At 37.3% G+C, this 135,070-nt stretch overlaps 6 protein-coding genes and 2 non-coding genes across 11 annotated transcripts; 2 read left to right on the top strand and 6 right to left on the bottom strand.

Annotated features, from left to right (window-relative positions):
- Window positions 1-6,105: 6,105 nt before the first annotated feature.
- On the bottom strand, window positions 6,106-10,372 carry LOC149827319 (GDP-L-galactose phosphorylase 2-like). The gene is made up of 7 exons (XM_090019281.1): window positions 9,829-10,372; window positions 9,145-9,266; window positions 8,980-9,039; window positions 7,801-8,058; window positions 7,194-7,379; window positions 6,717-6,968; window positions 6,106-6,621 (listed from the first exon to the last, which is right to left on the bottom strand). Exons 1-7 carry the CDS (start codon window positions 9,914-9,916, stop codon window positions 6,274-6,276), a joined length of 1,314 nt encoding a protein of 437 aa, XP_089875407.1. The 5' UTR covers window positions 9,917-10,372; the 3' UTR covers window positions 6,106-6,273.
- Window positions 10,373-59,917: 49,545 nt separating this feature from the next.
- Window positions 59,918-64,142, top strand: LOC149827320 (GDP-L-galactose phosphorylase 1-like). Its single transcript, XM_090019282.1, has 7 exons — window positions 59,918-60,532; window positions 60,919-61,031; window positions 61,127-61,186; window positions 61,277-61,543; window positions 62,375-62,560; window positions 63,206-63,457; window positions 63,567-64,142. The coding sequence occupies exons 1-7, from the start codon at window positions 60,427-60,429 to the stop codon at window positions 63,936-63,938; spliced, it is 1,356 nt and encodes a 451-aa protein (XP_089875408.1). The 5' UTR covers window positions 59,918-60,426; the 3' UTR covers window positions 63,939-64,142.
- A 3,421-nt stretch (window positions 64,143-67,563) lies between these two features.
- On the bottom strand, window positions 67,564-71,047 carry LOC149827321 (small ribosomal subunit protein RACK1-like). Its single transcript, XM_090019283.1, has 2 exons — window positions 70,144-71,047; window positions 67,564-67,917 (listed from the first exon to the last, which is right to left on the bottom strand). The coding sequence occupies exons 1-2, from the start codon at window positions 70,987-70,989 to the stop codon at window positions 67,816-67,818; spliced, it is 948 nt and encodes a 315-aa protein (XP_089875409.1). The 5' UTR covers window positions 70,990-71,047; the 3' UTR covers window positions 67,564-67,815.
- LOC149827322 (small nucleolar RNA SNORD24) lies at window positions 68,720-68,802 on the bottom strand. Its single transcript, XR_016435826.1, has one exon. It is a non-coding gene; the product is annotated as a small nucleolar RNA SNORD24 (small nucleolar RNA).
- LOC149827323 (small nucleolar RNA SNORD24) lies at window positions 68,991-69,070 on the bottom strand. Its single transcript, XR_016435828.1, has one exon. It is a non-coding gene; the product is annotated as a small nucleolar RNA SNORD24 (small nucleolar RNA).
- Window positions 71,048-84,832: 13,785 nt separating the features above from the next.
- Window positions 84,833-101,619, top strand: LOC149827324 (uncharacterized). The gene is made up of 7 exons (XM_090020290.1): window positions 84,833-84,954; window positions 88,164-88,230; window positions 90,267-90,313; window positions 99,926-100,013; window positions 100,871-101,004; window positions 101,108-101,206; window positions 101,323-101,619. Exons 1-7 carry the CDS (start codon window positions 84,907-84,909, stop codon window positions 101,404-101,406), a joined length of 567 nt encoding a protein of 188 aa, XP_089876416.1. The 5' UTR covers window positions 84,833-84,906; the 3' UTR covers window positions 101,407-101,619.
- A 1,257-nt stretch (window positions 101,620-102,876) lies between these two features.
- On the bottom strand, window positions 102,877-105,170 carry LOC149827325 (uncharacterized protein At4g22758-like). Its single transcript, XM_090018645.1, has 3 exons — window positions 105,038-105,170; window positions 104,362-104,566; window positions 102,877-103,070 (listed from the first exon to the last, which is right to left on the bottom strand). The coding sequence occupies exons 1-3, from the start codon at window positions 105,164-105,166 to the stop codon at window positions 102,919-102,921; spliced, it is 486 nt and encodes a 161-aa protein (XP_089874771.1). The 5' UTR covers window positions 105,167-105,170; the 3' UTR covers window positions 102,877-102,918.
- A 15,297-nt stretch (window positions 105,171-120,467) lies between these two features.
- LOC149827326 (citrate synthase, glyoxysomal-like) lies at window positions 120,468-131,973 on the bottom strand. 4 transcript variants are annotated; one of them, XR_016434880.1, is made up of 14 exons: window positions 131,711-131,973; window positions 131,280-131,463; window positions 131,056-131,141; window positions 130,819-130,923; window positions 129,158-129,220; window positions 128,532-128,641; window positions 127,133-127,252; window positions 126,970-127,045; window positions 126,826-126,899; window positions 126,587-126,707; window positions 124,286-124,383; window positions 124,079-124,202; window positions 122,612-122,851; window positions 120,468-120,918 (listed from the first exon to the last, which is right to left on the bottom strand). XR_016434880.1 is itself a non-coding variant. In XM_090019284.1 (13 exons), the coding sequence occupies exons 1-13, from the start codon at window positions 131,945-131,947 to the stop codon at window positions 122,714-122,716; spliced, it is 1,536 nt and encodes a 511-aa protein (XP_089875410.1). In that variant the 5' UTR covers window positions 131,948-131,973; the 3' UTR covers window positions 122,498-122,713. The 4 variants fall into 4 exon arrangements, 2 of the variants coding, with proteins under 2 accessions (XP_089875410.1, XP_089875411.1); XR_016434881.1 differs by lacking the exon at window positions 120,468-120,918 and adding an exon at window positions 122,370-122,491; XM_090019284.1 differs by lacking the exon at window positions 120,468-120,918 and having other exon boundaries at window positions 122,498-122,851.
- Window positions 131,974-135,070: the final 3,097 nt, after the last annotated feature.

Genomic DNA, 135,070 nt, shown 5'->3' on the forward strand with positions numbered 1-135,070 from the left:
CCATAAATTTCTCAACTTCGGAATTCTTCAAATCCGCCTTCACCCACATGTTCTCCATAGTCCATTTACATGGTGAATCTTCGATCTTGGCCCCAAACAACTTCAAATGCATGCTGGATTATCGGCTCAAAGATTATGCACATATTGTTGCACATGCCATGCCCTTACCAAGCTCACCGCAACCACGTGCCCACCACATGTTGTGCTTTGCACACCAAGTGCATCACGCACGATAATGGCCCATGCAACATGCGTCACCATTGCTGTGCATGCGCATCAAGCTCTGCACACATGGGCAGGGCATGTTTGCTACGGAGATGGTCCAATTGCCTCGTGCACGCTGCAACCAACCAATCCATCACTCCTAGGGCACTTCCACCACACTTCACACACATCAGTTTATCTGTTGCACTGCACCATACCGGTGCACATGTCACGCTCCTTGCACAGTCCAGTGCCACACTCAGGCACGGGACGCAATTAGTGGCATGCACACACACACACCTCTTCAGCACCTGCGTTGCATCACACCCGTGCACATGCCACACCCCCTTACACAACTCAGTGCCAACTTCGGCATAGGGCACTATCTGTGGCATGCACGCATCCCTTCAACCCTAAACACTGCACCAAGTCCCATACTTGTGGCACGTTCTCAGGCTCTCCAAGATTTTGGGTGCAACATCCTCCCCCACTCAAGCCATCATCGTCCTCGGCGATCTCTTTTCTAACATATGAGGAGTTCCGTTCAACAATGCAACCCACCCAAATGATATACTTTGTCCCATTCGATTCCTTTCCCTTTTCAGAATCACAGGACCCCAACGTAGTCCTTATTTTCAAACGGGTCTCCCTAGCCTGCACAACATCCTGCCGTCTCAGCTCACCTTACACGGGTGCCTTTATTGCCCATTCGTTGGCTCAGTCACTTCAGGTTACGCCACTTTGTCTATACCCGATCTGCACACCACTAGTCATCCTGATCGTGGTCCGTGGAGAGTGTGCCGGCATACACGAGCAACAACCGAGGCACTCCTTCTCGTGTTGTCTTCAACACAGAGCGACAGTCGAGCTTCTCCTCACATTGCCCTCGCCATAGAGCGACAGTCGAGCTTCTCCTCGCACTGCCCTCACCACACAAGGCACCCTCAAACCTAAAGGCGTGCCTACACTTTGGCTTCAACCCGCAATTATTGCAACTTTCGAACACACTAAGTCTCATACCTTAGCATGTCTCTAGCAACTCCAACAACGGTCTACCGCATTCCACATCGACCTTTTGTCGCGCATAAGACCTTATTCATAGGGCACTTTCTTGGTGGTTGTTGAGCTCGTAACAAGCAAACATTGCCCTATTCAGTGCCACCTTGACCCAAAGGCTTCATTCCTTTTAAACACACCTTTTGTATGTCACTGTGTCTCGCAAAGCTTTCGAGGCATGAAGGAAAACAATGATCTTTCTCGCCCACACAGAAATTGCACATTGTTGACCTGAGTTCACTATATAGTTGGCCTTTCACATAGCCAATCCAACTCCAACTCCAACAAACCAGCCTTCATGTTAACTCCACCATGAAGCAATACACTCCGGCTTCGGTGCTCCGAACATGCTTTGGCAACATGAAGAGAAACTCGGCCAAAGGCTCTCCAATACATTCACCACTTAGGCACTCGTATGCTCCTGCAATGATACAAGTTGTCACAAGCTAATTTTTTCAAGGCCATTTTTTTTTTTGCATTTCAAGCCAAAGAACGCTCGTGCAGCACTAGGCCTTGCAGCCTAGTCAGCCTCACAGCACATGTTTCCCACACATAAATTTCTTACCCAGTGAAACGTCAACTTAGCAAACTCTTCTGTCTAATAAGTCCTTTCGAACATGGTCCATCGCGTATCTGATCGCCACTTCCGTGCATTGCCATCCCATACAGGCTAGCACCTTCAACCGCCAAGCCAACCATGCCTCACTACTCCCACAAGCAAACGCATGTTGGCAATAGTTGAAACGTGCCTTCACGGCATTTCCGACTTAACCAACATCCAACACGGGTCATGAAGAACATGTCACATTCCAAAGCCTTTATTAATGTATGCCATGCCTCCAACTATCATTGTGAGCCAACCTTCCTCAATTCCAGCCATCTACGTCACCAACGCACCGATGCCTTAGCCTCGCGTGCCATGGAGCAGATCACGATCCCATGGGCACGCCCCTACCATAACCTCGCCACCAAATAGATAAAGTCTTTCGACCTCCAGTCCGAAGACCAGTTGATGATTTCATGCCATAGTGAACAACACCACCCAAACTCATTCGTCGGCGTAGTGCACTCACTTGCACAACCCCGTGCCACCATGCACAGTTGGGACCGCACCGTCGCACCAAGAGCCACCCACCTGCACACCCAAGGCATTTGCCTACGTCCCATGGGGGATTTGAACTACACATGGACACCCCCATGCACTCCCAGTGCTGCCTGTGCGATATAGGGGTGTTTATGCCAAACTGCTGCAACATGTGCCAAACAGCTCAAACAAAAGGTCCCTTATATAGATGTTTTAGGAGCCAGGCCCCTGCTAGCAAGAGCAACCCGAAAAACACTTGGGGAACCATAAATTTCTCAACTTCGGAATTCTTCAAATCCGCCTTCACCCACGTGTTCTCCATAGTCCATTTACACGGTGAATCTTCGATCTTGGCCCCAAACAACTTCAAATGCATGCTGGATTATCGGCTCAAAGATTATGCACATATTGTTGCACATGCCATGCCCTTACCAAGCTCACCGCAACCACGTGCCCACCGCATGTTGTGCTTTGCACACCAAGTGCATCACGCATGATAATGGCCCATGCAACATGCGGCACCATTGTTGTGCATGCGCATCAAGCTCTGCACACATGGGCAGGGCATGTTTGCTACGGAGATGGTCCAATTGCCTCGTGCACGCTGCAACCAACCAATCCATCACTCCTGGGGCACTTCCACCACACTTCACACACATTTGTGCATCTGTTGCACTGCACCATACCGGTGCACATGCCACGCTCCTTGCACAGTACAGTGCCACACTCAGGCACGGGACGCAATTAGTGACATGCACACACACACCTCTTCAGCATCTGCGTTGCATCACACCCGTGCACATGCCACACCCCCTTACACAGCTCAGTGCCAACTTTGGCATAGGGCACTATCTGGGGCATGCACGCATCCCTTCATCCCTAAACACCGCACCAAGTCCCATACCTATGGCACGTTGTCAGGCTCTCCAAGATTTCGGGTGCAACACTGAGAGCCCAATCCAAAATGGATCTTAACACATTTGATTTAGGGATCTTTGCCCCAAACGATGATGATGGTTAGGTTGCGCTATCGTATATGATGGTTAGGTTTCACTATTGAAATCCAGGTCTCAGGTTCAGATCTCACACAAGTTATCCCTTTCAAAGGTAAAACAGAATACAGATTTTATCAAAAGAGTATTGAATTTTTAATCATAAAATTTTAGTGTTTTTGCTACTATTGATTTTTGAATCACTGAAAATTTCTGCACGCAGGTGGGTCTTTAGCAATTAAAATTCCAAACTTCAGTAAACAGAGCATGTAGATCACATCTATTGGGTCAGGTTTGATGATGGCAATAACCTGCAACAAAGAAATTTCACAAAGGATATGACATTAGGGTATGAAGGTAGAGATGAGTGGACCCTATTTACCGTTTGGGAGCCTTGCTTAAGATGGAAATAACTACCTACCAGATCCGGTTCTGTCTGGTCAAGAAAATAAAATCCCAAAGGGATCCATATAATTTAAGAAATGGGAGCCTTGCTCATACCCATTCAAGATTGGGTCAGGTCAAGTGTCCAACGCAGATCCAACCCATTGATAGCCCTAATTGGGGCTTGATGGGGTCCGTGTTTTTTTTTCGACTATAATGGGGATGCCTTAGTTTCCATTAGAGACCAAATACAAATTCTTATGATTCTTGCCTTTCCTAGAAAATTGCTTTAAAATAATAAATGGAGTTTAAATGAAACATGATAATAGCACCTCAACTTTGAAACGGTAACTGCTTCGCCAAGATGTGGAATAAGTACCAAAGTGAGGGAAATTTATAAATATATGAGAAATTATGCATGCAAGCTGAAAAAAGATCCAAACTATCAGTTAAGCCATCAATAACTGTATTCCCTGTGAAAAGTCCCAGCACCCAGAAACCCCACTAGCAGCATCCATCATATGGATTTAAAATACCTTATTCTTGAGAGAGAGAGAGAGAGAGGTCCAATGCCCTCTTGTTAGGAATTCTGTGCTTTCTGAACTGGCTCCAATTTGCAAAAAATTGTCATTGACAATAAGCAAAGCTGGTATAAACATTTCCATCCCATCATGCAGCTTCCACAAGCATGTTCCAAATCTCCACCTCAAACAAGGTCAACCATGCAGAACTTTTAAAAGTTTTCTTTCAAAGTATCATATACCATGAACCATAAGTTTAGCTTGTTCAGCAACCATTCCACATCTGGCAAAATTATAAGTGCCCCTGGGTGTACTGCAGGGGAGGATACCCAATCGGAGATGGGCTGTGTTTGGGCTGAGAAGTGTTGGGCATGACCCGGCCTGATAAGCAAACATGCTGGACCTGGGTAGTGCCAAAGCCACATCCCATGGAGCTTGGCCCAGCTCAGTCTGTTCACTAGTCGGGCTCAAAGGGGCTCAACCTCCCCCACATGGGAAATCAGCTCAACAAAACCCAGTCCAATGGGGGAAGGTATTCGGCGGGCCTGGATCAGGCCAGCCCGTCCACTTTCCTAGTGTAATGTGGTTTCCCTCTTGTTCTTGCCTTGGCAAACCGTGGCCAAGCTACTAAGAAGGTTTGAACCAAAGACCACTTGAGTCTAACCGATGCAACGGTTTCATAGAACTTTGCTTCCCTCGACACTCCGGTGTATTCTAAGCTGAACTGTACCAGGGTCACACTTTCAAGAATCTTTGACGTACAATCAGGTTATATTTAATGACTAACCAATACAGTCTAAAAACCAAGTCAATATCATGCTGCTGCAACGTGGGCAGTGGTAGGGCACATCAAGATGGATATTTTTCCAGAAAAAATTACCATACCCTTTACATGTAGCAGCAAAATTTGCTTCATAGCAACAACACGACTGCGCAATCATGCACTCATTTACCACTCAAAATACATGCAATCTTTTGACTCGAGATGAAGTCTCCTACTGCTCAATCCTCATGTATCACAATAGCCAAATACTGTTAGATAAGATCACATGTTTTATTTGGACCAGTAGACAGATTTGAAATCCTCCATGAAAGTCTACTTAGCATCATCACAAGGTTCCATACCTCGATACAGAAATGTTTCTTACATCATACAAATATCAGGCATAGTCAACAAACCAATCAGGTTCATTTTCAAAAGAATAAGTGCAAATTAACAACAATTTAGTTGGATATTCATTAGCTTTTATTGACAAAAAGCAGCAGTAAAAAGTTATGATTTGCTTGGAGCCTCGAGTAACAATTTTGTTTTTGGACAGGTACAAAACGATGTCCCACTTGGCACCAATTTAGAAAAGATGTTAATTTCTAATTATTATATTCAACAGCTGAGTTTTCTGACCGCTTGAATCTTGTCTCTTGGGGAAAAGCTTAAATCCAATTAACTCCTTTATTTTAGTACAAGCCGAAAGAACGACAAAGCACTATACTAAGGGTTCATGAGATTCACTTCCTAACACTTTAGAAAGTGAATCTCATTTGAACAGTACCCCAAAAGCACACGCCCTTTTCTTTTGTGGAGTAGCCGCTTCAGTCATTAGAGGTCTATTTGTTGAGTAATATTTGGCTGTCAGAGAACCCAAAAGTGAGATTTCGAAAGTGAATCTCATTTGAATGATTCACTTTTTCATGAGGTCTCATGAGATTTTGAAAATGAATATCTTTTGAACAGTATTTTCACTTTTCAAAAACACAACCAAATCTACCCTAAATGAAAAAGGAATCAGCAACACACAATCATAGCCAAATAAAATACTTCAGAACATGAAATGCATGGAGAACGACCAATGAAGTCGCATCACAAATTAGAACCAGGTGGCCACATTATTCAGTAGTCCCTTTTATTTAGAGATAAGCTATAGATACGGCCATGAATACATTAACATGACAGAACAAGAGGGCATCAAACTAACCATAAATCATATTACTGATGCGTAAGGGATTCTTTAGATAGTATTTAATTACCCATAAATCAAATTACTGGTGCACAAGGCATTCCTTGTACCACTCCAGGCAGACCTTTGATTGCAACATCCTTGAGAAAGCCCATGCCTTTGGTTTCCTCAGATACTTCCATTGCCATAGTGTCGTCACCATTTCCAAATGCTGCTTCCAATACAAATGACTTCACCTCTTCAAATCTCTCTTCTGACAGAGAGACTTCAGCAAGCAGCTTCCACGCATACTCCTCAGATGCACCATCAAAATCCTGCTTCCTCTTGAGCACCATATGGCCACTAATCTCCCATACAGCAGGGTTCACTTGTGTGTCCAGCAATTCTTGACTGACCTCTCTCAATGCTTGTTTCTCAGCATAGCACTATTTTCATTCATCCAAAAAGCATTCTTACTATAGCTCATTTTCCTATCCTAATGAACAATAAGAAAATAATGATAAAAATTTTGCTTCTTTACCTGAGGAAAGAGGAAAACACGCTTTCCAGAGTCTGCGATAAGAAGATTAAAGGGGATGCCGTTGTCTTGGAGACAAACGCAGCATGTGGAAACTACATGGGAAACATCTTGCAGAGTGTCTCCACCTTGGAAAACCAAACCCCTCACTGGGTAGTTGAGGAGCTCATATACTTTAACACCATTTTCAGATTTTCTGGTTAGCCTTCTTGTAGGTGCTTTCTCAACAGCGAAAGCAATATTGAAGTAGTAAGCCTGCATACATTTACACACATCCAGAACAGAGTTCAGGTACAAGGCAATCAAGGCAAATATTTGCTAGGACAATCACTAAGCTCAACTGTTTATATTGTATAACATTGAATGCATGCATGAGTGTAACTCTCTTGCTACTGACCGGAATTCAAGAACAAATGCAATTGATTGCAGTTATGGGATAACTACTACAAAAGACATGACAATGACATAAATGTGAAGTACCTGAAAATGAAGATGATTGATGGTAGCAAAGGCACCCAAGCTGTTGTATCCCATTCTGAAGAATGGATTAGCTGCCTCTACAGCCATATGGAGTGCAAGTAACAGGCTCCCCTCATCCATTCTTTGAGGCAGGCATTCAAGGATACGAGGAATAAGCAGTACATGCCCATATTCTATAGGACTCACCTACAAAAGAAAAGAAATGTCAAACAGAGGACAACAGAAGAAACCAAGAGTTTTCCCACTAACATGCAACCACACTCAAGCTTTAGACGGTCTTGGCAGCTGTAGATGACAACAGATCTGACTATTAGCACTTTCAATTGTTGTTCAGCGTCCCTGCGGGATAATTTTATTGCCTTTTGGTACGCCTACCAAATATTATCCACCAATTTCCAAATACCACACAGGGTTGTTTCCATACCTATCAGGAACTTCCCATTGTGCCACATGCATCTAAGTTTTAATTGACAAAAAGAATAAAATAAAGAGATCATAGTGAATAGATTTCATCGTAAGAGATTTAAATTGCATCATGGTCCAGATTACATCACAATCTGAATTCAGGAAAAAAAGTTTAAAAGGCCACAATGAATAGGTTCCTTACATTGATAGCTACAACACTTGGACTCACAGCAGCAGATATGGAAGAGCTGGGGATGAACTGCATTCTCCAATCATCATTGTCATCTCCAGTCTCCTCTTCAAAGCGGAAGAGCACCTCCTCCTGTCCTACTTTTGTGAAATTGAACTTGTTGGGATCAAACGGTTGCAGGACCCTGTCAATTCTGAATTCTGTTGGCCTTTTCTTAAGGTGACGCCCCTCGTTCAACTGAGCAATAAAACCGTACTTCCCAGGTATCACCTATTTCAAACAGCCGCAACAGGCCAACAATAAGAAACACATGGATGCATGCATCGTCTTTTGTTTATGTTAAGACAATATTGTTAATTAAAAGCTTATGCAAATTCATCCAATTATCCAATTGAGCACCGTACTCCAGTTAACGTACCTGCCACTTCTACAAATACATACCATAAACGAAGGCATAGGCCATAGAGGAATGCATCTACTCAAATCTGCTTCTCACTAAAAATAAGCTAGGATGCTTCCAACAAGACATCAATACTTATAATTTTGACAAGTAACCTTCTAATTTGATTTACTTCATTTTTATCATTAGTTTTATTTCAGCCATGGTCATTGGTATTGCCAATATTTTTTGAAAAGATAGCAATATTAACAGTTTTTCTAGGTAAGCCAATGAATCGGCAAAATATCATGATATTTTCAAAATAATGCAGAAAATAAATATAACATGATTTTTTAACTTTTTTTATATATGTTAAGCCTATGTTTTCTTCTTTTTATTTTCTTTTGCATTTTTAAAACCTTTTCTATTTGTCTCTTTATATTTTAGTAAAAAAAATAATACAAAACTTTCATTTTTTATTTTTTTTATTCTTTGTATTTTTTTAATTTTCAGAATTCTGAGATTTTTCTCAAAGAACTGCTTTTTGAAAAAACTAAAAAAACAATCCTTAGTGAGAAATTGCCAAAAACGATACTGGTGACTATATTTTTATCTAGGCAAGCCTGGTATACCCCATGTGATATTCGAACTCAAGACCCTCAGTCAAAATACTGTAACTCTACCAGACCAGCTATCACAATCAGCCTCACCATAAGCAATGTGTATAGATTAATGCATATTTGTGGGCTCCATAACCTTAGAAACAAAGTTAACTAACAAGGAAAAAGAAAGTTGGCGAGGAGAAAAGGCACCTTCGTTTGGCAAGCAGTAACATCATATCGAAAGAGGCCTCTACTCATTCGATCTTCCCACTGAAATTTATAAGGATTCCATACATAAACAATTCAATATACGAATCTTCAAACTTCAACAAAAATTAAGAAAAATATGGAAACATTTCATAATATGAATATTACCTCTCCCATGAGAAGGGTATCGAAGAAGGACATGTCTCCAGTCCCATCCGATGGGGTATCCTCCATCTCCTCACCATTCCTGCATTTCTCCCCCTTGAAAGTGTACAAAGGAAACTTGGCTCCTACATAGACAGATACAGATATCCTCCAACTTTAAGAACTAAATACGGAAAAATTCCATTGAAGCGAGAGCAATCATCCAAGATGCTAGAATCTCAACGTGAAACTCGGCACGAGTTAGTTTTTCTAGCAATTACTCAAGTTATACGTATAACATATAAACAATCCAAATGGAGTTATCAATCTGAGATGGACCACAGTATCAGAATCATGTCTACAGATGCAAATTACGAACAAAGGACCCAAATCTCCCATGTACCAACAACTACCATGGATTCAGTATCACCAACTCTCTCGTAATCCAAAAATAGTTTCATGCCGTAATGAACCTATCAGACTAACAGAGCACCAATAAAAGAAACACTTCTTCCACTCAAAACCAAAATCTGAGTTTTTCTCATAAAAATGTAAATTTTCTAGCCAAAACTACCAAAAAAACCAAAATCATTTACGTGATATTTCTCAAAATTGAAAAATTATGCCAGAACACCCAAAAGACAAGAATAAAACTAATGGGTATTGCTACCTAGTCGGCCTTGTCAATGGACGAGGGAGAGAGAGTACCTAAGAGGCAGCATTTCCCCAGACAATTCCGTCCGCACCCTTCTTGGTAATTGGAGACCACAGTCGGAACCCTCTTGATGCTCAGCATCTTCGTTCCTTCTCTTTGGGTTGTTACCCTTGTTGATTCTTAGAGTAGCTACGCCTAACAAAGCAAACTATCTAACCCTCCCGGATTCCTGCGGAAAGAGGGAGGAAGGAACGAGACGACCGGCCGAAGTGGGCGCCGCTGCCGCCTCCGGCGAGGAAGAGGAGATCGGAGGGGCTGCCGCCTTCGGAAGGCAGGGCGCCGCGGCCGCCGTGAAAGGAGTGGGTGTTCAGTGAGAAGGCGGGCAGGCGGTTCCTCTGTCGCCGGACGGCTCGCTCATGGAGAAGGCGACGGATTTCTCTATGTATAGCCGTGTTGCTACAACTTGCCTCCCCTGGGTTGTTGCCCGAATCAAGCCCCTCTTCCTAAACTCACTTTCCCTGAAAATCCAGAGCCTCCCTCCCCCACTGTATCACAGAAGCAGACCCTCCCTCTATCTCTGAACGTAAGAAGCCAGGAGCAGTTGGGGTTTGGTTCAGATTCAGGTAAAATCAGACTTGGATCAGATTTTCGAGTATTGCATTGGGTCGGAATTAGGTCTAATCGAGTCCGAAAAATCATACCCGGACCAATAAGGACTATATGAATCAAACCCGAACCATACCCAATAAAACTATATTTTTTATCATTTTTATATTAAAAATTACAGGTCTTAATCGAAACTCGGGTTGGGTTCGAGTCTGGTATAAAATTTCACAAACTTTACTCGAGTTCACGTTCACGTATTAATCGAACATTCGAGTCCGGACCCATTGACACCCCTAGTTGTGTTGTGGGTAGCTTCGGACCCACCTGTTTGCCTTATGATAAAAAAATTTCTATATAGAGGCCAATATTTGTCTCTAATGCCAGAAAAAGCCTCACACATTTTTAATACGGGCCCTAAATTTTATGACAACTGCCAAACAAAGGCCTCATGTTAACATCCAACATGTTGAGAAAGGTGATATATTTTTTCTATTTTAGCTTTTGGAATTGAAAAACAGTTATTTACCCTCGTAAAAAGAGAAGGTGGAAAGTATTATTGTAATTTAATTTAATTTAATTTAATTTAATTTAACTGAGATTTAACTTGGTGTTAATGGCCAATGGTTAGAGTTAGGGGGTGTCAATGGGTCAGGTTTGATCAGACCCGTACCAAACCCTATAAGGTCAGGCTTTTGGGACAAATAAGAATCTCTGATTAGAACCCAGGTCGGACCCGAAGGTTCTGATTAATACATGGAGCTAGGTATGTTTTGTGAAATTTCATTACAGACTCAGCCCGACCCAAGTTTCGACCAAGATCTATAATTTTTTAACATAAAAAAGATTATTTTATCGAGTATGGTCTAGGTCTGGTTCGTGTAATCCTTGTAGGATCTGGGTATGGTTTCTCTTATGGGGGATCTGATCAAATCCGAGCCTGAACATGGTACCATCATCTCAAACAGGTCTGGTTTTGGTATCACTTGGGTGAGAACCAAACCTGACCCGTTGCACCCCTGGTTAGAGTACATCTCTGTTTGGCAGTTTTGAGAAAAACAGAAGATTATATCGAGAACTTGAGAAATATGAACCCTTTTTTCGATTAAAGTCAACAATTTGGCACTTAAACAAAGTTACTTAATTTTATCCTTTGAAATTTTTTATTTACCCTTAAAACATACTCTCTCTTTCTCTAGGATGTAAATGGATTGGATTCAGATCAGATATAACCAATACCAGATCCAATTAATCGGATGTTGGCTAAAAGGATTTGAATTAATATTCAGATGCGGATGGTGAAAAGCTTATACCATATCTGAAATTTCTATATGTAAGCGGATTAAGATATCCATCAAATTTGGATATTTATTGGATTTGGTAGCAAAAAAGCTAAAACCATATCAGCATCCAATTATGATTGGATATCAATTTTGCTTACCAAATTCAACTAAATAGAGTCAAATTCAACTAAAACATATTCTCTCCCTTTCTCTTTCTCTTTCTCTTTCTCTCCTATGTAACACCTGGCAAATAAGTCAGCAACGAAGCTAACGATCATGCCAGCGGCTTTTTCTCTTTCTCTCCCTCTTTTCTTCTTTCTTCACCTTTTTCGTTCCTCTCTTTCTCTCATTTCTTCTTTGTTCTTCTTGGATCTTTTTTTTCTTTGATTAGATTTTTTCATTAATTGGGGTTTTTTTTTCATTGATTAAAGTATTTTTCTTTTATTTCATTGATTAAGGTATTTTTCTTTGATCTTTATTGATTAGAGTTTTTCTTTGATTTTTATTGATTAGGGCTTTAAATAAAATATCTTTAATTAGGGTTTTAGATATTAAATTTGATTAAGACTTTTTCTTTGATTTTTTTATTAGGATTTTCAATCAATTTTTTATATTTAATTTTATTAGGGTTTAAATTAGGGTTTTTATATTTAATTTTATGATTTATTTATGGTTTCTTTGATTTTTATGGTTTATTTTTCTTGTAGACTTTTTTTATGTACTTAAATCCAGTTTGAGATTCACATTTGGGGCTAAAATCCATAATTTTTTGATAAACTTTCATAATTAGATCCAACATGACACCATTAAAGCATTTATATATGAAAAAAATATGGATTCTTATTTTTCTTACACTACAAGAAAATTGTTAATTAGCGACGGAAATTAGCGACGGATTTTTTTCGTCGCTAATTAGCGACAGATTAGCTAGAGATAGAATCTGTCGCTAATTCGCGACGGATTAGCGAAGAAACAAATTTTATCGCTAATCTGTCGCTACTTAGCGACGGATTAGCGACTAAATTTTTTGTCGCTACTTTTTATTACAAGAACACCATTTTAGCGATGGATTTAGAGAGGGAACTCTGTCGTCGCTAATCCGTCGCTAATTAGCGACGGATTAGTGACAGTATATATTTCGTCGCGGTTTTTGTATTTTGATTTAGCGACGGCTTAGCGACGGAATGTTTCCGTCGCTAAGCCGTCGCTAAATATCGCGTAAATCCCTAATCCCATCCCTCTTTTTCTTTTTCCTGTTTCGTTGTATTGCTCCCGCCCGCCGCCCTCTCCCTCCCGCCGCCCGTCGGCTCTCGCCACCGTCCGGCCGCCGCCGCCGCCGCCGCCTCGCCGACGATCCTCGCTGCCGACCTCCCTGCTTGGCTAGCGGCTGCGCCAGGGACTCCGAGCACCGGCGACCCGCCGCCGACCTCTTCCTCCTCCCTGCTGTTCCTCTGTGGCTGCTGCCGGGAGGTGTTGTCTCCCCTTCGTCGGTGACTCGCAACCGGCGTCCTCAGCCGCCGCAGACTGACGATCCTCCCTGCAGCCACCTTTTCGCCTCCGCTCTGAGTTCCGGCGACCCAGTGGCCCCCGAGCTTCGCTCCAGGTCTCCCCCTCTCTGCTGTCGATTGCGCCGGCCACCGGCGACCTCGCCAGCCGCCGATCCCCGTGCTTTCCGGCAGGGGGGGTCGACCCCCTGCCGGAAAGGCATGGGGGGTCGACCCCCTGCCGGAAAGGCATGGGGGGTCGACCCCCTGCGTTTCCGGCAGGGGTGGTCGACCCCCTGCCGGAAAGGCATGGGTGGTCGACCCCCTATCGAAAACGCAGGGGGTCGACCCCCCCTGCCGTAAAGGCACGGCAGGGGGTCAACCCCCCATGCCGGAACTGTCTTTCCGGCAGGGGGTTTAACCCCCTTCCCTGCTGGAAAGGCAGGTGGTTTAACTGGCTAGGTTGAGATTTAAAATTCAAAAAAAAAAATTAATTATAAAAAAAAAATTCAAATCGAAATCAACTGGCTAGGTTGAGATTTAATCAACTGTGGTTAGTTAGAGTATTTCATAAATTTTTATCAATTTGTTAGTTTGTTCTAGTTAGAGTAGTTCATAAATTTTTATCAATTTGTTAGTTTGTTAATGTCTACTGGTAGTTAGTTTTACTTCAATTTGTTTTCTTGAAATCTGGTTAGTTAGAGTATTTCAATCTATTAGTCTTTTATAATTATATTTTTCTTAGATAGATTGGTATTTAATGTTCTAACAATCAGTTAGTTAGATTAGGGCTATTTGAATTCTTTATGATAGTGGTGGTTAAACGGAGTTCACATCTTTTCTAGTAAACTAATTGATTGATTTACTATTCCTTTGCTAAGTAGTTCAGATTAGAAATTCTCTATGACTTTATGTTAGTCGACTGGTTCAACATGTTATAGCTGGTTTGTTAAATTAGCATCTTCTAGTTAGATTTGGCTTAACATATATACTATTTTTCTTTTCTCTTCTTTCAATTAGTTAGAGTTGTTTTAATTTGTTTTAATTTTTTTAGTTAGTGTTTCATCTTGTTTCATGATTAGTTAGTTTGTTACTTAATTTGTTTTGTTTTTGTGCAGATTTTTCAACGGAACCAACTCGTGCTCGGCCACCTGTGGTAAGTAAATGACAAAAACAATGCAAATCGGGTAAATACCCGTGGTGAATAAGTGATGCAAACGTATCACATGTTATTTAATTTATTGAATGCAACACTTTATTGTTCACACACTCACTTAGTTGTTGATATCTAGGACTGCTTTGTTGGAGTTCGGAGATCATGCTGAGCATGATTTTAATGTAGAAATATGGAAGTGTTCTTATTTTTGGAGTACGGAGTCCATGCTAAGGCTTCACAAAATCGATCGAAGATGCCCGAAGCCCATCTACACACAGGTAGATCTAAGACATTTGGGAGCCACCTAAAGAAAATGGTAACTCATCAATATATAATATTAATTTTATAAGTATTGTTGCAAATTTATGTACTAAATCTTTTGTCATTTAACTTCGCAGGAAGCAGAAAAAGGAGGCAGTGTACCATATAAGGATGTGTTTGTAGAAACACATAAACGGAAGACCACGGGAGTCTTCGTATCAGAGAAGGCGAGAACGACAACGGTATGTATTAATTCTATTAATAATCATTGCAATATATATGCAAGTCATCATAATGTTATCATTAATTATTAATGAATACTTTAAACATTATTTTGTAGGAGGCATATGAGCAACAAATGGTAGAGCTATATGGCGAAGACGCTACTCAGCATCCATCATTTGATCCTACAGCATGGGTGACTGCAGCAGGTGAACCCAAAAAAGGTCGCGTGTTCGGGTTTGGGAGTAATATGAACACTTCACCAGTTATTGGTTCTTTCAGTTACGGCTCACCAACTTCTTGCGCCGACATAAGCTCCAAGCAGCCGACTATTCTTTCCGGTGATGATGTACGCGAGATCATTAATGAATCACTGAATAACTACTTCAAATACACTGTCGCCCCCTTTCTCCGAAATGAGATCAAGGCCGCTGTTCAGGATAGGGGATCTTCGATTCCAGGTCCCTCTCAGGTATAATCACATATATAGTTTTTTTGACTGTCTTAAAGCACATCTGAGCATGGTAGAATCACATATAGAGTTTTTCTAGATGCCTTAGAACACATATGAACATGCTATAATCACATATTCAATTTTTTTACTGCCTTAGCACACATATGAGCATGATAGAATCACATATATATATATATATATATAACTTTTTGTCTGTCTTAGAGCACATATGAGCATGATAGAATCACATATAAAGTTTTTTTGATTGCATTAGAACACATAAGCATGCTATAATCACATATTCAGTTTTTTTACTGCCTAAGAACACATATGAGCATATTATAATCACATGTTTTGTTTTTTGACTGCCTTAGCACACATATGAACATGCTATAATAACATATAGAGTTTTTTAACTGCCTTAGAACACATATGAACATGTTATATATCATTTATGATAGAATCACATATAAAATTTTTGGCTTTGCCTGCCTTAGAGCACATATGAGCATGCTATATTCACATATTCAATTTTTTTACTGCCTTACCACACATACGAGCATGATCGAATCACATATATAGTTTTTTGCCTGCCTTAAAGCACATCTGAGCATGGTAGAATCACATATAGAGTTTTTTTATATGCCTTAGAACACATATGAACATGCTATAATCACATATTCAATTTTTTGACTGCCTTAGCACACATATGAGCATGATAGAATCACATATAGAGTTTTTTTATTGCCTTAGATCACACATGAGCACATGATAGAATCACATATAGTGTGTAATTTATTTCATTATATTTTGTTTATCAATACTGACTGTTCTTTTCTTGTGTAGGCTGCTAGCGATAATCAGGGTAGTGGAGCTGAAGGGACAGATAAAGACAATGAACAAGAAGACGCACAAAATCTTGGTGATGATTAGAGGACTGTGTTGAAGAAGTTCTATTTTTTTTATTTTTCCTAATTGTAATTGTTGAATTGTAAATAATTAAACTTCTTAGTTTTAAGGTGGAACGATTAATTATTATAGATACTTGTTATATGAATTTTTTTGTGTGGTTTGTTTTTTATTTACAGGAAATATAAATTGTACAGGAAATATAAATTGTACAGTTCTCGGTAATTAATTTTTAAATAAATTTTTTTTGATTTTTTTTCGTTTTTGCGACGGATTAGCGACGGATGATTCCGTCGCTATTCATATTAATCTAGCGACGGCTTAGCGACGGAATTAAATCCGTCGCCACGCCGTGGTCGCCGTTTACAATCACTGTCCTGGCAGCGTAAAACTTTGAGGGCTTATTAACCCTTGACCCAGGGAGTCACCACACTTCGGCTTGCACAAGGGTGATGCCTATGGAATTTGAACCTAGACCGCCTGCCTAGCGGCCTCGGCCCCATCCCACTACACAAAACCCCTTTGGAGCAGGAATCTAAATGTGTTTGAACTTGGCAAACTGGTTAATGAAGTTCAAAACACTCTGTGCCATCTAAATCTCCTTTACTCGGCCTTCCAAAGCACAATTGGCATTGCTCACCGCACCTCACTTGGAGCTCTGGTTAATTAAGCTTGAAATGGAGCTAGAACCGACATGGATTTTTTTTTTTTGGATAATCAAAAGAACACCCAAATCACCGACCGCACATTGGCTGGCCTATGATTAGTATAACCCTTGAGGTCCCCCTACCACACCCAGCTTCGACCTTGCTACAGAGTACACCAACCATGGGTTTTGAACTAACGTAGGTTTAGCCAGCTAAACCATACTAAGCTCAAACTTGGCTGGCCACAATCTTGGGCAGGGCAGACCAAGCATGAGCTTTTCTTTTTTCCTTTTTTTTTAGCCAAGCTTGGGCAAAAGATCCCTATAACAATATGATAGTGTGACCCTAAGGCTGTGTTTGAATGTGGATCTGATCATATCCAGTGATCGGGTCAGCTCAGTTTACACCAAACCAACTCAATATGGTTTGTTTGGGTTACCAAAAACCTGGTTTGGTAAAAAAAACCAAAAAAGAACAAAACATAAGAAAAATAAGGCCTAACATTTCTCGGCCAGCCACCAGCTAAAAAATGGTCCGGAGGGTGTTGCCCTTGTCAGTAGGGATGGCAGTGGATCGAGGGACAACGGGGCTCCGCCCCGCCTCACCCCGTTTGGACCAGGGATGAAGGGCATGAAACGAGAATGGAGGCGGGGATGAAGGTTAAAATCTATCCCCGTGCGGGGATGGACTTACGCTTTTCCCCGCCCAGCCCCGTCCCCAATCCTTTAAGGGATGACTATAGACTAAGGGGAAACGAGGCCCCGCCCCACCTCGCCCCCGTTTTGACCGGGGATGGAGGACATGAAACGGGGATAGAGGTGGGGGTGAAGGTTAAAATCCATCCCCATGCAGGGATGGAGGCGGGGATGAAGGTTCGGATTTTGAAACGGGACGGTGGTGGAGACCTTGTCCCCCGCCTCCGCCTCGGTCCACTGCCATCCCTACTTGTCAGGTGGCACTGGCTAGGCCCTTGAAAAATATGGGTGACCCACCTGACCTGTGTCTAGTAGAAAAATGGTCGGCCAAGTCAAAAAGTAAAAAAAAAAAAAAATTTAAAAATGGCCTACTCTAGGCCAGCCATTTTCTGACCGGTAGCTGGTCGGAAAATGGCCGGCCAGCAGTGACCGATCATTGACAACGGTGTATAGAGAGGTGGGAGGAGAGTAGAGGAGAGAGAAAGAGAGTTTTTTTTTTTTGGGGGGGGGGAGTTTGGAACCCTTTTGACTTAGCCAGGTTCTAAGAAAACCTCGTTTCCACTACAACAAAGCAGTAGATTAGCGACGACCACATTTCGTCGCTAATCCGTCGCTAACATGGTTAGCGACGGATTAGCGACAACGAGGCAACAGTATGCTTACGTCGCGAATATTTCAACGCTAACTGGCGACGGAATTAATTCGTCGCCAGGTCCGTCGCTAATTGCGACGGAATAACGAGCGCTATATTCCGTCGCCAATCCGCCGGTACTAAACGGCGACCACGGCTTGGCGACGGATTTACTTCCGTCACTATGTCGTCGCTAAATTAATATGAATAGCGATGGATGGTTCCGTCGCTAATCCGTCGCAAACACGAAAAAAAATTTTAAAAAAATTATTTGAAAATTAAATACCGAGAACTGTACAATTTCTATTTCCTATACAATTTATATTTCCTGTAAATAAAAAACAAACCACACAAAAAAATTCATATAACAAGAATCTACAACAATTAATCGTTCGACCTTAAACTTAAGAAGTTTAATTATTTACAATTCAACAATTACAATTAGGAAAAATAAAAAAAATAGAACTTCTTCAACACAGTCCTCTAATCATCGCCAAGATTTTGTGCGTCTTCTTGTTCATTGTCTTTATCTGTCCCTTCAGCTCCACTACCCTGATTATCGCTAGCAGCCTACACAAGAAAAGAACAGTCAGTATTGATAAACAAAATATAATGAAATAAATTACACACTATATGTGATTCTATCATGTGCTCATGTTTGATCTAAGGCAATAAAAAAACTCTATATGTGATTCTATCATGCTCATATGTGCTCTAAGGCAGACAAAAAGTTATATATATATATATATATATATATATATATATATATATATATATATATATATATATATATATGTGTGTGTGTGTGTGTGTGTGTGTGTGTGTGATTCTATCATGCTCATATGTGTGCTAAGGCAGTCGAAAAATTGAATATGTGATTATAGCATGTTCATATGTGTTCTAAGGCATCTAAAAAAACTCTATATGTGATTCTACCAAGCTCAGATGTGCTTTAAGGCAGGCAAAAAACTATATATGTGATTCGATCATGCTCGTATGTGTGCTAAGGTAGTAAAAAAATTGAATATGTGAATATAGCATGCTCATATGTGCTCTAAGGCAGGCAAAGCCAAAATTTTTATATGTGATTCTATCATAAATGATATATAACATGTTCATATGTGTTCTAAGGCAGTAAAAAAACTCTATATGTTATTATAGCATGCTCATATGTGTGCTAAGGCAGTCAAAAAACTGAATATGTGATTATAATATGCTCATATGTGTTCTTAGGCAGTCAAAAAACTGAATATGTGATTATAGCATGCTCATATGTGTTCTAATGCAGTCAAAAAAACTTTATATATGATTCTATCATGCTCATATATGCTCTAAGGCAGGCAAAAAGTTATATATATATATATATATATATATATATATATATATATATATATATATATGTGTGTGTGTGTGTGTGTGTGTGTGTGTGTGTGTGTGTGATTCTATCATGCTCATATGTGTGCTAAGGCAGTCAAAAAATTGAATATTGAATATAGCATGTTCATATGTGTTCTAAGGCATCTAGAAAAACTCTATATGTGATTCTACCATGCTCAGATGTGTTTTAAGGCAGGCAAAAAACTATATATGTGATTCGATCATGCTCGTATGTGTGCTAAGGTAGTAAAAAAATTGAATATGTGAATATAGCATGCTCATATGTGCTCTAAGGCAGGCAAAGCCAAAAATTTTATATGTGATTCTATCATAAATGATATATAACATGTTCATATGTGTTCTAAGGCAGTAAAAAAACTCTATATGTTATTATAGCATGCTCATATGTGTGCTAAGGCAGTCAAAAAACTGAATATGTTATTATAATATGCTTATATGTGTTCTTAGGCAGTCAGAAAACTGAATATGTGATTATACCTGAGAGGGACCTGGAATCGAAGATCCCCTATCCTGAACAGCGGCCTTGATCTCATTTCGGAGAAAGGGGGCGACGGTGTATTGAAAGTAGTTATTCAGTGATTCATTAATGATCTGACGTACATCATCACCGGAAAGAATAATCGGCTGCTTGGAGCTTATGTCGGCGCAAGAAGTCGGTGAGCCGTAACTAGAAGAACCAATAACTGGTGAAGTGTTCATATTACTCCCAAACCCGAACACGCGACCTTTTTTGGGTTCACCTGATGCAGTCACCCATGCTGTAGGATCAAATGATGGATGCTGAGTAGCGTCATCGCCATATCGCTCTACCATTTGTTGCTCATATGCCTCCTACAAAATAATGTTTAAAGTATTCATTAATAATTAATGATAACATTATGATAACTTGCATATATATTGCAATGATTATTAATAGAATTAATACATACCGTTGTCGTTCTCGCCTTCTCTGATACGAAGACTCCCGTGGTCTTCCGTTTATGTGTTTCTACAAACACATCCTTATATGGTACACTGCCTCCTTTTTCTGCTTCCTGCGAGGTTAAATGGCAAAAGATTTAGTACACAAGTTTGCAACAATACTTATAAAATTAATATTATATATTGATGAGTTACCATTTTCTTTAGGTGGCTCCCAAATGTCTTAGATCCACCTGTGTGTAGATGGGCTTCGGGCATCTTTGATCGATTTTGTGCAGCCTTCGCAGAGCGATTTCTAAATGCATCTCCCGCCCACTTATCGCACATTTCATCCCAGTAATCTCTCTTGATAGTAATAGGACCATGGCCCTTCCACAGTAATGGATCATCTACTACGCCAGATGCTTTTTTTGCTGCAGTCTTCATAGTGTGCAGCATGTCTGCAAATCGATTGGCAGCCACCTTCTGCCACACCTTCCTTGCATCATTTTCTTCCACCGTAGTTGCGAAGCGATTCGAAGCCTACAAATATTTTCAGAAAGTTAGTAGACATTGCTTAAATAAATTAAATATGAAACACATTAACTATGAGGAACAACTGTATACCATGAATGAGGACCACAATCTGTCTAACACCTCCTTTGGGTACTCTTTCCATTGAGCAACTGGTCCTGGTAGATGTTGAAGAAGTGAATTCCTAATCTCCCATACTACTTCTTGTGGCTCAAACCTCGTGCTGCACATGAATTGTTAAACAGTAAATATCAATATAAAATATTTAAAAGATATGCAATAATTGAAAACAAAATACTTACGGTCGATTATCGATATACACTATTCGAATGAGTCTTCTTGTGCCAGCCTGAGAAGACCCTGTTTCCTGTGTTGGCTGTTGACTTGTGTGATCAACTGGTGTAGGTGGGTCGTGTACAAGCGCAACATCATCTGTAAAAAAATACATTAGAAATTCTCATAATGTGCATTTGAACTAATCAAGCATCTAATTAGTTATATGATATACCTATCACAGGAGCCCGTGAAGATGAAGGCTGAGCCTGGCTACTACTGGATGAACGACCACTATAACCTCCACGAACCATATTCTAACAAATAACATATGTCATACAATACATTCAAATAATTCACATCAAGTATTACAATGCATTCAAGTCATTCACATCAAGCATTGCAATGCATTCAAATAATTCAAATCATTGACATCAAATATTGCACTAATTCAAATCATTCGTTAATTGCATAAATTATAATACATTCAGATAATTGAAATCATTCACATCAAGTATTACAATGCATTCAAATCATTCGTATCAAGTATTAATATACATTCAAATAAAATTTTTAATCATTCACACCAAGTATTGCAATACAACTCACATCAAGTATTACAATGCATTTAAATAGAGGTTTGTAGTATAAGATTTTACTCACTAGCTTGATAATTCTTCCTCGTCACTAGTTTGACTTTCTTCTTCTTCTTCTTCTTCTTCTTCTTCTTCATTGTTTGCCCATCCACTTGGTACATCATTTGGATCACATTCCTCTATGAATGTTTCATCGGCCAATGGAGATATGACATGCATATCATGCGCAACATCGTGACCATAAGCGAAGTCATAGACATCATCTGATTGATAGTAATCACTGTCTTCAGCTAACTCATTTTCCTGTAACTGATCATACTCGGGGTATAGTTTGGATTTCACCTTGCAAACTGCCCACCATTCATTTCTATCTGACTTTTTTATACTCGGATATGAAGTATAATAAACTTGTTGAGCTTGCGAGGCTAATATGAATGGTTCATATGTTCCAAACCTGGATTTATGATTCACCTCCACAATGCCTGAAGCTTTGTCGAGTCTTGTTGCAGTTGGATCAAACCAATGACACTTGAATATCGTAACCCTGTTATTCATGCCTAAGTAAGTCAACTCCATTATTTCCTCTATAACACCGTAGTAATCATGTTCATTTTCACCGTAGTTGCTACCCTTGACACACACGCCACTATTTATCGTTGATTTGTTTATACCGTAGTCTTTTGTATGGAATCGATAACCATTTACGATATACCCGTTGTAGCATTGCACAACTTTGGTCAGACCATTTTTTAAATCACATATTCCTTGATCTTTAACATCACCATAGAGAACCTACGCACAGACATAAACAATTATTGTGATCACGATCAATTAAGCAACTTAGTGTTGTTTATAAGTACAAAATTTATGTTAGCTTCTTTACCAACTGTTTCAACCACTCCACAAACTTAGTTTCACGTTCTTTTTGTACTTCTGCATCAGTGAGATGTGAAACTTCGCTTTGCAACTCCAGATCAAATCGTCTGCAAACCACAAATACTTATATTACCGAGCCATGTATCCACATATAGAACATAAAAGGATTTATAATTGAGTTGCATATACATATACTTACTCGATGTATGGGTCGATCGCTGAGCAATTAAAAAGAATATAGATGTGTGCTGCATCTTGCTCTCGATCTGTCAATAGCCTTGATCGGCAACTACCAAATGCATGCCCAAGTGGTTGAAATATCGACAGCTTGTCAGCTACAGTTACTTGTTCTCCATCATCGTTACGGGGCGGACATGTGTAACGTGTTGGAATATGAGGTTCGAAGTACATAGATGAGAAATTTGAAATCTCTTCTAAAGTGTACGCCTCACAAATAGAGCCTTCTACTCTTGCTTTATTACGAACCTTTTTTTTTAGGTCGAACATGCATCTGACAAGAATATACATTTCAAATTTTAAATATCTGTCATTAAAAAGACAAATATAAAAAAACATATACCTTTCAAATGGGTACATCCATCGATATTGCACAGGGCCACCAACCCTTAGTTCATATGGCAGATGTATGATCAAATGTTCCATAACATCGAAAAATGCTGGCGGAAATATCTTTTCTAACAGACAAACAATGGTGATGACAGAGTCCTCGAGATTCTTTACATCTGATACAACGACCTCCGATGCGCACAATGTTCTGAAAAATCTGCTCAACTCAGACAATACCCTCCATATAGGTTTGTCTAACATATCATGGAATGCTAGGGGTATCAATCGTTGCATAAAGATATGACAATCATGGCTCCTCAACCCATATAACTGTCCATCGTCAATCTTCATAACCCGAGCAATGTTAGAGACATATCCATCTGAAAATCTCAGTTGTCTCAACCATTGACATACATGTTTTATTTGATCAGGTCCGAGCACGTACTTCGCCTTTGGTTTCAGTACTTTGCCATTATACTCTTTGAGTTCCAATTCTGGTCTTTTACATATTAATTTTAAATCCATACGGGCCTTCGGATTATCCTTCGTTTTTCCTTTAATATTCATTACTGTATTGAACACATTATCAAACACATTTTTCTCTACATGCATTAGATCCAAATTATGTCGTATCAATAGGGTCGGCCAATACGGTAGTTCCCAAAAAATAGATTTTTTTGTCCAATTGTGATCCTTCCCAAATCCACGGAAGGGTGTAGGACTACGGGCATCTGTTAATACATCTGGAAAGTATCGCAATCTTCTTAGAATCTCTATGCCGGACAATCTTGAGGATGGACCTTCTGTTTCAGTTGTGCCTGCTTTAAATGCATTCTTTTGACGTCGGAACGGATGATCGCTGGGTAGAAATCGATGATGGCAATCAAACCAGCAAGGCTTCCTTCCATGCCTCAATCTAAAAGCTTTGGAATCCTCCATGCAGTACAGACAAGTCAACCTCCCATGTGTGCTCCAACCAGATAATGTACCATATGCAGGGAAGTCACTGATTGTCCATAAAACAGCGGCCTTCATGTTGAAATTTTTTTTTTTGGGCATCATACGTGGTAACACCGTCATCCCACAGTACTTTTAATTCATCAATCAATGACCTTAGATATACATCAAGATTTTGGCCAGGTGAGGTCGGACCATGGATCAACAGAGACAAGAAAAGATTTAGACGTTTCATACACAAGCTTGGTGGAAGGTTGTATGGAGTTACAAATACTGGCCAGCATGAGTATGGAGTTGATCTACCCCCAAATGGATTAAATCCATCTGTACATAGACCGAGTCTAACATTTTGCACTTTCATTGCGAAGTTCTGATGAGTACGATTAAAGTGCTTCCAAGCTTCAGCGTCAACAGGATGCGTGATCTTGTTTTCATCGTGTCGAACTTTATTTGCATGTCATCTCATGTGTTTAGCTGTCCTTGAAGACATATACAATCGCTGCAATCTAGGAGTGATAGGAAAGTAGCGGAGCGACTTGTATGAAACTTCCTTTGATCTCGTGCTACCATTGCCTCTTGTCTTTGGCTTGAACCGAGGATGCCCACATGACGGGCATGATATATTGTTTTCCTGCTCCTTGAAATACAACATGCAGTGATTTGGACAAACGTTTTGTAACCCATACCTAGAGCGTTGACCATAACTTTCGCACGATAGAAATTTTGTGGCAATTTCTCATCTTTAGGCAACATACTCTTCACAATCATGCACAAACGGTCAAAACATGATTGACTCAAATTATACTCGGACTTCAAATTCATTAGTTGAAGAACTGCAGACAAGATAGTGTGACTCTCACAACCGTTCCAAAGTGGCTCATCAGCATCTCTAAGTAAATCATAAAATCTACTAGCTGCATCGTTTGGTGATTCTTCATCTACGGCAGTTCTTACATCACTAGAACTCATAGCAGAACCCAGTTCTGTTTTTGCGGCATCAAATATCAAATTCGTATATGGATTATTGTGCACCACATTCACCCGTGCATCAAAATCGTTTCTAAATTCTTCTCCATGAAACGTCCAGTTCTGATAATCACTCACAAAACCCTTCATGTATAGGTGATGTCTAACGCCATGAGGTTTTATAAATCAATTATTCTTACAAATCTTGCAGGGACACCTAATCTGACCTGTGGGATCTACCGTACTGACACTTGCCGTTGCAAATTCAATAAAACTGTCAACACCATCCATATATTCATGCAATAACTCATTGTCCACTATCCTACGGTACATTCATTCACGGTTTGCAGTCATTCCGTCGTATGATGTTACGAATAGTATCCTAACCAGTTAAAAGAGAACCATCAGAATGCTATGATGAAGAAAATATCAAATTTATCATGCAATATATGATGTCATACAATCACAAGAATTATGATGCATGCATTGATAACTTAATATTTTCATTTGCAAACTATTCATGACACGATACATTCATTTGAAGCATGCTTTCAGTATACAATTTCACATGGAAGACATAATCAAATTAAAAGTAACTACATGTAAGCATGGATACAATCACATCAAACATTGCAATACATCGAAATAATTCATATCAAACAAATGTCAAACATGTACCTGCAGCAAACACACTTCAATATCCCACTAACTAGTACCATGCATAGCATGGACTCCGTACTCCAAAAATAAGAACACTTCCATATTCATACATTAAAATCATGCTCAGCATGATCTCCAAACTCCAACAAAGCAGTCCTAGATATCAACAACTAAGTGAGTGTGTGAACAATAAAGTGTTACATTCAATAAATTAAATAACATGTGATGCGCTTGCATCACTTACTCACCACGGGTATTTACCCGATTTGCATTGTTTTTGTCACTTACTTACCACGGGTGGCGGGGCACAAGCGAGTTCCGTTGAGAAATCTGCAAAAACAATGTGTTAAAATGAATATTGAAGCTAATTAGGGAAACACAAACACTTATGCAATGCAAAAAACAACTAAACTGTTGATGATATATCTAATGATGAAATGCGATGAAATAAAGTGTGCAAGTAATGTACTGCAATGAATATTGAAGCTAATTAGGGAAACACAAACACTTATGCAAAGGAAGCAAAAAGACTAAACAAAGAAAAATAGAACAAAGAAAAAATAGGAAATGGATCATAAATTGTTTATCTCTACTCAACGGACGATCTATAGAAGATCATTCTTATACAAGAGGTGACAAAACAAAAATTTCATAAACCAGTACAGAGAAATACTAAACAACCACTTGCCTAACAGATTATAAAAAAGAGAGACACACTAAGAAACCATTTGCAAAATATACAATAAACTAAACCACAACCAATTAAAAATGGGATAATGATATACTCTCTTTAGGATTTCTCTGTTCCCATTTTCTCAATCAAAATCTTTTATAGAGAATAACAAAGGAGTTAGTCATAATCCAATTATAACTTGACTTAACACACATACACATTAATTCATTCAATTAATGGATTACAAAGATTTCATTATTGTTAGGTTGGTTTTTAACTCTGAATCTTGTTTTTCCAAACTAGTTTGGATGTAAACACATTTGAAAATTATGTAACAAATTTTGCTTCGTTTGTATTTTAGTGAGGATTTTTTGGCAATTGTATAACTTCCGTTTTAATAAGAGAATTCTTGAAATTGATTGAAAGCCCAGACCACATGATCTTTACCATTTCAACTAGTTGATCGATATGAAAATCTTCAAGCATCTTCCTAATAAAAGCATAGCATAATGTGAACAAATATTTAGAAATCACGACTAATATTTGTACTAAAAGACTTCTTGTTCATGATAAAACCAAGAAGTCTTTGTAATCCAATAAAACATAATTATTCACTGAAAATAATCAGCTAGTTACAAAGCCCCATCACCATGCCCAAATCATAAATCTTCAAGCCAAATAAAAAAATTGGAACCCTAAAAAACAGAAAAACCCCCCAAAGCATGTTCTTCATAGATAAATGTTTACTCCATGTTAAGAATTTAAGTTATATAACAGAGAAAAATAGAACAATGAAAAACCCTGTTAAAATGTAGGGGCTAGTCGGCTAGCTTAGTTTCAAACTTTCTAAGATGGAAAATCTAAAACTACCTCAATCTCCCCTTTTACACACAGAGAGAGACACTGCTGCTGTTACCGCCTGAGTGCTTTTGTCAGTCGGAGAGCTGCCGCTGTCGCCTGAGTGCTTTCACCGGTCGGACTCGGAGAGTTGGAGCGGAGGTGCTGGCGGTGAAAAGGGAGGGTTCCAAAGGGATGGGGGCCAAGGAGTGAGGCTGACGTGAGACTAGCTTGAGGGCGGTGGCGGGAGGCTGACGGGGAGCGACAGCTGGCGAGCGGCGGCTGGCGAGCGGTGGAAGGGGAGCGGCGGCTGGCGAGCAGCGGCGGCCGGGCGGTGGCGAGTGTCGACGGGCGGCTGGAGGGAGAGGGCGGCAGGCGGGAGCAAGACAGCGAAACAGGAAAAAGAGAAAGAGGGATGGGATTAGGGATTTACGCGACATTTAGCGATGGCTTAGCGACGGAATAATTCCGTCGCTAAGCCGTCGTAAATCAAAATACCAAAAAAGCGACGGAATGTATTCTGTCGCTACGTCGTCGCTAATTAGCGACAGATTAGCGACGACAGAGTTCCCTCTCTAAATCCATCGCTAAAATGGTGTTCTTGTAATAAGAATTAGCGACAAAAAATTGCAGTCGCTAATCCATCGCTAAGTAGCGACAGATTAGCGATAAAAGTTGTTTCCTCGCTAATCCATCGCGAATTAGTGACAGATTGTATCTCTTGCTAATCTGTCGCTAATTAGCGATGGAAAAAATCCGTCGCAAATTTCTGTCGCTAATTAACAATTTTCTTGTAGTGTTCAGACCAGGTTTTGGAGTCACCCAAACACACCAAATCCTGGGTTGTGGGCTCAAAACTCAGTTTACACCTAAAACACATTTTAAAAATGGGTTTTTAGGTGTCATCCAAACGGTACCTAAAAGGGCGAGTACTCAGAGTTTGCTGGTCCGATCACCATACCACGTCTCCAAGTTCCAAGTGTCGGATCTAGCCTGTGCCATATCCTCTAATCTTGAGGACGAAGGATGTAGTCTTTAAAACCTCTATTCACACTTTGTTTTTAGGCCAACCTGTGGGTAGGGCTGGTAAACAAGTCAAACGAACCGAACACAAAGCTTTTGGACTCGGTTACAGTAGAGTGGAACCGAGCTTGGCCTCGGACTTGTGTTTACTCAAGTCGAACATGAGCCAAGCTCGAGCCAGTTGAGCATATCCCAGCTCGTGTAAAAATTTTTACACTAGCACTAAGTTGGGAAAGAAGAGAATCGAACTACTTGCAGAACCTCCACCTTACCTGACTAAGGATGGCAGTGGACCCTAGAGAAACGGGGCCCCACCCTACCTCGGCTCATTTGGATTAGGGATGGAGGACATGAAACGGGAAATAGACTGGGGATGAAGGTTAAATCAAAACCCGTACTGGGATGGACGCAGGGATGGACTTACTCTTGCTCCTTGCCCCACTCGGTCCCATATCTTTGTTAAGAAAATTACTATTATACTCTTATATATATATATATATATATATATATATATATATATATATATATATATATATATATATATATATATTTCTAACCCTAATATAAAATATTTTCTCCCCTCTCCTTCCTCTAAGGATTCACGCGAGCTCTCAATTTTCTCTTCTCATTCATCTAACGATGAAAGGACTGAAGAAACAGAATCCCGCCCAGCCTCGCCTAGTTTGGAATGGAGATGGAGGACATGAAACCGAGAGTGGATTGAGGATGAAGGTTAAAATCAAAACCCATGCGGGGATGGAGGTGGGGATGAATGAGAAAATTTTGAGACGAGATGGAGGTGGAGTCCATTGTCCTCTGCCCCAGTCCACTGCCATCCCTATACCACATGGGCGAACACGCTGTGTGATAAAAGTCGCACCCGTTAATATATATATATATATATATATATATATATATATATATATATATATATATATATATATATATATATATATATATTCTTGTTTTATGAGCTTATACGAGTCAAGTCGAAACGAGCTGAGCTAAACACCCCCATGTTCGAGTGTTCGGGCTCGACTTGTTTAATTTATAGTTAACGAGTAGCTCGTGGCTCAGCCTGCCATCTATTTTTCTAGATGAATGGCATTAATCACAGAAAAATAGACGGCTAAAGTTGGTCCAAAACGGGAAGCTTTTATATATTACATTTTCGAGTACCCCTCATTTTTTTTGGTGAACAGCCTTGGACAGGACCTGATCTGATCTCGCACATGATAAAAACTTTGGCTTTCAAAAACATAAACATACATCATTTTTATCTTGAAAAATCTTATTTAACAAGGTTAATTTCTGTCTGTCTGAGACCCCCTTTATGCTTGGGACACACTACCTCTTGCCCATCTTTCTCAACAAGCATAAACAACAACACTGTCCTAGGAGTTTTTTGCTCAAAAATCGCCGAGCTTTTGCTCAAAAAAAAAAAACAAGTTTTCCTTTTAAATTTTTCTAATAAAAAAAACTAGTGTTTTTATAGTTGAATTTTTAATCATCATATTTTTTACCATTAAAACACTGATCTTCACTAAATGAAGCATCTACTGCTTCAGATTTAATGAAACAGCCTGCAACAATGAAAACTCTAGAGAGAATATGACATTAGGGTATGAAGATTGGAAACAACATCTCAACTCCTTGGGTGTCCCAAAAATGGCTCAAGAGAAAAGGCGTTGATACGCAAACACATTTTTAACCAAATGCTATTATTGTACTTAGGTTCGCCACAACTTGGGTTTTGCTAAAATCTCTTAAATCATAGAAAATCTACACTACTTACTATTAGTTCTTTAAATCTCAAGTTTTGGTATGTCATCTAAATAGTACAAAACTTGGAATTTCTTATTTTTTAAAAATTTCCATGTTCAGAAGATCAAAAACAATGATTTGAAAATTGGATTGATGATTGCAAACTGGTAGAATATGGGTAAGTACAGGCTTGACCTGACGCTATAGTTCTACGTAATCGAGCCTGCATCTGGTTTGAAATCCTACTTAAGCCCCATCATACATTTCAGACCACAGTTAAAGGAACCACCTTCCTAAGGGGGAAACACACTTCTCCGGGATTGCACTCCCGAAGCAAGATGCATTGCACTTCTTCCAAAAGGGTGAAGTGTGGGGGAAACTCGCTTCTCATTTGAGGGAAGTGCTCCTTTTACTTCCCACTCGCTTCCCTCTCATTTTCCTTTGATTCTTGTTTTTTGTGTTTTTTTATATTATTGTTTATTTTTTCATTTCTCCTTGCTTCCCACTCGATTCTCTCTCGCTTCCTTCACGTTTCCTTTGTTGCTTCTCACACGCTTTCACTGTTGCTTGCAAAACAAATCCCACTTTAAGCTACTTTTTAACACTCTGCTTCTCCACTTTTGCTTCATGTATCCATTTTGTTTCCTTGTAATAAGACTGATCTACACATCTATGTGGTAGAGGTCGGACTTGGATGATATTTGGTCCAAATATAACTCAAAGCCAATCGTATATATTGGTTGGTCTTGCTCCAATTTTCAGCATGACGTCGTGCACAAAGGTATAAGGCTTGGTTTAGAAGATATACTCAGTATTTATGTGCATATTGGGTCTCGTCTACATGTGATATGCATTGGTTGTTGTTGTTTTTTTTAAGTATTTATGTGCATATTGGGTCTACATGTGATATGCATTAATTGGTTGTTACATCCAAGTCTACATCGAACCTACGGTCGTCATGCCGACAACATAAAACTCTGAGGCTAAGGCCCCTACCTCAGGGCCTATGCTGGGCGTCGGCTTGTACAGTGGGGCAACTCACATGGGATTCAAACCTTCACTGTCTGTCTAGTAGCCAAGGCCCCCACCTGATCAGTAAGCCAACCCCATGGACATGTCTTACGGGATTGCCCAGTGGGGTGCATCCTGGAAGCAATAGGGTTTACTTCGTAGATTCACATCACTTAGGTTGAGATTCAAGGCATGCAATCAAATACATCCGACGGGCTATGTGTTTTTTGTTTGATAAACTATGAGCCTTATGACACTTGAAACAGTTCATCACCACCTCTTGATAAAGAATACCAACTTATCAAAAAAAAAAAGAAGAAGCTTATTCCAATTCTGGGAATGCCAGTGTAATATTTTCCAAAAACCAAATTCAGATTACCCAACAGTAAACCTCATTAACATGCATGTGCAAACATAGCTTATGACAGTATCCGAATGAGCCCTCTGCAAAGCGATACTAAATAGAGGTGTAACAGGTTTTTGTTCTGGTCGGTTCTTATCAGACCCAATTCTGAATCAGGTCTAAAAGGAAGATCAAAACCTGAGTCAATCTAATTTAGGTTCGGGTTCGGGTTCGGTTTCACCTAGAAATTGTGGACTCATATGGATTAACAAGTTTGGGTACGCACATATCAGGTTAGATCATTAATAGACTCATTTTGATTTTGGTCGGGTTCAAGTCTGGGTATGGTTGAAGAAAGAAGACTCATGTGGGATAATGGGTTTGGGCAGGTTCGGATTTTAGCTCGGGTCTTATTATGATTGGTATTCTAAGCCTTTTTTTTTATCACAAGGAAGTCTTGTTGAGAACCAGATCACTTAATGGGGCTGCCCCCTGCGAGGTAAACCTCTAGTGGGGTCACCGACACCCAAGCCCTTATGGAGCCCACCTGTTAAAGGCACTAAAAGATTATGTAAATTAATGAAATTAACTATTCATTAAGTATATTATATGCTAACAAATGAAAAGCTTATTAACTATATATTCTAGAGAATGCAAAATTTTAAATATAAAAAATTATTTTTGTACCAACCAATCATTTCAAGTTGAAATAAAAAGACATCAATGATATATCATACTCAAAATGTATCAAATCAATGAGTTCTTAAGTATTATTCTTTAGAATTGGGATTCACTTAGACCCAACAATTTTCAGCTAGAAGGGTAATAGAAAGTATCTACAAAAGATAATTAAAGTTTTGATCATTAAAAGGTAATGCATATTAATTCTAAGTTTATCAACATCTTTAAATGTTTAATTGATTATATAACATAATATTTACGAATTATTCTGGTTATTTCCTGGTATTACCAATTATAAAACGGGTTTGGGTACATAATCAGTTTGGGTTAGGGTCAGTTCATGAATAAAACGGGTTTAGCGGTTCGGTTTTATAATATGGGGAACCATTCAGGTCGAGAAAAAATCTGGTCAAGTCAAATGCGTTCTGGTCTTCATTTGCAATACTCAAGACCCGACCCATTTTTATTAGAGGTCTATATTTTGGACTCGACTCAAACCCATTAGTCCACTAAAACCGGGTTGGGTCGGGAATAATCAGTTTAGGATGTCGGGTCATTAATTGCATCCCCTCTCTTGGTCTAAAACAATGAAAGGCAAGCAGGGCAATTAGCATAATTGGATTGAGTAAAGCTGAATTTAAAAATGTGCATTCGAATTGCATTCAGATTTGCTTAATCAGATTGTTTTCACTGGTTTGGAGCATTAGGTTGAATCTTATTAGGAATTGAATCAAAATCTGATCCAATTGCATTGTTTTTTTCACATGTAAAGACCTTGTTGATTTTTTGTAGATCCAGTATCACCACGTATATTTTGGATATTCGTTCGACCCCGTCTTATTGAACATGATTGGCATCCAGACTCAAATTTGACTCTACTCTTTGCAATTCAGATTTGGATTTAGATTTGATGTGATCCAGCACACTTTGGTTCATATGGGCTTGGGTGGAGAGGCACACGAGGTCTCCAGCTTCGAGATCGAGAGAGAGAGAGGACTTTGAAAAGTTTGTTTTGAGCATATTTGGCGGAGTGACATAAGGGTTCTGACAGTTTCACGTGAAGCTAGTAATCAAAGCAGAGGACCCCATGATTAAGATCCAAATCCAATCCGGAAGAAAATCTGGGCTCACTGTTTGTTGAAGATAAGTACTCATCGCAGTACACCTCATGGTTGCCACCTTCCCACCACATAAGAAATAGGTCCACTGCAGATGCTAGACAAAGTAAATACAACTCCAATGCCGCTGGCCTGTTTTTTATACATGCGAAAGCAGTAAGCTAGGGTCCAGATCAGTCATCAATTCATACATTTAAGAGTCCAAATCAATCATCAAGTCATACATTTTTCAAGCCGAGATCCCTGGTCCAGAACTTTGTTGGTTTTATTTTAGCTGACAAAATCCATTCTGTTGGATTCAGATCCATCCCCATTACTAATGGGATTCGATTTGCTTTACTGAATCCGACTAATCAGGTTCTAATTCAGTCGGATATCGGATCTGAATCTGATCCGTTGACATCCCTACCTCTAAGGTCAAGCATGGCCATAGATCATAGCGATGGACGATGGTCAATAATGGCAGCTGCTATAAGGCCAAATTTGCACGACTACGTACGTCCAAGCTCATAGATTGGCAATGTTGGTGCAGTCATAACAATACAAAGCAAGAAACAAAAGCTAGTCTGACATTATTTGTTCCCTTCAAATTATTTCAAACTTGGAAGCAAGCAAGTGGAGTTTGGCCTACCTTTCATGCATAAACGTCTATAAATTCCTGCTGGTCAACTTAACCAAGTGTGCCAGCGTATTTTAGGCAGGACAAACCCTTTGACTTGTTTTCTTGTGCTACCGTTCAACTCATGTGTTATCCTCTCAAGTCATAGTTTAATAAAAATTCATTGACTTTGCAACTAGAGCGTACAATGGCCATATTTTGGCAACAAAGTGGGCCAATATATGTTCACAACAAATCTGAAGCAATCTTTCCTTCTTTAAAAAACAAACAAATTTGAAGCAATCAGTCTAGATGAAATTATAATCTGTATTAGACAAAAACAATTCTTTGGCATATATTGTATCACATTGCAGAACATATCACAAATTCACAATCCACTTTTGATGGTTAACTTGTTTTGGATGCATTTTGTCATTGATACTTCTGTAGCTCAAGTTGTTGACCATTTTCTACCAAGATTCAAATGTAAACATAAAAAAAAGTAGTTCTGTTCATGACCATGAGCATTTAAAATATTTCCTGCAAGTCAAAACTAGGAAGCTTCTCTTCGCCAAATAATTTCAACTTTTTAGGCCAAGGACGGGAATCAGGACAACCCCTCATCCTATATAAAACCCCAAAGGACTAATTGATTCTCAACCAAGATCTAACATCTCTAGTTCCTTCTAATTCTTTTTGTGTCCTCCAAAATGAAGCTGTCTACATTTATAGTGATCTGCTTGGTCACGAGCCTTGTTGGTTCAGAAAGCCTACCTCTTGAACACAGCAACAGTGAACCAAGTAGTGCACCATTATATTCTTCATTGGCTAGTGGGAATACCAAGAGCAAGTTTCTTAACAAGACTGTGAAGAAAGGCCAAGGGTGCAAAACCTACCCACTTGTGTGCCGTCTGCGAGGCAGCCCCGGCCCCGATTGCTGCCGCAATGCTTGCGTTAACGTACTGACCGATAGTCAAAACTGCGGTCGATGCGGAAACAAGTGTGGGCAGATGGAAAAATGCTGTGGAGGGCAGTGTGTCAATCTGTTGTTCAGCCAAAGGCACTGCGGACGGTGCAATAACAAGTGCAGAAAGGGTGCTTCTTGTTCATATGGGATGTGTGACTACGCATAGTCAGATTTTTTGCATACACAGAAACCTTTCTTACAATGTTTTCTTCTTCTTCTTTTTTAATGATTCTTATAATGTGTTTTTCACATTTGAATTGTATACTGTTTGGTGAAGATCTTTATCCTTCAACAAATGGCAGGCAGAAATGAAGGTCTGTCATTAAGACGTCCCTGTAATGTAATAAACAAATCATGAAGTGGATTCTTTCATGTGTTTAGCATCTCTCTCTCTCTCTCTCTCTCTCTCTCTCTCTCTCTCTCTCTCTCTCTCTCTCTCTCTCTCTCTCTCTGTCTCTGGGCAGCCGAACCCATGCCACCACTTCTATAGGGCAACTTGTGAATTTCACCAAGTTGATGGACGTCCTCAATTCTGAACCCACAAGTATAGCCCGGTGTACTCAACGGTGGGCAAGAGATACTTGGCAATTATCTGGAAAAAAAAGGAAAAGGATGAGCAAACACATGCACTTTTCCGTACACACACACACACACACACACATATATATATATATATATATATATATATATATATATATATAGTGATTGGTTCCTTCTATCCGTCCATACAGTATGCAGTTTTAATTTTTCAATTTTTTTTTTGTTTTTCTTAGAATCTGACCTTACCGATGTGACCCACATGGTTAGTTAAGTAGGAAGTGGCTCATGAACCATCCAATTATGAAATATGAGCAAGTTTTCATACGGCTTCAAAAATTTAGGGCCTAAAAGTCATAAATTTCAAAGCCCATAAAATCATTCTTTTGCATATGGCGAGAATGTCACCGTTTCACTTCTATGGTTGGAACTGGATACTGATCATTCATATTGATGATCTCGTGGGTATTGCACAGCCTCTTCACTGGTGTTGCTAGCATATGATCGTTCCTCAAGTGAGCACTTAGTTAGCAGGCTCCCATGAGAGAGAGAGAGAGAGAGAGAGAGAGAGAGAGAGAGAGAGATGATGAAATGACGAATCATCCCCAGATGAAGGAAACTGCAACGATAGAAGATGAACAGGTAGGTTTGAAAGAATGAATGTGGTAGACGTCAATGTAAAGAGAAAGGGCTGATTTTAGGTTATTTTAGTCATTTTAACAAATTACCTCAACTTGAGTTAATGATAACCAAGGTTAATTAGACGTAGGGAAATGTGTTTTTGAATAACAGCGCATAAATTTAGTTGCTTTTTTTATAATATTCGAAACTTGTGCGTTTTTTAAAATATGATTTTTTTCAAAAACACACCCAACGTTTTGGTGATAACAAAACCATGGGTCAGGTTTGTGTCTTACTTTTAGACCTGACCCAGTTACACCTCTAACTCGATCGGCTTTCTTATAGGAGATGGAAAAAAAAACATTAGAGAAGCATATGAAATAGGGTATAAGACATGAACGTGAAGGCGAGGATTGTCATTATTCGTATCTTTTAGGTTAATAATTAGAAAGCATTAAAGTTAATTTATCTTATTACCATATATCACAGGTCACAGAATGTGACAACCAGGAATTATAACGATAAAAGAAAATTTGGTGCTATAGAAAGAACAAGCTGGACTTTTCCTTCCTACTCTGTCTCCTTCACGGGTTAATCAATTCGTTTGGATCACATGAGATTCACTTTCTCATTTGAATGAGAAAGTGAATCTTATTTGTAAAAGCAGCCGAGCATAAAAAGTAAGCTGTGAGAAAGCTGATCTCATTTGCCTTTGCAAATGAGAGTTACTTTCTAATTTGCTTAAGATTCTGAATCACATGAGACCACACATGATTCTGAATCATGTTTTGAAAGGAGCAGCCAAACGTACCCTTAATTTCCTTTCTCACCGTGGATCTAAAAAGTATGAGAGTTAAGTCTTTGTTAATTAGGAAACTACTATATTGACTATTATTTTATTGCCATAGTAAAACTACATTACCATGGATGGATTAATTAGAATTTTGCCATCGTATAACGTTATTTATATATATAATTTTTTGATATGTCAAATTAAATGATATGCTTCCTTTAATTTGCCAACAAAGCTAAACTTTTGTGCAAGGAAAGGAAGCATACCCTCAGCCTATATAAGCTCTCAAAGAACAAATGGATTTCTCAGCTACGATTTAGATTTTCTAGCTCATATTACATTTCTTTTCCTCCAAAATGAGGCCCTCCACATCCATAATGATCTGCTTGGTCATAAGTTTTGTGGCTTCAGAGGGCTTATCACTTGGAGACACCAACAATGAACCAAGTACTGCACCCTCAGAGACTTCATTGAGCAGTTGGAACACCAAGAGCAGGTTTCTTGTCATGTCTGTGAAGAATGGTTTGAGCTGCGAAGCGCAACCACATACATGCCATCTGCGCGGCAGCCCCGGCTCTCACTGTTGCCGACACACATGTGTTAATGTGCACACTGATGCTCAAAACTGCGGCCGATGCGGAAACAAGTGCGGTCATATGGAAGCGTGCTGTGGAGGGAAGTGTGTTCATCTCTTGTCGAACCCAATGCATTGCGGAAGTTGCCACCATCAGTGCAAGAAAGATGCCCATTGTTCGTTTGGGATGTGCGGCTATGCATAGAATTATATATGCATATGCTTAATCCTATTAAGCATATCTATCTGCCAATATTTTTGTCTTTTTACTTTTTGGTGAAGGTCTTTAGCCTTCAATCTCCAACTTGATGTTCACGTACGTGATAATATAAGTTTTGGATTCTTGGATGTACTCTCTCTCTCTCTCTCTCTCTCTCTCTCTCTATATATATATATATATAGGTGCCTACCACAAGACAATGGAGGTTTTCGATGTGTTTTGTGCAAATCTGACCCGCATGTGTTTGTGATAGTTGATTTGCTAGAAATTGACAGTTGAATCGTGTATGCTGGCGGTGGGCACGGTTTGAATATATTTATATCTATATTTATATTTTTAGTACTAATGAAGGAATAAAACTATTGCATAGAAATAACTTTTATATATATATATATATATATATATATATATATATATATATATATATATATATATATATATATATTTTATATTTTTTACTTGATCAAATCCTACAGATATGAACTACATGGTTTGTTTACAAGGTTGGTTCCCTATTTTTAATAAATGAGTGGCACCACCGAGTACATGCGGTTGTTTTCCTTTGCTTGTTAACTCACTTTGCAGTTATACAAACATTTCCCTTGGGTACTATTCAAGTGATCTTATGGTTTCCTGGTTTAAAAGCCATATAAAGGCATAAAGAACAAAGGGATATTTCTTGTGACGATTGCATAAGGAGAAAAATTGAACAGAAAAAAGAAACTTCCATCTTGATCTGGTGCCATGTGTAGGACCGTGCCAGCTCTTTCCATGACCTTGAGCCATAACACATGGAGCTCCACAGAGTTGCCCCGGTTGCTGGATTCTGTTGGCAGTCAAATAATGCAGTACTACTCATACTCTCATTTAAAAAAAAAAAAAAGTTAACCCATCGGTTTTCATAGTGCATGTCACAAGAAGCATCAGAGTTGTGCACTACGTACGGCTTAAATGTTCCTCATACCTTGTTACATGTCTAATATATCCCCACTTGTCGACCTAAAAAAATTCTCAAAACCAAGAGTTTCAATTACAAATATTTATCTTGGTTTTGCTTCTTTGTAATAAACCTAGTCTCTCGGAGTAGAATCATGCATGCATTTATTTTTTCTTTTATGGTAAGGAACTTTCACCGAAGCAAGGAAAACCTAGGGTGAGTACCCACAACCACCCCCAAACTAGTTGCACAGGTGGTTCTTCCATGCCCCCATCAAGCTAGTGCTCGACAGCGCTAAAAGGGTGTAGGCCAAAACGGACTGAAGTTGAGATGCTAAATGTGAACTCCAAGTAATACGCCTAAGGTGTTCAAGGAGTAAGACCTCAACATGTTCTTAGTCTACAAATGTAATCACTATCTTGTGGGCTCTTTACCAATGAAATGAGTGAGCATCATCTAATGAGTGATATCTCATCACTTAGAATCTTAGATATAATTCTTTTCATTTTATGAGTTAATTCATAAACTTATTTTTCTTTCAAAAAAAGAAAAAAACTTTACGTAGTGAAACCTACGAATGCACCAGCAAGGTTTGATCTGGTGTCTTCATCTCAGCACCTTCACATCTACCCGGCCGGCCACCCGGGCAAACCTCGTGATGGTATGCATCATTTCTTAGAAGACATTTATCAACTATAAATCAATCAAAACAGCATAGTCATCAGAACGGCCAAACTTGATTATCTCCATGTCAAAGAAGAAAAGTAGGTTTGAAATATCTAACCCTGTTGGTGTCTCCATGAGCCCAATTTGTTTGTTACCAGTCAAACCTGGGCGCCATATTCTTGTTTTGAATTTTAACATTTTCCAACGGTTGGGTAAGAATCCATAATCACATGTTCCCATAAAACCCCTCAAGACCATCAAAGGATTTGTCATCCTTAGAAGTATTTCAGCTTCTCCTTTTTTTTTGTTCCCTCTCAAACATAAAAGAGTTTGTCAGTCCACAGTAGCTAACCTTTTCCTCTAGGTTCTTTTATCAGTGAAAATGAAGCATTTCACTCTACCGTTCATCACAATAGTGTTCATTGGTGTATGCCATATAACACTCGGAGATGGCTTTGTTGCTAGTGATAATGTTTCTGCAAAAACTCCTATTGACCCATTGTCTCATAACAGTGATGACACAAGTCGTTACATTGCTCAAGCTTCCACCAAAAGCACCAGTTGCAAGACTTACCCATACATTTGCCGTCTGCGCGGCAGCGCCGGACCCGATTGTTGCAAGAACTCTTGTGTCAATGTCTTCAATGATCCAAGCAATTGTGGCCGATGTGGGAAGAAATGCAGACAGGCAGAGACATGCTGCGGGGGGGAGTGCGTCAATCTCTCCTTTAACAGAAGTCATTGTGGTAGCTGCTATGACAAGTGCAAGAATGGAGATTCTTGTTCTTATGGGATATGTGGTTATGCATGATGTTTGATTCAAATAGGCATAGTATAATAGATGTGGTACTGTCGTTTAATGTTTATAACCGTGTTAAAATTGTGATCGCGTCGATTGAAGTTTGCCCTGCCCACACATATAGTAGGGCAATTTATTGTATGGTGGTAAGATCATTCACGTGTATAATAATTTGGTCATTATTCTTTGGCACGAGAAAGGTGGCTAAGGAGGTATTGGGTGAGTCTAAAGGCGGTGCACCGCTAGGTAAGGATACATCGTGGTGGAACGAGGATGTCAAATTAGCTATTAAGGTTAAAAGAGAGTGTTATAGAAATCTAAGTAAAAATCGTGATAATGAGAATTTGGAAAAGTATATGATAGCAAAGAAGGAAGCTAAAAAAGTAGTTCGGAACGCGAGGGATAAGGTATATGAGGATGTTTATGACAAGTTGGATACCAAAGACGGTGAGAAAGATATTTATAGGCTTGCAAAGATGAGAGATAAGAAATCGAGGGATCTGGGTATGGTTAGATGTATCAAAGATGAAACGCAAAGGGTTTTAGTCAAAGATGAGGAGATTAAGGAGAGATGAAAAGATTATTTTGATAAGTTATTTAATGAAAGTCATGCTCGGAATCTTGGAGACTTTTCAATTCCTTTTCATGAGATGAATCGTGACTTCATGCGCAAGATTCAAAAGAAACAAATTGCAGAGACTTTAAAGAAAATGAAATCAAGAAGGGCAGTTGGCCCAGATGGTATACCTATCGAGGCTTGGAAATGCTTGAGAGAGAAAGGTTTAAAATGGTTGACAAATCTTTTTAACAAGATTTGGCGGACAAATAAGATGCCTAATGAGTGGAGGAAGAGTACTTTGGTGCCTCTATATAAGAATAAGGGTGATATACAAGATTGCACAAACTATCGTGGTATAAAACTCATGAGTCATACTATGAAACTTTGGGAGAGGGTGATTGAGTCTAGGTTGAGAAAGATTGTCATGATATCGGAGAATCAATTTGGTTTTATGCCTGGAAGATCAGCTATGGAAGCTATACATCTTCTTAGATAACTTATTGAGAGAAATAGAGAGAGGAACAAAGATTTGCATATGGTTTTTATTGATTTGGAGAAGGCTTACGATAGAGTACCTAGGGACGTTCTCTGGTAGACAATGATGAAGAAAGGTGTTTCTCTCAAGTACATTAGTATAATTAAAGATATGTATGAAGGAGTAGTAACCAATGTCCGCACTTGTGGAGGGGTGACAACCAATTTTCCTATAACGGTTGGGTTACATCAAGGATCTGCTTTAAGCCCTTCCCTATTTGCTATAGTGATGGATGAACTTACGAGATCAATTCAAGAAAATGTGTCGTGGTGTATGTTGTTTGCTGATGATATAGTTTTGATTGATGAGTCTAGAGTTGGGGTTAATGCTAAGTTAGAATTATGGAGACAGACATTGGAAGCAAGAGGTTTTAAGTTGAGTAAGAGTAAGACAGAATACATGGAATATCGATTTAGTAAGCAACGAAGTAGTGATGGGAGTGTAGTGAAGCTTGGTGAGCACGAAATATCGGTGGATGATTCTTTCAAATATTTGGGATCTATCATTCAAAAGTATGGAGAAATTGATGGAGATGTAAATCATAGGATAAAGGTTGGGTGGATGAAATGGAAGAGTGCAACTAGAGTGTTGTGCGATCGTAGAATGCCATTGCGGTTGAAGGGAAAGTTTTATAGGATGACTATTAGGCCTGCTTTACTATATAGTACGGAATGTTGGGCTGCCAAGAGACATCATATTCAAAAAATGAGTGTAGCTGAGATGCGTATGCTGAGATGGATGTGTGGAAATACAATAAAAGATAAGATTCGGAACGAGAAGATACGTAAGAAGGTAGGCGTTGCACCCATTGAAAATAAGATGAGAGAGAATCGTTTACGGTGGTTTGGACATATTCGACGAAGACCTAATGATGCTCCAGTTAGAAGGATGGAGAAATGGGAAAATATATTAGTTAAAAGTGGTCGGGGTAGGCCTAGGAAGACATGGATGGAGGTGATAATAAAGGATATGAATGCTTTGAACCTCACCGAGGACATGGCATTGGATAGAAATGAATGGAGGAGAAGGATTCATGTGGAAGACCCATAATGATTTTCTTTGTTGGTTCATATCGCCGACCCCAATTGTTTTGGGATGAAGGTGTAGTTGTTGTTGTTGTTGTTGTTGTTGTTTTCTAAAGGTAAAAAAATAAATGTCCACATGGACTATTCAATATATATATATATATATATATATATATATATATATATATATATATATATATATATATATATATATATATATATATATATGTCTAGCTTTTTCTAAACCAGCAAGACTTGATTGGTTTAGAAGTGGCAAAGTGATGCCCGAAGTCCATGTCATGAGATTTTTTTATTTCTTTTTTTTCGTCAGTAAAGGGCTTCAATTGCTAAACCTTTTGAAATCTCCCTGTCAGTTGTGAGGCTGCACCTGAACACCCTGCATCTTTTCCATACATCCTGTTAGCTGTGGGCCCCAACAGCATATGGTGGGTTCTTAAGTTCCGCAGCACATTTGAAATATGCAATGTGATAGCACCTAGGGGTGTCAATGGGTCGGGTCTGGTTTGGATTCAGGAACCAGACTCAAACCTGATTTGAAATGATGGTACCGGGTTCAGACTTGGGTCTAATCCGACCCAGCATAAGAAGAATCATAAAATTATATGAATCAGACTTGGACCACACCCGGTAAAATAATATTTTTTATCATTTTGAAAATTTCATGATTACTTTATTTGGTTAAAAAGGTAAAATACATTTAGGTTGGAAAACGCCATTTTTTTAAATCGTGAAATTAGATACATGTTGGCCTATTATTTGTTGATGAAGGCCATCTTGTGGAATTGAAGATATATCTAACCCCTCTCTCTCTTGTGGAATTCTCTTTTAATATATATATATAGATAGATATATATATATATAGAGAGAGAGAGAGTAATGTGTTCCTTAGGCCCCCTTTTTTGCTAGGTCTCTTTTGGCCCCTTCAAAAATTTTAGTTTTAAGTATTTTTTCTCATGTCTAACACTGTAGATTGGTTTTGTTTAGTAAAAACTGGCTTTTGGATCGCCGGAATCTAACTTGTATACAATTTTTTTGGTGATCCAAAATCAATAGCTATGAAGGTACTAGTTTTTTTTGGCTCATAAAAATATAGTTTTTCGTTGAAAAAACATGAAGAGTAGATTCTCACTAAATTGATCATGCTAAACACATTTAATGGTTCAAGTCTATCATAAAACACTTAAAACCTACTGGGCAAAACGAGAAATGGGGCCTAATATGTTCCTCTCTCTCTCTCTCTCTATATATATATATATATATATATATATATATATATATATATATATGTGTGTGTGTGTGTGTGTGTGTGTGTGTGTGTGTGTGTGTGTGTGTGTGAGTAATGTGTTCCTTAGGCCTCCTTTTTCGTTTGGTATTGTTAGGCCCCTTCAAAAAATCATAATTATAAATATTTTTTCTCACGTTTAACATCATAGATGTGATCTATAGGTTTTGTTTAGTGGGAACGGGCTTTTGGATCATCTAAATCTGAAATGACTACGAAGGTACCAGCTTTTCTGGCTCAAACAAATATGTTTTTTCATTGAAAAGATATGATCCAAGAGTCAATTCTCATTAGATCGAGCATGCTAAATACATCTAACGATTCATATCTACCATAAAACACTTAAAACCAATGGGGCGAGAAATGAGGCCTAATATGTTCACTTATATATATATATATATATATATATATATATATATATATATATATATATATATATATATATATATATATATATATATATATATGGGGGGGTGTTAATCCAACATTTAAACTAATTGCGTTTAATATTAGATGAATTTAACTTATTAAAATGCCTAAAATACTTTTAAATAAATTATTGATATTTTTGAAAATGAATGATTAATATTTTGGGTATTATAAGTCCTTTCAATTTAGAGGGAATTGAAAAGTCAGACACTTTTTCAGAAAAAATAACTTTACTAGGAAGCTAACAAAGTCACATTTTTTACCTCAAGAAGTAATCATGCATTTTAAAAAATATCATTCTTTTAAAAAAAATGTTTTAATAAGGCTGAATTCTTTTAGTATTAAACACAACTAGTTTAATTTAATGTTCAATTAACCTTTTATATATAATTAGTGAAGAAGAATCCTTGACAAGAAGCAACCGTGCCACTTAATGGGCCTGCCCGATGAGGTAAACCTCAACTGGAGTCACCAACACCTTAGCCCTTAAGGTTTCTAATTTCTATTGGCAGTAGTGCTCATTTAAAAAAAAAAAGGTAGAATTTAACTCCTTGCTGTATCGGAGTCTGGTAGAGCATGCCACAAGAAACACCATAGTTATGCGCTACAACCTAATCGTACCTCATACATTGACACGTCTCCAACACCTATCTTGTCAACCTCAAAATTTTCTCTTTTTGAAATAGTCAACCAAAAAATTTCTCAAAAAAACTAAAGAGTTTCTACTGCCTATACCTCTCTTTGCTTCTTCCTTCCCCTGTTCATCTCATCTTGAATACTATCTGTTACCAGTCAAACATAGACTCTCTATTCTTTTTTTTTAAATCTTACCATTTTCTAATTGTTGGGTAAGAATCCATAATCCCATCTTACTATAAAACCCCTCAAGAGCATCAAAGGATCCGTCATCCAGTCTTTCATCTTCTTTTCGGAAACCTCTCATGCATGGCACAAGCCCATAGCGGCCCACAACTAGGGTTGTCAACCGGCCTGGTTTACCCCGACCCGAACTAAACCCGATAGGGTCTGGGTATGGTGATAAATAAGAAGACCCGATTAAGAACTGGGTTCAGACCTGAAAGTCTGATTAATTCATGGACCTGGGTATAGTTTGTGAAATTTTATACCAAACCCGGACACTATCGGAGTTCCGATTAAGACCTGCAATTTTTCAATGTAAAAATGATAAAAAAAAATATGGTTTTACGTACCGGGTTTGGTTCATGTAGTTTTTATCGGGTCTGGGTATTTTTTTTATAATGGACCCGATTATACCCGTGTCTGAACCCGATAACATACCCAAAAATTTAGTCTAGTTCCACCTAGATCCAAACCAAACCTGACCCGTTAACACCCCAAGCAGGTTAACCAAATTGACTTTTTTTTGTGTGTCTGAACGCTCCATCTTTTCCTTGTGCACCTTGTCCCAGCATGCTTTGTCTTGGTACCAACTTCCCCAAAAACCACTTGGGTCCACCACAGAAAAAACCGAGGGGAAGAGCTGTATGGCAATTACACCACTCAACATCACGTGTATGCATATATGTAGTAGTGATTCACTTTTCAAGTAAAAAGTATGCATATGTGGCAGCGGTTTCACTCGGTACTAGGCCCAGTTGACCGGTTCAGTCCAAGTCTTAACCGAGTAATGGTTGAAAAAATTGAACCTAAACCGTTACTCGGTTGAGACCCACTCGGACCGAGAAACCCAGCTGGCCGGTTCAAACCGGCGAGTCTGGTGACCATGTTTTCATGCTCTCAAGTTTCAAAGGCCACGGTTGACAATTGGCATGGTCAAAATAAATGGATGCTTAGCTTTTGCCAAAATGGGTCACCCAGACTAAAAGCAAGCTCAAGTTGATTACTTCTTAATGGTAAAATGAGAACTTGCTGCTGCGGAGTATCCTATTTGTATACTTTAACATTTAGTTTTTTTTATATATAAAGATCAAAGAAAGTACTTTCCATAAATAGTAGTGTGTGGATGAGCTCAAGTTTCAATTTTGAAATGCATTCACGTGACGAAGAAAGAGGAACATCTTACAAATAAATAGCTAATTAATTAGTTAATCTTTGAAAAAATATACAAAGGACATCATAAATGTTTTATAAATAATTAAAAAAATATAAACTACTCAAAACTAAGAGAAACATCCAACATATTTAACATCAAATAGTTAATCTAACAAATACCTTTTTATGATTGGCTTCATCGACTTTTCATATTTTGACAATCATTCATAATTTATTCATTAATAATCATGACAAATATGTGATTATGGTTGTAATTTACCAAAACATTATTTACTCATTCATCCCAAGTACCTAATTCTTATATAAATAATTTTGCACCTATATGATATAAGCATGCAGAATCATGTTTAATATTAATTAAAAATATATAAATGCAATAGCCCTAAACCTAAATGTTAATCAAAACCCTAATTCTTACACCATCAATTATACACTTATGTTATTGAAGAATATATAAACATGTTTAATGTTAATTTAAAAACACAAAAAACATAAATTAAATATTCATCTTATTTAAAATTAAAATATAAATATAAATATTATTCAAAAAATACTAAAACCTAATTAAATATTCATGCTATTTAAAAAAATAAATGAAAACATCAATCATAGCAAACGGCATTCATAGTTTTCATACATAAACTAATTGAAAAAAAAAACCCAAATTTCTAACTAAAATCATGCATGTGCATAAAAAAAATATTGATTAAAAATATAAAAATAACAAATTAATATTCATCCCATCAAAAACCTAAATGTTAATTAAAAAAATACAAAAAAAACTCTAAATATAAATGTTAATCAAAAACCCTAATTTTTACATCATCAGTTATACATTTATTCCCTAGACACAAGAGAGATATAGAGACAAAGAGAGAGAGTGGACTTCGTGTACGCTATGGCTGCAACATGCACGATATGGTGGACAGTTGTGCCATTTTAGGGTCAGGCCGTTGGGGAGAGGGGGTCACATAAAGTCTTGAGAGAGAGAGAAAGAGAGGTGGGAGACCAAGAGGGAGAGTAGGGGCCCACTATGGGGTCAAGAGCATGGGCCCTGCTGAGCCATGCAGAGTGGGTCACAATTAAGGGCAGAGTCGCAGAATTGAGAAAGAAAGAGAGAATGGGAGTCGCGCGGGTAGGGGCGGAGTGGCAGAGAGGGAGCCACAGTGGGATCCCGGGGAGAGAGAGAGAGAGATTTCTTTGGGGAAGGGAAGGGTCGGGCTAGCGTCGGGCGTGTAGGGTTGGGGCCCGTCGGGCCTACGATAACGGGGCACTCAGCTTTGCCTTCTGAGCCCACCCTAACCCATACCCTCTTGAGCTCAAGGTGGGCACGTGCCCACCCTCCTCTTAACGTGACTCCGCCTCTGGGTCAGCCAACCCAACCACCATGTTTGGATAGCTTACATCTCAAATGAGTCTCACAAAATATTTTAGAGCAGTTCATGTCCTATATACAGCACAGAAAATAAATGACTAAAAAAAAACAAAAATAGTGGTGTTTGGGTTGCCGTTCATCTCATGCATGAATGACATATATCCAAGGCACCTCTGACGGTATTATCATATCAGAGGTGCCTCTGACCTGATCCGGCACGACCATGTTGGCTTGGTTTACTTAGGTTCTGTTGGCAGTCAACGAATTAATTTATTGACCATCGTAATTATGCGCTACGACCTAATTGCATTTGGAGCAGCTCATACCTTGTCACGTCTCTAACACTCCCTCTGGTCATCTTTTTTTCTAAAGAATCCCTCTGGTCATCTTCAAATTTTCTCTTTTCACCGTTCAGTCCCCGTAAAACAAGGGAATCAGTAGACTACCCGGTATGTTTATTTGGTAAGGAGGGGCTCATTAAAGGACCTGCATTTCTAAGAAGGTCAATGTTTCTATTCATACAGGCATAGTTTCTTCAATATACTTTTGAAGCCATTTGTATGTGGAATACATTTCTCCTTGTTAGTATACTTTCTGTGGAATACATTTCTCTTGGTTAGTATACTTTCTTTTCTAAGCTCATATTTCATGGTATAAATAATGGGAAACTACGTTCCCCCATAAATGTACCAAGCAGACTAGTAGAATTATGCAGTCTCTTAATTAATTAACCGTTATTTCTTTTTCTTTTCTTTTTTATAATGAGGAAACCCTAGCTGAGAACCAGGTCACTAAATGGTTCTGCCTCCCTACAGGGCAAACTTTCCGACACCAGCCCTAACAAAGCCCACCAGTTAAAGGCACCCTCACACCCAGGAAAGGTCGAACCTCGGATGAAGGGGTTGACACCTTCTCCCCAAGCCAACTGTGTCACTCAGGCATCCACACGGCAGATCAGGTGCAGTCACATTGCATCCTTTGAGTGTGCCTCTGCACCGGACTCCCTCCATCTGCTGTTGGGCTTCACAACTGACAGGCTGTCAGCCAAAGATGGAGGGCAACCAAGTACAGCGACACACTCAAAGTGCGCAATATGATTGCACCTGATCTGCCCACGAAGCAGAGTATGCAATTAACTGTGATATTCACAACACCGTAGTTGGCAGGCAAACTTGGTTATCTCAATGCGAAAAAACAAAAAGTATATTTTTTTTTATGACGAGGAATCCTCGCCGAAGTGAGGAAAACCTCGGGTGCAATACGTGGCCCACCTTTAAAAGCTACGGACACACCCATGCGCCAGTGGGGTTTGATCCTATGCACCTTCACAACCACCTCAGCCACAAAATAAGTTTAACTTGGCTCTTCTAGCTAAACGGCGATGGGTTATTTGCAAAAAAAGGTAATATTTCGAGTGTCTTAGCGTGAAAAAACAAAAAGTAGGCTTTGAATTGCCATCAATACAATTTGTTTGTTACCAGTCAAACATGGGCACCATATTCTTGTTTTGAATTTTAACATTTTTCAACGGTTGGGTAAGAATCCATAATCTCGATGCTCCTATAAAACTCCTGAAGAACATCAAAGGATTTGTCATCCTTAGAAGCCTTTCAGCTTCTTTTCTGTTTCCTCTCAAGCTTAGAAAGAAATTTTCAATCCCCAGTAGCAAATCTTCCATCTTCCTTTCTCAGAGAAGATGAAGCCTTTCACTCTACTCTTCATCACAATAGTGTTCATTGGGATATGTAATATGACATTTGGAAATGGTCATCTTGCTAGTGATGATAATTATTCAGCAGGCACTCCAAATATTGATCCATTGCCTCCTAGCAGTGATGCCACAAGTCGTTTCCTTGCTCAAGCTTCGACCAGTTGCAAGACTTACCCATACATTTGCCGTCTGCGTGGCAGCGCCGGACCCGATTGTTGCAAGAACTCTTGTGTCAATGCCTTCACTGATTCAAGAAACTGTGGTCGATGTGGGAAGAAATGCAGACAGGGAGAGACATGCTGCGGGGGACAGTGTGTCAATCTCTCCTTTAACAGAAATCATTGTGGTCGCTGCAATAAAAAGTGCAAGAATGGAGACTCTTGTTCATATGGGCTATGTGGTTATGCATGACCTAAATTCTTAGATGCAGCTTCGTTTGATGCTTGCAAGTATGTGAAATTTGTGACCGCGCCATCGATTGAAAATTAGGCCTGTCCTTACGTAGGCTAGGATAATTCTATAGTCTGATAGTAAGACCATTCACGTGTATAACAGTTTGATCATTGTTCTTTGATGTGTTATTCGTTCATTTTTTCCTCTGGTGTTCATTGGTGTAGAGTTGAACATGTGTAGTATATCTTCTTGAATCTGTAATATTAATCGATTATGTAATAATACGAATTAAAATTTGATGTGTATCATCTCTCTCTCTCTCTCTCTCTCTCTCTCTCTCTCTCTCTCTCTCTCTCTCTCTCAATTAGTACTCAGGAGGATTCACAACTGGACCAAGATAATCCCCTCCATGGAAACTGTAGCGCACTTAACTTTTGATTAATTACGAATAGGAAAGATGGTCTTGAAAAACATCACTTATAATAATCATTTAAGCGGGATCATCAATTATGTATAACGAACGTAGCTAAAAGTGACGGTGGTCAATTCAAATAGTCATTAAGGAAGGATGGGATCTTCAAGATTGCTTCAAGCTACTCTGCGGGTCTCGAATATGGTTGCCAGACTTGGCTTTGTGATTCAACTTGTGAATTAATGTGCTGTGTGTAATGCTGCCCACTTGCTGCTCGTGGCTTGGCTCATGTTCTGCTCATAAAGAGTTTGTTCAAACTTGCAAAATAGGTCGGCAAGTTGAACATGAACAATAGGTACTCGGCTCCGCTTGACTCATGAAAGTTCATTAGGTAGTAAAAATATATATTCTAGATATATTTTAGATACATGTAGAAAGTATGATTGAACTATTTGGTTTGTAGTGGTAAAATATTATTACTTCTAGGTAGCTCTGAAACAATTCCTTTTTTTGTAACCCTGTTTATTCCAGCTCAAAACAATGTGTTTTTTCTGTAAGCAAGCCAACCCGGTCATTTAACTCGGGCTCATTATGAGCTCGAAATTGGCTTGGCTTGCCACAAGAATGAGCCAACCTTGAATACTTCAAGCTCAGCTCCTTCTGCTCATGTACCACCCCTACTTGCTATGGTTCTCCGAGGCTTTCCAGCAGCTTTTCTCTTGCATGGCGAGGTATGTCCTTCCATATTCACTCTTCAGCAGGTTTCAGGAAACTGTTGCTTAATGTATTTCCATTCTTAGAAAAAAAGGACACCTATATGTGGCCAAATAAAATAGCAGGCCCATCATCTTAATCGAATGATCTCGAACTATGTCACAGATATTGTAGATGTTTTGAAAATATTGTGATTGAGGGTGTAATCCCCAAAAGGATATAATATTTTTCAAAATATCATGTCTTTATCATGACATTAATATGATAAAACATTCTAGTTTTTTCCATAGATGGATAAAATTTCCTTTTCTTTTAACATAGAATGATTCTTGACACTTTTTTATCTCTCTTTCATATTTTAAATTTTTTACATGTGTCGAAATATTCCTGGAGTTTTTCCAAAAACCAAAATTTCTAAAACATAATTCAAATTTCCGTTGTTGAGGTTTTCCTGAGAATGAGATTTGTGGAATTGTTATCAGGCTCGAATCAATTGGGTTAGCCCCTACTTAGTCATTAAGGAAATTTTGTACTCCGATTCTTTTCTAATTAAATAAAGAATAATAATAAATAAAAACTCATCCTCAGGCACAACACATACAATTAAGGCTGTCAATGGTCGAGTTTGCACCGCGTACCTGACCCGATCTGAACCCGAATTCCTAGCTATGAACATGAAAAGTACCCACACAAATAATATTCAGGCTGACACGAACCCGACCCAAGCAATATGTGGGCTTGGTTTGGTTTGTGATTTTTGTCGGGTACCTGATCAGACCCAGATTTTTTTCGGGTATTCGACCCTAGCCGAGTATTTTATATGCATTTTCAGTAAAAATAAATTTATGAAATTACGCAGGTTCAGATTTGAAATTCAATTTTCATGACACAACAAAACCCGAATCCGAAACTAGGTGGGTCCGTGTCGACCCCAACCCGATCCGTTGACAGCCCTGCATACAATGCAAGTGCAGCCTGATTTAGAAAACTCTTCGCTAATTTGTGCCCAAGGACCAAGGCTAGAGGTTTCTATTACTTCCCCATAATTTCTGATGCCAAGTGTTGTCGTGTGGCAGATTGCTTCATGATCTTGGCCATCACCTGGGAGAGACTATTATCCTCTGAGGTGCCCTTGGATGCCTTTCATACATGAGATGAACGGCAACCCAAACACCATCATTTTTACTTCTTTTTCAGCCGTTCAGTTTTTGTGTTCTAGATGCCTGCCGTTCATCTACACCATGAACGGCTCTGAAATTTTTTGTGGGACCCATCTGTAAAATAAGCTATCCAAACAACATAGTGTTTGGGTTGCCGTTCATCGCGTGGATGAACGGCTTTGTGATGGACGCATCCAAGGCACATCTGACGGTGGGTAGTATATGTCAAAGGTGCCTCTGATCTGATCCTATCTCATCAGGTGGCAGCAACACAGTGTTGGCTTGGTTTTCTTAGTTTCTGTGGCAGTCAACTAAACTAATGCACGTAACCTGCTCAAGGAAGAAGTAGAAGCATCGTAGATATGCTTTCTGACCTAATCGTAACTCATAGCTCGTTACGTCTCTTAGCACCCTGTCGGGTCAACCAGAAAATTTCTCTTTTTGAAAGGGTCAACCTCAAAACTTCTCAAAAAACCAAAGAGTTTCAACTACCTTTACTTCTTCTTTCTCTACGTCCTTGTTCGTTATCTAAAGATGCTAAGGTTATACGTCTAAGAACAACGTTTTCATATTCTCCAAGCTCACACGCCATGCATGCGCACTTCATGTAAACCATCAGCCTCAAGAAACCAACAGCCCTCATCTTGGACGGTATTCCATACCGAACCTCATATTTTCATGTGAAAGAAGAAAAATATGCTTAATCCTGTTCATCTCACACCTTGAATACTATTTGTCACCATTACCTGTCAAACATAGACTCTCTAAACTTGTTTTGAATCTTACCATTTTCTAAGTGGTTGGGTAAGAATCCATAACCCCATTATCCTATAAAACCCCCCAAGAGCATCAAAGGATTTGTCACCCTTAAGTCTTTCAGCTTCTCTTTTTTGTTCCCTCTCAAGCATAGAAGGGTTTGTGAATCCTCGGTAAATAAGCTTCCCTCTACCTTTCTTAGTGAAAATGAGGTCTGTCACTGCTCTATTGTTGCTCTATTATTCGTTATAATAGTGTTCACTAATGCATGTCATCCGGTATTTGGAAATGATCTTACGACATTTGGAAATGATCTTGTTGGAATTTTGGATCGGATGGGATCCAAGTCATGAAGCATGTTTGTACTCATAGGTACTGGTACAGTAATGAATTGCCTTGAAGAGGCAAAGATCTCTGAGTATTAATGTTTTCACCAAAGTGAAACATTAATATCCATATTATATTGCCCTAAAAAAAGTGAAAAATAAGGGGTCTCATGTTTGACTTTTTGATATGAATCTCCTATAAAGCAATTAACCTACTCTTACATAATATAGCACTACCGATCAGGAGGTTGACTATGAGAAGTGAGAGCACTCAAATAAGCTTAGCCTGTTGTTTTTATAATCACGACTAGCTAAGAATATTCGAGGTGTCATATCTCATTGTAAGATACTGAAAGAATTTCTTAAAGCCATTGAAGCATAAATTATTGCTTCATACGAGACTTCATTTCAGTCCATATGGATTATAAACTTTATTTTGGGTCTTGGTATAGTGACCTTTATTGAGAGCCCACTGAAAATCGTTTGTGATAATGAAGTTGTTGTGTCCTCTAATAACAGCAAGAGCTTCACTTCGTATAGACACACGAAGTTAAAGTATTTTATTGTTAAAGAAAGAACAAAAAATTATTTAGTATGTATTGATATAATCGATACAAAGAAAATGATTATAGATCCTCTTACTAAAAGGCTAGCACCGAGATTGTATTTTCAACATGTAATGATGATGGGTCTATTTTATTCTTTGTGATGTATGAGAATACATTATGGTTTTATGTGATTATATTTCTGAAACTAAATTAACTTTTTATGGTTTTGTGCATTGTTGATTATGTGTAAAGTGTCTTTCATTTTGAAGAAAAAATAGCAAGAATAAAAAGACCAAAAGAATAGATTAGAGACCAATCTATTCATAAAGGTACTCTTAATATACTAAACACTTAAAATGAATAATATTGTAGTACATAAAAATATAGCATCTCATGTAGAGATGTTCATCTTCATGACTCATATGATTTATTTTTGTGATTTAGTATAACATTGACCCCACATAGAAATTGAATTGAGATAACGACAAAGAACCTCGATAATGTTTTTTTTCGTGTCAATGAGTCAAGTAAAAGAATATTGAATTTTTGGATCAGATCGGATCCAACCTAAAAGTGACCCATATTAAACATAAAGGGACAAAGTGGCTGTGGCTTTTCAATTTTATGGAGGCTAAAGTTGTAGGACAATTATGTGAATATAAAGAGATCACACAACTGTCCATGAATGTGATTATAATTGCCCACCAATCTTTCACTATAAGTAGGCCACTATGGTAGCTTGGTGAGAGCTATATGGTGTGATACCGGTTTCTTTGAAGCTCTGGAGTTCAAGGCTCTTACTCACCTCTCAACATAGTGGTTTGGGCTCATGGAGGGCATCAATTGGTTGCGAACGACGCCGACAACCCACCTCCACCAAAATCTCGTTCAGATTGACCATGGTTGCTCCTGATGATAAGTGACGCTCCTATCAGATTATGCTAACACTTGCTAGTGATAGTGTTTTGACAGACACTCCAATTGATCCATTGTATGACGCTGCAAGTCATTTTCTTGCTCAAGCTTCAACTAATTGCAAGACTTGCCCATACATTTGTCATTTGCATGGCAGCGCCAGCCCCGATTGTAGCAAAAACTCTTGTGTCAATGTCTTCACTTATCTAAGAAACTATGGTCGATGTGGGAAGAAGGAAAGACGAGGAGAGACATTCTGCGGGGTACAGTGTCGCAATCTTTGTGGTTGCGGCAATAACAAGTGCAAGAATGGAGATTCTTGTTCATATGGGCTATGTGTGATGCTAGATTAAAAAAGGCAGTTGCATTCATCATCATATGTCTGCTAAAAAGATAATATGCGGCCCAACAGATCACGTGATTTGACAAAACACAAAATCACCATTGTCCATCACTTCGGTCACCATCATTCACTGTGAAATGATGACATCAACACTTTTGGTTGGTCCCACTGCTTACACAATGAATGGTGGTGATTGAAGAAATGGACGATGGTGATTTCAAAACACAAATCTATATTTTTTCAATCACCTGATATGTCCTCACAATTTTGCACACAAATATTAGTAGGGGTGGGCATCGGGCCGGCCCAGCCCTGCCCATTTACTATCCGGCAGGGTTTGGGCCTGGTTTTTAATGGGCTTCATTTGAAGAGCAGCCCATGGCCCGACCCATTGGCTCAAATAGCCCAGTCCTGCCTCCCGAAACAGTTAAATTTTTTTTTTTTTTAAAGCCCAGTCCTAGCCCAGCCCTGATTACTGCAGCAAATAGTTTGATTTGTCCATATGAAATAGATTTTTATTAATAATTGTAGCCATTTTTTATTTTATCTCAAAAAAAATTTTTTGGGGGGCACGCCCCCGAACCCCCGACTATCACACAATTTTTTTTTTCTACACCCATGTTTGCCCCCCCCCCGCATGAATCCTAGCTACGCCCATGGCTCAACCGGCCAATTTGATCATGATGTGTCTGGCTTGGGCCAACCCAAATTCATTTGTAAATAGCAATAATTAGTTTTCAACTTCTCATGTACCCAACTAATTAATTACAGGTAAACAATAGTAATTACCAAGTTACTGTGCAATAGTTAATTTTGTAAATTTTATATTATTAATGATTTAATATATAGTGAGGGTAGGTGCTTAATGAAATATGCTTAATGGGTTTTTCAGCATTTTTTCATTTTATTTTTAAATTTTGGTTGTACAAATGTGGTCTATGTACTTGATTTTATAGAGATCAGCTCTTGAAGTGTTCGATTCTGACACATGGGTGGATTTTTATAAGTTTCAAAAAATCAACAGTCTAAAATCTTTGTAAATTTTTGAGGCTCCAAATATCATTTTTTTTCATCAAAAATACATGATCCAGGTGTGGATTTCTCGTAAATCAACCATGCCCATGACATTTATGGGGTCAAAATTGTAAAAAAAAAACACTGAACAAGCAGAAAAAACCCATTAAACACGCATCATTAATCATATATTATTAAGCACCTACCAAATTATATATATAAGTGATAGTTGTCTATCAGTTTTCTAGCAAACAAGTATTTTCAGGTTATTTTTGGCAAATGTGTTCGGCATGGTCAATTTAATAGCAAACAACATTTGGATCATGTTTTTTGATAATAAAAAAAACATGATTTTTTTATGCCATGAATATTGATGTAAATCTTACTCGGTTGATTTTTAAACCTTATAAAAGTTTATCTGCTTGTCAAAATTAAACAATTCAAGAGTTGATTACTATAAAATCATTCATGAATGTAGAACACATATATACAATAAGAAAAAATAAAAATAAAAACTTTAGAAACTTAGTAGGCTGGCAATACACCCCAAAAGTAGTGTATATATATATATATATATATATATATATATATATATATATATATATATATATATATATATATATATATATATATATATATATATATCATGAGCCTGTCCTCATTTGAGGTAAACCTCAGGTGGGCCTACCATCCAAAGAGGTAAACTTCGAGTGGGGTCACTGACACTTTTATATATGTAGTAATGATATGGTGCTCCTAGAGCACCTACTCTCATATCTAAACCGTTGGATTATTTTTAATTCAATGGTTTAGATAAAACTTGAAAAATTGATGGGCTTTCATTATTAATGCTTTTTAAATTAATGAATGAGTTTACGGAGTTTTACGTTTTTAGGACTGCGATCTTAAGTACAACGAGCAAAACCATGTGGGTAGGTCTGTGGTTCTGGGACGGTTTCTCCGTGTAAATATCAAAAAATAATAAATGAGGGAGGAGGCTTGGAGGTTTTTTCTTTGTTTTTCTTAAATCTGAGTGTAGCTTTTTTTATTCATGCTTCATTTTACAAGAATCATCTTTCGATTCCGACAAGCAGGTAAGCTTTTATAAGTTTTAAAAATTAACCATCTAAAATTTTATAAATGTTTAAGGATTAAAAAATTATATTCTAAATTTTAAAAACATTATCTAATTATTGTTTCCTAACAAATCAATCATGTCAAATACATCTACAAGGTCGAATTTGTGAAAAAACAACATGAAGGCACTCGTTCGCTCAGGGTAGATTGGTAGGCCAGAAAAGTGGTAGGCATACAGAGTAACAAATCTCGACCATATTTTGAATTTATTATGATAAATTCAGTCACCAGCAAATAAATGAAATAATCGAGATATTTTTAATATATTACTCAATTTTAATTTTTGGTGTATTTTTTGTGATATTTAAAAAAAACACGAAAAATACGTGGGCTAAAGATGACAAAATTATCACCGTAAAGGCAACAATTAAGAAATTTTTTAATAAATTTCTTATAGATCAAATGGTAAGGATGTGATCTACATGTTTTTTAGTAGGATTCTTATCTTGAATCATGTGATTATGACAAGTAATTAGATTTTTAAAGGGTTCAGCCCAGGATGTGTTAAAATTTCATAACTCAAAATATCACATTTTTAAATCAGAAAAGAACTATCCAAGACTCAATGGGTCACAGAGGAATTTTCATGTTTTAGGTCTGGTACTATTTCCTTTCCCCATAATTTTCAGATGAAAACATGTCTAGTAGAGAAGAAAACAAAATCTCTAAAAGCCTAGAAGTTCCATTAATGCTCCCAACATCCTTTTCCCCATAATTTTCAGGTCTCTGACTATTTCCAACATTTTCATGTTTCACAATAATACTAGGGAAACATAATTTCCAGAACATTCTAGACTTTTAGCAGCATTGATAGAACTTTTTCACGACCAACATGTTGGAATGCTGGGTGGAGCTTCAATCAGCACCAGGCACTTCAAAGATAGAAGAAAGTTTTGGATTTTTAATGGCATCCGGACTTACACTTGTTAGGGCACCAACCACCAAGTTCTTGAAAACTTCAAGGAAAAGCAATCTATTAATGCAACACATGATTGAAAACAACCAAAGGGACGCATCAAATGAGGTATCTATGGATATGTGATGTACTGTCCAAGGTTTAGAGGGTGGGGTCAACATGTGTTATGGTCCTCTTGGAAACAACATATTATGCATGTCAACCACTCCTTTCATGTGGCCCTAAATTCTCTCTCTCTCTCTCTCTCTCTTCATGTCAACCACTCAATATTTTACAAAAAAATGTTTCGATTTTTCCTCAAAAATATTGTTATATTTAACATTTAAAAATATATAAAAATAAAATGGTGATATTAAAACTATAAAAATATATTTTAAAACTTTAATATCCGGTCAGTAACATAATAATATCTTGATATTTTGAAATTTTCATGAGTTTTCTAGATTATATTCATTGATATTTGTTATTACGGCTTATGTCTTCCATCTCATTTTTGCACTTGATCAAATGGGCAGCCTCACAGTTTCTCCACACACTAAAGTGCGAAGAACAGGAAGTCCCCAAGAATGTTTATGACATGGAAAACATGAAAGTTAGCATTAAGTATAAATATGTTCTTTTATGATATAATGATAAAATCTTCTCTCTTAGGCCAACTACATGGAGTCTATTTGATGAAAACATTAGCCTACATGTGGAATTTCAGGAAACATGAAATTTGCATGTGGAATTTTTTAAAGCCCTGAATTTCTAAATCGGTATTGGAATTTTGGGTAAAAAAGGTAGGTCCCTACAGAGAATTTCACCTAAATAAAAAAACATTAACTTTTCTTGGTATTTCGTGATAATGTGGTAGCTTCGTAAAATGAAAATGGGGAAATCACTGCATCTGGTGAAATTGGAGTTTTCCACAAATGTGTTCACATGTCCAATAACCAAGCTTTGGTAACGTAAGCCTTTCCTATAACTTGCCCCACAGCCACAAATTTCCTTTCACATAGCCACAAATTTCCTTCTGCCGCCAGTGACTTTTCAACCACCAAAATAGAAAACTCTCTTTTACAGGGAGACACTAACTTTGCAAGAAATGAATATATATATATATATATATATATATATATATATATATATATATATATATATATATATATATATATATATATATATATATATATATATGTGTGTGTGTGTGTGTGTGTGTGAGAGAGAGAGAGAGAGAGAAAAGTGGTAGATGCTTACCAGTTACCACCAATGAATAGGTATTTTGGGTTTGTTTTTTGCAAATTTGACCCTACAAATGTGTTCGGCATGATCTATTTGCTAAAAAATGATACTTGGGTTATGTTTTTTTGTTAAAAAAATGATTTTTTAAACATTAAATATTTTTTAAAAATTTATAGAATGTTGATTTTTAAATCTTATAAAAAACTGTGTGTCCAAAACAGACTATCCAAGAGTCAATTCTTACAAAATCAATCATGTAGATCAGATCAGTATGTTCAGATTTTATTAAAAAATAAAAAAAAAAATCTTTCAAAGCCTAGTAAGCTGGCGATAGGCTAGAAAAGTGTTATATATATTATAGTACAAAAATTTATAAGATATTTTTTAAAACAAGTAAATATTGGCTACTAATGAATGTATGAGACTAATGAGTTAGAAATCATAGGTCAAAGTTGTTTCAACTCAATCTAACTAAATAAATGTGTTCAGCATGGCTTGTTTGTTAAGGATCAAACCTTGGGTTGTGCTTTTTTTATGTAAAAATATGATCTTTTGAGTTATGAAATTTTGGTACATTGTAAGCCGTTGATTTTTTAATTCTTTTAAAAACCTAATTACTTGTCATAATCACATGATTCGAAACAAGTTTTCTATTTAACAACCCATGTACATCACATCGGTAACATTTCTACAAAAATTAAAAAATTTTGAAGAAAAGAGTGATTTCTACTCATTAGTTTTGAACCTTCCAATATTAACCCTTTTAAAACTATGTCAATGCATTAAAAGTGTGATATTTTCAAAATAAGTAATTTTTTACATTTTTTACATTTTTCAAATTATCAAGATAATTGCGACTCTCTCTCTCTCTCCAACTTGTGATGCAGAAATCAAACGCTTGGTTCATGTACCCCCACAAAGTCCCGTAGGCATTAAAAATATAAGAGTTTCCCGATTTGAATACGTGTCCTCCCCTCCCAAGAACTTGTGGTGCACAGTGTAACGCATCCTCGCCTCATGGGGCCCCACCCATTGCATATTTCCCTATATATATCTACAGGGGGGGCTTCTATTCATGTCCACATACCAAATTTGTAGCGCTTTGAGCCATCAAGGCCTCTTGTGAGCCTTCCACCTTTTTCCATTGCCTCTGCAATCTGCACCTTCATCTGTGTGGCAACCCCTTCCGCATGGTGGCAACGCACCAATTCTCGGATCAAAAAAGACCGTCCAATATTTTTTCAGTGATCGACACATTGAGGCATCACGGCTATACCCAAGGCGATCCGGCAGCATCTCCATGATGGTTGTTGCCAACAGGAGATTTGCTTAACTTCGAAAACAATTCGGTTGCCTCACGGTGGTAGGGGTGCTTCGCCCTCGGAAGGCGGGAGCCCCTCTGATCTTCTCTTCCTTGCTGGTGGTGGTCATCTTCTTTCTCTTTTTCTTTTCTTTTCTTTTCTTTTTCTCTTTTTCACGTTCACGGCTTTTGAAGACGTAAGATTGAGTCAAAAGAAACTTTGTGGTCTGTGAGTCTTTATCGGTTTTTGCCAACAAAAAAAAGAAAAGACAAAAAGGAAATCAAATCATGTTGACCATCAAGAGGGTGCCTACCGTTGTTTCCAATTATCAAGAAGATTCTGAGGACGTCGCCGGATGTGGCCGGAAGTGCCTGGGAAAGTGCTGCCTACCTGGTACCCTTTTTATTTCCTTTTCCAAGATTCTTGTGAATTTTTGTTTTCTGCTTTGAAATCACTTTATGAAACAGTTCTGCATCCAATAGAGCTATAAGGAGAAATCCATCTCAATATGAACAAACATGGTAGCACAAAGTAGGACTGATCCTTTCTATTTTCACTGCTATAAAGCTATGTATGGTATTAGTCATACCAACACAAGCTTTTATTCCTTAGACTAGGGCCATCCCAACTTTTAGTTATTTTCTTTATCTTCATTTATCTATGGTTCTTATCAATTTTTTTTTACATACTGTTCTTCTCTATGGATGTGGATTTGTTATTGGTCTATTTGATGTAAATAGTGTATGTGAATTTCTTATTGGTCGGTTTGTTGTAAACAGTGTCAAAGCTCCCTTTATATACTTTCAAGACAAAGGCGGACACATTAGCAGGGGACAAAAATGAGAAAAGATCCTATTCTGAATTTTCATTCAACTCCTTGCTTCTGGGACAGGTTAGATACTGTCATATTTATTCTTCAATTTTTTTTCCTTTTTGTTTTCTTTTTGAGTCTTCTGTTATCTTATTTCTCTGTGTTTTCATATCTAGTGGGAGGACAGAATGAGCCGTGGCCTTTTCCGCTATGATGTTACTGCATGTGAAACAAAGGTAAAATTTAAATGCAAGAAAATTAAGAATCATGCTTAGCGATCTGAATTCGCTTGCAGTCATTCATGTACTTTGTTGATTCAACCACAGGTCATTCCTGGGCAGTATGGTTTTGTAGCCCAATTGAATGAGGGCCGTCACCTTAAGAAACGGCCGACCGAGTTCCGGGTTGACAAGGTCCTGCAACCATTTGATCCGAACAAATTCAATTTTACAAAAGTAGGACAAGAAGAGGTGCTCTTTCGATTCGAAGTGAACCAGGATCAGGATGAATATGAAGGCAATGAACAGAAAACATCATTCTTTCCCAAATTCAGTGTGTTACCTTCTGCAAATCCGAGTGTTGTAGCAATCAACGTAAGTAACAATTCCACCATGATCTATTCGCTCATCTCTTGATTTAGCAGCTATATCGTTCACCTATCTGTACTTCTATTTTGGGTCCTAATAATATAATTACTAGAATTGAGTTTGTGCATAACAGATAAAATTGGTATGCTAGAGAACCACGGATTGTAGGATCCAAGTTGATCAATATGGCACTGAAATATAAACCAACGCTACCTTTGGCTTGCATAGCAAATTTATCATTTTCTAGAGCCTGAGTAACGCAAACTAGATCTTTGAACAAACTGCAATTTTACTTACTCAGCATGCACTCATTCATAATCATTATGAATTTTGAAATTCGACCTATGAACTAGAATGTCAGAGATGGTATCAATTCTATTCTGTTGCATGCATCATGTGTTAAAGAGGTCCTTACAGGCATTTAGTTTTCATTGGCATGATGCGAAGCCGTAGATAAAAGCTAGAACCGAGTAAGCTATCAAGCTAATTAGGCTGACACCATGCCAGTAACTTTGAGATTGGCCCCAAAGGATTAAAAAAAGAAATACTAATAAAGACATACTGTACTGCAACTTAAATTTTTGGAATGGCATATGTATCATGCCTGAGATGACCCCCAGGGCACTAGTATAATTCCTAGCAAATATACTTAATCCACTATGCTTAAGAAACTAGTTATCAAATGCCTGTTAGTACAACTAATCAGATCAATAAATATTATAGACAAGAACTTCTAAGCTTTTCTTCTTTTCCATTAGTAGGCGCAATCAGAAAATTTGTGTATACATTTGCTTTAAAGTTTATACCCGCATTACATTATTTCCCTTGTTATTACAGGTAAGCCCAATAGAGTATGGCCATGTTCTATTGATCCCTCGTGTTCTTGATTGCTTGCCTCAAAGAATGGATAGTGAAAGCCTCTTGCTTGCACTCCACATGGCTGCAGAAGCTGCTAATCCCTTCTTCAGAGTTGGTTACAATAGCTTGGGTGCTTTCGCTACCATAAATCATCTTCACTTCCAGGTCTCTCTCTCTCTCTCTCTCTCTCTCTCTCTCTCTCTCTCTCTCTCTCTCTCTCTCTCTCTCTCTCTCTCTTTCTGTGTGTGTGTGTGTGTGTGTGTGTGTGTGTGTGAATTTGGTCAATAGTCATACAGCTAGCAGACAAATTTTGCATCTTCAAGCATCTAGCGTGCACGCACACACGTATATATCATTGTCAATGGCAAAGGCTATAGGTGATCCTCTGAACATGCATTGCAAAGACAGAGCACCCTCTACAGCATCTAAATGGAAAAGCAGCTAGGGGCCATAATTAGCTTTAAATCACAGTCTGATATATCATTCAGCTACATGTGAATCTTATGTCCACTATAATGTAAAGCGCTACTTGTTTCTAACATACATCCCTCAAGCCTGCATTAACATGGGTGCATATGTATGAAGCTAGCAGCCAGACTTTTCATCCTTAAAGCAAGGTGAGTGTGTGCACCTGCACACACACACACACACACATCATTGTCAGTGGGAAAGCCTATAGATCCTCTGAACAAGCATTGCAAATACATAGCACCTTCTACAGTATCATAATTAGCTTTCGCTCACGGGCTGCTATATCGTAGCATTCAGCTACATGTGAATCTTATGTCCACTATAATGTAATGTATGCAGGCTTACTACTTGAATGTTCCCTTTCCTGTGGAGAAAGCACCTACTAAAAGAGTTGATGGAAAACTCAAAAACGTGGTGAAGATCTATGAGCTCTGTAAATATCCAGTGAGGGGTCTGGTTTTCGAAGGTGGAAGGAGCCTTCAGGATCTTTCTGTCGAGGTCTCTACTTGTTGCATATGGCTTCAAAACAACAACATACCTTACAATCTACTCATCTCAGACTCTGGCAAGCGTATTTTCCTCTTTCCTCAGGTAAAGATAAAAGGTTTAATGCCTGCATCATTGTTTTCTTTATTTTGAGTGCATTTAGTACAATGTATTACACATTAATTAATACTTTTGACATATGCAAATAAAACAGTGTTATGCTGAGAAACAAGCACTGGGAGAGGTGAGCCAAGAGTTGCTAGACACCCAAGTGAACCCAGCTGTATGGGAGATTAGTGGGCACATGGTGCTCAAGAGGAAGAAAGATTATGAGGACGCATCCGAGGATTATGCATGGAAGTTACTCGCTGTGGTATCGCTATCAGAAGAGAGATTTGAAGAGGTGAAGGCCTGTCTTCTGGAGGCAGTTGATGGTTTTGTACTTGCAGACGATCCAAAGAATGGGGAGATAAGCTTGGATCTTGCTGTTGCGATTGACGCTGCTGCTCCTGCTGAGAAAGAAGATCTATTTCATGTGCATGGCACTCATGCACATCTTAGTGAAGGATGTTTTGTTCTGCACTGATGTTTTTGCTTAAATTGGTAGACTTTTAATTCTAGGCTTGAAGCCTTCTTAGGTTGATTGCTGTTGTTACTGTCCTAGCTATTTAAAAGGACAGTGTAAACATTTTAGGGTCTCTTAGTGTTAAGTATCAGTATCCAGTTTGTCTTATGATGGCTGATCCGGCAACTCTTGGACAGTAGTAATAATGGTACTTGAGAATTATTAGTATCCTCTTGCAGCCTTTGCTTGATATCTGAGGATCTCCTTGATATATTATTAAAATATTTATTGTACGTGTCATTTCAATTCACTGATTTGGGGAATGCATTGGCTCTATGCATCATAAAGCTTATCCTTTCTGCTGATTTAGATTAAGATTTTCTTCTTGTCCAAGCAACTGATGAAGAGAACTGAAAACACTCTAGAGACTTTGCTAGCACTAGGATTTGAAAATTGTTACATTTTCTTGCTTTTCATCTGCTGTTTTAGTCCTCTTCTCCTCTCATTGTATATGGCCTTGATATTCACGAATCTCTGTTTTTTCTTTTTTGAGAGTTTTCAAGAATCTTTGTTTTTCCTTTTTTGAGAGTTTTAAAGAATCTCTGTTAAGACAAAATCAGTGTCTTTTAAATGTTGATTGGATATGTCAAGGAAGTGCCTGCATTAAAAGTGATTGGATTTTTTAATTTATATTCATCTCCTGTCTTGCCCATGTCTCTCATTTAATAATAAGAAAATCCTGCATCTTTTTAATTTATTGATGTGGACATTTCATTGGGCAAATGCGCATAAAAGGGCTCATCTTTTTCTTACACTCATTCCTTGAGAAGCCCTTTCTTGTTAATGTCATTGAGTTGAAAATTCTTGCAATGTTTGCTCAGCTGGCTTATGGTAGACAATAAGAGTACATTTGGTTTGATTTGAACAGTACTTCAAAAGCAACCAAACATAAAAACCTTTTTTTGACAAAGAACTATAAAAACAAGTCTAATAAAAAATGAGTTGAAGTGAGGTTTAGAAATTGAATCTCATTTGTCTCATGAGATTTTAAAAGTGAATCTTTTTTAACAGTTTGCTTTTCAAAAACACAACCAAACATACCTTAAGAGAACCCAGCCAGCTTATGAACAAAGTCCCTTATAAGCATGGGGTGGCAGTTAAAATAAAAAATAAAAGCCCAGTCCTAACCCAGCCCTGATTCCATATGAAATAGATTTTTATCCATTTTTGTAGCCCAGTCCTAGCCCAGACCCCCAAACTGCAGCAAATAGTTTGATTTGTCCTTATGAAATAGATTTTTATTAATAATTGTAGCCATTTTTTATTTTATCTCAAAAAAAAATCAGGGCCCAGACTATCACACCAATTTTTTTTTTGCTACACCCCCGACTGCAGCAAAAAGTTTTTAGCTTGTGCATGAGAAAAACAGAGTGAAAAAATATGGAAAAAAAATGATAGAGGAAGGTGGTGGTGATTGTGAGATGCTGGGTGGTGGTGGTCAGATGAGTGGTGGGAGTGTAAAAATAAATTTTCTTTTTGGTAGGAAACATTCCTCCACCCCCACGGTCAAAAAGTGTACTTTAAAAAAAAACTCTTTCAGCAAAAGTCTTTGGTTTAGAAGGGTCAGAAAATCCGTATGGATTTTTCTATTTTGCATCACAACAAGCCCTTAGAAAATTGATTCACACGGGATACATTCTGACAACATTGCAGTAAACCTCCATGACCATCTCTCCATTGTACATAGACAGCTGCAAGTATATACGCTCACGCATTCTGTACATAAAATTGTTGCTACATTGTGACTTCCCTCAGGTGAACTGAAAGTATGTGACTTAAATATTTATGCTGTAGATAAAATATAAGTGTTTATTTTCATAACCATCCCCTACCTTATGGGCGATACCCTAAACATCCCTATATTGGTTGATTTTCCAAAATCATCATTACATTTCAAAATGTTAGAACAAATACTCTTTCATGTGACATCCAGCTACCTCAAGGATGGTTTTGTGATGGTTGGCAGAAAAGGAATGATTTTGGAAAAATAAGAGAAGGATGGCATTGGGTTTGCCTCATAAGGGAGGACGATTGTAGGAAAAAACCCTAAAATAAATAGATGTACGAGGCTTCATATTGAGATATTGGCAAGGCAATTTTATGTGCCACACAATTCAGCCATCTCATCATGGATCAAATCACAAGCATATTAGAACCAGTGATGGTAAGCAAGGCAAAGTGCATTACTTTCAAGTGCTCAAGCTTGGTATTCTTGTGGCAAACCAAGCCAAGTTCAAGCTCATAGTGAGATCGAGCCAAAGAATTTGAGCTTGAGGTGGCTTGTTTACAAAAAGAAGACATTTCAAAGCCGAAAGTAAGGATTACGAAAAAAAATTAACAAGTCAGAGCTAGAGGCAACAATGTTTTATCACTAACCATATTGCTTGTAAGCAAATTACTTCAATCATTTATTCCATAGTATTAATATAAAAGGTACTTATCACTACCTAAAGAGCCTATACACGCTGAGACTAGCCAAACACCTATAGTCTGATTGCCGATCCAATTTTACAAGTTTGAACAAACTCTTTACGAGACAAACATGAGCCGAACCACCAATGGGGCTCATCTCGCTTCCCAGACCTTAAAGAACAAGTTAAGGTCTGCATCTACATCTAAGAAAATGTTGGTAACGATATCATTCTTGAAGGATCTCCTAATGGACCAAAGTTATCAGGCTTATGATAAATATCTAAAGGAAACTACTGGTAACTCACAGTATACAAATTATTTTTTCATGCGAGAACAAAAATTAAAAACCACACGTAGCAAAGTTTGTTTAAATCCAGTGAGAATCGCACTCACCTAAATAACAGAATGATTAGGCTCGTTTTGGCAAATGAGCGTTTTCTCATTTGTGCATGATTTGGAATTGCAAGGGGTGCTTTGCAACTTCAAATCACAGGATTCAAAATCTCATTTTATTTGGAATCATTTCGAGGGGCAAAACAAACGCCCCACTAAATGGGCAATCTCAAAGATACATTTATCATCAACAACTTGTCTTAAGACATCGATTAATCAAGCTATGTTCTAAAGTAGGTTCCATTGCTAGCCCACATTCAGGTCCAAGAAACTAGCGCCTAAATGGTTATGCTGCTTCCAGCATACTTCCATCATGCTCGTGTTAGCAGTGGGCACATTTGACATTGTCAGGGAACCAATTGGGGTCGTGAGCACAATGCATAGAAACCTAATTGAGCATTAAAAAGCCCCCTTCTCAAGCATTAAAAAGAACGAAAATGAAGAAAAATCTGGACTGAAACTCTTCAGCAAATGTGAATATGCCAATGATCTAATAATCAAACCGCCTAAGCAGCAAGATCATGACACACTGAAAGTTACTAGATTACAAGCAAGAGCGCTTAGCAAACTCAGCGCCTACACCCAAGAGCTCTTGGCAAAAGGACCCACCAGGCAACTATGAAGAACCTACACCAAGATGATTATGGCCTTTCTATGTAAACCACAGGTAGGGCTTTAATACTGCAATCACATTTTAAACCAATCATCGTAGGCAGAAAACATTCAAGACCAGGAAAGAACAAGTAATTATAACAAATTCATGGTTAATGGTGTATGCATGTACGCAGACATCAACCCTCAACAATCCCTCTTACGGAAAGCAATAAAGATATTCCATTACAAGCAATCTCATTACCAATTAATGTCATGAAGTTCTCACCAGATACTAATTTAAAATAACCAAGTAAAAAAAAATAGACAAAATGTTGAAGCCAATGAAACAGCCTCAACCACAACGTCAAAAACATTGCATGTTCTCTACCAATACAAGAACAAAAACAAAATTGACTCGTACCTAATACTATTGTTTCTGCTAATAACGGCCTACTCCCCAAACTCTAATAGTGCCATCAGTGTATCCACTAAACAATGTGCTACCATCAGAACTCCAACTCAAACTGGTGCAGTACAGCATCTGAAAGAGAGAACGGGCATCATATTTTAAAATGAAACTTACACTTCATACTCTATAATCAATAAAAATGATATGATACAAAATAAATTATAACCGTGCAGCCTATATAAAAAAAATTATATATATATATGCACCAACACGTTTTTGTGTCAATAAAATTAACCATATGAAGAACAAGAAAATATCAACCCGCACTGCACTTGATGAATAAAGGTAATCCCCCAATAAAGTTGTTTAACAAACTAAATATGAACTGAGATGAACCCAACAGGGCCAATTTACTTCCTTACCAAGAATCTATGTCAAGTTATAGATTGGACCAAAGCGATAAATGTGAAAAACCAAAAGAAAGCTAATCGTAAGATTTTTCCAGGAAACCTTTTATGTTTGCCATTTAGACACAAAAGGCAGACCTGTTAAAGTGAGCATCATAGTTAGGACTGGTAAACAAGCTGAACAAACATAGGGTGATCAACCTCTGCTCATTCTTGTGGTGAGCCAAGCCATGTTAAATGAGCCTGGTTTTATACAATTTTAATTGAACATAATATAAATTGAACTCTCAACCTACTGAACCAGACCCAAACTAGCTTGTTTGCAAAATAAACACATTGTTTCAAAGCTGTAAGTAATAGGATTTGAACTCTAAACTTACGGCTTGCAAGCCAAACACTTCAACTTGGAAAATGACAACACTTCCAGTTTGAAAATTATTTCCAACATTATGATGTTTATATCATCAGCACCGCAAAACCAAATTATTTAGAACATAAATTTCCGTCTATCAATAAAAACAAAGATAGGCCTCAGAGATCTTGGTGGATAACATTCATCAAATGGCTTTTCCCATCAAGAGTAGCAAATATTATCATCACATCATGGGCCCCAAATAGAAAATGAGAATGACTAAAAAAACTTTTAAACAGACAAGCCACAATTAACCATGTAGACAAACTTTACACATACAACTACTGGTAGTAGGTTGTAGTTAAAAGGAGTAAATCAAGGGTCTAAAAAAAGAAAATGGCCTATAAGCTATCATGCATTTCCTACCATTATAATATATATATATAGGCCTCAGAGATCTTGGTGGATAATATTCATCAGTTGTGTTTCTCCATCAAGAGTAGCAAATATTTTCACATCGCAGGCCAGAAAATAGAAAACCCAAAAGGTCTAAAAAATCAAGTAAAAAACTAATATAAAACAAAATAATGAAAATAGAGTAACACACAATTGCATACAGATAACTATCCCAATAGTCCACTTGGTCAAAGTGCAAATAGAACATCTATAGATTCAAGAAATCAAACAATTTAGCAGCCTATACAAAAATACAATTAAACAGCAAAGTTGTTCCGAAGGCATAAGAATGACATTTTGGAACCAAGAAGAGATAATGATGTTAGCTGAACTGCAGAAAAATGCAATGATTCTGATTGCTCATAGTTAATCTTCTGTTTCAACATGTCATTTCAAGAACTAAGAAGAACAAACGATGAGAGGACTCCAGAGTTAAAATCCTTCACACAAATGGAAGTTGGGACTCACATGCAATACTGTTAACTAAAAAAGCACCTTTCTTGCCCAATTTCAAGTCCTAAATTGCCTACATTAACAATTGGTGTTGATATATCTAACAGGGACAAAAAAAAGGAAATCTCATAAAAAAATTAGCACCTGAATTTCCTCTTTCCTTCCATTAGGAACTTGCATAAATCTCATTGATTAAAAGACATGGACGTCACTTAAGAAAGAACGAGACAGCGATATCCAATTAGACAAGAATATATGACAGAAACCACCAACATCAATGAAGAGAAATCAATGTTAGTTTTTTGCTTATCAGCAGCCAAAACTAGTTTAAACACGAACAATAGGGAAAGGTGGCACAGTTATCATCCCGGCTACAATCTACTTTCAGCAGATTGGATGAGATACCTCGAGAGTTTTAGAATGCTATTTTTTTCTGAAGAACTCGTGTTCAAAACCAAAAAAAATCAATTAAAAACAAGGATTGTTATTAAGCATCCTCGAATTGAGGACAACCAACATAAAAAAACGTTCAAGAATGATTACCATACAGTTCAATCTGAAACCACAAAAAAAAAAGAAAAAAGAAAATTTTCCACAGAAAAAGAGCTATAATCGTGGAAATGTAACAATGCAAGAATCAAACAAACAAAACGAGATCTGACATAAATTATAGGGAGAGGAGTTCTTCACCTGGTTCTTTCCGGTGGTGATTTCGGGCTTGAGCTCCTGGACGACGCTCTTGCTCTCCAGGTCCCAGATCTTAACGCTGTCCTGGGTGGCGGCGCAGAGCCAGTACCTGTTGGGGCTGAAGCATAGGGCGTAGATGAGGCTGCCTGCGTCGAGCGAGTAGAGCCGCTTCCCCTCGGCGAGGTCCCAGAGGAGGGTGACTCCGTCCTTACCGCCGCTGGCGCAAAGCGATCCGTCGGGGGAGACGGCGACGGTGTTGACGTAGCCTGTGTGGCCCGCGAGGGTGCACCTGAGTTTGCAGTTGGTTAGGTTCCAGACCTTGACGGTCTTGTCCCAGGAGGCGGAGACGATGGTGGGGGTGAAGTTGTTGGGGGAGAACCGGACACAGCTGACCCAGTTGGTGTGGCTATCGGCGTCCTGGATGGTGTACTTGCACTCGCCGAGTGTGTTCCAGAGCCTGATGGTGCGGTCGCGGGAGGCGGAGACGATCTGGCGGTTATCGACAGAGAAGGCGACGGAGAGTACATCCTTGGAGTGGCCGACGAAGCGGCGGGTGGTGGCACCGGTGTTGAGGTCCCAGAGGCGGAGCTCGCCGTCCCATGAGCCGGAGAGGGCGAACTGGCCGTCGGAGGACATGACCACGTCCTCGACGAAATGGGAGTGGCCGGTGAGCCGACGGCGGGGGACGCCGTAGTTGGCGCCCTCCTCCTTTGTGAGGTGCCACAGCAGGACGGACTTGTCCCGGGAGGAGGAGACGATCACGTCCGAGTTGTCGATCGGCGTCGCGATCGCCGTCACCATGTCCGAGTGGCCCTTGATCGTCCCCCTCAGCACCAATGTCTCCGCCATCTCTGCCCCTCTTTCCTCTGCTGCTGCAGTTCTGCTCTGAGATGGGAGACTTAATATGGGGAACGGGGGTTAGGGTTTACTTGGCGTTTATATATACAAAAATGAAGGTGATGAATGAATGGATGGATGGATGAGATTGTGTGAGGGCAGAGAATGAGGAGAGGGTTAGGGTTTGGGTGGGGAGTGGAACGGTCAGATATGGATCGGGTTCATGACGGATATGAATTTAGGGTTGTCAATAGATCGGGTTTGAATCTGACCCGGCTATTACCAAAGGTCAGGGTTTGGTAATAAAGGAGGTTCTACTAGAATTCAGGTTGAATCCAAAGGATCCGAGTATGGTTTGTGAAATTTTATACCAGACCCGGGTCTGACCCGAGTTGCAATTAAGATTCATGATTTTTCAATGTATATATATAAATAATTTTGCTGGGTCTGCACTAGGTCTGGTTCATGCACTCCTTATATAACCCCGATATGGTTTTTGACTCGATTGAACCTTGGTTCGGATTTAGTACCAGCACTTCAAAGTAGTATCGGGATTTGGACTTACCTAGGTCTGAAATTCTGTTGACACCCTTAGATATAATCAGTGTTTTATTTATTTTATAGATGAAATATGGTTCCTGGTATTAATATGATGTTGGTCTCAAAATGTCTTTTTTGTTTGATTTTCTATGGCTACTTAGGCTTGATATTGGCCTATACACAACCATGTATGGATCTAATAAGATCGATTTTGGATCTGACTGAATTTCGTGTGTGGGTTACCTAAATCGAAAAATAGGATAATCTGGGTTGAAAGATGAAAATCCTACCCACTTTGCATCACCTGATTTTTCTTTTTCTTTTTCTTTTCTTTTTTTTTTTTGTCTTTTATTGGTTGCCTGTATAGAGAAACTCTTTTTAGTTGCACTTTTGAAATAAGGTTTGCTCTGTGGCTGGAATTGCAAGCTGGAGCAAAAATTAAAATAGTGATGCATTGTCACAATAAAGTATTTGAATCCAATAGTGTGCCAACTTGCTACTTGTACAAGGGAATTTTTTTTTGGAGTAAAATGAAAATGCTGATGGTTATGTTCGACCATGCAGATGTGTTTGCTAGGAGTTGACCGTTACATAATGTATTTTTGACTCAATTGTTGATTTTCAAGCCTTAAAAAATCTCACTTATGCATCACAACATGATTCAAGTGTTGATTCTTATAATACCAAGCATTCAGATGCATTCATAGCCTGATTCAAGGCCCGGTTTGGATCTATTTTTATTTATTGAGTGAATATATAAATTTAAGCACATTTTATAAAGTAGAATCTTACCTTTGTTTTAATTAAGTGAATGTTTAGATCACCCACTGTTTAAATTATAATAAAAAAGAAAAAAAGATCAGTGAGCAATGGTGGTGGTGGATCAGTGAGCAATGGTGGTGGTGGTACCTAATAGTGATGGTGGCCGCAGTAACAATGATGATGGTAATGGCGGTAGCGATGATAGCAGTGATGGTGATAGTGAATGGAGGTAACGGTGGTGGTGGTGGTGATGATAGTGGTAATGGTAATGGTGATAACGGATGGAGGCGTTGCCGATGGTGGTGATGGGATGATGGAGGTGGAAATGAAAGAAAAAAAGCAGTTGCAAGAAAAACAAGTAAAAGATTCAAACGCCAAAACTTGCTATTTAAAATAAGCAGAAATGGCAACTCATCTTCAAACACATTTTGGCCACATATGGAAATGGTGTTTCCATCTCAATGCAAAAGGCCAAAAGGAACTGTCTCAACCAAGTTTTTGGACCAACACTGAAAAGGAGCGCCATTGCATGATCAAATTTTCCAAAAGCAGATGGAGCCATCGCCATTTATAACTTGAAAATATTTCATTTATCATGGAATACAAACTTACATGACCATATCCAACCATCACTCAACAAAGATGGACTTAACGGGATGACAATGCTCATCCACGTTAAGTTACAAAGAACATCAATCCATGTTCATGGAAAACATCCACACATAATAATATACATTGATAATGCGCAAAAAACTAGTCCTAAAAGTCCGTAATTGAATAAAATCAAACTTTCCTATCACAAATTGAAAGGTGTCATGCTCCTCCATGCTATCATGAAGAAGTAAACAGGTATTCCTTAACCAGCAATGAAATGGTCAATAGGCCCAGGCACCATTGTCGGTGCCCGGGGAATGTTGATGTTTCCAGCATTGTTCACATTGTGCAGGAGCTGAGTGAGCCACCGCCGTGTGGTTGGATCATCCTGGAGTATATCAATTTAGGGCCCAAACAGGTTAAGCACATTCAAGAATAATGATTCCTAAATGAAAAAGTATTGAAATTTCAGAAGCTGATGCATCTTCACACGTCCATCAATCATGATCTCACAGTTCCAACAGAAACAAACTGGCCCACAAGAGGCTTACTCAGGCTAGTGACAGTATATGGAAATGTGGCTTGTGAGACTCCAGAAAACTAATTTAAGGACTAAAGTTGCACTCAGAGTACCAGTCGGTGTAAAAAAATGGACAAGGCAATTCAATATACAAGCAAACTGGAGGTGCCAAATGATGCATAATCTTCTTCAGCTACTTTACAGTCACTCATTTCATGCCATATATGCTTCTATTTGTGCTCACATGCATGCATGCATACATACGTGAGTGTGTGTATGAGAGAGAGAGAGAGAGAAAGAGAGATTGATGTGTGGCTGCATTGTGATTTCTGACCCTTCGAATTCTCATTTTAGGATCTATTTTAGCAAATGAATTGATTAAGTACAAATTTTGTCGGTCTGAATAGAGAGAGTCGCATAGAACGGATGCTACAAACATTCCGAAATAGGCTATACTGACTGAATAAAACACACTTGTCACAAATTTATACCAATCTTCAGTTGAATTCTGATGTAAAAGTTTCATAGATGGCGTTAACCATTTTGATAATATGGCAACCTCCGTTACTTGTCAAAACAAATTCCTATGCATCCAACAAACAAAGTAAATATGGCCAATATAAGCAGGAGGAATAACATGGTATTGTCCAACTCATGCGGATATTATTAAAAAAATGAAAAATAAAAAGATGATCGCATGTTTCTTACATAACCAGAAATTTTATATGTATTGGAAAATGAACAATTCATAAAGGACTTGTCATTATTATTACTTATTGCTAAAAGCAAATTACGTACAGATAACTAGTTTGGAACCTTCTAGACCCCAACTGTTTGGATGATTATAAATATCCAGACCAGTCATAAGAAATATATATATATATATAGAGAGAGAGAGAGAGAAAGAGAGTAATGGGTACATGCTAAATGAAAATGAAATATACTAAAATGAATCATGCTAAATGGGTTTTTCTTCTCTGCCGGTGTTTTTTTTACAGTTCTGACCCATAAATGTGTTGGGCATGGTTGATTTACGAGAAATCCACACCCGGATCATGTGTTTTTGATAAAAACAATGATATTTGAAGCCTCAAAATTTACAAAGATTTTGGACCATTGATTTTTTGAACGATTTAAAAACCGACCCATGTGTCAGAATCGAACACTTCAAGAGCTGAACCCTATAAAATCAAGTACATAGATCACATTTGTATTGTCAGAATTTAAAAATAAAACAAAAAAAAACCTGAAAAACTCATTTAGCGCGTTTCTTTTAGCAAGTACCCATTACTCTATATATATATATATATATATATATATATATATATATATATATATATATATATATATATATATATATATATATATAGGAGATAGCCTACAGTGAAAATGCCCAGTGGATGTGGATGGGTTTGCCACATGGTGCACATGCATGCCCGCATGGTCTTTGTCAGTTAGAAATGTCTTTAGCAGCAGTTTTTCCTGCTGCCAAAAATCATTTTTTGCACGCCTTGTGCATGCGACGTCCATCACACACGCCTGAATGAAGTCAAAAGTTTTCAACCATAGATGAGACACTAATACATGGATTCATGCAATGATCAGAATGACACGTTCAGGTAATGTCCACAAATGCGAAAAAAAAAATTATGCTTGCATGAGACACTTGAGAAAGTTGAGCATATATTACACCAACTCGATTCATGAATCAATGATTGATAATAGAATGATGGAATTTCCCCCACAAAAAACTTACTGCCCTTGAATCTGTAATCCTTTTTTCCCTCTATTTCTCACTGGAAATTTCAGCTTTTGGAATATATATATATGAGCAGGGGATAGCCTACAGGGCAAATGCCCAGTGGCCACGTGGTGCATGTGTGAGCCCGCATGTTCTTTGTCACAAAAAATATCTTTAGCAGTGGTTTCACCCGCTGCTACAAGTCGTTTTTTCCACGCCTTGGACGTCCATCGCTTGTGCCAGCTTGAAGTCAAAAGTTTCCAACCATAGATCCATGCAGTAATCAGAATGACACGCCTTTAAAGTTAAATCTGATTCATTAGATTGAGTATAGTCTAATGAATACAACATATATAGTTGGTTGTGTCATCTCTCTCTCTCTCTCTCTCTCTCTCTCTCTCTCTCTCTCTATATATATATATATATATATATATATATATATATATATATATATATATATATATATCAAGCATAGTTCTAAGAGAGGAATAAGAAGATAAAGAATCATGAGAAAAAAAACCACATAAAAAATATTGTGTCCCAAAATCATGAAACCTTTTAGTACAGGATCTAACTAAACAATATAAAAGAATAATAAGATGAGCAGACTGCACAAATCAGTGTTGTACTTGAGACATGTAAATAATGACTTTCATTTCTCTCAGACATTTTCATATGAAACTTAGAGCTTTTGAATACTCACGGTCTTTGAGACATGTAACTAAATAATATAAAAGAATAATAAGATGAACAGGCTCCACAAATCAGTGTTGTACTTAAAGACATGTAAATAATGACTTTCATTTTCAGACATTTTCATATGAAAATTAGAGCTTTTGAATACTCACCGTCTTTGAGAGTTCGCTTCCCATTTCCATCGTGCGCAGGCAAAGGGGAATTATTTCTGTTGAAAGAAGAAAATTAATAACGTCCGTGTCATCCACCTGTACAAGAGTATAATCACATTAGAGGCATAGTCATGAAATGCTCCAATAAAAAGGTTCCCCTTATTTGAGGATGGATAAAAAATCTAAGATAATAGATATGCAGATGCAGCCACTGATTTGCCAGTCAAATACTTATATTAACATTTTCCAGATGACGAGGCTCTTGAGAGATCATTGACACGAAGCAAGGACTGAGGATCATGGTTACCGGAAGTGGATCCGGCCCTGAAGCATGTTTCGAAAGCGTGAAACGTGGGGCTTCTGAAACCTGCTAGGAAGCACCAAAATTAATTGCGAAGCTCACTTCTTTTTTTTTTCTTTCTTTGTTTTTACCTTCTCTTTTTTGCCTTTTTCACTTCTCCTCGCTTCTTAGGTAGCTTCTCCTCTTGCTTCCAAGACGATTCTTAGTTCGCTTCTAAGTCATCTAGTGCTTTCTGCTTCCTAAAATTTTGAAAGTACTCAGGATTAAAAGGGGTTCTCAGCTATGTAGTTAAAATCAACTATTAGGCGCCTAATCACCCTAGGTGCCAAGTCAGTGTCTGGTACAGGGCACCTAGGTACTCTGAACTTAAAAGGTCCTGACTAGTCCGCCTAAGACACCTAGATGTCTATTAGTCCCCCACATAGGCACAGACTTCTCCCTTTTTTTAACCATAGTCACAAATATTGTTATCGGCTCTCAGTGATGCTATTTCTTGCAAATATTATAGGTTAGGTGATAAATCTACAGGCTTAAAAAATAACAAAAATAAGTATGAAAATATCATGTTTAGATAAAAATACATAAATAATAAAAGAAATAAGTAAAAAATGTAAAAAAAAGAAGAAAAACATATTTAGAATATGAAAAAAGCAAAACTAATTGATAATGTCATGAGAATATCCCGATATTTTGAAAAATAACATCGATATCTGTGACTATGTTTTTAACCATATATTATACGAATGTTAATATATATTCCTTTTCTTATATATATTAATGGGTTTGCATATGTTTTATCAAATTTTATATAATAATTAAATTATTATAAATCTTGTGTTTAGTTTAACCTTTTTTTGTTGGTGCTGACTAGTCCTGCCTAGGCCCCGGCTAAGCTTTTTAGACATCTACCCCCTAGGCACCAACTAGCGCTTGTGACTAAGATTTTCAGATCTTTCTTCCAAAACTGTGTATAAAAAACACTGTAAATATCTTGAAAGATTTCATTCCAAACAAACTTAAGCTGAAGGAACCACAGAAATCAATGCTAGGACTTGCATGTAATCAGAAAGGAGCAACAGGTATTTGCAGAAATCATTGGGTTTTCCTTCCCAAAGCAATTACAACTTGCAAGATCTTTAAAAGGGTCCTTCCATTAGAGATTAAAATCCACCCTCCCATCTTTAGTTCCATGAAATCAGCCCTTGTTAAAAGAACAACAATTATGGACACAACATGAGATGCTCTGAATCTCTGATCATTAGGAAAAGAACTTTTCTCCCACAGTTGGGATTATGTGATGTTAATTAGGGGCTTCTCCTACATGTGCTTGGATAGATGGCGTAAATGTGTTTTTTGTGATGTATATGGAGGAACAGTTTTCTTCAACCATAGATATGTCTTGCATTGCAAGTATTCGGCAAATTCTCCAAACAAGGCCAGAGACTGACACGGTGATTTCTTTGTGTCCCTTCCTACTCAACCTAGACGTGAGTCAGGCTCGGGTTCGGGTTCGGGTAATTGGCCCTTTAGGGCCATATTCAATCAAGACCAAAGTACCTTTTTGCCCAAAGTTTCTGTGATTATTTGGATTCTTTAATGGGTTATGAGAAATGATAACAGGTCACGACTCCTCGTAGTCCGTGCTCGTTAATGAGTCTTGTCTCTTCGGATTCTGTAACGAGTATGGACTCTTCGGATTCCGTTAACGGGTCTCTGCTCTTTGAATTTCGTAACGGGCCCCTTCTACGTTTTATAACCGTTCGTGGGTTATAAAACGGGGTTAGGGCTGGGATTACGAATATGTTGTAACACAGGATTCTGAGGAGAAAAAGACTGCATTTTCTCTCCCTGTTGCTCTCGCTCTCTCTGTCTCTCTCTTGGGTTTTCCCTAAAGGGGTTTTTCTGCACAGCGGTTCAGAGAGATTGTCTTCGAAGGACAATCCGTCGGAGTGCACTGGTTCTGATCGTCGAGGCTACTGTATCCTAGGGAAAGGACGCCGGACCCTGTTTGCATTGTATGTGGGGGCGAATCTTCTCTAAGGGGAGTACTTTCGTACGCCTTACCTATTACAGAATTTAAACATGTTCCAGTTGTTTTTATTATGTTCTATGCAACTATTACGTGATTTGCTTTTGTCTAGATTTTGGTATGATGCAGAAACCGACATGCTTGCTCCCTATTCTTGCTTCGATCAACTGTTTGTCATGATTTCCATGTTGATTTGTTTCTTGATTTATATCATGTTGTTGATTGTGAAACTGCGTGATCTGAAAAACGATCCAATAACACCAACTTCTTATTGCAACATTTTTATGGGGAAATGATTTAGAAGTCTTGAAAACATTTTGCTAAAGGTTGTGGAAGTTAATAACACCCTATATAACACAACTTAGCACCCACTACCCATAATGGATGTTAACAAAGTTAATTAGACATTTTTGCCTCTAAAATACCTAAAAATACAATTGTGCTAGCTCACATTAGTTTTTGTTGCAATAGATGTTTTAGTAATTCCAGAGAAAGTATCACACATTTACTGGTTGTACTCTAACTTCTATTTTCTCTTAAATTAAGGTCACTGGTGATGGCCATTAATGCAAGGTAACATCATGGCACTCTGAAAAGAAACTTGTTAATGAAGACAAAAGGATTTGATCAGAAAAAACAAATCACATTTGTGGGGGTGTGGGCTTTCCTTTTCTTTTTTTCTTTTTCTTTTTTGGGTGGGGGTGGGGGTGGGGGTGAGTAGGGTAGGGTGCTTTTAAAACCATGAGTCTTATCTTTATAAATTTTATGCATTTTTCTTCCATGCATCATTTCCATTCCAGGTCCATGTCTGCATCTGTATTACTAATTTACAATTTACAACTTACAACTAAGATTTGTATAGGATTCATAATTTCAAAGACACTGGGTGAGTCTTGTAAGAAGACACACTGGCACAGAGTAAATTGTTTAATACCAAATAGAAAGTATCTTTATTCACTAGCTAAATGAAAGAGCCATCTCAATGAGCAAAAACTACTGGCCCTTGTGATTGTTCATCATACAACAATATCTGCTTCCTTCAAGATTGAAGAGCCAAATGAAAACAGAACAATGTGAAAATTAGGAAGCAACAAATACCTTAACTAGTGCTCCAATTACTCCCAAGCTTGTAAGTCTCAAATACTCAAATGGTCGTGTCTTGCTTGTTGTATTCAAAAATGGGTACAAATACAATGGTATGTGTGCTAAAAGAAATGACATCAGAACTTTCATCAGTGCATTCTGAAGGTACAAACTTCAAATAGATAAACAACTAGAAATAAGGGGGATGCATATGCATTATGGGAGACAGTAGATAAATCAAAATCAGAATAGCTCCAATTGCAGCAAAAACTAATTACCGAATGATTGAAAATGGATATTAACTATTGCTTTTTGGACAATGAAAAAAAAAACAAAAAAAAAATGTTACCCATTGTTGATGTTTAAGTTTTAATAAAAATCCAACAACAATACATGATGGCTGAGATTAAAAATTATAAAGCCACAGGATCATAATACCAAACAAAAGTGATATACCTCTAGTATGCTAAACCATATGACCCAAACAGAAGTTGCATAAATGAGATAATGAAACAGAATATACCAACAAAAAGATAATCCAAATGGACCCCAAGAGTTCATAACAAAAAGCATGCTAGACTTCCACACTCTAAACAACTAATCAATATAAAGATATAATTATTAAAACAAAATCATCCTTAAACACATAGAGGCTAGCTATCTGTCAATTAACATTAGAAGTTGTATGTCCCAGTATTTAGTAAGAACAACCTCCTTTAAAGAACAACATATGAGGAAAAATTTTATTATTTAAGCATCAGGATCTACCTTTAAAAGCATAACATTAGTATCTCCAGGGATGAGGAGAATCCACTTATCCCCTTGTGATGAAACTCTCGAAAGATACAAAGCTCGATTAGTTGTCAAGGGCTACGCCCAAGAATACGGGATTGATTATGAAGAAACTTTTGCTCCAGTAGCTAGGATGACAAGTGTGTGAACCTTAATTACCTTAACATCCATTAAACAATGACGTATCTTTCAACTTGATGTTAAAAATGCATTCTTGAACGAAAATCTATGTGAAGAAGTTTTTATGGATCTTTCGTCAGGTCTTGAAATTGGAAAAGGAAATATTCTTGAATTAAATAAAGCTCTTTATGGTCTTAAACAAGCACCAAAAGCTTGATATGATTTATTTAGCAAAGTAGTTGTTGATAATGGTTTTTCTTCTTGTTATACTGATACTGTTTTGTTTGTTAAGTCTTCAGGGGAACATATAACTATCTTGTTACTATATGTGGATGATATGATCATCACCGGTAATGATAAAAAGGGTATTGAACTTATTAAAAATATTCTAAAAGAAAACTTTGATATGTCTGACCTCGGTTTTCTAAGGTATTTTTTAGGAATTGAAGATGCATACTCTCCAAGGGGGTATGTCCTCTCTCAGATGAAGCTTGCATCCGACATCATTGATCGATCTGGGCTAACAAATGACAAAAAAATGAAAACTCCAGAGATAATCAATGCCAAAATGAGAGCCAATGATGACACTCCATTAGCAGATCTCACTCTTTATCGTCAGTTAATTAGGTCATTAACATATTTATCTATCACCGGGCCCGATATCTCTCATGTTGTTCATAGTATAAGCCAATTCCAGACTGCTCCTACTACCATTTACATGGTCACAATTATGAGGATCATCAGATACTTAAAGAACACCATAACAAAAGGATTATTCTTATCATCTTTCTCATCTCTTAATTTACTTGTTTATACTGACTCTGATTGGAGGGCAACCCCGATGATCGTATTTCCACCACAGGTTATTGTGTATTTCTTGGAGAGTCACTCATATCTTGGAGATATAAGAAGCAACAGAAAGTATATCTTTCTTCTACAGAGGCAGAATATCGGGCGATGGCTACAACCACTACTGAACTTATTTGGTTAAGAAGCTTGCTTAAAGACATGAGCATTTCATTCTTCACTCCTTCAAAACTATATTGCGACAACAAAAGTGCTATTTACATTGCCAGCAATCACACATTCCACGAACAAACAAAGCACATAGAGATGGATTGTCATTATGTTCGTGATGAGTTCTTACGGAGTACCATTCAACTTCCATATGTTCTCATCGAGTACCAACTAGCGGACTTCTTCACCAAAGCTCTGACATCACCTTGATTTTACTTCCTCCTTAGCAAACTCTCGGTGATCTCACTGTGTGTTTGAGGGGGGGTGTTAAATTATATGTACTATATATATATATATATATATATATATATATATATATATATATATATATATATATATATTCTTTTGTAATACCCATTAGAGGTAAATATGCCTTTTTACTTATTCACGCACATATGTATTTTTCTCCTTCTTTTTTACTTTTCCTTTTTCCTTCTTTTTTACTTTTCTTTTTTCCTTCTTTTTTCTTTTTCTTTCTTTTCTTTTTTTTCTTTTTTTATTAAATGGGCCCACCATATGGGACGTTGGAGCTTCCAATGATCATATTTATGACCGTTAGAAGGGCTCCAACGTCCCATATGGAGCCCTTCCAAAGGTGCCTCTTTGTCTATAAATAAAAGGAGTTTTCTCCTTGTAAGTTAAGCTTCTTTGAAGCCACTCTTGAAGTGAAATACTTTTATGCCTTCTCTCTTTGTGTGTTTACCACTATTTGTCGTTCATTGTATTTTCGCCCATTAGTGGCTACTTTGTATGTGTGTATGCGATTGTGTGGCTCGTAGAGATATCACATCTCTTCCTTAGCACTTCATTACACAACCTACGAGATGCTTGTTTAACTCTATATATTGATTTCTTCAAGTTGCAAACTAAATTACTTAAGTCATCTACACTGAATTCAGGAGATTGTTACATATACCTTCTCTTCTGAATCACCACTCAGAAAAGTCGTTTTCACATCCATTTGCTATAGCTTTAACTCAAAATGAGTTACAAGGGCCATGATCATTATCAACGATTCTTTAGTTGAGACATAAGAAAAAATCTTATTATAGTCAATGTCCTCCATCTCCATCTGTGTGAATCGCTTTGCAATGAGCCTAATCTTGTACATGTCTACTCGCCTTTTGGAGTCACTTTTGGTCTTAAAGACCCACTTACAACCAACAAGTTTTACTCTATGAAGTCGAGGTAAAAGATTTGACACTTAGTTATTTGCTATTGAGTCAAGCTTTTCTTTCATGACATTAATTCAATGTGTCAACCTTTTACTTTCAATGATTTCTATAAAGGTTAAGGGATCATCATTAATATCTATAAAATCATTGGGCTCTTATAAATATACTATATAGTTTGAATGGATAGCAGATTTTTTGGTCCTCGTGGACCTTTATACATGTGTTATAGGTGGTTCAAATTGAACATTTGTATCATGTTGTTGTATATCTTCATCAATAACTTATTCTACTTGAGATTGATGAACAATAAAATCTAAAGCCTTTTGATTTTTTTGAATAACCAATAAAAAAACCACTAGTCGTCATAGGATCAAAAGCTTTTATATGTGGGTTATATAATTTAGCTTGAGTTGGACATCTTCAAATGCACATATATGACAAGAAAGATTTTATACCAATCCATAACTCTTAGCTACTTTTGATTGCAAAAGCAACATGTTAAGTCTATTCGAGAGCTCCCATTTCTCATGGCCAACCTTATGATCCTATGTGTTTTGCTCTTTAAGAGCGGGAGATTCATCAGTTCTAAGAGTCAAATTTAGGTTCATGTAACCCAGAGTAAATAATATTTTCTTTTTAATCCAAAAAATCAGATCTGTCTAAGATGAGAATATTACTGGAACCGTCATTGATCAATGAACCTAGTACTGCAATAACGAAATGAAAAAATCATATAAATGCTCAAACGACACTCATGTTGAAAAGGTAAAAATGAGACCCTTTATTATTCATATTTTCTAAGATAAGCATAATAGGGTCACTATCGTTCTATTTTGGTGAAAACGATAATACTCAAAACTGTTTTGTCTCCTCAATTATTAAGGAATTGACTTCAATTAATGAAACTAGTTGATCATGTAATCAAACACAATTTGGTATTGTACATTTGGGTACGAACATGCTTCATGGGCTGATCCTGTGTGAATTTGGAGAACAATGACATTCCTTTGGGTAGAATCATTGTTTTATAAAGTCACGCACAATCATGATACCGAATCTTAATACGGTCCAAAGAAGTTTCAATCAACACAACTTAGATTATTTTGGTGTTTTCATGAGTCAGTTAAATATATTTGTATTATATAACATGCCCATGCACTTATGATAATGTATGTATATTCATAACAAACTATGTATAATAACATGAAAACACAAATTCATGTTTCATTTCATATGCATAAATAAAGTTTTGATGAAACTAATCACATATGTCACGAATTTAGTCATAATTCATGTTTAAATATCATAGATAACGGAAAACAACATAAAATGCATGCAAGAGTCATACAAAAGTCATGCATCCATGATAATAAATATACATAAAGCATGAGAAAATGATGACATGTTGTTACAGTTATACCTGGGGTTCCATGCTAGAAATGGTTAAAAAATACTTCGAACCAGTTTGAAACGGCCTTGAATTGGTAAAAAAAAGACCCTGAACAGGTCTAAGAACTATCGAACCAGTCCAAAACATGTACTAAAGTCTATAAACCCCTAAAACCGAATGAGAAAACCCCCTTTTTTTCTCAGCTACAAGAAAACATGCTCTCCTCTTACAGGAACCGGTGAAAAACCTTTCAGAACCGGTTATAAAAAGGCTTTAAATTGGTTCTGAAATGCATCGTATCGGTCACCGAACCGCTTCTGCACCTTCAAAGGGCTAAACAGTGCATGGATTTAGTTTCGAACCTGATCCGACCCGGTTCAAATCCAATTTCAGACTTAATGGGTCCTGGGTCAGATCCTAGGATCCAGACTCGGTCTTGATCCAAACCCGATCCAAACTGGATCCCGGGTTGGATCCCATGCATGATCCAGACTCGGTTAGACCGGATTCGGATCCTAGACACAGTTCAGATCTAGATCCAGATTAAATGGATCCCAGGTTGGATTCAGATCCTGAATCGGATCGAGGTCAGACCCGATCCACTCAGTCCCGACAATGGGTCCAGGTTGGATCGAGTCCCTGCCAGGTTGGGTCCCTGAACCGATCCACCCAGAACCCACCTATTGGGTCTGGGTCCAGATCGGGACGGGCGTGGATCTAGTCCACCTAGGACCCCTAACGGGTCCGGGTCCAAGATCAGATTCACTGGGTCGACTGAGACTCAGGCCACTCGAAAAAATGGATAACGGATTCGGGTCTGGACTGGATCGGGTTTTTCACTTTAGCTTAAATGCTACAGTGAAAACCCGATGTTTCACTTTCAAGAAATGAAAGTGAAACGTCAGGTTCTGCCCCCCTATATCATCTTCCACCTTCGACTACCGCCACTGGCGGCCAGACCCATATGCCGTCGGTGACGGTCTCCCTCCGGTGTCCAGCCATCGGCGAAGGTCGGTAATGGAAAGGACTTCAAACCTCAAATCAAAACAATTTTGGTTTCTCAAGGTATCATTCTCCTCCACTTCTCATTCGACCACTGTCGTAGGCGAACGCCAACGGCGAACGCCAACGGCGAACGCCAACGGCGACCGGCCTTAGGCGCCATTGGAGACGTCAAGCCTCCGACGACCAGTCATCGACGATATGAGGCGTTCGCCGGTGGCTACAGTGGAATTTGGATGGGGCTGGCACCCCAACCATCGATTGCTAACACAGGTGGCCGCCACCCGCGGCCGGCCACCACCATCAACGACGATGGTCGGCCTTAGGCGGCAGTCGCTGCCGACCATCGCCATCCAGCCATCGATGGCAACTGGCCTGGCGGTCGGGTGCTGATTGATTGTGGTTGCTCCTGCAGCCACCACCTGCGACCAGCCTTGGAAGCCGCCGACAATGGCCAGCCAGCAAAGGCCAGCCGTCGCTCGACAGGGCCTCACCCGACCTCCCGATGGTGGCTATGGACGACTACGGTGGTGAGAAGGGAAAACCTTGTGCGGGCTCCAAAAACCCCGGCCGAAAACTCGTATTTCGACGAGTACGGACTGACTGTCGGTGCACCCACACACGCAGTGGTAGCGTGGAGACTCGTGGGCTCATAATCCAATGTTGGCATAAAACCAAAAGAGCACTAATTACCGAAAGTTGCCATTGTCACTCCGATCAAAGCTTACATAAACGTGGGTGGCCGGCGTTCTCCTCAGCCTATCGACACTCTCGATGAGCCCATGCGGTCAGGTCAAAAGGTAATCCGGACCCTTGGACCCAATGTGAGAGAGATCACCTTGGTAGTACTCATGAAGCTGCTATAGATCTCTATATATAGTGGGAGGAGAGTGGGGGTGACATGCATGTGAACCCTTCACATTCATATATTGAATGTGAACCCTTCACATTCACGTAACAGCCCTTCCCACTCTCATTCTTTGTCTTTTGGTGTGTCCTGTGTCAAACCGGATCACATCCGGTTAGACCCTCTCCAAAAAGTCCAGCATGTATTGGTTTGAGGGATTCCATGGAGATAACCCCTTTTGGTTTGAGGGTCCATGGAGATAACCCCTTTTTCGGTTTTGGAGTTGTGAACATTCAATGGAATAAGTTGATTAGGAAGTGGTCTTTCAAAAATTAGGAAGTGGAGATTCTTAGTTTTCTGGGTCACCAACTTTTTCTGTGAGTTTTGATGTCGGTTTCTATTGGTTTGAGGGATTAAGGGAGATTACCCCTTTTTCTGTTTTAAAGTTGTGACCATTTAGGTGTGATGTTTAAGAGGAGAAGTTGATTAGAGTGAGGGTTACTAGTTTTCTGCTCACGAAGATTCCCTTGTGAGTTTCGATGTTTGTTTTTATGATGATTGATGCATTTAGGAAGGAAGCCCTTGAAAATTTAGGCTTTGTTAAAATCTCTTGTGGTTGGGAACTGCAAAGTAGTCGGTTTTATACTTCACTAGGAATGGATAAAGGCCCACATTTTTGGAGTGGTTGCTGTAACTGAAAATGCATGTTGGTGCTTGTTGGTTTTCAGTATGATGCAGAAACAAACACAATGTGGTGACCTATTCTGGATTTGGTATTAACCTTAGCACCGGTCTTTCATGGTGGTGGTTCTGAATTGTGCTTGGATGTGAGGGCTTTGAACACTATTTTAAAACTAGTGGCACCTATTGAAGAAATTTATTTGGTTTGGTATCAGATGTAGGTGCATCGAGCTTGAAATGGCTATCCATAATCCGAAGCTTATCTAATGTAGAAAGAAGTTGTTGCATACAGCAATTATCGCTTGTTTTTGTTGCCACATATCCTTAAAAAAATGGTTTTGGTATGTGCAAAATTTACCTGTTTCTGAAAATGCATTTACTATTCGTTTCAGTACAAAAAATTACTATTTGCAAAAAAAATCTTGTAATTGAATTCACTTCTTCTTGCTGGGCATGGCATTTGCATGGAATGCTAATGTACTTTTACCTATGCCAATTGGAAACTAGCATAGTTACATGAGCACAATAATTATCACAGCCTTTAGTCAAGTTTAAACAATCCAACAAGAGATTGTGTCATACATGAAATGTCAAATAAGGAAAAAGAATGAAGAAACCAAGAATAATTTTTCAGAAACTGATGAGATATGTATCTCAGATTGTCATAATAATAGTAACATGCAATAAGTACTCATGAAATATTAGAGTTTATGTTCATGGCAATTGGAAGGTTTGAGATCTTTGTATTAGAATCTGAGAGTAGAAAATAGTTTATTGAACTTAAGTGGCATGAGAACTACTTTAGAGGCTTCAATCACAACGGAAAAGTACGTTCCTCTTTCTGTATGGAAAAACTTTAGCTTTTGTTGGTTGTACATGGTAACACGGGTAACATAAAAAATGTACATCCAACACATGTTTAGCAACTTGCATCCTTGAACTAGAACCTACACTTGCAAATGAGAGCATGTTTACATCCTTGTGTGTGTGTAGGCACAAACTAGTGTGCAAGCGCACATGGACAATCACAAATCCTATCCCAGCCACCATGTGTATGTGTGCACACACGTGCTTGCATGTGTGTGTTGTGCTCATGGTTCCTATCTGTTATACTTATGTGTCCATTCACATTATTGACCACAACTTTTCCCTTAATAAAGAATGAGATCCCCTGATTAATTTGAGTTCCTTGGTGCTTAATCTGAACCCCATAGTGCCTTCTCCTTGGACCATCTCTATGATACCATCTCTCTTATCTGAAAAGATAGGCATGGTTATTTTAATCTAGACCAACCTGCTAGACCTGTACTTGATTAGTGGTGAACTCAGGTCTTTTGGAATTGAAGTATTGTGGTTCAGAATCCTCTAATTAAATAATGAACACATGCAAAATGCATGTTCTAGGGTGTGAAGGTGGTACTTATAGAAAGAAGAGTGTGCTTATATAAGGACATATGATGGTGGATGTTAACTTCTAAAGAATATCTGAAATGATGACAAACAGGTATACACCGTCAACGAATGCACCAAGTCCACAATCATGCAATTTCTCATGGAATAATTAATGAATGATTATATTTAAGGCTTTTTGTAATCTTAAATGCTTACATTTTCCTTCACTGATCCTAGGATGATCGGCCTTAGAATTTGCGTTCCTTCAAGAGTATTTTTTCATTTTTCGTTTGAAGTTTCAACTTGCCTAATATTTATTTTATTTTTGTTTTGTTTATGGTGAATTTTGCAGCTTCCTGACAACATTGGGTGGCATTTTATTGGACACTTGCAGAGCAACAAAGTGAAATCCCTTCTTGGTATAGCTCTTGTGAACATCTTGAGATAGACATTGGTTGAATTTTGTGAATTATGTTTTCTTTATACAATATAGATCATGGACCATAATAGTGTATGAACATGCATGGTGGAATTTAAGGTAGGGTGTTCAAGCAGAGATGCGTATGAGATAGTGCACGCTACTTCATGTATGGATTCTATCAGATACATGATTCTGTACTAGGATCACAATGTTATAAAAAAGTGTCAGGGTTGAAGTTTTTTGGACGGAGAAGGGAAGGTGTGAGCCATGACCTGAGCATAAGCATACATTTCTTTAATAAAAATTAAAGGGAATATTGTGAGGTATGGAAAACTGCACAAAATTGAATTGAGTTGCAATATAATTGAGAAAAGATAAGTAGAAACTTGGAGACTTGTCTTGTTATAGCAACTTGTATAAGACTATAAGTAGGGACTTGCAACATGGAAGTGATGAAATCAATGCTAATATTGGGGCTAAAATGAAGAAAAAATGGTCATAGAAAACTTTAGTAGTGATAAACATAATCATCAATAATTCATGATATATAAATCATAACCTTGAAAAAGGCCACATACTTTGTTGCTAATACCTGATTACATGTATACAATAAGTATATGTTAGACAATACAATTGTCTAAACTTATAAGCATACACTGATTTTCCCTTGAGGCTTACCCAAAATATCTCCATCCACGAGAGCCCCTTATGCTCTTAGATTAGTGAGAACTTCCAAAGGATTGAATATCATGGGAATCCTTCCATGAATTCCAGTTTCTTTTTTCAGTTTTTTGTTTTTCAAATTCTTGAATTTCTTTTTTCTTTCTTAAATACTCAATGTTGGATTACTTGTGTAGAAGGAACCTCCATAGTTTCACAAACTTTCTAGTAGTAACTTTTTGAGCCATGTCTACATGCATTTAAGAAGATCCCCTCATTTAGGAACATGCCTCATATGTTCTTGCAACCTGTGTCACATGGACACATGGCACATGTTTGGGACAAACCATGGGTGTGGCTGGCAAGCCATGGATATAATCAGCAGTAAACAATTGTTTAGTGAAATATCAGATTCTTTTTATCTGTTAATGTGAGACCAACAACATTTTACTTCACTCTATCACTTTGTTGCTCAACTGATTTTGCATGTGCACATTTGAAAGAATAATCAACACCTCAGAATGTCTGATTTGCAGCCCTTTTTGTTGATAGTGATAACGATTTATGAATACCCACTTTTTCTTTCCTTTACCTGCTTGGATTGTAGGAGGTCCAGCTTGAGGCTACATAAATGAAAGTCAGGCTGTTGCATCAAGAAGTTATTGATGGTTATGAAGAAAACTAGTATTTAATATCTAGGGCATAGTCACCGATATTGCTGTTTGCAATTTCTCGGCAAGGCTTTTTGGGAGTGTTTTTTTTGGAAAAATCTTGGGAAAATATATGAATTTTAAAATTTTGAAAAATATAATGAATAAGAAAAAGATGAGAAATCATAGGTTTTATCGTATTTTTCTTGCAAAAATATACACAAACAATTAGAAAAAAATTAAAAGACAAAAGAAACAAAAAAATACTTAAAATATAAAAAAATGTTTGTTTTTAAATATTGGGAATATCTTGGGAAAATATCATAATATTTTCAGTTTTGCTGATATTTTTAAAATTACAATATTGGCTGACCTTGAAATATCGATAATATCACAATATTTTTCAAATATCGGTCACTATGGCCTGGGGATATCTTTCATTGCATCTGTTATCGCATTTGTGCAATCATGCTCTATTCATTAATGCATTTTTCAGTCCTTGTTGCCAGGTTTTTGCATAATGCCTCTACATTTTTTTTATTTCTGTTTGTTAAGATTACATCATTTGATATATCATATTTTCTTTTGTTGGTATTTGAACCCTTTAATCAATGTTTGATTATCACATTAACCATTAGGCTTGAAGAAGCCGATCTGATACATTATATCTTTCATGCCTGAACGATTTTTGAATTTAGCTGATCATATATAATCCTTCATGCAGCTTCTGTCCCTAATCTTGAAATGGTTGAAAGCGTGGATGATGAAAAGGTACTTATTTACTATCCATATTCTTTGCTGGCTCTGGGTTCGGCATGTAATGTTGATTTTATTCGTTTATTTTCTCTTCTAGTGCCTTTTGTCAGTAATATGCCTTTTTGATGTTCTTCTTTGGAAGTCCCTCACATATCTTATCATGTAGCAACCAAAGTTTTTTAATTTGTTTGTTTATGTTTTTCTGTTTGGTTTATGTCAACATAAGCTACATGTTAGGGTCTTCAAACATGCTTTTATTCAATACACATCTTCTCAAAAAGCGTGCTGGAGTTTTGATCCTATCTTTAGGAATGGCATGTCTGAGCTGATGTTATGTTCCAAAAATAAACTTTATGTCCTTTGTTCCATGTTTTCATTTGCTTGCTTTGGAAGTTAACGGAAATGGAAGCAACCATGTAGAAGAATCTACCACCCCAAGAAATGATAGTGATATAGTTTCTGGCAACGTAGAAAAAATTGATTGTTATTACATACATATGTTGTCATGTCTATTCAGGTGGGCAAAGGTGGCTCCAAGAGCAAGCCCTATTGAGACCTTAAACCCTCCATGTGGTTACTAGCATGAAGTTGAATGTTTCTGATTTATAAGCATTAACCAGCATTATTTTATCTAACATTTGCTAGGCCTTATATTTGACTACTGGAGCTGTTTCTTGAGATTGTTGATCCTCCCACTAGACTTCATAATATGGACATGAGCTACTTAATTATCCAACTACCCATCCAAAAATTTCAGTTTCAGTTTTGGTTTTTCCTCATGGAATATAGGATCTTGTATGAACTTGTCTCTCTTAATTCTTTGAAATGTTATGGTAATCAAACAAGGACTCTGAAAACTCTACTCAGAATCACAATTTCATAGTTACTATGTGCAGTTCTTTCAAGAAGCCATAATTCTGTCCCTTTAACAGCAGTAGCTTGAACTAGAAACCATTGTGGTTCTTGGCCAAGTTTCTATCTTCTAGGATGTCTGCCAGGAGAAGGCAAAAGCTGGAGGCAAGCATGGTGTCAGGAGATTTTCCTTGTATGGTGGCAGATTTGGTGTGATATTTTCAAGGGATAAAAGGGCATACAAGTCATTCATGGTAGAATCCAATCACAAATTTTACCTATATGACAAGGACAAATGAGACTTGACATCTCATGGGGGGGGGGGGGTTATTGCTGCATATGAGTCACATACACCTATTATTGACATTGGCCTCCAAGCCTCCTATAAGTGGCACTGTTGTAACATTTGGTTAATAACTTAATAGTTGATGCCATTCATGAGTGTGTAAAAAGGGTCTAAATTGTATTAACCCCAATGGGGGTTCTCCTATAAAATATGTGATTGTGCGACCCCAGAATAATTTTTAATGGGTGTTTTCCCTATTCGGCATATGGTTAGTGACTTCGTCTTCTTCTTTCTCTTATGCGCCTCTTCTATTCTTAATCCTTTGATATATATGTAAAGGCATACTTAATCCCTTCACCAACTATGTAACATAGACATGGCAGTTGACCTACCGTACCCGTGGGCAGTGTTGATACGGCTACGTTGTGGGTCATTTGGATCGGGTCCAACTATGACCCAACCCAAAACCCAGTTTTTGAAACTCGTTTTTATTTGATAAAAAAATGAGAGAGAGAGAGGCATACCTAGGTTTCCTTCTTCTTCTTCTGTCAAAGGTGTGTGTGTGTGTGAGAGAGAGAGAGAGAGAGAGAGAGAGAGAGAGAGAGAGAGAGAGAGAGAGAGAGAGAGAGAGAGAGAGAGAGAGAGAGAGAGAGAGAGAGAGACGTCACAAGCCCCCAAACCCTCTCCTTTTGCATTTTATTTTATAAACCAAAATATCAAGCATCCCCCTCCTCTTTTAAAAAAAAATTGTCCACACCCGCCCCCCAAATCTCCCCAAAATATCATCCTCTCATATATGTATATATACACTATGGATTGGATCCATCCCGATCCAAAGTCTAATATATATATATATATATATATATATATATATATAGAGAGAGAGAGAGAGAGAGAGCATTGTCCCCATACCCACAATTTTTTAAATTGCCGTGTTGTACCCTACATACCCGTACCCATGTGACATAGTTCACCAATCAACTGTAGATGCATACTGAATACCTTCACAATCAATAACCTGATTAAAATGTTATCATGTGCAGATGATGATGGATGGGAGAATTGGATGCTGGTTTCAAAAGATCATACGCAAATGAAATGCTTAGACTGACACACTACTCTCTTACGTCTGATCATGCATAATCATAATGAATATCTACACTTATAGATGTTACAACTTACAACACTTTTTCTATGGCTGTTTGCAAGAGTAGGTTTACATCGACCATCTAGGTAATTGAAGCTGAAGGATTAAGTCATTGACAAACTTCTTTATGGTTGAAAATAACATTTCTTTCTTCCTCCAAAGATGATGCACCCAAAGATTTTTGCTATATTGCTAGACATTGGTGGTTTACCTATACATGTGTGTGTAGTTTTCTTATGACTGGTCAGTATATATCTAGAGTATAGACCAGTGTTGTGAAAAGCGTTGAGGCGTAGCGAGGCGCTCCACCTAAATCTGAGGCGAGGCGTAAGCCTCAAGGCGCAAACCGTAAGCCTCAATTTTTTTTTTAAACTTAAAAAGACTATGAGATTAACATGTAAAAATAACATTAATGCAACAACTTGATCTATGTAAGTATCTAAGAAATAAAATATGAGCATTCATTCAATAAAAAACTAACATTAACAACAAAATGCATATTAGCACTAACAACATCATGTCATAATTAGAAAATGCATGTTAACATTAACAACCAAATGTTAATGTATTTGTCCAGAACTCTTCGAAATGAGAGTGTTAACATTCACAATTACAACTGAAAGACCCAAAAAACATATAAATGGTCAATAGCTCTATGATATGAATTAGGGTATAGGCTCTTCTTGTGTCTCGTCATCATCAATATTTAAGTCTTCAATATCATCATCTGAAGAATCCATATAAATAGGTTCTCCTTCATCTTCATTTTCTGACTCTTCATCATCTACACTTTCTTCATCCACATCCTCATTTACTTCTTTTGATTTTCTTTTTCCTTCAATAAAAAATCATGTATTAAATATTTATGTTATGTAATTAAAAAAATAAATTTATATTCATAGCTAGGTAAAAGGAATATAACTTTACCTTGATCTCATGAAGACCTGTCTTGCCTAGAACCACTTTGTGAAACATGAGATGAAGTGACTTTTTCAATAGGCACATGCTCAATGGCATTTATGTCGAAGTTCAGATCCAACCATGAATCCTTCAACCAATTGGGATCACTTGGCAACACTGGATCTTCCTTCTCCACAATCCACTCATCGTCTGAGTCTATATGATCTAGACATATAGGGTCTTTGGTAGCCCTCCTCCTCATATTCCTCTCTTAATTTCATATTGTACATTACAAAAACCAATGCATTCATCTTCTCTTGTTCAAGTTTATTCATTCGTTTTGTATACACCTATAATTTCAAATCATTGATAATCAATTATAAGATAATTAAACTTATAAAAATGTATTTCAAAAATAAAATACAAAGTCACAAACCAATGAGAAAGTACTCAAATTCCTCTCACAGCCCGATGCGCACGTCAAACTTAGAATTCGAATTGCAAAATTCATCAACTCAAGATTTTCTTGCTCAAATGAACTCCACCAATCAGTTGCATTCAAATAAAATAATAAAAAATTGATAAAAACATTAAGAATGCCATAATTAACAAAAACATAAAAAAATATTGACAAATAACAATATAATTGCAAACTTATTAGGACTTTTTAATTTTCTTGTTGTAACAACTGCCTCTCTACCAAACAACCTCTTTGCCTTTTTAAATGCATTGATTTGTGTTGTAATTTTCAACCGAATATTTGCATCATAAACCAATTTTTCAACACAATCATAAAAGTCACTCACAACTTCTTCATCCGGGTTGAAGTTGTCAGCATGATAAAAATGTGGATTTAAATAATAGGCAGTTGCATGCAAAGACTTATGAAGTTGCAAGTCCCATCGTCTATCAATGATATCCCAAATAGGTTTATATTTTCTTTCAACCTTGTCAAGGTTTGAAGCAATTTCCTCCTTCGCTCTATCCATTGCCTCATACAAAAATTCCATAGCAGGTTCATCTGCATCAACTCGTCGCAACACTTTCACGAGAGGCAGTGTAGCTTTAATTGCATATGATATGGCAACCCAAAACTTATGATCATTAAGAACAATATAAGAAATGCTCTTAGCATCAGATTTCTTATAGTAATTAGATGATCTAAATTTTGAAGATAAGAACATCGACTTTAACTCTTTCTTATAACATCCAATACTATGAAGTGTAAGATATATTGTGGCAAAACGAGTGACAACTGAACGTAGAAGTTCTTTCTTCTTTGTAAATTTTCTCATTAAATTTAATACCCATGCATGACTATAAATGTATATTGTAATTTTTATTGTCTTTTCCACTGTATCTTTAAAAATTGATATCTTTCCAATATCTTCTAACATAAGATCCAAGCAATGCGCTGCACATGGTGTCCAAAAACATGTTTTTCCTGTTGTTAACATATTTCCAACTGCCACATAATTTGGTGCATTATCTGTAATGAATTGCACCATATTACTTTCACTAACTTCTTTAACAACTTCTTCAAACAACTTACACAAATTTGCACCAGTTTTTTCCATGTCGCTGATGTCAACGGACTTCAAAAATAATGTCTCAGATGAGTTGTTCATAAGAAAATTAATTAAGTTTCTTCATTTTTCATCTGTCCAACCATCTGCCATAATGCTTCAACCAACCTTTGGTCATTCTTTTTTGAACTCTTTTAAAATTTCATGAGTACAATCTACCTCGTCTTTCAAAATCCACGTTCTGATCTCATGATAAGAAGGCGGTTTGAACCATCTCCCATAATTTGCAATAGCTTCTACCATTGCACCAAAATATGGATTGTTGAAAAGATTAAATGATAAGGCATTTGCATAAAAAAATCTACCAATGGCACGACATATATTTTTTTTTCATCCTTTTTTAAAGCAGTGTTTCTTGTGGTTTGTCATGCTTCTTTGTTCACAAAAAGGTCCATAGGACCACCTTGCTTGTTTTTGCATCACTACATGATCCACTAGTTTCTTTATTCACATTATCGTCTATTGATGATCCAAAACAAACACTTCTCCCGATATCCAACTAGTAGATCATCAAGAAGTGTTTATTTTGGATCATATAGTGATGCAAAAACAAGCACAGGTGGTCCTATAGACCTTTTTGTGAACAAAGAGTACGACAAACCACAATAAACACTGCTTTAGAAAAGGATGAAAGAAAAAATGTATGTCGTGCCATTGGTAGATTTTTTTATGCAAATGCCTTATCATTTAATCTTTGCAACAACCCATATTTTGGTACAATGGTAGAAGCTATTGCAAATTATGGGCGAGGGTTCAAACTGTCTTCTTATCACGAAATCAGAACATGGATTTTGAAGGACGAGGTAGATTGTACTCATGAAATTTTAAAAGAGTTCAAAAAGGAATGGCCAAAGGTTGGTTGCAGCATTATGGCAGATGGTTGGACAGATGGAAAAGGAAGAAACTTAATTAATTTTCTTGTGAACAACTCATCTGAGACAATATTTTTGAAGTCTGTTGACATCAGTGACATGGAAAAAACTGGTGCAAATTTATGTAAGTTGTTTGAAGAAGTTAGTGAAAGTAATATGGTGCAATTTATTACAGATAATGCACCAAATTATGTGGCAACTGGAAATATGTTAACAACAGGAAAAACTTGTTTTTGGATACCATGTGCAGCGCATTGCTTGAATCTTATGTTAGAAGATATTAAAAAGATATCAATTTTTAAAGATACAATGAAAAAGGCAATAAAAATTACACGATACATTTATAGTGCATGGGTATTAAATTTAATGAGAAAATTCATAAAGAAGAAAGAACTTCTATGTTCAACTGTCACTCATTTTGCCACAATATATCTTACAATTCATAGTATTGGATGTTATAAGAAAGAGTTAAAGTCGATGTTCTTATCTTTGAATTTTAGATCATCTAATTACTATAAGAAATCTGATGCTAAGAACATTTCTTATATTGTTCTTAATGATCATAAGTTTTGTGCTGCCATATCATATGCAATTAAAGTTACACTGCCTCTCGTGAAAGTGTTGCGACGAGTTGATGCAGACGAACCTGCTATAGGATTTTTGTATGAGGCAATTGATAGAGTGAAGGAGGAAATTGCTTCAAACCTTGACAAGGTTGAAAGAAAATATAAACCTATTTGGGATATCATTGATAGACGATGGGACTTGCAACTTCATAAGTCTTTGCATGCAACTGCTTATTATTTAAGTCTACATTTTTCATTATGCTGACAACTTCAACCCGGATGGAGAAGTTATGAGTGACTTTTATGATTGTGTTGAAAAATTGGTTGCTGATGCAAATATTTGGTTGAAAATTACAACACAAATCGATGCATTTAAAAAAACAAAGGGGTTGTTTGGTAGAGAGGCAATTGTTACAACAAGAAAATTAAAAAGTCCTGATAAGTTTGCAATTATATTGTTATTTGTCAATATTTTTTTATGTTTTTGTTATATATGACATTCTTAATGTTTTTATCAATTTTTTATTATTTTATTTGAATACAGCTGATTGGTGGAGTTCATTTGGGCACAAAAATCCTGAGGTTATGAATTTTGCAATTCGAATTCTAAGTTTGACGTGCTGTGCATCAAGCTATGAGAGGAATTTGAGTACTTTCTCATTGGTTTATGACTTTGTATTTTATTTTTGAAATACATTTTTATAAGTTTAATTATCTTATAATTGATTATCAATGATTTGAAATTATAGGTGCATACAAAACGAAAGAATAAACTTGAACAAGAGAAGATGAATGCATTGGTTTTTGTAATGTACAATATGAAATTAAGAGAGAGAAATATGAGAAGGAGGGCTACCAAAGACCCTATATGTCTAGATCATATAGACTCAGACGATGAGTGGATTGTGGATAATGAAGATCCAGTATTGCCAAGTGATCCCAATTGGTTGGAGGATTCATGGTTGGATCCGAACTTCGACATAAATGCCATTGAGCATGTGCCTATTGAAAAAGTCACTCCACCTCATGTTTAACAAAGTGGTTTTAGGCAAGACAGGTCTTGAAGAGATCGAGGTAAAGTTATATTCCTTTTACCTAGCTATGAATATAAATGTATTTTTTTAATTACATAACATAAATATTTAATACATGATTTTTTTTGAAGGAAAAAGAAAAGCAAAAGAAGTAACTGAGGACGTGGATGAAGAAAGTGTAGATGATGAAGAGTCAGAGAATAAAGATGAAAGAGAACATATTTATATGGATTCTTCAGATGATGATATTGAAAACTTAGATATTGATGATGACGAGACACAAGAAGAGCCTAGGCCTTAATTCATATCATAGAGCTATTGGCCATTTATATGTTTTTTGGGTCTTTTAGTTGTAATTGTGAATGTTAATACTCTCATTTTGAAGTGTTTTGGACACATACATTAACATTTGGTTGTTAATGTTAACATGCATTTTCTAATTATGACGTGATATTGTTAGTACTAATATGCATTTTGTTGTTAATGTTAGTTTTTTATTGAATGAATGCTCATATTTTATTTCTTAGATACTTCAATAGATCAAGTTGTTGCATTAATGTTACTTTTACATGTTAATCTCATAGTCTTTTTAAGTTTAAATTTTTTTTTGAGGCTTATGCCTCCCTCAGATTTTGGTGGAGCTACTCGCTACGCCTCAACGTTTTTCACAACACTGGGTAGCAGTTATGTAATCCTTATTTGACAGAGCCATCTATTGTTTCTCATCCAATATCTTGAGCATAAGACCCCTACTTTATTACTGGGAAGCAATTGGATTGAAATAGAAAACATGGGTTTTTGAGCATCATGCATATTTTTTGCGTAGAGGGTGGGTGGAATTGTATGGATGCTGATGTCCTTTCCTAGTGACACCATCTGCAATCTTTTGGCCACCTGATTCCTGAGAAGGGGTGGAAATACAAAATTATAAGAAACCATATGTTTGGCTGTTCTTTTTCTGTCCATGGTGATGGCAAAGAAATGACATTGGTGATGTAGCATAGCAAGGGATGTTTCCACCACCATGGGGACCTAGCAGTGGCCTCAGAAATGCCATTGGTGGTATTGCCAAAAAGATCTCTTGACACTGCTGTGATCATTCTTTCCAAGGCCTGGAATTGGTCGGATGGTGCTGGTCAAATGTGGTGATTGGGTCCCTGGATCTGGATAATCAGATGGTCTAGAAGTGACAAGACTGTATAAGATCTTGGGTGCTCAGACCAACTGTGGTAAGGCAATGCATATTAATTGAGTTATATGAGATGGGAATGATATGTTTGTTAAAATGAATTTGATAAGATCTGATGCAGCGAAAACAGATCACAGCTTCACGTTAATGGGTGCCTTGCTTTGATGCGGCAAAAACAGATCACAGCTTCACGTTAATGGGTGCCTCGCTTTGATGCGGCGAAAACAGATCACAACTTCACGTTAATGGGGACCACGCCGACCCGCCTTGATGCAGTAAGGGAGTCGACGCAGCTACGCTGAGGGGAGGGGTTATCATTGATGCTGATTACCCAATGCACGGTGGTTCAGCACGCCGTAACTCAATCACACAGTGAATCAAAAACTCTGATCAATGGGCCTGAGTAACGTGTTATTAAAAGACTGACAATGCTTATAGGAAAAGAAGAAACCATTAACTAATATGAGAATGACTGACAGTGATTGGAAAGGAAGCAATAAACAAAAAAAAAAGGTATAACATCAATAGGCGTCTGTAAAGGAAAATAATAAAGAAATAAGAAAAAGAAAACTGCTCAAAAAAGGAAAACTGCGGCTGTGCTTTCTGAAACTTCTCTCCCTTCTCACGAAACCCTAGGCAGTTTATTTAAAGGGCTTCAGTTTGGATCCGGGTCTGGGTCTCGGGTCCGGTTCTCGAACCCGGGACCACTCTTGAGTGCTGCTTGATCTGGGGCATCCCGGCCTGTACTGTCTGTGCTCGTGGACGTCCCGGACCTGCTCTGCATCAAGATCCCTCTCCATCCTCTCATTTATTAAGGCTATTGCTCTTACCATGATATGTGTTGTCTTCATCCTTCCCCAAACACCAAGATTTAAAAGATGCATTATGTGAATCTAGTTCTAGTTCTTGTAGTGTTCATGGTCACAAGCATGTTGAGAGACATTAATGGTGTCTTTCAAGGAGTTTCTTGCTTCTGTTTGTGGACAAATGTCACACAACTCTCCTTTTTTCATTTATCTTGTAATTTTTGTGTCTAGTTATCTGACTTGGGTATGCCAATCATATCCTTATATTTTTTTTATATTGAAAGTCTGGAATTTGGAGCTGGCCTACCCATCTACAAATAGTTTTCATTGCTTTATTATGTTTCTTTCCTACTTATACAGTATTTTTTCCCCTTTGCTTGGGTTCCCAGATTGCAAATCATCTAGATCGTGCAGTTGGAAACTTGGGAAGGAAGCCTTTAAAGGTTTTGGTCCAAGTCAACACGAGTGGTGAACAATGTGAGAAACAATCTTATTTTTTTAATGCAACTTTGCTATTTCAATTTCTTTTGTAGATATCAGCTCTTCAATTTCTTGCTTCCAAGAATACATAGGAACGTCACTAGAGTAAGCTTATCCATAAAATTCAACCATTGATTCAGCCATTGAGGTATTACATCATTACTACATCAATATGCAACATGTTTGGAAACTGTGTTATTATATCATGTATCCACATTTGGTATTTTCTTTTTCCTTTGAGTCCCGTGTGTATTTCCTTCTCTCCTGACTGATCTGTCAGCTTCTATGTCATTGAGGTTGATTTTTTAAAATGAAACTAAAATGGGAAAATCTCATCTTTGTGTTCATATGTGGCTGGATATATACAGTTGGCTGTCCTAATCACATCAATATTAATGTAAGAAATCTAATTTAGAATGTGATTTGTTGGGGCATGATTGATTTTTTATGTTAAGAATGTTATCTGGTTAGCTGTTTACATGGCGCGTTTACTAGAATGATAGTAAGATATGTGGGGAGACAGTCTAATTTCTACTTATATTTGGTTGAAAGTTTAAAGACACTGTTTCCTATTCATCTTTGCTATTTTTGCTGACTCATGCTTTTGTGGGTGTATCCATTGAATTCTTAACTGGAAAATACAGATATAAATTTATTAAATTAAGAATCCAGAACACAGGTCAAAATACAAAGAATAATATTCATTTACCCCATATGTGAGGTATAGCAGGTATTATTTTTGTTCTAACTGATGCATAAGAGTGGGCTTTTCATGTTGGTTTGATTCTAAGTGGTTTGGCATTGACTTACAATTGATACCAAACATGGTTGTAATTGGTATTTTACCTGTGCAGCAAAATCTGGTGTTGATCCTTCAGGCTGTGTTGAACTAGTGAAGCATGTTAAGCTGGGTTGTCCAAACCTTGAATTTTGTGGTCTAATGACAATTGGGATGCTTGACTACTCATCGACCCCAGAAAATTTTAGGGTGACGATTTATGATCATATTCATTACATAATTCTGGTCATTGATTACTTTGCCGGCAATTGTTTCTTATCATGCTTTATTTTCTATGCATTGTGGGGAGCAGGCTCTGGCTAACTGCAGGAGTGAGGTCTGCAAGGCACTTGGAATTGCAGAGGAGCAGTGTGAGTTGTCAATGGGCATGTCAGGAGACTTTGAGCAAGCGGTAATGGAACTTTAATTGTCTGAAGATTCATGCTGGACCAATCAGAGTTTAAATGCACAAACTTATTCATATGCTAATCACCCATAAGCTGATGATGTCTTCATTGCTCTTTACAGATTGAAATGAGCAGTACAAATGTCAGAATCGGATCCACCATATTTGGCGCAAGGGAGTACCCCAAGAAACCAGTAAGCAAGTGATATTTATGAATGTGTGTTTAGAAAAGGTTTCATCTGTACACATGTAATGTAGCTCAAGTATGACCTCGGGCACTCAAAGAGAGACACTTTCTGATCAATTGAACTACCAGACTTTTTCTCATATATAGTGGAATATGGTTAAATGCATGTATGAGTATCTCTGTTTGTATTTGATTCATTGACTCTCAATAAGAGGAGAAGACATTGAACAATTTTTAACTGATACATGAATTTCTGCCAGTCTCTTTGGTTCTTTTGTGAATATGATTGCAGATTAAGTTTGATTCTTCGAGCCACTATATCTACAAAATGCTTTATTTGAAATGCCTGGAACATATATATGCTATGAGAAGCTTTATGACTTGAATACACTGTTTTGCTAGATTATTAAGTCACTGGTTCAACTCGGTTTAGGGTATTTTTAGATTGGAGAAAAGCACTTCTTTTAGCTTGAAAATGCAAAAATATATGATCAATATTTTTTTTGAGCAAAGGCCGTTTTTCCAGGTATCTTTCAGATTGATGGAGAATTTTATTTTATTTTCACAGCCAAACGTGATTATTGTGGAGGTAGGTGGTATGACACACATAAGTGAATGATTTTACCTCAATCCAATGGGATGCTTATTTTTGTTATTTGATGGAAATCGTTCTAGAATTTTAAGCCAATGGTTTGTTCTTTAATACTTTTAATCATTGAAAGATTTAGAGTTCAAGAATTGTTAAAGATTTTCAGGCTTTGTTGCTTTAGATTAAGGTTCTCTCTCTCTCTCTCTCTATATATATATATATATATATATATATATATATATGTCCTAGTTTTGTGCCGTGTCCCCATGTCCTAATTTTACAAAGCTTGCATATTGTAAGAAGCATGTTCATAGTGTTCCGTATGCCTATTCATGTCTATGTGAAGTAAGCCAGTGGTTTATATGACACATTCTTATTGTTTATTGTAAATATCCTTTTACCATGATATGTGCGACAAGCTTTTGGGAAAATAAAAAGGCAAATCAATCCCCGGTTTTGAAACATAATCCTGAGCCAGCCCCAACTTGCTTATTTGAATGCGGTGAAGCAGTTGGCCCATTTTAGACAATGTTTGCACAACCTTGATTCTAACCTGCATATGCTTGTCTTTCATGCCGTTGCCTGAGACCGTGTCTGGTTTGTCTTGTTGCCAACAGGTTGTATTCAGCTTGTTTTGTGTGTGCTAAATTGGCAAAGAACATGCATTGACACCTCCATTTGTGCTAGTCTTTTGTATGCTTAGGTGATATCTTAATGCTTTGACTTAATTAGATGTCATCTTATGTTGATCATATATGAAGAGTTTATTGCAATTTGTAGGATGAAGAGAAAAGTGTTACATATGATCATTTTTGTTTATCAATATATGTATAATTCCAGAGTACTGCGGTTGTTAGTACGCATATTGCTTTTATGTTCTTTATGCTTTAGATTGTATTACAGAAATAACTCAGGATAACCGCACATGCAGCAGAACCACCATCAGAAACTAAGACAATTGGCTAGATGAGATGCTCTTGATTTTCGAGCTCGCCAACCATTGTGAGGATCATCTAGATTGTTCTCTTGGTTTTTCTTGCACAGTAAAAAGCTTCTGCTCCCACATGCCCCAATCTCTTTGGATTCATCTATAGCTGATACATAAATCCACAAAATAGTTAGATTCAAACATGGCAAATATCATTTCATATCATGTGGGAATGGTTCTTTCATTGTTAATCAGAAACCAGAACCCAATACAAGTCTGAAGACATTAAGAAAACTTGACCAGGGATCTTTATTATAATCCTGAGTCCATCAAGGCACAAACGGTTGCACTAATTATTATTTATTCTTTTCAATTAACGTGGAGAAACCATGGTTTGGACATCTCATGGGGACGATAGGTGTCACATTGACCGTGGACCTGTGGCCGTCTGCAGTGTAAAGCTCTCTGAGTACTCCCCTCTTGGACCACCAGGGATAGTTTTCTGTTGGCTTAGTCCTTGTGGCAATGGATGCACACCCAATGTATTGAACTATTGACCTTCTTTAACTGGAAAGCCTCAAGCTGACCCACATAGCTAGGTGTGTGGTGCCTTTATAGGCTGATTCTGTTCATCTCAGGTGTCAGTACACCCAAAAACCTCATTGCATACACTTCATGTGGATGAGCCCCACATTGCCTTTCTAGATCGATGGCATCTATGGCTGTAAATTGAACGGCCATTATGCCCTCGATGGATGAATACTTGTGTGGGCATCAGGTGTCGTTTATCTTGGTGATGAACGACCATGGACCTGACCTGCTCTCGTGGTCCAGTGCTTCATGCCAATCTTGTTTAGGTATTCATTAGTTTGATTAATGGGTGAAACTTCTATGACTCGGTCCAACAGCTAAGGGTTGGTTTAGACATGGAGGACTAAGGTGTCCAAACCTGTAATCTGTCTGCTCTTCTGACTAAATATAACCAAGAAAACTGAGTGCTCATAGCTTTGCTAAATTAATAATGTTGGCTCAAAATTAGCTGCTTGACCAAGTCATTTGGTTTTGCCAACCCTGATATAAAAACTGGTTAGTTAAATTGAGGGTCCTAACCCTGGAGTTTTACACTGCCGGGATGGTGACTAAAAAAAAATGATATTCTTTGCTCAAAATTAGTGGACTGGACCAACATACCCTATGACATGTCACAGGGACACGGCATGTATGGATGGTATTTTAATATTATTAAATAATTATTAATAATTTTTACTAATATGAAATCATTTTTAATATTAAAACATCAAATAAAATAATTTTTACTGATTAAAAAAAAAGTCCTCGTGTCTTATCTTGCAAAAGATGTGTTGAACTCGTGTCATGAGTCGGGTGGTACCCGTATCTTTGTGACAGATCCTATGGCTATTGAGTCAATAGAATTGTCAGGGAGCGATTGAGCTTACCTCCAGATCCGCTGTGGGCACAGTGGAGTTCACATTGGGAAGCCTTAGAACCAAGAGCAGGGAGGCGTCCTTCACGAGCATAGAGCTTAAGAGCAGCACACACCACATCACCCACCTTGCCATCTTCTTTCACCACCATCTTCAAGGGACCAGCACTGCCCATCACATAAATCATCACCAAAAGCCTGTTCCCTTTATCTCCAACCTTCATTCACCCAAAACCAACATCAATGCTGTTTTCTTTCCTAGTCATCTTTGGTTCAGTTATGAGTGTTGATTTGGAACGCAAGATGCTACTGAATTTGGAAGTTGTATACAAACAACAAAATTGGTTTTGAGTCCTTCAGGGGTTTTGAGTTTGTATCATTTTGCTCATTGCATGAAACATATTAGGTAAAAATATCAGTGTATATAAAATTATAAAAATGTAGATAACTATTGTAAAGATATAAATAATATAAAAAAATTTCTAGAAAAAATCATTTTTAATGTGTAAACATCGCATTAAAATCACAGTATTTTCAAAATATTGGCGATATTTCTGACTATGTTTCTAAGCCTAATGAGTGCAATAATAGAAGAAATACCATGAAACAGGGAAAGGAAATGACTGAGATCTGAACATAGGAAACTTCATGAAGTGAGAAAAAAAAGAACAAATAAAAATTGTGAATACCTTGCTTCTCTTGGTGAGGAATGACAAGGGTGATTTCAAGAGTTCATGACCAGTGGCTGGAGAATGGAACAAGGGCTTTGGAGGAAAGTTAGGCGTGGTGGTGTTGGTTGTTATCATCTTCTGTTTCATGATTCCAAGCAGCAGCAGATGCTGAGATATTGAGGGTTGAATGTGCTGCTTTACATTGGCACAAAACCATGAATATAAAGGGCTGTGGTTGACTTAGCCGCAGAACTTTTCTTGGGAAGGCTCACATATGATTTCATGGCATACCCAATTCACTACTATCACCTTTTAATATATCTTACGTATGAATTTATGTCATACTCAGCTGACTACTATCAGTTGTTAACCTATGTCACAAATACTGTCATAGAGAAAATCTCAATATAGGGGAAAATCTTGGGAATATAATATTACCAACATGAGCAATCCTTGAAAGTTTGTTTATTTGAAGCAATATGGAGATAAAAATACAATATTACCAACATGAGCATATTTTGAAAATATTGCTTGTTTTACATAATATATCGGCCTTTGAAAATATAATGACAAATTCCACTATTTTCAAAATATCTCTGGCAGCCATAAGCATTTACTATCTTGAGCCAAAATCCATCTAAGGCAATCCTTGTTTACGTTTCCTTCTCAACTTTTAATTATGATATAATCGAAGACCTATATTCATTTCAAAGCTTTAGTTGCGGATTCATCTCCACCTCCATCCCCAGTCCAAATGGGGCGAGGCAGGGCGTGGGCCTGTTTCTAGGGATGGCAGTGGGGCGGGGGACAAGGTCTCCACCCCCGCCCCGCCTCAAGATTAGAACCTCCATCCCCCGCCTCCATCCCCGGCAGGAATGGATTTTAACCTCCACCCCCGCCTTCATCACCGTTTCATGTCCTCCATCCCCGGTTCAAACGGGGATGAGGCGGGGCGGGGCAGGGCAGGGCAGGGCTATTGCGGGGAAAAGTGGCGGGGACGGGGATGAGGCGGGGATCATGGCAGGGACGGGGAAAAGTGTACGTCCATCCCCGCCTCCATCTCCGAACGGGAATGGATTTTAACCGTCGTCCCCGCCTCCATCCCCGTTTCATACCCTTCATCCCCGGTCCAAACGGGGCGAGGTGGGGCCCCGCTTTCCCCCGTTCCACTGCCATCCCTACCTGTTTCCCCCCAGGTCCACTGCCATCCCTAAAGCATTTTGGAAGATAGGCCTCATAATAGAGCCAGGATCAGATGCCATCACATGGCACACTTTGAGTGTGCCTCTTTACTTGGCTGCCCTTCATCTGCTTTTGAGCCCCACAACTGACAGACTGTCAGCCAAAGATGTGCAGCAACGCACTTCAAAGTGTGCCATGTGATGGCACCTGATCCTGGCTCAACCCAAAAGCAGGTGGAGGGCAGCCAGGTCCAGAGGCACACTCAAAGTGTGCCATGTGAGGGCACCTAATCCTGGCTCCTCATCATAGTGGCTTGCACTAACAAGACAAACTGGTACATAACTACCCTAATTGGGAGATGCAAATGAGAATAAATTATTGCCTTTTCCAATAGCCCTATACAAGCTTTAGGCGCCCTTAGAGGGGGGCGTTTGTGTGTCACGGAAAGTGGGTTGTTTTTCGCGGAAACACATTGACCGGCGTGTGTTTTCATGGAGTCCATAGTGACAACACAAACAACAGAAACCTGCGTTCCTGCATAAAACCATTGACAGGCGTGCCATTTTACAAGTTTCTTTTGTAGATACGGTTCCCATGGTGGAGTCCGATTCCATTTCCGCGACAGTGAAATCCACGAACCCCGTAACATGCAAACGCCCCCTTAGAGGCAATGCTGATATCACTTTTTAGTCTGAACAAGGAAGAATGCGCAGTGAAAGAACTCTACAAAATGGTTTATGTTATGGTGACATGCCATAGTCCGTACATGATCAGGGATTAAAGGCAAAATCTAACTTTTGGATCCTGTTTAACAACATGTTTTTTTATTATTTTCATGTGGTCAAGTTGGTTCAAGTACATGAATCTTTTGCACCATTTATAACCATCCTCATCTTCATGAATTGTGAGTCATTCATTTTTTTTTTTTTACCATCTAAAAAGATGAAATCTTGTGGTGTATCAAACGCGATAAAACCTTTTAACATGATAATTAAACCATGCTAGACACATCTGTATAGTTATATCTACATTTTGTAGCGAAATATTGACAAATCGAGTATACGTACAGACATATGACATCATGGCATTGAACCAGTATTGGAGAAGCGAGGGCATCAGGTGCAAAAAGTTGGATGCTTTCTAACTTTTTTTTTTAATTGATATTCTTGTCATGTGAGTTGAGAATTAATTAAAAATTTGTACAGGAATTTGTATAGAGTTTTTTTATTTTTTGTTATTAATTGAAATTTTTGTTATTAATTTTAATTTTCTGATGAAAAACATAGGGAATATGAAATTTTCAAATATACATCATGGTTGGTAGGAGCTGTCAGTGCACGTCTCCTTGTGGTGGGACGTTGCAGGTTCAAACCTCAGTGGTACTTTGAATAATAACTGCTGGGGGTCTGCCTAACCCTAGCTGGCCTTTCACTAAAAAAAAAGAGAAAATTTTAAATATTTTTTGCAAAATTTTAACCCTAAACATCGACAAATGTTTTTTGTTATACCTCCCAAACTCTCAACTTGGGTTAAGGAAATAACACCATAAACCAACTTGTATCAAAATTATACCTAAACAAGATCACTTTACCCTTGCAAAAGTAATTAGCATGGATTCTAATTCCATCATTTTGTCAAAACTCCGTCTTGACTTTGACCTGCATCCTGAACAATTACAGTCTTAATGGTAGAAAAATAATATATCATAGATCATGAGGAGGAAATGTTGTTTAAGTTACTTTAATGCGTGATATGGTAATTTTAACCTCGTAGACCTGATATTAAAGCTAACAAAGTTAGATAAATGAGACCTCTCTATTGAATCTGAGTAAGTCTATTGAGTTTCAAATAAAAAAATTGGATCAAATAGATCCAGATTTCACCCAAGCCCTAATGGCTTTTCATGAAATCCCGACCAAACATTGCAATTTGTGGTTGTCGTTAAGACATTATTCAAGGTCAAATTCATATCCAAGATCCCACTACAAAAATTCTGTGGATTAATTAGCGACGAACGTTATCCGACGTTAACCTGTCGTAATTCTGTTGTTGAACTGTTTAGTGACAGATTGGCGACGGCGTAGCGATGGATAGCGTTTGTTGGAATTTTCAGGTCGCTAATTAGCGACAAAACTGATTTGTCACTACTTTCATCACTAATTCGTGATAGATTAGCGAATGTCATGATCCACCGTTAATCCGTCGCTAAATAAGGACTGATTTGGTTTTATGACAGATACATATTCATCGCTAAAATTTAACGACGAATATGTATTTGTCTCTAATATCCGTCGCTAATTTAGCGATGGATTATATTTCATCGCAAAACATTGACTGATTCAGTTTTTGAGACAGATAAATATTCGTCCCTAATCTGTCGCTAAACTGGCGGTAAATATTAGCGACGAATAATATCCGTCGCAAATTTTTAAAAAAAATTTAAAAAAAATTGTTTGAAGTATAAATTTCAAGAAAAAATTTCTTGTTATATAATTTATATAACCTGTGTATAAAAAATAAAAGTACACATAAAAAATATATAGTGAAACAAATTTAACAACCCAGTATAATCCTCGCCAAGTTTTAATTAGTTTCAAGTGAACATATACAAAGAGTTTCATTTGAAACAACAAGTACGTGAAACAAATTCAACACATGCATCTAATCCTCATCAAGATTTGGAGCATCATCATTTTCATTATCTTGATCTGCCCCTTCATCCATGCCTCCATCAGCTCCTCTACGCTGATCATCTTCAGCATCCTATAAGAGAACTGAAATGTTAGTATTGATAAACAAAATATAATAAAATAAATTATATGCAATGCACCTAATCTAAGGCAATCAAAGTAACATAGCTGAATGATACATAGACTAGCAATAAAGTGAAGGACATTAACAGAATTCAGAGGTTGTCAAAAAACTTTCATAGTGATTAAATCATTCATATATGTGTTATAAGGGTGTCATAACAATTTTATAGTGATTTTATAGTGATTCAATCATGCATATATGTGTTCAAAAGGCGTCAAAAAAATTTATAGTGATTCAATCATGCATATATGTGTTTTAAGGTTGTCATAAAAATTTTATAGTGATTCAATCATGCATATATGTGTTCTAAGGTTGTCAAATAAAATCCATAGTGATTCAATCATTCATACATGTGTTTTAAGGCTGTCATAAAAATTATATAGTGATTCAATCATGCATATATGTGTTCTAACGGTATCAAAAAAAATTTATAGTGATGAAATCATGCTTATATGCATTCTAAGGTTGTCAAAAAACTTTCATAGTGATTCAATCATGCATATATGTGTTATAAGGCAGTTAAAAAAATTCATAGTGATGAAATCATGCTTATATATGTTATAAGGTTGTAAAAAAACTTTCATAGTGATTCAATCATACATATATGTGTTATAAGGCACTCAAAAAATTTTATAGTGATGAAATCATGCTTATATATGTTATAAGGTTGTAAAAAAACTTTTATAGTGATTCAATCATGCATATATGTGTTATAAGGCAGTCAAAAAATTTTATAGTGATGAAATCATGCTTATATATGTTCTAAGGTTGTCAAAAAACTTTTATAGTGATTCAATCATGCATATATGTGTTATAATACATTTAAAAAAATTTATAGTGATGAAACCATGCTTATAAGTGTTCTAAGAGTGTCGAAAAAAATTCATAGTGATGAAATCATGCTTATTTATGTTCTAAGGTTGTCAAAAAACTTTCATAGTGATTCAATCATGCTTATATGTATTTTAAGGTTGTCAAAAAACTTTTATAGTGATTCAATCATGCATATATATGTTCTAAGGTTGTCAAAAAACTTTTATAGTGATTCAATTATGCATATATGTGTTATAAGGCCGTCAAAAAAAAATCATAGTGATGAAATCATGCTTATATGTCTTCTAAGGTTGTCAAAAAAATTTCATAGTGATGAAATCATGCTTATATGTGTTCTAAAGGTGTCATAAAATTTTTATAGTGATTCAATCATACATATATGTGTTGTAAGGTTGTCAAAAAAATTCATAATGATTCAATCATGTATATATGTGTTCTAAGGTTATCATAAAAATTGTATAGTGATTCAATCATGCATATATATGTTCTAAAGGTGTAAAAAAAAAATCATAGTGATTCAATCATGTATATATATATATATATATATATATATATATATTCAATCATGCATATACTAGCTTAAAATCTAACGACATAAAACAAATGACATGAAACTTTATACCTGACAGACACTGGAGCTCATGTTGAATGTAGACAAAGTTTTTCTATCCCGAAAAAAGTTGCACAACTCATTATGAATAAGGTTGAGAATGACTTCACACATTGTGTCTTGAAGAAGCTGGTGGACACCATCCCAAGAAATAGCAGAGACAATCGGACGGTGGGAGTTGATGCTGGTTGGAGAACTCTGAGAGCCCTGACTGCAGGCGGCAACGACTGGTGTGGTGTTCATATTACTCTCAAACCTGAACACATGACTCTTTTGGGGTTCACCAGTTGTAATCACCCATGCTGCAAGATCAAAAGGTGGATGCTGAGTGGAGTCATCGCCATATCGCTCTATCATCTGCTGCTCGTATGACTCCTATAAAGTAATGATTACAGTTTAAATTAATAATTAAGAATTATAATATTTATGATAATACAATTTATGGTAACTTGTATATTATAATGTTTATTAATACAATAAATACACATCGTTGTCGCTCTCACCTTCTCTGATACAAACTTTTTCGTACCTTACGTTTATGTATTTCAATAAAAACATCCTTTTAAGGCACAATGCCTCCTTTTTCTACTTCCTGCAAGGTTAAATGATAAAAAAATCAATTAGAAAGTATACAAAAATACTTATAAATTTGACAATATATATATATTGATGAGTTACCATTTTCTTCTTGTGGCTCCCAAAAGTCCTATATTCACCTGTATGTAGATGAGCATCAGGCATCTTCGCTCAGTTTTGTGCAACCTTTACTAAGTGGTTTCAAAACTCATAGCTCGCCTACTTGTAGCACATTGCATCTTAATAATCTGACCTAATAGTAGAAGGGTCATGGATCTTCCACTGCAGTGGATCATCTATCCCACCAGCTGCTTTTATTGCTGCAGTCTTCATATTGTGCAACATGTCGGCAAATTGACTGACAATCACCTTCTGCCACACTAGCCTCGCATCATGCTCCTTCTTCATAGTCGTGAAACGATTCGAAGCCTGCAAATAATGTTAGAAAGTTAGTACACATGACTATAACAAAAAATTAAATATGAAACACATTTGTTATGATAAACAATTGTATATCATGAATGAGGATCATAATCTATCCAACACCTTCTTCGGGTACTCTTTCCATTGAGCGACTGATTCTGAAAGATACTGAACTCGTGACTTCCTAATTTCTTGTATTACTTTTTGTGGCTCGAATCTCGTACTGCACATGAATTGGTATACATTAACAATTGATTATCGATATACATTATTTATAAGATAAGTATTGGACAAGTGACAATGAAATACTTATGGTCGACTATCAATATACACTATTTGAATAAGTCATTGTGTGTCAGACTGAGAAGACCCTGCATCCAACGTTGTCTCATGATGTGTATGAGTAGCTAGTGTAGGTGGGTCATGTACAGACGAAACGTCATCTACAAAATAATGAGTTAGAAATTCATACAATGCACATTTAAACTAATCAAGTATACAATTATTTAAATGATATACCTATGAAAGCATTACGTGAAGACAAAGGCTGAGATTGGCTATCACTGAGCTGGGATCCTATAAAGACGATTTACAAGTAATAATTTTTATATCAACATATAAGCAAAAATATAATGAATGCCTATATTTAAATATAACATAAATACATCTACTTAATGTTGTCCCACGACATCCACTTGGTCCTCGACCACTGGATGCTTCACCATTGTAACCTCCATAAACCATATTCTAACAAATAAAAATATGGAGAGAGAAAAAGATAGCAGGTTTGCGGAGTTAATTTTGTGCCCTAGATGGGCCATTTTATATAAAAAATAACGATGCATTAGCGACGAAAAAATTTTGTCTCAAAATCCAACGCTAATTAGCAATGACAAAATTTTGTCGCTCATTCATCGCTAAGTTGTGACGAAGTTTGAGACAAAACGTTTATGTTGCTAATCCGTCGCTAAAGGTATAATTTTTTCGTCGCTAATTCTTCAACTAATTCCAATTTTAAGGGCAATTAATTTTCTCTCGCTATTCTGTCACAAATTTGTGATGGATTATTTTTGTCATAAATTTCTGTCGCTAATTAACGTTTTTCATGTAGTGTTCGGTACATATTCTAAGGGGGCGTCAAAAACTCTTTCTTAGGATGGGATGTCTAAAAGTATCTAAAGGCTTCTACATGAGAGTCCTTCAAAGAAGCTTGTTGTTGAAGAGGCTTGCGAGAAGAAAAGCATGAACTAAATTGAACTCTTATAAGAACAAAGACTCATCTCAATAATGACTCTTTTATGTACAAGGACTTTAAGAATATTAAAAATAATAGTCATCTCATCTAAATGTAACTATATGAAAGGTTTTATAAAGAAAGTCACACTCCTCTTTGCATGAATTGAGAGCAAGTGTTTATTTATGGACATAGATCGCATTGATCGAACCACATTATGTCTGTGTTTTTTGTGTGTGCATGTTCCCTATACCAGGCATGTGAGTCTTGTTTAGATAGTATTTGAGCCACACACCCTTTGGTGATTGTTTTGTGTGTATCATCCCTTCCAATTGGTTGTTATTCCATGGCATTCAGTTCTGCTTTGTCTTCCTCGGGTCTCTCCTCCCTCATGCCGAATATTGTCATCTAGTTAAATGTGTTTTTCTCGTTAGTGTCAATCAACTATTTTTTATGGAGATCATAAATCGAGTCAGTTATATTTTCTCAAGATCCAATAAAATATGTTGATGGATCTTACCTTACACCCAGTCAATCTATTATAAAAAGAGAAGAAGTGAAACCGAATCAAGAATTTATGGTATAGAAACAAATAGATCAACTGACCCTTAACTGGATTCACGCAATTGTCACAGAGCTTGTCCTGGGGCACATCATACATATTTCATATGCGCATGTGGCCTAGATCACGTTGGAACAATCCTACTCTTCTCAGTCGAGTATACGTAGAATTTCAAGATGCTCAAAAAGAAGAAGAAATTATGATAGAGTATCTGAACCATTTCAAATTTCTTGTTGACTCATTATGTGTTGTATGTAAACCTGTATCAAATTAAATTTTGGTTCACTACACGTTAAATGGTTTCTTTAGAAACTATACAAGTTTTGCTACCTTGTTTTTTACTAGTAGTTTGTTATTCTCTTTTGTAGAAATTTATAAACTCTTGCTAAATCAAGAGAATATGTTACAAATGATAAATATGCAGTCTCTGCAAGAAGAGTCATCCACTACGACTTTCTTTGCTCAAAGAGGTCGTTGAAGAGGTGGTGCCTTTGATTGAGGCAAAGGTCGCTTCAGAGGAGATAGTCGACCTTTTGAAAAAAACATCAAATTTTTAATAAAGATAATCAAGGAGGTCAGTCTCAGTCTAGCCAACCACAACAAAGAGAAGGACGAGTAATCTACCAATTGTGTGCTCACCATAATCATACTTGCACATATGCTATGATATTCTAAAAGCATTTGTGGCCATGAGCCTTAATAACATGCCTGATTCAGCGTGGTACCCAGACAAGGGCCACACATCACGTCACCTCTAAAACTCAAGGCATAACTGGTAAAAGCGAATATCAGAGCTTAGATGACATCATGGTTGGAAGTGCAACACACTTACCTATTTTTTGTTTAGGTAATCTTTTATTGTGCTTTGTAAATAAAAAGATCATGTTAAAAGATGTTTTTCATGTGCCTTCTATTAAGAGAAATCTCTTGTTATCAGCGAGGTTCACAAGAGATAATTATTATTTGTTTCAATTTGATGTAAATAGATTTTGTGTGAAAGATCAACAGATGGTTAAGGAAGGTCTTTACCCATGGCCAACTGGGCAACATGGGAAAAAGAATCAGTCTCCTACAATTAGTTTTGTTAAATTTATTAATAAGATGTTTAAATTTTTTGATGAAGTTTGGCCCGGTCACTCACTCTGGGCTTAAGGTTTTGAAAAAACTTGAAAAAGATAAATCTATTTTAGTCATGAAAAATAAAACTGAATTATGTTCATCTTGTGCTATTTACAAGATCAATAAATTGTCATTCAGTAAGGCTGAATTTTATGCTCAAGCTCCTTTAGAATTAATCAATGCATACCTCTGGGTCCTGCACAAATGATGTTCAGTGAATTATATAAGTTTTACTTGTTGATGAATTTTTAAAATTTTCGTGATTATTCTCACATGCCAAGAAATCAAATGTTTTCGCATGGTTTCTAAATTTCAAAAAAAAAAAAATAGGAGTCAAATAAAGATATTTTATAGTGATGGTGGTGAAGAGTTTGTTAGTGACAACTTCACAAATTTTTTTATCTGGTTGTAGCATCAAAATATGGCTGTCTTATCCTCATACTTCTGAACAAAACAGTGTAATAGAAAAAAAATGTCATCATATTATTAAAATATGCTTGACATTGTTGTTCTATGCATCATTGGATAACAAGTTTTGGGTAGTTGCCTTTAGAATAATAATTTATCTTATCAACGGGCTTCCTACATCTAATCTTGATCAAAAGTCCTCATATAAGCTTCTTTTAAAATGTGTCTCTAAGTATGAGCATCTGAAAACTTTTTGGTGCACGTGTAATCCATATTTGGTTTCATATGTTACATCCAAACTTACTCCAAACTTTCCATGGGACATGGGAGGGACAAAAGCTCCAAAGTAATAATTAGAATTTGAAAAAGATGCCCTAACGATTTAACGAGGTGATGAAATATCTTGAGGTGATGAAATATTTGGGTCAACTCAAGAAGATAGGTGCGGGTCTAGTCCAATTAATTGATCCATATTGGAATTATATTTTCAGATGAAACGACTCTTTGATTGGTCATGTTAGGATTTTTATTTTTAAATTTTTTAAGGATTTTGAATAATATTTCATGAAAATACACTTTTTATATATTGAAATATCAAAAAATATTTTTATTGATTTTTTATATATTTTCACATAGGAACCCCGAACATAGACCTAACCAGGCTGGCTTTGCCTGCCGTACTTACGATCACTGTCCTGACAGCATAAAACTCCGTAGGATTACCCCTTGCCCCTAGGGAGTCACCACACTTGGCTTGCACAAGGGGCGGTGCTCATGAGATAGTTTTTATTGATTAAAATTTTTAAAAAAATCGTGTCCTCGTGTCTTTTATTTTAATTTTTTTTCAAATTTATGTGATTCCCTCCCGTCACATGTTGGGCCGTACCTGCACATTTGCAACATGGACACCTAATGAAAAACATTTTGAGCTTTTGCTTGCTTCTAGTTAGCCCAAAATACGCACTTGCACCTGTCCTATGAAGAAAAGAAAAACGCACTTGCAATATTTTCACTAGTCTAGTCCAACAAATAGTTTAACATGTTCATGCAACATCAGGGTCATTTCGTGGGGCAATAGTTTGTGCTCAGGCCATCAATGTGGGTTCAGGTTTTGCCGGGTCACAAAAATGAAATCTCAAACTCAGATCCATATAATATTAGACATTTATTTTTTACTAAAAATGCATATAAAACACTGGGGTCGGGTTGGATATTTGACAAAAAGCCAGGTTGAATCGGGTACCCGGCAAAACCATAACCCAAACCCGTCCCACATATTGCTTGGTTTGGGATCAGGATCCCAAATATTATTCTGGTTGGCACTTTTTATGCCCATATATACCTGAAAATTTGAGTTCAGGTCGGGTTGCACGATACAAACCCTACCCATTAAGAGCCCTATCTTTTGGTTCTTTCAGCACAAAATATATGAATTAAAATAAAAGTATAGTCATCATGTGCCAAGTGATATCAGATAAACCTTGAAAGCCTGCGTTACTTTTTATCTTTTTTTTTTTTCCTGTTGGCAAGTAGGAGAAATAGCCCCTATGAGATTAAAGCCCAAGCTCGAGACCCCTTTCATTATGATAGTTCAAGGGCACGTTCCAAAGCGAGAAAGATGTAGGAAAAATGATGCAAAATGAAAAAATCCCTACGGATTTTTTGACTTTTCCTAATGAGAGACTTTAGTTGAGAAAGTTTTTATAAAAAAAACACACTTTTTTTATAGGAAACATTTCTCCATAAGAGGTGGAAGAATGTTTCCTATCAAGAGATTTTATTTTTACACTTCCTACCACCACCATCCATCTCACCACCACCCACCACCCTCCTCTTCTCTTTCATTTTTTCATATTTTCCTAATCTGTTTTTCTCATGCTACACAAACAAGCGGAAAACTTTCTTTTGAATAACTTCTCATATAAAAAACTCTCATAGGCAATACTTTCTTTTCCTATGAGAGTTTTTCTCTCTTCCAAACGTGCCCTAAGTATCCAGTTATCTCATTGAACCACAACTGTATGAATTCCTTGTGCTAATCAATACTGAATTGAGACAAAGGCTAAATTCACAAAGCATCTTATAAAGTAGATAATAGGAAGCTACTTCTAAGCTATGTCACAAGGACACAGATTAAAGGACACGAGAATGGCTTATTTTTTGTGCAAATTTCTATTAAAAATATTATACAAAGGGACACAACACGAGGGCAAGATGAAGAATCACTATAACATAGCTTCTAGGCAAATGTCATGTGTTGCATGCAGCTCACTGAAACCATCTCATTTCTTACCAAACATATGGTTAATGCTTTGGGCTTTCTTCTATCAAAATAATAGGTCCTGATTTTTCTAGTTGTGGGCTGTAAATGAGTGAAACCAAGGCCCTGAGGGAGTTTGGCGTAGTGTGTGGGTCCTAGGCCATCGGGTCAGACTGGCGGTCAAAGTTCGATTTTTGCAGGCATGACAAACATAGGTATGGCAGGATGAGTCAGCGCGATCAGGTCCTCATGCTGGGTGCAGTTTCTTTGGGTTATAAATCGAAAAAAAATAGGTATGGCAGGCTGAGAGGGTGTGAGGTGACCAAGACTTAGATACTAGATGCGGTTTCTTCGGGTCATGAAAAAGAAAAAGAAAGTAGAACCAAGACTGGATGGTATAGGCTTAAGTCAACTTTTCAAGGACCTTGGAGTACCGTTAGAGCTTGAACCCTATTCATTTAATGGGAGGTGTCTCATAATACATAAAGCCTTTTGTCATCCAAGTGTCGTCACTAGAACAGGTTTTCAACAGAGAGAGAGAGAGAGAGAGAGAGAGAGAGAGAGAGAGAGAGAGAGAGAGAGAGAGAGCTTGGCTCTAGTCAAAGACTTTAATTGAGGATAGCCCTTAATGGCTGTCACAAACAATGTTGTACCGGTGCGAATCGGGCGAGATTCGTATCGTATTGGCCAGAAATTGATACGATACAGGGATGATTCGGTTTATTTTTAAAAAATTGCAAAAAATGGATTTTAATAATTTTGTGACGTGTTATTTCCTGGTTAAAAGTTGGCCGATTCGGTTTGATTCAGCTCCGAATCAGAATGGATATCGACAACATTGGTCACAATGACACTCCATTTAGAGTGCGTGTCATGGGTGACACAGTTGGACAATATTTTGACAGCCTTTAATACTTGTAATAATATTTCAATAAAATACAATTTTATATATTAATACATCAAAATGAATTTTTATTGTTTATGTAGAGCTTGAGACATAAACAACTGTTGTCATGTCCTATATTTTAAAAAAGTTTGAAAGTCAAGTTGAAATTCGGCCGTGTTCTCCACTCAATTTTCCCACAAAATTTGTTCTGAAAAATTGGCTAGTAATTAAAATGAAGCCAAATGTCCATTTTTTTTTCAGGCAGCTTTCTTGCATAATAGACAAATTCTATGTAAGTATTGCCCTTTAGCCAATGAGGCAATTAATCATTTTTAGGCCAAGAAACCGAGTGGAAGCATATTTTTGAAGATGGATGTCAATGATTTTTTATTTAATTATTGGTATATATGCTACAATCACTTGTACTCACAATCTAGTTGGGATCACATAATAATACAAGTCATATTTTGTCTCAGTCTTACTTTGTAGATGTGTTCAGCATGGTCTATTTAGTAGGATTCGATCCTTGGATCATGCCTTTTTAATGAAAAAAAATGTTTTTATGAGTTGAAAAATATTGGCATGTTTATGACCGTCAGTTTTTGTATAATTGAAAAACTTGTTTGCACAACAGATTCTGCTGATGCAAAAAACAGCGCATGTATTTCACATCTATGGGGTTAGATTTACTTGAAAGAAAAAAAAATTCTCATTAAATAGAACATCTAGATCACACCCATGAGGTTAGATATATCAAAGTCGATTTTAATTAGTTGCATTTGATTGTAGCAAACATTAACTCATTAATTAGGTTATATTTAATTCAATTGATTGTTCATACAATCTAGCTGTCATCTCATGATGTAGGTTGTTCTGGTTCAATTGTACCTTGTAGATGTTTTCAGCATAGCTGATTTAATGGCACTTTACTTTTGGGTTCAAAAAACATGTTTTTATGAGTTGGAATATGTGTTTATGAGAAAAACAGCTACTTACATGTTAGATTCCAGCAATCCAAAAGCCAATTTTTGCAGCATGTAGATCACATCTTTACCCAAAAAAAAATCCAAATAAGAAGCATCTATTGTAGCTGTCACGGGCTTAGAAGCGAAGGGCCCCGTGACATAGATTCGGGTAATCGCAAAAACAAAAAGGTGAAAAACATGGCGGTCCGGAACAGTAGCAAACAGTGTATATATTTGCTATAATCGATGTACATAAAAGTTAGTTGAGATCTCATGAGTCATGATGCAAGTTACTTTGACTTAATCTTTGTAGACTTGTTAAACATAGTCACTGTAGTGGTTATCAACTCTTGGATCGTGTTTTTTCGTTGAAAAAACATGTTTTTATGAGCCAAAAAAAATTGGTGTGTTTACGACTGTGGATTTTTGTATTATCAGAAAACCTGTAGCGCACATTGAATTCTGGTGATTCAAAAGCCTATTTCTGCTGAAGAGAACATGTAGATTACATGTATGAGGTTAGATTTACAAAAATAAAAAATAAAAATAAAGAAAAAGTTTTTGCTAAGTTGTAGCGCACATTAAAATCCCGAGTGTCCATGAAACGATGTCAGCTTCTTCTTTGTAGTGACTATCAACAGAGTAATTCAAAAAAAAATTATCATCTCCTAATCAGCATATCCCTGAATTAGATCCTAGTGGCGCAAGAAATTTATTGGGATCTTCTTGGCAAGTAGGGATGTCAACGGGTCGGATGTAACTCATGGCCTGAATCTGATTAGTCAGATTAGATATCCAAATCAGGATCCAATTAAAAATCGGATTTGGTATTAATTTTTCATTAAAACCCAAATCTGAATCCGATTAAAACCCGAACCCAACTAAGATCGAATCGGATTAAGTGTAAATATCAGGTTTGGAACTAGTCAGATCTGGATTCAGTTCTATCTTTTTCCATCAAACTCCAAATCAGAATATGTCGGATTCGGTAATGCCTAGATCCGATCCGTTGACATCCCTATTGGCAAGAAAAAATATCAGCAAACACATTTGAAAATATATAAATTATATAAAAATAAAAAAAGTGAAATATAAACTAATAAACACTACAAGGATGAGGGTCAATAGCTGCCACTCTTTTTTAATGAGACATAATCTCATCGCTATTCATAAAGCAATAACGGTGAGATTTTTGTCTACTCTAATTGATAGGTAATAGCAGGGGCATAAATATCTTGCCATTATTACTCTGCTATGGCCATGAATCTCGCCACTATGGCGAGCTGAAATAATTTTATTATGTGAAAAAGATCTTGTCCAACCTAAAATAACTTCATATGCTTTCATTTCTCACGTCTGTATAAATAATTTTCCGGGGATGATAATGTTTGCATTGCATATCCAAAGTTTCAAACCTACAGTGAAATTAAGATGAAACTGAAGCATTATGGTTTCTCTTCAATGCAATTCGAGACAAGTTTTCATGATCGCCATCAAATACATTCCCCAGGTTAACCATGGTTTGAATTGTTTAATGTTCTTTATACCTTTGACAATTGTAATGCAAGCATCCCAGCATATTTTTTATGTGGTCATTGGTTCAAGCTGTGCATCGAACTGCAACATATATTAGTTTTACAGTGAATTTCGTACATCGTATATGCCAATTAGCAAGCTGATTAAGACGATTATGGATAAAAGATAAATCTAGCAATGCTGAACTGACACTTGTAATGGTGTTTGGAGATAGCTGGTCGAGGTATCAAGGTCTTCTGTTACAGAGTAAACAGAGTCGAGCTTCAAAATTTACATTTTGCTTTAGGCTTATTATAATCTTTAGGTCTAAAGCTATAACTGACTGCACTGAACCATCGACTTTAAAGGAGACTTATTGCAGGTGATAGCCTATACCTGCATGAAGATAGCATCTCAATGAAAAAATTGCTTCATAGATATGCACTCTTTTAGGGTCTACTGCATTCTATTGTTTGATTTATCAATAACGCATGATCTACGCGGTCTTTGCCTGTAACCAATAACACATGGAACATTTTGTTAGAAGCCATGGTGGCAGGTTTCCTTGTCAAACTATCAATATTTGCTGCAAAAGGAGAAACAGATATGACTTGAGATTTGAATACATATATGAAAAGTGCATGGGCTTGTTTCAAGATCATATAGGTTGTTTGGTACTTGTGTGGGTGAAAATCTCTTCTGCACTTCATATTTTTCACTGTATTTTTTGAACTTTTGCAGATATCAAAGGAAATGATTGCAAGACTAGGTGATATTGTACTCTAGAGGTAGATATATTTTTGACCTTTTCTAATTATGTTTTTAATTTTTTATTTATTACTCTTGTTACTTATGGTTTGGAATAATTAACTTAGGCGGTTTAGTTTAAGCTAACAGCTGGATATTTCTTAAATTTAATACAATGACGATACTTTGTAGCAGTGACAACCACCAAAAGGTATTCCAGTTTGTTTAAAAAAATGAGCGAGATCCTTGTCTCGCCATTATAACCTATATCGCCGAGTTAATTCTCTCCGAATAACCTATACTGGTGAGTAGAGATCTTGCTGTTATAGCTTATCACGACGAGAATAGTATCTCATTGCTATAATTTATAGGTAGCCTATAAGGGCGAGCCAAGTATCTCGTCATTATATCATATTTCACTGTTTAAGATTGTCACACCGCTATTAGTGTTCTAAGTTCTGGTGGGGTTCTTCATTGGTATTGGTTCACCATTTAACGGTGAGATATAAATATCACCGTTTTTACTCAACAAAAGCCAATGTTTTTCGACGACTCATTGGCGAGAATTCTTGTCATTATTGGCCTATAGCGACGAGAAATAAGGCAATTGCTGTGAGATATATCGCAGCTATTGACCTGCATCCTTGTAGTGAAAAATACATTCTTATCAAGTTAATGTCACAATATTCTACAAATGGGAGATATTTAGAAACATCAAGGTATTTAAAAGGTGAGATTGCAACCAACTCTATGTGGAGTATCATCATGCTTGCAGCCAACTCTCTGTAAAAGTGTTCTTAGCATGATATTTGCTGCAAAGGGCTCCGATCATATGGTAAAGTGACATGAATTGAAGGGTAAATTATGAATGTCACCAATCAATGAACTTGGTGAACAAAGTGGTTTTTCCCTGATTATAAAAAAAATTCAAAATTTTGTAGTTCCAATTTGATGACCCTGTGAGTTGTGATGGATGAAGGCATATAATGGCAGTTCGGTGATGAAAGTTTTGGATCCGCTTCTAAATCAGGATTTGTATAAAAATGGTAAAAAGGTGAACAAAAAAAATAACAAAAGCTGAAAAAGAGAGGTGCAGGCATGGGTGGTGTTCACACAATTTATGCTCATTTTCATGTGCTAAGATGATCATAGAAGTCCCCCAAAATGTTTAGATGACATGATCTTGGGCAATGTCTTTTCTTCTATTCTTTAAGCAAACACTAATACTACTTTGCTATGTTGTACGAGTGATCAATCTTTTAGAAGGCCTACCGAATGAATCACATTAGTTCCATGGTTTCTTCCCCCCACCTTGAACCAAAGAAATTCAAGTAAAACTGTAAATATGGATAGACAGATTTAGTTGTTTGTGGGAAAGTTGTAATCACAATGCACAATTGAGAATGATGACTGCCTCCAACAGAAATGAAGTACTGAATTTTCTCCAGTCATCTTACCCGCTAAGCTTATTTACAAGGTTTCACCATGCTTCAGTTGAAGCTGCAACTTACTACATGCAAAAATACTATTTGAATACACTGGGGATGACTTGGGAAAGGTCACATCGAGGCTCTGGATCCTGCAAGGCGTCTCCTTGTGGCATTTGAGACCAATAGTTGGCCCAGCTTGTCAGCTTCCTCTGGCACAGTTCTTTCTCTGACAGGTGCATAATGCCGAAGCCAGACCCCTGTGTACACCTTTGTATCAAAAGTAACATAATTGGTATCAGTAGCTGAAACACAATGAGCGCAATTATGTTTCGAATTCTAAGGAAAACATGCATACTCACTAAAGGTGATACTTAATGTCCATGTCATAGTTACCATAAGCTTCTTGCTACATGAGCAAGCTTGTTTCTCCAGAAGCTCGCTTCGGAAGCAGGAAACTCCTTGCTTCCTCGAAAGGAGGGAAAACTTTGAGAAATCTGCTTCCAAAATATGGGAAACTTGTTTCCTTTTAATGGGAAACCCAATTTCTCCTCATTTCTGAAATTGATTCCCTTTCGCTAACATTTTCCTCTTGCTTCTTGTCACTTCTCACTCACTTTCTCTTAACTTTCTATATTTTTCGTGTTAATAATAATAAAAAATTTTATAACAAGTTTACACGTTGGTTTTATGTGATTTTATACTTGTGTTCATGTAATTTTTTATTTGCTTTTGCCCGTGCTTCATATTGCTTTCTATATGTTTCCTTTTCATTTTTCATTAGCTTGAATAATCGCTTCACAACTGCATCTCGCTTCCTGCTTCATGCTAATTTTTTATCACTCGTTTCCACACTTCTGCTACACGCATTGCTTCTCGTATCCATTTCATTTCCTGGTAACTACGGTCCATGTTTCATCTCCTTGTACAAGATATTGAAACAGCAATGTCTAAAGGCCCCTTTGTTTCATATAGTTTCCAGAAGAAATTGCTAAGCTAGCATCCCTTTTCCACCATGGGTGAAACAAACATCCAAGCTTCATGCGGGTCCAAGTTTTTCTCACCAGCTTTCTCTTTTCATGTGAAAATCCCTTCATACCTCTCCCCATATGAAAGAACTTCCATGGGAAAGCTGAGCCAACAGGAATTTTTAGAAATCTGTACCCTTTTCCATGGAAGACCCCTCCCTCCTACGGGATTGAAACAAACCAGCCCTAAAGAACAAAGAGGATGCTGGATATGTTTCCCACCACCTAAACATAATATCAGTACTCTTTCAAATCCGAAAATCCTCATAAAATTAAATGACATACAGCTTTCTCATGAAAAAAAATGTGGTTTCCCGATATATTTGTAAAAACGCAAACTGCATTTTTCCTACCACTACATACATCACTAGATGTCATAGCCAGCTGATCTAGTTATTTTTGCTAGCTGGAAACAGAAATTTTCTCTGTAATAGGTGAAAGGACCACAAGAATAGAAGTGAAGAAAAACCTGCTGTGGTCGCATGATCTTTGTATCAGGATCATCAAGTGATTCTCGCCAGTGTGCAAGGTAACCAGCCATGCGCGGGATTGCAAAAAGGACAGGAAAGAATTCTGTTGGGAATCCCATTGCTCTGACAAAGGGTAGAACAACTTTAAAAAGATGAAAAAGTGGAAGCAGTTCTCTAGTACCCCAAAATTCAAATTTCTGAAATACCTATAGATTAAGCCAGAGTAGAAATCAACATTTGGATAGAGTTGTCTTTTGACAAAATACTCATCAGAAAGTGCAGCTTTCTCCAAGGCAATGGCCACCTGCCAAAAACAAAAGTAAATTACAAAGGTAAAAATAAGCGTACTACCAAATAATATAACTTTCCAAAATGCAACTGAGAACAGCTGGTAACAGTGATAAGTCATATTATATTATACGATGCAATATGACTTCTATAACAACACAAATGACTCAAAATTCTGATAATGATAATGATAATGATGATGATGATGATTCTATTATCTTGCTTGATCATATTCTAGTGATCTAATCTCACACAAACCTTGCAAAAAGGTTAACTTTATCAAAACAATCCAATCAAATGATAATGATGACAGAAAATAAAATCATAATATAAGATTATAGCAGTGATGACTAATTATTTGGATAAGATTTAGGGAGAAAAGAAGGAAATGTACTCAAAAGTACATCTCAAAAACAAAACCTCATGGCATATGGAAGGATCCAACAAGACATTTTAGATGATCAAGAGTCATCCCTTGCTGTCCCTTTCAACCAATCAACACTGTCAAAACTCAGAGATAATGGAAAACAATGGCTTAAGAAAGAAACCAACTCTTTCTTATTTCTTTCTTGAATTAGGATAAACAATAAAACATTTTCAAATTTAGAGTAAACCATCTCTCTCTCTCTCATTGCATCCTAAATCCACTCAAATACTCCTAACAAAAAAAAAAGATGACATTATAACCACAGAGATTTAAATTTTTTTATGTAATTTAAAATATTTATTATGCAAATGAATTATGTGGAAAATCACTTCTGTAAAAACTTAAAAATGCATTATATGCATGTGTGGTAGGCAGCACCAAATACGCACCACAGTGCTACCGCTAAACAGAGGCCTTTACAAAGGTCAGTAAAGCCCTTCAAGGATCATGCTCATTGTAGTTTCATCTTAGTCAAACTTCAACACTTTTTAGCATCAAGCAGAAGATAATTGGGAATCATTATACTATGTGGAACCCATGTCATTAACTGAAGGAAAATCGGAATTATTACAATAAATTCACAAGAGTGAAAGTTACAATAAAATGTGATCCATCTATTTATCACTTATTTCCAATAATATTATAAATCTACCATGTTTTTTAATTTTTTCTATTTTACAATCTGTGTTTGTTTTCCTAAATTTTAAGTTTACCAAGTTATTTCTTCCACCAAACTGGCATCCCTCTCAGGAATACATGTAATTTTCTTCTTCACTATATCAATGAACTGGTAGGCATTTACCTGACCCCAGCTTGACCATAAAAAAAAAAAACTTTACAAATATCACAGGATTTTCTATGCCAAGAAAAATCTCCAAATGCTCCAAATGGTGATGTAGAGAACTGGTTCCTAACATTTTGCAATCCAATCTAAGTTTAGCTGTAAAACAAGCAGAAGAAAAATTAAGTAAACAATGAAAGAAAAATAAAATATAATAATAGTTCACTGTAAGTAATGATTCCGGAAATAGACGATGCATAGCAATCCATGTTCGCTATAACCTTTTTCAAATTTTGCTTTTTGTCAAAAGCTGAGGGACTGCAACCCTGAACCCTTTATTTGTCATTTATAATGCCAACCAATTTGGTAGCATGCCCTCACAAAATAATGCATTAACAAACATTTTCTCCTATGAAGAAGCTTTTACAATATCGGAAGTTCAACCAAATGCAATCTTTATTTAAAAGAAAAGAGGACAATTTTGGACTGGATCCAACATAGATTGGAACTTCTAATGGAATGATAAATGTATGCAACAAATATTTTTTATGTAATTACTTTAAAATATGTGCATTTCTAGTCCATCATTTCTCACTATACGTCCTGATCCTTGATTATAAGGCTCATGTTCCTTTATAAGATAAGCAGCAAGAGTGGAATTTTCCAGTGCACTGGAACTGCTTAATGAATAGCTCATAACAGACATTGTAAGACACAAAAAACAATATTTTTGTACTATTAGGATTCAACTGATAATAAATATTGTTCAGTGAAAACAATTTATATGTAGTATTTAAGAAATTGTACTGCAAACCGTTTCCATTTTAACTTTTTTCTTAAAAAGCAATAGCATCTTAATTCTCACAGAAGCAATTGTATAAAGAGTGCTGGGACAATCGTTTAAAAAAAAGGAAAAATCGAATTCCTACAATTCAACTAGTAACATAAAATGGATAAAGCCTTTATTTTCTGATCAATTCATTACATAGGATTAAGAGAGAAAATGAATACCTCTATAAGAGGATCCCGTCCAACAATTGAGAAGACTTCCTCGGCTAATTTGCGTATCACTTTGGCTCGAGGATCATAGTTCTTATATACACGATGGCCAAAACCAAACATCTTCCTCTTCCTAAAGTATCAAGGTGAAAAAGAAAATATATTCAATAATAAAAACCCAAAATTCATAAACAAGAATCAACTGCTTGAGAAGGCATTATGAATTAAAGATGGAAGAAAGCACAACCAACCTGTTCTTTACACCTTCAATGAATTCTGGGATATTGTCAACCGTTCCTATCTCATTTAGCATTTTAAGAACAGCCTGCAAGTAAAGATGTTTAGATTCATAGATCATATAAAATAAGAAATGTCCACTTGAAGTTTTAGTTTACCTCATTAGCTCCACCATGAAGTGGACCATAAAGCGCTCCAACACCCCCTGTAAGAGTGGTGTATACATCGACACCACTATAGACACAATGTCAAAACTATAATGCAACTACTTATAAAGATAAATAGAAGAGTTCACAAAAGCACAAGCATAAACACATATACCTGGAGGCAAGATGTCTTGCAGCAGCTGTAGAGCAGTTCATTTCATGTTCAGCATGGAGTATGAAAAGAACATCAAGAACCTGAGCAAGACGAGGGTCCGGTTTGTAGGATCTGTTGCCACTGAAATTCACAACATTACAACAAGATCATAGTAAGAGACTTCATAAGCATCACTTCCAAATGAATGAAAAAATAGCATATTCTACCAATAATAGTGCACAGATAAGTGAGGGAGAGGAGGGCTAATGTGTTTATACACACATCTATGTCCATGAATATCTCTCTCTTATTTTGAAAACATTGTTATATTTTCAAGAACAATTTCCAAGGTGAAAAAATCTTCATATTTTCAATCTCACTAAACCCAAAATCAATATAACATCAGAATCATATCATATAACAAGTTTATGCTAATTGTGCCCAAAATAAAACATATTTTATTTTTTATTTTTTCTCTTTTAAACTCTCTCTCTCTCTCTCTCTCTCTCTCTCTCTCTCTCTGTGTGTGTGTGTGTGTGTGTGTTTACACACACACAAAAGGGAGTATCTTCAAATGGTACGGCCAAACGGATGCATCATATGCTTCCAAGTGTCCGCTGAAAGCGCCTTATGAGGCGGTTGTATGCATATACTTACGACCATCATTAGTTATCACTACTTCTATAAAAAAAACATCTACCATTTCCTGTTTTTTAAAATGTGATTTTTAAAAAATAGGTATTTTTTCTAAAACTTCAATTTAAAAATGTATTTCAGCTTTCCATGGAATTGGTGCTGGCCTGATGAATAAATTATGGGAGTCATCTAAATGCCCCAAAATATATTTATAACAATCTAGAGATATAAAACATTTAATGGTTTATTGGCTATAAATTTCTAGCCAATTAGCAGGCTGATCTAAGAAATCCCAGTCAACAAAACCTAAATAGGTTGAACACGAGACAAACAATCTTTCTCTAATTGAGGTTACCTGACAATATTGACATCTATAGTAATCCTTTTAGATTTGGCAAGCTTCTTTGCAAAAAAAGATAGTTCTCAATTCTTTGGATCGAAATAATTTAAAAACAACCAGCGGGATTGAAGCAGTTGTAAGTAACATTCTTTACAGTAATTTAGGCAAAAGAAAAACCCATATGCTATATTCTAAAATTGCTTTAATACAAGCACCATTAACTAAAAAGTCATATACATCAAAAATCTTAAAGGCGATGCAGGGAAAATTTTAACAATAGCATTCTTAACTTATTAGACTCAATAAAATAATCGCTAAAAGGTTTGTGATGGCTGCAATCATATCCAAAAGGAAAGGACATAAAAAACTTGATTGAGAAAAAGAAATTATAAATATTAGTGACACTTTCTTGTAAAATAGAGGCAACTCCTCAACAGAACTTACAGTGAGTCCAGCATATATAAGAAGTTCTCTGTATAAGAAAGATTGGTGGAAGGAAGAACGGGCGGCCTTCCAGATGATCTCAAATATACAGATGCTGCAATTGTAGGGGCCTAAGAAAATAAATTAATAAACAAAAAGATGAATTTTTTACCGTTCCTCATATATACCCAAACCAAGTGGAGGCCTTACCAAAAAGAAAAAAACTTATAGAAGATGAAGATGTTGTAAAGATTTGTTTGATTGGCAATTTTCAATAGGGCATTTTCTCGAGTGAATTTTTGACCTTTTTAAATCTTGTCCATTATGGAAGAAAGAAAAAAATGAAAAAGGAAGAAGTAAGAAAAGTTATTTATGAAGTTTATAACAAAGATAAAAGCAGAGAACATAAAAATGTTAAAGAAAATAAGCAATTAAGAGAAATTTTCTTCAAGATGGAATTCTTTATGTCAATGTAATGATCTAATAAATCACCATTAAATATCAGAATATATAAGGAAATGTTAAAAAATCATCAAAATATTGATGATGATTGTGACCATGATTGAAGAAAGCCAACCATCCAATACATTTTCTACTCAAACATTAAGTTCTGAACAAATTTTGTCAAAAGTTTATGAAAGACGTACCTTTCCAAGTATACGAACTATCTGCTTGTCCCTTACTTGCTTGGACTTATAAATATCTTGACCCTGTGAACGAGGCTATCAATCAGAATTTTGCAGAAAACACACATGAAAAGGTTTTTCTTCATGAAAAAAAATCATATGAAGATGCCACTAGAAGTAACAACTTACCTTAATTTTTGAAGGAACCAAAATGGCAAAATCTCGTTTGAATATAATACCATATTGAAATAATGTGTTGATAAGTTTTAACTAATGTGTTCCATGTTAGTTTTAATTATTAGACTTTTTAGTAAACTTTTCATTGTACTTCTTTTACAAATTGTAGTTCTTTAGAAAGTGAAATATTTAATAAGAACTGAACAACAATGATGGAAGAATGTGCCTTTTATTTCTTCTTTGTGGCATCTAATGAATTCTTGACTTGATTCATTGCGAAGGCACTATCATCTCTTCTGATCCATATATTTTCTATAAGTGGTGATGTGAATGAAAGTTAGAGAATCTCTTTGACATGGATACAAATGTGAGTATGTGATAAATTGGTAAGATTGGCATGAGAAGATACATGATAGGAATTTGCCAAGTTAATGTTGTGAAAGTACAGGAGGTTTACATACATTTGTGCCTACATTGTGAATGCATGTTTACATGCATATATAGATGCATCTACATATCACACCACCAATCGCTTGAGAGGAGCTAAGTGCTTGGTTGTTTCATATTCAATCATGCACTAATCTAATATGTTCCCAGACAAAAATCTCATCATAAATCCATTTGATGAAGGGGATAACATCTTCAAAGAGAGGGAACCATCATAATTACTTATCGGTCTCATAGTGAAGCCTCATGTATAATCCCTCCATAATGGATCCATTAATTCCTTGATTTAAACCAGAGAAACTCATAACCTCAAGTTCTTCCATTCTTCAAACCATTTCATGCTCTCTTTCCACTACGATCTATAGGTTAGTGACTTAATATAGAGAAGCGCTTCCTTAACCCAGTATTCCCACACACTCCTATTTCATTTGTTTACTAAGTTGGCTCTCCCCATACAAATGACCTGCTGAAACCAACACAAGAATAGCATTTGTCAGCACCTGCGCTTGTCAGCCACTGATTCCACTGTTATTCCAAGCCAACCTCATAAGATCTTCTCTTCTAGCTTGACTACAGTTCATCATCAAAACCACATCTCCATTGTACCAAAATGATGGAACAGATTTACAAGGAAATCCCACCTGAAAGCCCCAGCAGGACTTGAGACTTGGAAGCCTAACTAGGCATAATTTCTGCTGTCAACGTATGTAATAGAAACTAAAGCTTCAGATATTATGGGTCAGGACCTGAGAGAGAGAGAGAGAGAGAGAGAGAGTTTCTACACAAACGCCTTTTTGCATGTTTCTGTAATGTTGAAGGAACTCTGCTGCAGTGGTTAGATTGAGAGAGCCATAAGCTGTGATCAGCACAACAAATCTGCCATCAATTCTACTCATATGACCAGAAAGACGGCTACATATGCATGATATCCAATTGATTCCAAAAGAAAACATAGTTCCCAAAACTGAAGAGGAAACAATCTACAGCTAACACGATCCCCTCGAGCATCATTCATCTAACAATTTGAACATGTAAGATGAAGCAAGACGTTCACATACTCTAAGAGCAGGGTTGGCATCAGGGTGGAAGGCGGAAAGGGCACCCAATGCAGTGACAAGCATGCCCATCGGATGGGCATCATGAGGCATTGCATGTATCATGTCCTGAGCAGACAAAGAAACGCGTAAATCCTCCAAATTTTGCTTAAAATCAATAAGAAATTTAGAAAGAAAAGATTGAATAAACTGAATAGAGAGACAGAGAACAGAAGCAAAAGCATAAATAAACAAACAAACCAAGACGCCTTGAGGAACAGCGGAATGCTGCGCGATCACAAACTCCCACTCTGCCAACTGACTTTGCGATGGCAAGTTGCCATACACTGCAAAAAAACAGAAAAACTCTAATACGTTACAAAGAAAAGAACGCTTCATATATATGCATGAACAAGAGAAAGGGAGACATGGGATCGCCTGTATCGACGGCATTGCAAGAGAGAGAGAGAGAGAGAGATGCTTACTTAAAAGATAGGCAACCTCAGGGAACGTGCTGCTCTCCGCCAATTCCTCGATGGGATAACCTCTGTACCTGAGGATGCCGGCATCCCCGTCAATGTAACAAATTGACGAGCGAACCGGCGCAGTGTTGAGATAGCCCGGATCGTAAAGTTTGATGCCCTTGTCTCCCTTTCTTCCGGTTGTCAACTGACAAAACCAAATTAAACGGCGAGTGACAAGAGTGTTAGGATTCACTGACATTCAGCTTCTTGTCACATCGATTTGTAAAAAAATAATTATTTTTTCTCGTAATTCAACCAACAACGAATAGAGAAGATATTGGTAACATTCAGCCTCTTGTCACATCTATGAAAACACTCAACATTTTCTCTCTTAATTCAGCCATCGCCCCACGAGATAAACGAAAAACTAGTAGAGATTATGGATTGAAAACCTTCTTCAGATCTATGGATTTGATCGTGCTTTCCTCCGAGACCTCGATTTCGATCTTTTTTCCGGTCCGGTTGTCGATGATCGCCAGCGATCCACGGAGGTTGGCTGGCGGGTGATCGACGTCATTCGCCGCTGAAACTTGCGAGAGCTCCAGAGTGGGCTGAGGCGAGCAGAGGTGGGAGGAGATGACCGCTAACCGGCTCCTCCTGGACGACGACGGGTCTACCTTGTTCCCCATTTCTGCTTCAGAGAGAGAGAGAGAGAGAGGGGTTGCTGTTAGGAGATGCGTGGAGTTGGGGCCCTTTAAGAAGCAAGAAACGGATATGGATTACAACACCACGACGACAAAAAATGAGAAACTTACGCAATCCGTGACGTCTTTCATGCCCATCGGATTTTGAGGATCTATGAATGCGGACAGAACCTGTGTCAGGTGGGCAAGCTATCTTCCGGGTTTGGTATATGAGACACGACATGATAGGAAACACGTACGTTATGTGTCGCACTATTTATTTCAGTGGTTTTTAATGTACTTACTTCCATTAACGGAGTATGTTATATACTAGATAAGTAGATATCAAATGAAGTAGAGCACAATCGCTGTTCAATAAAATTCTTTTTCTTTAAAAAAAAAAAAGCAAAATTTCGACGTACCCCTAGTGCGTCCTACTTAATAATTTTAGATCTTTTAATCCATGTTAGAGGTTGTCCCTAATGACACGATTCGGACACGCTATGACATGATGACACGGCTCTGACATGTATAAACATTATTTTAATTTGTTAATAGTTTTTAATAATTATATTAAAATATTTTAATAAATTTACATTTTCATATGTTAAAATATCAGTATGAAACATGTTCATGTTCGGTTTTGGTGTGATTGATTTCGAGGACCTTATGTGTTAGAGGCTATGTCACAAAGACACGTGGACACGTGATGCAGATTCCATTTGCAAGTTAGTTTTTTTGGGGAAATAGGATTCGAGGACACAAAATTTTTTAATTTTAATTAATAAAAACTATTTTTTATTTTTATGTTAAAAATGTATTTTAATTAAATTATATTAAAATGTTACCAGTAAGTGTAGTATCCAGACATGTCCGCTTGTGTCATTAGGGACACGCTCACGCTACCAAAATGGCACCTCCCGTGTCGGCCCGCAGCCCAGCCCGTATCGCCCGCTTCACGAACTGTGTTGTTAAAATAAAATATTTTTTTAACTTTGTTAGAATAAAAACTTTTTTTTAGCGTTTTTCAAATTTATATACATATGGAGCCTACACGAACTGGGCTCTCCTTGCTTATACTCGGCTAGAATACCTAAACTAGCTGGCTCATAGATCGGTGCACAACAAGCTGCTCATCCCTACTTAGGGATGGCAGTGGACCTGGGGAAAACGGGGCCCCGCCCCACCTCGCCTTGTTTGGACCGAGGATAAAAAACATGAAATGAAGATGGAGGTGGGGATGAAGGTTAAAATCCAAATCCGTGAGCGAAATTTTGAGACAGGATGAAATGGAAACCTTGTCTCCCGCCCCGGTTCACTGCCATCCCTATCCCTACTCTTATAAGATGGCATTGCCAATGCTCATTTATAACTTACTAAATAGCATTATTTGATGTGCTGGAACCTCTAAATGCATGAGGAAGTCCAAGAAAAAAGGTAGGTTGAATGATCTTTTTAATTTTTATTTTATTTTCCATTTGGATCTTGCGTTTGGATCATTTGGGGGAATGTGTAAGGTTTCAACTTATAGAGCAATTAGACGCAAATCATTTATTTAAAGGCAACGTTTTTTTCCATGGGAAAATGACAATATGGCAAGAAACTCGAGATTTTTAAACAAACACCACGATAATAAAGGGAAAATTCCATGCTAGCAGGTGCGCTCCCCAGCTTTTCCCTACCCTCAAATGAAAAACAATGTACACCACCTTCCATGTGAATGACTTTTTATGGAAAAGCCGTATTGACAAGAGCTTTTAGAAAATGATGTCTTCTCACCAAAGGGTGTTCTTTTATGAGTATGAAAAAAGGGGCGCTTGTTTCGGGCCCTTTCCTATGAAAGGGGCTCTCTTTCATAGCTTTCATAAGAAATAGGGTGTCTTTCTTAGAAAGAATAAAACATGTACATGGTGGGACCCACGTGATAAATGCAAGAAAGCAGCTTTCCTGCCAAAATGGGTTTATAATTTCCCTGGAGAAGCACTTTATCTTCAAAGTAGCCCTTTCAAAGGAAAGAGGCTTTCCTTGAGTGGGGTTGTAACAAACGCCTTTAGGGGGCCTTGTTTCACATCAAAGGGACGGATGCCCACTTTTAGAGGGTGTTTGTTACAATCCCACTCAAGGGAAGCCTCTTTTTTTGTTTTTTGAAAGGTTAGCTGGGTTAGGCAGACCCCTGCCAGTTATACAAATATACCATTGGGTTTTGAACCTGCAACGTCAAGGATTGGAAGGAAAAACATGGGCTATTGGGAAATCAAGATGTTGGATTTATTTTGTTGAGTACTTTTACACACTTTTTGAGGACAAGATCATTGTTTTTTTTTTACAATTAGCTGTTTTTAGAAAGAAAGAAAGAAAGAAAAATAGTTGGACAATTGCCAGACGTGTAAAAACAATGAAAAAGAAAAGGTCCCCATGAGTTGATGCTCCCCCTTGTAAAGGTTTCATGTTTTTTAACATCCTCTCTAATTCGAGTTAGTTTTTTTTAGCTGCTTGACAATGCACAGGTCGCAACATCACCAAGCTGTTGGAACTTGCTTGCACTCATTGTAGCATCACTCTTTTTCATATAGAGCTCAGAATCTAAAGTTTTGAAAGTAATAAAATAGATGGATAAATTGGACGATTGTTTGGTAGAAAATGCATACAAAAATTCTTTAAAAATGACTAATATTGGGAAGAAAGATGAACAGACAATTTGTTGAAACTATGCATCAATGAGTAGTTATGGGTAATTATCAAAAGCAAACCAACGGGCTCCACATGTCTGGTAGGAGCAGCTGGTGCTCGTCACCTTGTGTTGAGACGTTGCAGGTTCAAAACCTAATGGTATAGTTGTATAACTGGTAGGGGTCTGCCTAACCCAGCTTGCATTTCAAAAAAAAATTTATCAAAAGCAAATTTGAACATATCGGCCCAAGTTCATGATTGCTGACAATTCTAAGCATTTCTTGGCCATTTCTTTCGAGATTTTTGTTCTAAATATAATAAATTTGTTAATATACTTAATAACAGCCATCTGTGGGTTATTGATGAGTGAGGCAAAAAGAAACGCTAAATGTTATTTTGGTGGGAATTGAGGGTACAAGCAAGATGATCGACGGAGATTGTTTCCATTGGTTCCAAAGG

This window comes from Nuphar pumila, chromosome 10 (genome assembly GCF_984573655.1).
Source record: "Nuphar pumila chromosome 10, dmNupPumi1.hap1.1, whole genome shotgun sequence".
NCBI lineage: Eukaryota > Viridiplantae > Streptophyta > Magnoliopsida > Nymphaeales > Nymphaeaceae > Nuphar > Nuphar pumila.

What these genes read in the sequence shown, in the direction of transcription:
- LOC149827319 (XM_090019281.1), bottom strand. Translation starts at nt 9,916, where the DNA reads ATGCTGAGCATCAAGAGGGTTCCGACTGTGGTCTCCAATTACCAAGAA. An exon ending in ATACCCTTCTCATGGGAGAG is followed by an intron (nt 9,040 to 9,144) that starts GTAATATTCATA and finishes TATAAATTTCAG; the next exon opens with TGGGAAGATCGAATGAGTAG. An exon ending in GTGTTTTCCTCTTTCCTCAG is followed by an intron (nt 6,622 to 6,716) that starts GTAAAGAAGCAA and finishes GAATGAAAATAG; the next exon opens with TGCTATGCTGAGAAACAAGC.
- LOC149827320 (XM_090019282.1), top strand. Translation starts at nt 60,427, where the DNA reads ATGTTGACCATCAAGAGGGTGCCTACCGTTGTTTCCAATTATCAAGAA. An exon ending in ACTCCTTGCTTCTGGGACAG is followed by an intron (nt 61,032 to 61,126) that starts GTTAGATACTGT and finishes TTTCATATCTAG; the next exon opens with TGGGAGGACAGAATGAGCCG. An exon ending in GTATTTTCCTCTTTCCTCAG is followed by an intron (nt 63,458 to 63,566) that starts GTAAAGATAAAA and finishes CAAATAAAACAG; the next exon opens with TGTTATGCTGAGAAACAAGC.
- LOC149827321 (XM_090019283.1), bottom strand. Translation starts at nt 70,989, where the DNA reads ATGGCGGAGACATTGGTGCTGAGGGGGACGATCAAGGGCCACTCGGAC. An exon ending in TCACCACCGGAAAGAACCAG is followed by an intron (nt 67,918 to 70,143) that starts GTGAAGAACTCC and finishes TCTCTCTTTCAG; the next exon opens with ATGCTGTACTGCACCAGTTT.
- LOC149827324 (XM_090020290.1), top strand. Translation starts at nt 84,907, where the DNA reads ATGGAAAGGACTTCAAACCTCAAATCAAAACAATTTTGGTTTCTCAAG. An exon ending in AACAATTTTGGTTTCTCAAG is followed by an intron (nt 84,955 to 88,163) that starts GTATCATTCTCC and finishes TGAATTTTGCAG; the next exon opens with CTTCCTGACAACATTGGGTG. An exon ending in CAAAGTGAAATCCCTTCTTG is followed by an intron (nt 88,231 to 90,266) that starts GTATAGCTCTTG and finishes TCCTTCATGCAG; the next exon opens with CTTCTGTCCCTAATCTTGAA.
- LOC149827325 (XM_090018645.1), bottom strand. Translation starts at nt 105,166, where the DNA reads ATGAAACAGAAGATGATAACAACCAACACCACCACGCCTAACTTTCCT. An exon ending in TCCTCACCAAGAGAAGCAAG is followed by an intron (nt 104,567 to 105,037) that starts GTATTCACAATT and finishes GGGTGAATGAAG; the next exon opens with GTTGGAGATAAAGGGAACAG. An exon ending in TGCCCACAGCGGATCTGGAG is followed by an intron (nt 103,071 to 104,361) that starts GTAAGCTCAATC and finishes TTTATGTATCAG; the next exon opens with CTATAGATGAATCCAAAGAG.
- LOC149827326 (XM_090019284.1), bottom strand. Translation starts at nt 131,947, where the DNA reads ATGGGGAACAAGGTAGACCCGTCGTCGTCCAGGAGGAGCCGGTTAGCG. An exon ending in GCAAGACATCTTGCCTCCAG is followed by an intron (nt 127,046 to 127,132) that starts GTATATGTGTTT and finishes TTGTGTCTATAG; the next exon opens with TGGTGTCGATGTATACACCA. An exon ending in AGATCATGCGACCACAGCAG is followed by an intron (nt 122,852 to 124,078) that starts GTTTTTCTTCAC and finishes TTTGATACAAAG; the next exon opens with GTGTACACAGGGGTCTGGCT.